At 37.0% G+C, this 144,179-nt stretch overlaps 5 protein-coding genes, 1 long non-coding RNA gene and 1 pseudogene across 6 annotated transcripts in view; 4 read left to right on the top strand and 3 right to left on the bottom strand.

Annotated features, from left to right (window-relative positions):
• Nucleotides 1-11,482: 11,482 nt before the first annotated feature.
• Nucleotides 11,483-12,232, bottom strand: LOC141629180 (uncharacterized). Its single transcript, XM_074442223.1, has one exon. The coding sequence runs from the start codon at nucleotides 12,230-12,232 to the stop codon at nucleotides 11,483-11,485; it is 750 nt and encodes a 249-aa protein (XP_074298324.1).
• A 15,426-nt stretch (nucleotides 12,233-27,658) lies between these two features.
• Nucleotides 27,659-107,877, top strand: LOC141629179 (cardiolipin synthase (CMP-forming) / mitochondrial hydrolase fusion protein-like; annotated as a pseudogene).
• On the bottom strand, nucleotides 53,912-57,053 carry LOC141633122 (uncharacterized). The gene is made up of 5 exons (XR_012537924.1): nucleotides 56,986-57,053; nucleotides 55,594-55,738; nucleotides 55,273-55,361; nucleotides 54,996-55,078; nucleotides 53,912-54,534 (listed from the first exon to the last, which is right to left on the bottom strand). It is a non-coding gene; the product is annotated as an uncharacterized LOC141633122 (long non-coding RNA).
• A 1,003-nt stretch (nucleotides 107,878-108,880) lies between the features above and the next one.
• On the bottom strand, nucleotides 108,881-111,030 carry LOC141629178 (cation/H(+) antiporter 14-like). The gene is made up of 2 exons (XM_074442222.1): nucleotides 110,146-111,030; nucleotides 108,881-110,053 (listed from the first exon to the last, which is right to left on the bottom strand). The coding sequence occupies exons 1-2, from the start codon at nucleotides 111,028-111,030 to the stop codon at nucleotides 108,881-108,883; spliced, it is 2,058 nt and encodes a 685-aa protein (XP_074298323.1).
• Nucleotides 111,031-127,375: 16,345 nt separating this feature from the next.
• LOC141629177 (uncharacterized) lies at nucleotides 127,376-129,697 on the top strand. Its single transcript, XM_074442221.1, has one exon. The coding sequence runs from the start codon at nucleotides 127,376-127,378 to the stop codon at nucleotides 129,695-129,697; it is 2,322 nt and encodes a 773-aa protein (XP_074298322.1).
• Nucleotides 129,698-132,376: 2,679 nt separating this feature from the next.
• LOC141629176 (uncharacterized) lies at nucleotides 132,377-132,994 on the top strand. The gene has a single exon (XM_074442220.1). The coding sequence runs from the start codon at nucleotides 132,377-132,379 to the stop codon at nucleotides 132,992-132,994; it is 618 nt and encodes a 205-aa protein (XP_074298321.1).
• A 10,593-nt stretch (nucleotides 132,995-143,587) lies between these two features.
• The window catches only part of LOC141629175 (uncharacterized), a 702-nt gene continuing 110 nt past the window's right edge, over nucleotides 143,588-144,179 (top strand). Inside the window, exon 1 of the mRNA XM_074442219.1 lies at nucleotides 143,588-144,179. This exon is cut by the window's right edge and continues 110 nt beyond it. Within this exon, the coding sequence (XP_074298320.1) occupies nucleotides 143,588-144,179 (592 nt within the window).

The following is a 144,179-nucleotide window of genomic DNA, read 5'->3' as shown; positions in this document are numbered from 1 at the left end:
CGACCCTGTCGTCATGCATTAAACACTCCAGGTACTTTTGAAATGTTTTATTTTCGAAATCGTTTTAAGTTTTCCGACGTAAAGTTGTACACGAACTGTCGATCAAACGCCGCGATTCCAAAGCATATTGTAGTCCAATAATCATCGGGTGTTTGTTGGAGTCTCAGCAGATACTGGGTATCTATAGTAGAAATGACAGACTGCTTCCCACTTTTCCATGATATTGCCACTTCAGCTAAAAGGAACAAGTAACCAAATGTTGATTTTCTACTATCAACACATCCGGCATAATCTGAATCTGAATAACCAATCACTTCAAGAGGATCGGATCTCCTATAAGTAAGCATGAGCTCCTTAGTGCCTTGCAAGTACCTAAGGACCTTCTTCGCAGCTTTCCAGTGGTCCATTCCGGGATTACTTTGGTACCGACCCAACATTCCAACAGCAAAGCTGATATCTGGTCGAGTACATGTCTGAACATAGTTCAAACTCCCAACCACATATGCATAGGGAATTCTTGTTGGAGCTTGTGTCCTCCACAAATTAGTGTGATAACATTTGTAAATCTCTTACAGGTTCACAAGGGTATACTTCGTATTTTAATCAGTTGATTAACGATTACCTAATAACGGTTGGCTTGCTAGAAAGTTTGACGTTATTATCATACAGATGGCGGTGATCAACTGGTCCCTAAAGGTCACACCTATAGGATGTGTTTGAGAGATGTGGTTATAGAAATATAATCACATTGATGCCTTATATGACTAAACAGTTAGTCAATGTGTTGGTGAGACAATTATTTAATGAAGATTAAATAATATTACTTGAGACAATTAATCACAATTCGTAAATTGAATATAATAAGTTATATTTAATTAAATGTATGTAATGTTAGCTTGGACGAATTAATCTGTTAATTTGTAATTAAATGTAATCGGTTATATTTAATATCAACAAGATGAATGTGTCATAGTGGTAATAGTGAGGGTACTCAAACCAAGAGGTCATGGGTTCGATCCTCACTAGATGACAATTTATCTTTAACACATTTATACATTTTTGGAATAACCGAAAATAAGGATTTTAATCCTTATTATTTCGGTTCATATGGGCCGATTTTTGGAAAAAGAAAATCAACCCTATTTCTCCATATACTCGGTTATAAGGAGAGTTAGGTTTTTTTTTTCTAAACCTAGTTTTTGCTCATCATTTTCTCTCATCCAGAAAATCACACAAATAAACCCTAATATTTACAGAAAATTGGGGATCTCATTCTAGCAATTTGAGGGGCATTTCTCGGAGCATCTTGAGTGCAACTGATAGGAGAATATCATTGCGATATTGTTCATAGGCCATAAAAGCTAGGACCGAAGGTTATTTCTTAATCCTTTACGATTTTGTTTATGCAATTTATTTTATGACTAGTTATCATCACTTTATAATTCGTTATAATCCTTAAATATAAAGGGATGCATACAGATAAATCCCACAAGTGGTATCAGAGCCAAGGCCACGAATTTTAATTTTGATGATTCTCATAAAATTGTTTGTAAACAATAATTAGGGTTTGCGAAAAAATATAATCGGCTGGAATTTTTTTGAGCCGTGGAATTTTTTTCTTTCGTTTCCGTTACTGTTCACGGATGAACAGTATTTTTTTTAAAAAAAAAAAATTTATGTTTTTTTCTCTTTCTTTCGGTTTCTCCTGAAAAACCGATTAAATTTTTTGCGGCTGTTTTTGTTTATGCCGATTTGAAAAGCATCCGAGAAAAGAAATTTTTTTTCCTATTACTGTTCACGTGGTTACTGTTCAAAGAGGACAGATTTTAAAAAAAAAAAAAAATTGTCTTGTTTCGGTTTTTACAGATAAAACCGTGTACAAAATAAGGAAAGTTGTTTTCTGTTTTTAGTTTAGCCGTGCTGAAATTATAAAAAAAAAAAAATTGTTTTTTTTACTGTTCAGTCGAGACCAAAAAGAAAAAAAAGGATTTTGTTTTCTTGTTTTGGCCAATTTTGTTTATACATTAAATTTATAATGTATGATAATTTTTGTGAAGCGGTTCACAAAATTTAAAGATACCTAATTATTTTAAAGCAGTTTAAAATATTGATGGATTAAATTCATATTACAAATTTAATATGAATTAACTTTGAAATTAATGTGATTAATTGAGGAATTGTCACTTAATTTGTTAATTTAAATAGGTGGTTTTGATAAAATTAATCAACATAATTAAGGAATTGTGTCATGTATGTTTAATTTATTTTTAGTTGATGCATTTTATTTTTGTTGAATGAATCGTTGAATGAATTTATTTACATATTTTGGCAATCGGTTGTAATTTGTAATACTTAGTGTGGCCTTAGTCAAATTATGTTTTCGTAATGAAGGAAACATAATTTTTTATGTAATTATGAGATCTCGTATCTCCTTTTATTTTTTCTTTTGTTTTGGGTTTTGAAATTAGAATGTAATAAATAGGTTTATTATGTAATTTATTTATTGTAATTTCAAAGAAGACTAAAGATGGAGATTGGAGCTCACTCCCGCTACATGGATCAAGATGGAACATCGAGACAAGCTTCTTGGGTCCAAGGATGGATTCCAAACTTGTATTTAATGTTCATTTTGATAGGATAGGCCACACTAGGACTTTATTATTGTTTTTACGTTTTCATTCCTATTGCTTTTCATTCACATGATAGTTTATGCATCATATTCCGCCTAAACCAAACCACCTACTACTAAAATGCATGAAAATTGACTAATATAGAATGTATGTTAGTTTTCATGGACATACAGATGTCATATATTCATTAAGCCATCACTTTAGTTTATTCATTCTCGCATGGTAGATATTAGTTCACTTAAAATGAATCTAAAATAAGTTGATGGGATCTTCCTCTAAAACGGAAATTGAGATTAGTCTTTATAAGGGCAAACAACTATGAATCCCTTCTTCGTCGGTAGGCATAATATGACCCCTTCTACGTTGGGTAAGTAGTTGTGTTGACTTTGTTTACCTCAACATCATAGTCCGAAGAGTTTCTCGTGATTATGATGGACTAAAGATAGAATTTGCAGAAATTTATCGACCAAGAATTCAAACGGTAGAATTAGGTAAGAGGTTAGCTTATCAATTTACAGATAATTGAGTCTTGGGATCATTTATATAATTCTTGAGGGAGGTTAATTGTATAAATGTTTTGAGTCTTCGCGTTATGACATTAGTTCATTAGACTTAAAATTATAAACGATGCACATGCTTATTATTTTTATTCTTCTTCTCGCAGTATAGAACACGATTATTTTGATAATACTATTACAACTAAATGGCTGGAAATAACGCAATCCCAATGCCTAGTGCCACACTTGATCGCGAGTCCTGGCTGAAAGCTTTCATGGACCACATGAATCAGTCCACGCGACTGAAGAATGATGGGTCCAACTTTATGGACTGGGAGGCGGCACTACGGAATGCTGCCATTGCTGACGGTAAGCTCAAGTACTTAACTGGGCCAATACCGGTCAACCCAGGCCCCAATGCAGGAGTCAACGAGTCACTCGCTTATAATGACTACGTTATGGAAGCGGGTGCGATAAAGAACATACTCATCTTTGCAATGGAAACCAATTTGCAGAGATGCTTCATTGCTCAGGGTGCAAACAATATTTTCACCACGCTCACTAACGAGTTCTCAAAGGCACCGAGAATCGTTACTTATGAGCATACCTGTCGCTTCTTTGATGCGAAACTCCAGAAGGGCCAACCGGATAGCCCACACATTCTTCACATGATTGAGAATGTCGAGAAGCTGGAGGCACTTGATTGTAAAATCAGTGAGAGCATTGTCATAGACCGAATGCTTCATTCTCTTCACGATAGTTTTGCCCTTTTCAGGACGAACTACTACATGAATGACTTGAAAAAGAGTCCTCATGAGCTACACTCCCTTCTCGTACAGACCGAGAAGGATATGAAATTGAGTGGGAGTGTGAAGCAGGATGTTCTCACGATTTTCAACAAGGTTAAAGGTAAGGGCAAGCCTCATGGCGACCTAGCTGTAGGTGAGCCAAAGTTTAAGAAGCCAGGAAACGGTAAGAGTGGGCTTGGTGAGACTAGTGGCTCACAGGGCAAGGCAAAGAGCAAGGGCGGTGACATTGAGTGCCACCATTGTCACAAGACTGGACATTGGAAGAGGAACTGTCCCGTGTACCGTGAGGACATTAAAGCAGGCCGTGTCGTTCCTGTTGGTATGTCATCTTATATTCATATGATTGAGATTAACCATGCAAGTTTCGGAACTTGGGTACTTGATACTGGTTGTGGTTCTCATATGTGTAATCATTTGCAGGGCCTAAGAAACATCACACCTCTCGGAAAGGGTGACGTGGACCTGCGAGTCGGGAATGGAGCTAGAGTTGCTGGTGTCTCGAAGGGAACATATGTAATCCAACTCCCTAGTGGTTTTGAGTTATTCTTAAATAATTGTTACTATGTACCCAGTTTGTCTAAGAACATTATTTTAGTTTCCGTACTTGATAAAGACGGATTTTCATTTTTAATAAAGGATAATAGCTGTATTTTCTTTTTCAATGAAATGATTTATGGCAAAGCGGTTTCCATGAATGGAAATTACATCTAAGATCAAACCACGGAAATATTACACGTGAATAATAAGAAATTAAAGGTTGGTGACAAAGATCAAACCAATCTATGGCATTGCCGAATGGGACACATAAATGAGAAACGTGTAAAGAAACTCGTCGATAATGGGACTATTCCCACATTCGAATTTTCTACATACGGCACGTGTGAATCATGTCTCATTGGCAAAATGATTCGAATTTCCTTCAAAGGTGTTGGAATGCGCACTAGTGACCTATTAGGACTCATACATACTGATGTTTGTGGACCTATGTCAATTACCGCTAGTGATGGCAATAGATATTTTATCACTTTCACGGACGATTTGAGTAGATACGGATATGTCTACTTAATGAAGCATAAAAGTGAGTCCTTTGAGAAATTCAAGGAATACCAGAACAGGGTTGAAAACCAACTGGGTAGAAAGGTTAAAGCACTCCATTCAGATCGGGGTGGCGAATATCTTTCAAATGAGTTTGATCAACACCTTAAAGACTGTGGAATCGTTTTGCAGTTAACTTCACCTGGAACACCTCAATTAAATGGTGTGTCCGAACGGAGAAATCGAACCTTACTTGATATGGTTCGATCCATGATGAGTCATACGGTAGTGCCCGATTCATTATGGGGTTTTGCTCTTTGTCACCGGTGCTCTTATACTTAACCAAGTCCGACTAAAGTCATCGACAAGACTCCATATGAAATGTGGAAGGGAACGGTCCCTAACTTGTCCTTTATTCGGGTTTGGGGCTGCGAGGCGTATGTCAAGTGGAGACACGAGGGTAAGCTCGGCCCGCGATCGGTCAAGACATACTTTATAGGTTATCCAAAAGGAACAATTGGTCATTACTTCTATTCGCCTACCGAACATCGAGTTTTTGTTGCGGCTAGTGCGACGTTCTTAGAGAAAGAATTTCTCGAGAACAAGACGAGTAATAGAACCTTCGAGCTGTCGAAGATTCCAGAACCAACAACCGAGGAACGGATGGAGGAAGTTGTTCCTCCAACTGATGACACGGTTCATATTCCTGAGGAACCTAGGAGGTCGGGTAGAGTCTCTAATCCTTCGGACAGATACATTGGTATGGTCGAGGAGAATGACGTTTTACTCCTTGAGAGTAATGAACCCGCTACCTATAAAGGTTCTATGGCCTGTTCCGACTCAAAGCTATGGCTCGAAGTCATGCAATCCGAGATGGACTCCATGTATGAGAATAACGTATGGGATCTAGTTGATTTACCTAATAAGGTACAACCTCTACAGTGTAAATGGCTTTACAAAATAAAGCATTCTGTAGACGCGCAACCAGATATCTATAAGGCACTACTTGTGGCAAAAGGTTTCACTCAAGTGCACGGATTGCATTATGATGAAATTTTTGCACCCGTGGTCATGTTACGTTCCATTCGGATAATCTTAGCGATTGCCGCATTTCATGACTATGAAATTTAGCAAATGGATGTGAAAACCGCCTTCTTAAACGGTTATTTGGAGGAAGAGTTGTACATGGTGCAACCCGAAGGTTTCATAGATCCTGAACATCCTAAGAAAGTATGCAAGCTTAAGCGTTCCATTTATGGACTTAAGCAAGCTTCTCGGAGTTGGAATCATCGTTTCGACCAGGTGATAAAAGAGTATGGTTTCACTCGATTGGTCGAAGAACCATGCTTATATATCAAGTCGAGTGGGAGCAAGATTGTATTCTTGATATTATATGTTGATGACATGCTCTTGATTGGGAATGACATTCCTCTCTTATTTCCGGTTAAAGAATGGTTGAAGAACCATTTCCAGATGAAAGATCTGGGTGAGGCACAACGCATTTTGGGAATCCGTATCTACCAAGATAGATCACGACGGACGTTATCACTAAGTCAGGAGTCTTATTTGGATAAGATTCTTGAGAGGTTCAGCATGATCAACTCCAAGAAGGGGAACCTTCCACTGACGTCTGGGATGCAGTTGAGCAAGTCTCAGTCACCCACGACGCCTAAAGGGATTGAGCGCATGAGTCGTGTTCCTTATGCATCTGCAATAGGATCAATCATGTATGCCATGATATGCACATGTCCAGACGTGTCATATGCATTGAGTATGACGAGTCGGTACCAAAAGAATCCAGGTGAAACACACTGGATAGCTGTTAAAAATATCCTCAAGTACCTACGGAGGACTAGGGATAGGGTATTGACTTATGGAGGCGATACTAAGCTATGCACAATTGGTTGCGCAGATGCTAGCTTCCAAATGGATCGAGATGATTAGAAACCTCAGTCTAGATTCGTTTTTACTCTTAATGGTGCTGCGGTCAGCTGGAATAGTTCCAAACAGGAAGTTGTAGCAGATTCTACTACTGAGCCATTGAAATATGATAAGCATGGAGGGCACGTTATTTTCATTAGAATTAAACGTGTACCTGAGTTATAGTAGTTGATTATAAATTTGATACGTTATCTTTTTCATATACAATTTATAACTTCATCGTTTTAATATAATATTTTGTTTTTCATGTGGATTGTACTGACAACTTTGAACGCCACAAAGTGAACTGAATTACATTATATTTTGTTTGGTCCGTAATCGCCTACAAGAGCTGATAACTCTGGCTATTATATTGTGCAGTCGATTGATGGTGGGTTCAACGAGCCATAAGTCAAACTGTTGACTGATCGATCACAAATGCGAGCTTATAACGATACCTCGTAGGACAAATTTTTTTGACAACGTAATGGAGTCCTAAATGTTTAAAACATTCGGTGCCAGGTCGTGGATAGGACATCCATTGTGTTCCTAGAGTTGATTCTTTTGACTATCGACTGTCTCTTGAGATTAAGGCAGTTTTTGGGTGACTTTGGTTTCTTTCTCATGGTCTGCCGTAACTGGAGGCTGAGTAGATTTTTTCTGGGTCATTTTATACTGTGCTTACATCGGCAGGATTCGAGTTGAGGAAAATATTCAACCCTTATCAGGTATAGTTATTTCTCAGGGCCACTCGAGGAGTTGTAACTGAAATGCATGGCCATGCTCGAATGTTGATTCGTTTATCAGTTAAGTTACTCGCTAGTCGGGGAAACCTCTCTTGATAATGTTCGCTTGTAAAATACGACCTTTGTGAATACGGATTTGCAAATTGTTTTACATTGAGTGAGAGAAATTTTAGGATATGAGAATCGGTTATTGCATATACACTTGTGAGGACAAGTGGGAGTTTGTTGGAGCTTGTGTCTTCCACAAATTAGTGTGATAACATTTATAAATCTCTTACAGGTTCACAAGGGTATACTTCGTATTTTAATCAGTTGATTAACGATTACCTAATAACGGTTGGCTTGCTAGAAAGTTTGACGTTATTATCATACAGATGGCGGTGATCAACTGGTCCCTAAAGGTCACACCTATAGGATGTGTTTGAGAGATGTGGTTATAGAAATATAATCACATTTATGCCTTATATGACTAAACAGTTAGTCAATGTGTTGATGAGACAATTATTTAATGAAGATTAAATAATATTACTTGAGACGAATTAACTGTCAATTCGTAAATTGAATATAATAAGTTATATTTAATTAAATGTATGTAATATTAGCTTGGACGAATTAATCTGTTAATTCGTAATTAAATGTAATCGGTTATATTTAATATCAACAAGATGAATGTGTCATAGTGGTAATAGTGAGGGTACTCAAACCAAGAGGTCATGGGTTCGATCCTCACTAGATGACAATTTATCTTTAACACATTTATACATTTTTGGAATAACCGAAAATAAGGATTTTAATCCTTATTATTTCGGTTCATATGGGCCGATTTTTGGAAACAGAAAATCAACCATATTTCTCCATATACTCGGTTATAAGGAGAGTTAGGTTTTTTTTTCTAAACCTAATTTTTGCTCATCATTTTCTCTCATCAGAAAATCACACAAATAAACCTTAATATTTACAGAAAATTGGGGATCTCATTCTAGCAATTTGAGGGGAATTTCTCGGAGCATCTTGGGTGCAACTGATAGGAGAATATTATTGCGATATTGTTCATAGGCCATAAAAGCTAGGACCGAAGGTTATTTCTTAATCCTTTACGATTTTGTTTATGCAATTTATTTTATGACTAGTTATCATCACTTTATAATTTGTTATAATCCTTAAATATAAAGGGATTCATACAGATAAATTCCACAATTCTCTCCATTTCTTTTCGTTCGAGCTCATTACGGGGACATTGCATTTTACTAAATTTGTCCCCTTTCTGTATAGGAACTATCCCTGCGGAGCATTCATTCATTCTATATCTCTATAAAACTTTGTCAATGTAAGCTTTCTGAGACAACCCTAACAATCCTTGTGATCTATCACGGAAAATTTCAATTCCGATCATATAGGATGCCTTACCCATATCTTTCATTTCAAAGTTCTTAGATAGATATTTCTTTACATCATGCAACATGCCTAGATCATTCCCAGCAAGTAAAATATCGTCAACATATAAGACTAAAATAACAAATCTGCTCCCACTGATCTTAATGTAGATACACCGATCGACGGTAATCTCTACAAACCCATATGACGTGATGGTATCATTAAAATTTAAATACCATTGTCTAGAAGCTTGTTTTAGTCCATATATCGACTTCCTCAGCCTACACGCCTTATCTTCATTACCCGGGGATGCAAATCCCTCAGGTTGGTCCATATATACTTCTTCCTCAAGCTCACCGTTTAGAAAAGCGGTCTTTACATCCATTTGGTGAAGCTCTAGATCATAATGAGCTAAGCCAAGACAATTCTTAAAGAATCTTTCTTTGACTCTGGAGAGAAAGTTTCTTTATAGTCAATGCCGTCTTTCTGAGTGAAACCTTTGGCAACAAGTCGAGCCTTATATCTTTCAATGTTACCTTTAGAGTCCCGTTTGGTCTTATAAACCCATTTCGACCCAACGGTCTTAGAACCCTCAGGTAACGCTACTAAGTCCCATACTTTGTTGTCATCTATAGATTTCATCTCCTCTTTCATTGCAATTGACCATTTTTCAGAATTATCACTTTTCATGGCCTTATGGAATGAGACGGGATCCTCACTAATGCTCAAGTCACATTCAACGTTATATGTCTCGTAGTCATCTGGGATGGCTGATCTTCTTTTTCTTATAGATCGCCTTAATTGTTCCTCTAGAACATTGACTACCCTTCTTCGCCTTACAGGTTGCCTTGACTGTTCACGTGACATATTATTCTCCCCTTGAATTGTGACTTGATCATCATTGTTATTGTCATTTTGTGGGTCTTGCACTTTATTTCGTTGTTGTCCCATTATGTCATTTGACTGTGACGACACGATTGGTACAACAATTTCACGTGCAACTTCAGGAGAAGAAACTTCAACCTGAATTTCTTTAATGTCCACTTTTCGTTGTTCAATGCTCCCACTAGTTTGACCGTTCTCAATAAATCTAGCATTTCCAGTCTCTACTATTCTCGTACTGTGATTAGAACAGTAAAATCTATACCCCTTTGACTTTTCAGGATAGCCAATGAAATAACCACTGACTGTCCTAGGATCTAGCTTTTTTTCATTTGGGTTATACAACCTTACTTCAGCTGGGCAACCCCAGACTCGAAGATGTCTTAAACTCGGTTTTCTTCCCGTCCACAGTTCATAAGGAGTGTTATGAACTGCTTTACTAGGAACCCGATTTAAAACATAGGTTGATGTCTTTAATGCATAAATCCATAGTGAAAGAGGTAAAGAATAATTAAATAACATGCTCCTAACCATTTCCATTAAAGTACGGTTCTGCCTTTCAGCAACACCGTTCTGCTGAGGTGTACCGGGCATTGTATATTGTGCACAAATACCCCTACTTTCAAGTAACTTTGCAAATGGACCAGGACATTGTTCATTTTCAGTAAACCTTCCATAAAACTCACCACCTCTATCCGATCTTACAATCTTCACTTTCTTTTCTAGCTGCCTTTCCCACTCATTTATGAATATCTCAAGGACATCCACGGAATGAGCCTTTTCATGCAACAAATAAGTGAAACCATAACGCGAGAAATCATCTATAAAAGTGATAAAGTACTTTTCACCACTCCAAGATGGAGTGTCAAAAGGTCCAGAAATATCAGTGTGTATAATTTCTAAAAGCTGAGAGCTCCTTGTAGCTTATTTCTTTATTGTATGTTTAGTTTGCTTACCTTTAATACACACACATCTAAGTCACTAAAATCCAATTGAGGTAGAATTTCATCTTTTACCAACCTCGTTAACCTTTCTTTGGATATGTGACCTAGCCTTTGATGCCACAAGTAAGCTGATTTTTCATTCGATGCACTAAGTTTAATACCTTGACACTCAACATAAAATAGGGAATCGGAAAATTTAGCATCAATATTGAACCTATAAAGTGAATCAATCAAAGTAACACTACCATAAAAGTATTCATTACGGTACATAGAAAATACACCATCTCCAAACTTAAAATTAAAACCTAAATTATCCAATCTACTTAATGATACAAGATTTCGAGCACAATCAGGTACATAGAGACAATCTATAAGATCTATATGACAACCAGTGTCTAAGATTAATCTGTAAGTCCCAATGCCCTCAATGCGTGCTTTCATCCTGTTTCCCATAGATACACACTGTTCAGCTCCTCTTATGGGCTGGATCATACGATATCCCTGTTTAATGTGAGAAATATGAGTAGTTGCACCAGAACTAACCACCAAGTATTATTAGGTACTTCTATAAGATTTGATTCAAAGCAAACAAAACTATAATGCCTTCCTGTTAGGACAATCCTTCTTGAAGTGTCCCGTTTTCTTTCAAAAGTGACACTTCTTCTCTTTCTGGATCGCACTTTCAGGTCCCTTAAAGAAAGACTTTCCCTTCTTACCATTCTTACCATTCTTACTCGGTTTAGCCTTACTGCTGCTGGCACCATCATGGCTCAGGAAATGAACAGCTTGATCTTTCATCTTCTTTAATCTCCCCTCCTCCTGTATAAGCATGGCTTTTAACTCTTGATAGTTCCATTTATCTTTTATGGTGTTATAGTTCACCTGAAACTGGCCAAACTCATAAGGTAGAGAGTTAATGATGAATTGTACCAAGAAAGTATCACTTACATCCATCCCTAAAGTCTTCAACTTTGTCTTTGCTGTGTTAGACATGTGTGTTACATGATCATGAATCAGTTGTGACCAGTCAAACCTTTTAGTAGTCAGCTCACTCATTAAACTACCAACAATTGACTTATCAGCTAAATCCGACTGTGAACACTCCTTTACTTTAAGCATGAATTCCCTTACTTTCTCTGTTTTAGGCATGGAGGGCTTAATGTTATCAGCCATTGTCATCCTCATGAGGTGTAAACCCAACCTGTTAGATTTTTCCCAAGCCTGATAATGACATTTTTCTGCTTCAGAGCTTTCAGGTGTAATTTTTGTTGGTACCTCATCTGTCAGGATGGCAATGTCCAAAGCCATTATACCCAGTGTATACTGGATCTTTAAGGTCCACTCATCATAATTAAGTCCATTGAACTTTACAAAAGAGTCAGCAGATGCAAACATATTTGGAGATGCTGCAAACTTTTATACATGTTTATCTATTAGTGCTTTGAAAAACTACCATACAGATTCAAATAAAATCATATAAACTTTTATACATGTATTTAAATGACCTTTGGGCAACACTTAAATACAAGTAGCCATCATTGATGTTAATATATACTTTAACAATTAATTATTAACACACATGAATCAAATAAGAATGTTATCTTTGGATATACATACTATAAGACCCAATTTATGAATAACTAATCCTTTTATATTATCAACTATATTTAATGACCCACCTTTTGGTGATCTCTCAAAATATAGATGACAAGAAAATAATTGACCAATCCAATTATAATGTCATTTTAACCATCTCTTTTAATCATGATCAATTAAAACTTTAATTTCAAGTGTCTAAATGTAATAAAACAAGGCCACTTTGGTGACTAACATGTGATATACAAAATAAACTTTTGACTTTAATGGTAAATTTTCAATGTGTTAATACTTCATAACATTAATTTACCCAAATCTCTAACTTATATCATTTCCATAATTACATGATTATGTTCATTTTTTGGCCTTAACACTTACGTACATAATGTCACAAACTTTTAGTTTTACAACAACCTATGTACTCGTATCAATTTGCAATTTATACATAATTACAAAAGTTCATACATATTAATCAGTGACGAATTTCACCATAAGAACGCGGAAGCACTTATGATATCATTCATTTGTCATGCAAAAAAAAAAGACACACTAATCCAGATCATATGAATGTGATGACACCACATATATTTGACAGAAAGAAAAGGTTAGGCAATTAATGCACTGATTACACAATTATCAATGAACATGATACCTTGTACAAGCAATTTGTACGGGTAAATTATAACAATAATCAACATGTGAAGGCATCATCAATGAATTTGTGCAAATATAGAATCAGTATTCTTTGAATAAATTTCAACGCACAGTTTGCATACTTTCATGGTAAATTAATCAAATCTATAATTGCTCTGATACCAAATGTAAGATAAAATTTTATGATTTCAATGATAAAATCAGTCCCAAGATACAATATAGATTTGAATTAATTCAACCATAATACAATTAATAGACGAAATAAAGGACTAACCTTGGTCCATGTCTTACAGACGCACTCAATACAATAAGAAGTATAAGCCGATTGATTCTCCTCCTTAACCCTCTTGCTTTTATGTTTCTTGATGATGGAGAAGAAACTGTGTCTTTTCACCCTTTCTTTTATTATACGTATGTTTTTGTGTTTTGTCAGATGAAAAAAATATATTTGTTTTAACTTCCAGTATAAATAAATATACTACGTACCTTTTCGCACAACCGAAACCCGATCGTACCTTTTCGTGAAAGACGGGACATGTTAGGGTAAGGTAAGAGGGAATAATAATTCCCGGACTTTATTTACATTAATCGAATCCGATCCATCACGGAGTCGTCTTTTATATTAAAGTCTTGTAATATTTAATATGAGTTTAACTTGCATTTAAACCCGAAACACTTAGGCCACTTGAATATAATTAAATATTCTAACATAAGTGTATTGTGTATTCAATCACTCGGTTGTTTGTTGTCTGTCTATTGCAAACACCCTACCCAGGGGCGGATCCAGCCCAAAGGCTAGTTGGGCTGGAGCCCAACCTATTCTTGAGGAAAAAAGCAAATAGATATTAACATGTAAATATAAAGCATGAATCTACAATTGACATAGTAATAAAATATTGGCTTCTTTTCCAACTGACACAAGTTCGAACCCCAACAAAGTATATTTTTAATTTTAAATATTTTTACCTATAAGATCACTTATGAGTTATGATATGTTTGTACCTTCAAAAAAAAGTTATGATATGTTTGGCTTTGAATTTATACGGGGTATATCATTTTAGGCAAAATTTATACTTATCACTCTTTGATTTATGTGGTTTCAAGTATAGTAGTCTTGTTTACTAATGCAAGACTTTGACAACATAAAAACAACACTTTGTTCAATTCATCTATTCAAGTAATCAATTATTGTAAGAGTAGGAAGTTTACTTATGAATTTTTTTATTGTTGTTTGCTACATATTTTAGTTGCCGGAAAAGAACCATCGGAGAGAAAATGTAAGAAATTGAGGACGGAAAATGAAACTAGGGGAAGAGAGCACGTGATAATTCCGAAGGATAAAATGGGTAATGTGTCATTTACCTCATCTTTGTATATAAAATAAATGTGAATAATTACCGGGATGCACGGAGTAATATAATATCGATAAAATTTCAAAATTTAAAATTTTTGACTCGAATATCATAAAAGTGGCACGTAAAAAACAATGTTTAAAGCACTCATAAGTTATAATTATCAATTTCAAGGCTGCTATTACGTTTTCGGGAAAAAAAAAATTTAGCCCACCGTACATCTAATTCCTGGATCCGCCCCTGACCCTACCCCGTATGGAAATAATGTAAATTAAAAGAGTAAATATTGTACAGTGGTAACCAATTCAAATTATACTTGGTTCAAGACTCGAAGTTAATCGGCTTAATTTCATAGTTGAAAGTTAAAAGTCGCGGATTGGTCGTAAGCATCTTGGTTAATGAATAATGTTTGTTGGTACAGTTGGAGCTTGTACACAAGTTTGACCGGATCAGGTTCGGTCATTCCATTTTGCTATCAATAAAAGAGAGAGACCGTCTCACACAATAAGACGGTCCTTTTTTTAAAAAAATTCATTCATTTATTGCAATCAATAAAGGGATGATTTTTAAACATGGACGACGGTACTCACACAATAATTACGTTGACTTTTATGGTTATTTAATATTTTTTTTAAGAAAAAAAAAAGCAATACAAAGATTTTTAACCTACATATTAAGCAACCGTCTTCGTCGTCGTAAAAAAGTAAATAAAAGAAATGAGATGAGATGGAAAGCGATGAGATGGAAAGCGGTACATGATTTAAGGCATTGTATTAGGAGCAACCTGTATTACGAATAAAGAAGAGAGAGATAGAATGTTGGGAATAGTGAAGAAGTTGTTAGTGGAAGAAGAGAGGAGGAAGGATACTCAAATCGCAAGATATTCTCTCGCTGTAAGTAAGTTGTTTCCTCATTTCACTAAAGTGTCCATTCAAATCAAAATATATTGATACCTAAGTATCCAATCCTTCCTTTACCCAAGAATTCTTCTTTCTCTGTCTCTGGCGCCCCTAGTGGGGGATTGTTGGAAAATAGGGGCTTTTTAGCCAAAGTGTGTTTTTCCAATTGTCCCACATTGGTGAGAAAATGAATGTTTTGTGGGTTTATATGTACTCACTTCCCTTACCATATCACTAGTGGGTAAAGGGACCCTTTTGTAGAGGTTTTGCGAGGTGCTTAATTCAGCTCGTACACGCGCCGTGCCCGAGCCCAATTCGTGATTCGGGATTTGGCAATCGCCTGCGGCGGGCTGTGTCTATCTTTTTGGATCGGATTTGTTTTTGATTGTGTGGTAAAGTGAACTGTCTAGGTTCATTTACCTGTGTTGAATCAGTCAGTCAAACTGACTGTTAGTGGGTGAGTTTTTTACTCTCCACTTCCAGCCTTGACTGCTGGCTTTCAGGGGGCTGTTTGAGGCCTCGGTTTTTGCTATAAATACCAGCCTCTTTAGCACATCAAACACACAACAATCACAAACACTCTCTTCTAATCCCGTTCTTCTCCTTTCTGTTTCTCGTCAAAGTTTCTGGGTAAATTTTCTGATCGTTCCAGGCCTATCGGCCTTGAGTAGGCAAGTCTAAAGGCGGCAGTAATGTAATCCTTGGGGAACTACTGGTCATTTACTAATTGCCACCACGGTCGTACCGGAAATAGTTTTCAAGGCAGTGGTTCTCTTCCACGTCACTACTTCTCTCGTACGGTATTACTGATCCTTTTCATTGTTACTGCAATTTCCGTCTAACAATTTGAAAACTATTTGTTTACTGCTGTAACAATGTCGGTTGTGTCAAAAATGGTTCCTGATATGTCTAAGCTTGAGTCGTTGGATGGTAATAACTATAAGAGATGGTCCCAGAAACTGTTGATGTTTTTTGAGCAATTAGAAATTGATTATGTTCTGCTTAACAACCCTCCCAAACCTGTTGTCGCTATCGATCTTTGAGACTACTCCACCCCGCTAAAGTCATTCACCCAATGAAGAGGAAATCAAAAAAATTTGAAAAGGACAACAAAACTGCTAAATGTCACATACTTAATAACATGACTAATACCCTATTCGATTTATTTGCTGTAAATAAATCGGCTAAAGTCATTTGGGAGTCCTTAGAGGCCAAATATGAGGCTGATGACGTAGGGAAAAAGAAATATGTTGTGGGTAAGTGGCTGGAATTTCAGATGGTGGATGGGAAGTCTATAATGGAATAAGTTCACATCTATGAAAATCTTTGTGCTGATGTTAATGAGGGAATGAAGCTAGAAGATACTTTTGTGGCTAATGTATTGCTAGAAAATTTTCCTCCCTCCTGGTCTGACTATAGAAACCACCTCAAGCACAAATTAAGGAACTTGTAGAACACATGAGGACCAAGGAGGCTAATCGCCTTAAAGACAAACCTGTTGTTAGTCATTTTGTGAATGCTTCTGTTGCTGTTGTCAAAGTTAATCTGGTTGAGTCTGGTGGTCCATCTAATACTACTGAAAAGTTCAAGGATAAGGGTAAGGCCAAGGTTGGTCAGGTTAAGGGTCCGGCTAAGAAGAATGGTCCAGGGAAGCATACCAAACCAGCTGCTAAGATTCAGAAACCAAAGGGTCCCATTGTTTGCTACGTCTGTGGGAAAACTGGTCACAAAGCCTACCAATGCACTGAAAAGAAAACTGCTGAAGCTAATGTTGCTGTGACTGATGATGTCATTGCTGCTGTGGTTGTGGAAGCTAATCTGGTGGGTAATGTCGCTGAATGGGTCTTGGATACTGGCGCTTCTAGACATCTCTGTGCTGACAAGGGTTTATTTGCTGAGTTCGAGGAGGTAGCTGATGGGGAATGTGTCTACATGGGTAATTCTTCATCTGCAATGATCACAGGCAAGATCTTTCTCAAACTCACCTCGGGGAAAACACTTGCTCTCACTAATGTTTTATTTGTACCCTCATTGCGTCGAAACCTCGTGTCTGGTGCCTTATTGAACAAAGCTGGTTTGAAACTTGTTTTTGAGGCTGACAAGGTTTTAATGTCGCGTAATGGGGAATTTGTGGGCAAGGGTTATCTTTCTGGGGGACTTTTTGTATTGAACACTGATTCAGTTTTTAATAATATTGCATCTACTTCTGCTTATATCGCTGAGTCTATTGATGTTTGGCATGGTAGATTAGGTCATGTGAATGTTGAATATATTAAAAAACATAGAACTATGAGCTTAATTCCAAGTTTATCGAGTCAAGAATTCTCTAAATGTGCTAGCTGTGTTGAGGCTAAATTCACAAAGAAACCTAGTAAACCTGTTACAACTAGGAATACGAGTCTTCTTGAGCTTATTCACACCGACCTAGCCGACTTCAAAAATGTTGCAAGTAGAGGTGGTAAAAATTATTATGTTACTTTTATAGACGACTGTTCAAGGTACACCCGTGTTTATTTGCTTAAGACTAAAGATGAAGCAGAACAATCGTTTATAAACTTTAAAAATGAAGTCGAAAATCAACTCGACGGAAAAATCAAAAGGGTAAGGTCTGATAGAGGTGGCGAGTATAAGTCTAGTTATCTAGCCGACTTTTGTGCTTCTAACGGTTTAATACATGAGACTAGTCCACCTTACTTACCTCAGTCTAACGGTGTAGCTGAACGAAAAAATAGAACCTTAAAAGAGATGATGAATGCTATGCTTTTAAGTTCTGGCTTGTCTGACGATATGTGGGGGGAAGCAATTCTTTCTGCTTGTCACATTCTTAATCGTGTACCTCATAAGAAAATTGACAAGACACCCTACGAGATTTGGAAAGGCTATCCTCCTAACCTGAGTTACCTTAAGGTAAGGAGGTGTTTGGCTAAAGTGGGTTTACCTGACTTTAGGAGACCTACCGTTGGACCAAAGACCTATGATTGTGTCTTTATAGGTTATGCTCAAATTATCTCTGCTTATAGATTCATGTCTTTGAGTGATCGTTCTATATCTGAGGCTAGGGATGCTGTGTTTTTTGAGCATGTTTTTCCATTACAGAAGAATGTTGATTCACCTCCTAGTTTACCTGTTACATCTAATGATATCTATTCACATGCTGGTAGTAGCTCTTTCATTGATCATATTGCTGAACCTAAAAGGACTAAGAGACCTAGATGTCCAAAGAACTTTGGAGCTGATTTTGTTTCAACTTTGTTGTCTGAACATGGATACATTGTTTGTGCTAGTGATGAATTTGTTTCAGCTTTTTTAATAAAAGATGACCCAAAAACGTTTAGTGAGGCAATGAAATCCATTGATGCTAATGTAATACTCCGTATTTATAAGTCTTTAGGTACTCTATCGAGTAGGCCTTACTCTGTCGAGTAAGGGTGAGTTGCGTTTTAAAATAGTTTCTGACCTGTTGGGTACTCGATCGAGTAGCTGGGGTACTCGATCGAGTAGGGGGGTACTCGATCGAGTACCTTGGGTACTCGATCGAGTAGCTCGGTTGACGGGTTATGTTTTGACGGGTTTTGTTAATAACACGGATTAGTATATATAATATGTCGTCATCTTTAGTAAACACTTTTATAAACCTAATTCAGTCAAAAAGGAGATTGAAACTATGTAGTTCGCTTCATCCGCATTATTGGCAAATCCCGGAGCTTGAGAGGTCGGATTTTATTGTTCTTTATACCTTTGTGATCCTTGCGTTGAGGGTAAGATCTACATACCAATTTTATAGTATTTCTTTAAGTTTCGTTAAACCCTAATTTTGGGAATTGGGGGTTTTTATGATTTGTTAAGGTTAGATTGTGATTATGTGATTATGTGATAGGAGAAGGATTTGTAGAGGAGAGGTTTTGAGACAATTTTGCTAGATCGTCGATGATTGTGTTGCTTTTCAGGTAGGATTTCCTACTCAGTATTAGTCCCATAATGGGATGATTGTTGATGTGTTGAGATTGATTGTTTGATATAGTAATTGTATTGTGACGGCTGTGATTGTGATTGTGATTGTGATTGATTGTTCTCTGGTTCTCGAGATGCGTTCTCGGCTGAGTGGGGTCACTTGCGGGAGTGATCTCACGCCCTAGTTTCGCCCTTCGTGGAACCCGCCACGAAAGGGGATGTGCACATTAACGGGACAGGGGTTATCGCTCGTACGATGAGCGGGGCTTAGGTGGGAACGGCATGCGGTCCCCCATCGCGTGGCGGGGTCCAAAGTGGACGATCGGTGATTGAGATTGTTGGGATTGGTGTGATGGTGTGTGTGTGTGACGGTTAAAGTCGCTGCTTTATCTTATTGTTGATATATTGAATTGTGTGATTAGTATTGACCCCGTTTAAATGTTTTAAAAACTGTGGTGATCCATTCGGGGGTGGTGAGCGATTATTGAGCGGTATGAGATGATGCGTATGGGATAGCTGGGATGAGTCACCACGTTGCAGTTTAGAAGTCTTCCGCTGTGTCTGACGCTTGATAGTATTTTGATAGTAGATAGTTTTGAGAACTTGTATTTCCTTTTATCAGTTTGGGTTTTGAACATGTAATCACTTAAACTATAATTACTTTTAAAGTACGTTTCTTTATTGTCTTATGATATTCATTGCCTCGGGCAACCGAGATGGTAGTATCCTTATACCTGAGTGGTCCTGGTAAGGCACTTGGAGTATGGGGGTGTTACAAATGGTATCAGAGCGACGATCCTGAAACCTGTAACCAATGAATCTAATGAACCTAGGGAGTCTAATTAAAATGAACCCGGGGTAAAAGTTGTAGGAGCTAATGCAAAGGCTTGGGAGACGTCCTAAAGTCGCAAACTCGCCCTACAATTTTGAACCGGTCACCATGGGATATGAGTCGGGATCGCTATGTGTTTATCTTGTGAATTGTGTACCAATATGGTGATGTGTGGCATGAATAAGGGTGATTTTGTATGCTGTTGGTTGAAAGCATGTTGGATGATACTTGGTTTACCATGTTGATTGGAATAGTTGGAAAAGTATGTGAGAATGACGAATGATGTGGTGGAAAAAGGAAATAGTTTATATGTGATGAATAATGATGTGTAGGATGAATGATTTATAATGTGTACATACTAGTAACTTGTGGTTAGAAGATGTGACATGATTTTTCATAATCCTGTTTGCGTAAAGTTAGATAATAAGTTCATATAATTGTCTACTGTGGTATCGTATGCACTTGTAGATGAAGAATGTGGATGAAATAGATGAACTGATTGGAATAGATGGGGTGTCAATCGCATGAGAACATGAATTTTGTGATTATGAATATGTTTAGGTGATGAAGTTGGTTTGTAATATTGTTGCATTAGTAACATGGAAATAGGATTTGTAAGATACGAGTATGTTTTGTGTTACGAAAAGTTATAAAATTAAAACATGTGGGTAATATGTGATTGGTAAGTTGAATGATATATGTGCATCGAATTATTTGTTGCTTGGCTTTTGAAGTTAGTAACATGTGGTTAGGGATACTGGTTTTATGAGCATGGAGTTGTTTTTGTTTACCATGTTGTCATTTAAGTTGTTTAGAAGTAAAATCAAGTAGATGTGTTTCCGATTATAGAAATGTTGTCTTTAAACTGTCATAACTTGAGATGTATATATGATTTTGATGTGATTCCAATTGGAGGTGATAGCTTGTTCTTTTACGATTCTAACGATAGGTCACACGCCCAAAACGACCAAGAAATGAGTGAGTTATGGCAGTTTTACGAAAACGGACAGTCTTTGAGAAATAGGGTACTCGATCGAGTAGCCTTGGTACTCGACCGAGTAGGGGTACTCGATCGAGTACGTCGCCACTCGATCGAGTGTCCCTGGTAATTTGTTTTATGTGCTTCTGATCTTCACCTACTCGATCGAGTAAGTCCCTTACTCGATCGAGTGGCCTCAGACTCGATCTAGTGACCCTGTTTTGGGTCATATGCTTATCTTTTGACTTCGTTGCATATTATGTTTAATTCAAAGATGTTATTTTACTTCTTTATGCATTGTTTTACATGTATGTTGATCCTGATGCGTAAGTCACCCAATCTTATGATGTAAAGAGTGGCACCTATGATGAGTATGAGTTCGGTGGGGAGAACATGATTTATATGTGTTGTGATAGGTAGAGGAAAAAGAAAAGGAAGATTGGTAAGGCTTAATTGAGGCATATAGCATGTTGTGCGAGACGAGATGAGTGACATGGTTGTATGTTGAGTAATGAAATGTAAGTGAATGTGGGCAAGAGATGATGTAAGTTTAAGGAACGTGAGAACGAAAAGATTGAAAGAAATGATGTGGATAGTAGCAACCTGAGATGTATAACAAATTATGGAGGGAGATGGTTAGAAATAGTGTTGAGTAAGAATATACATAATGAAAGTTCGTTTTAAAGGGGTTGAGAAGAGTGGTATATAGTGAACTTTGTGGAGACATATCGCGGGGTGGAGATTTGGCTTTTTAAGAGATGAAACTATTGTGGGTTTTCCTTGGGCAATTAGCGGTATGAAAGGAATTTTGATTTCTAGAGATGTAAGAAGGGAGATGCAATTGTTGAACAGTAAACGTTGATTCTATGGATGGATTAGTGGCAAGGGTGATTGATGACATAATAAGAGAATATTTGTGGTAAGAAAGAGGGAGATGATATCGATATAAAATAATGGGATTTGAGTTTTGGAGCGATGAGAAGGTAATTGGTGCACTAAAGGGTTAGATAGAAGTAATAAGGAGTTGAGCTATTAAATTGGTATTATTGAGTGTAAAGAGAAAAGAAGGATAAAAGTAAGCTGAGGAAAATGTTGACCGGAGTTATGTGATATAGAGGTAAGGAGTCGTCGAGATGTGTGCTACCAATCATGAGGATGTTAGTTAATGGTTATAGAGGAGTTTCGGGACAACATGATTAGTCTTGAGTTTTGAAGAATTCAGGAAAGTAAGAAGTTGGTAGAATATCTGCATGATATGAGATTTTGGTGGAGATTTAGATGATGATACAGTTAAGAATGGTATTGGGAAGAATGTTGAAGTAATTTTGTGGATGGGTTTGCTGTTTGTTATTTGGAATGTTAACCAAAAATAGGAGAAAAACCATGTTATTTTGATATGAGTGTAAGAGGTTTGATATACGAGCAGTGGTGGCATTGTGGTGTTATCACTAGTGGTTAAGAGTGATGGTATATTAGAAAGGTAGCAATTCTAAAGAGGCTGATTTGGTAGGGACCTGATTGTTGTGTATGATTGTGAGAGGGTATAAGATGTGGTTAGATGAGGCGGATGCTAATAGTTGAATAGTAAAGGTATGGTTATATTTGGCAGGAAGTGATGGTTGTGCGAATGGGGGAATATGTTATGAGGGGCATATGAGTTAAACTCGGGCGACAGGTAACCTTTATCGAGTGGTAACTTACGTGGTCAGGATTGACTAGTTGGTTGTGATTACGGGTCTATGATATGTGTAAATGTTTGTGTGAGGTTCTGACCTCACAAGAAGTGGTATGGTGTGATAATTATAAAGTTGTTTTATGAATGTTCCGTAATATATATGTTGGACACGGTAATTTAATTGAATGATATCCAAAAGGGTAATAATTTGATTAATTGACATGGCTAGTTATAATTTTATGTGTATTAATAACACATGTGTATTCCATGAAATGGTAGAAATGATGTTCATGAGATGCTTATCTCGTATCCATATAATATGTTGCGTGGTGACTTAATAAAGTGGATTTGAGTAAGTTTTTCTTGCACGAGAAGTTATCTTTGAGTCGGTGTTTATGGGAATTGTATGCAGTTGTGATGTCTATCGGTGTGGTTGTGGTGCTTCGGGTGGTGATCCGGGCACGGTACATAGTGCTGTGATACGGGTATTTTCGCACTACGGTGTGGCTGTTGGTGGCGGTGTTGTGATGCCGTCACCGGTTGTGGTGGAGTAGGCGGGATGATTATGATACGAGTTTTCGAAAGTGCATACCAGCTATACATAGATTGTTGTTTTGTTTGCTGTCGTTCTTTGTGAGTTTTGGTTGAACATGTAGACAGTTGTCTTGCTTATTGATGTTTTCTTTACCAGGTAAGTTAAGAATGAGGTAGAGTATGATATGAAACAGAGTTGAATATGTTTTCGTTGTTGTCATGGTATAGTGATGTTCTTTTGATGGGACACGGTTGTGAGAGGTTGTTACAGTAATTTTGATCTTGTTCTAGATAAGGCTTTAGTAGACATGGTAATGGAAAATGATTCGTGGAACATGTGTTGTAATGATCCGAAAGCGGCAGGTAGTTCATAATCTTTTGTTGGGACAGTGAGAGTGAGTGTAGGGTTTTGGGGGAATTAGTGTCATATTAAGTTATGTATGAGTTTTGCGGTAATGAAGGAAAGAACTTGAGGATCTAGTGTGAGTATACGTAACGAGTGTGGATCGGGAGTTATGCTTCTGGAAGATAAGTGCTTTACATAGCGAGGTATGTTGGTTTGGCAGTAATAATGAAGAGTGGGTATGGCGATTTGCTACGAGTTTATGGTATAGGTTAGGTGCTATGCCGAATGAGTTGAGGAATGAGAAATGTTTATGTACGGGAGCCTTGGATATAAGAATAGTGAGTGTTTGGTTTATAAACGGTTATCTTTGACATGTAGTGGTAAAGAGGGTAATGAAATATAGCTAAGGATTTAGTATTAGTGAGTTACGCGGACGTAACATTTGTCTTAAGAGGAGTAGGATGCAATAAAAGAGAGTTTCATGGTGGTGCATGCGGTAATATAATTGGAAGTAGAGTGTTAGCGTAGCGTAAAGGAGGGATTTGTTTTGTGGATAATACTTATAAAAGGCCATGGCCGTGCTTGTAGTAGTGTGATGCTTCGGAGTATGAGAATACTTTATATAGTGTTGACAAATTGGAGGATGATGTTATGAGTCTGAGTAAACTTCGAGGACGAAGTTCCTTTTAAGGGTGGTAGAATGTAACATTCCGTTTGATGTCTATGAGTGTCTTAGTATTGGGTTTGATAGTTGATGATATTATGGAGCTAGCAGCATTAGAGGATGGTAGTATGTTATGTATGGAGTTGGTGTCGTGAGAGATATATATGTGGTGGATACGATATCGTGAGTCATGTTAGGAAAGTAAACATAGTTGGTGGAGTGGGTGTTAAAAGTTCATGTTTTATGTTTGGTCGAGTTCTTGAGTTCTTAGTTATGTTGTTGTGTCTTGGTCGAGTTAGTATGGTTGTTTTTATGTATGGGTTGAACTTCGGGGACGAAGTTCTTTTTAAGGAGGGAAGACTGTAATACTCCGTATTTATAAGTCTTTAGGTACTCTATCGAGTAGGCCTTACTCTGTCGAGTAAGGGTGAGTTGCGTTTTAAAATAGTTTCTGACTGTTGGGTACTCGATCGAGTAGCTGGGGTACTCGATCGAGTAGGGGGGTACTCGATCGAGTACCTTGGGTACTCGATCGAGTAGCTCGGTTGACGGGTTATGTTTTGACGGGTTTTGTTAATAACGCGGATTAGTATATATAATATGTCGTCATCTTTAGTAAACACTTTTATAAACCTAATTCAGTCAAAAAGGAGATTGAAACTATGTAGTTCGCTTCATCCGCATTATTGGCAAATCCCGGAGCTTGAGAGGTCGGATTTTATTGTTCTTTATACCTTTGTGATCCTTGCGTCGAGGGTAAGATCTACATACCAATTTTATAGTATTTCTTTAAGTTTCGTTAAACCCTAATTTTGGGAATTAGGGGTTTTTATGATTTGTTAAGGTTAGATTGTGATTATGTGATTATGTGATAGGAGAAGGATTTGTAGAGGAGAGGTTTTGAGACAGCTGCTAGATCGTCTGATGATTGTGTTGCTTTTCAGGTAGGATTTCCTACTCAGTATTAGTCCCATAATGGGATGATTGTTGATGTGTTGAGATTGATTGTTTGATATAGTAATTGTATTGTGACGGCTGTGATTGTGATTGTGATTGATTGTTCTCTGGTTCTCGAGATGCGTTCTCGGCTGAGTGGGGTCACTTGCGGGAGTGATCTCACGACCTAGTTTCGCCCTTCGTGGAACCCGCCACGAAAGGGGATGTGCACATTAATGGGACAGGGTTATCGCTCGTACGATGAGCGGGGCTTAGGTGGAACGGCCGCGGTCCCCCACTCGGGCGTGGGCGGGTCCAAAGGGGACGGTCGGTGATTGAGATTGTTGGGATTGGTGTGATGGTGTGTGTGTGTGTGACGGTTAAGCTGTCTGTTTATCTTATTGTTGATATATTGAATTGTGTGATTAGTACTGACCCCGTTTAAATGTTTTAAAAACTGTGGTGATCCATTCGGGGGTGGTGAGCAGTTATTGAGCAGGTATGAGATGATGCGTATGGGATAGCTGGGATGAGTCACCACGTTGCAGTTTAGAAGTCTTCCGCTGTGTCTGACGCTTGATAGTATTTTGATAGTAGATAGTTTTGAGAACTTGTATTTCCTTTTATCAGTTTGGGTTTTGAACATGTAATCACTTAAACTATAATTACTTTTAAAGTACGTTTCTTTATTGTCTTATGATATTCATTGCCTCGGGCAACCGAGATGGTAGTATCCTTATACCTGAGTGGTCCTGGTAAGGCACTTGGAGTATGGGGGTGTTACAGCTAACTTTTGGAAAGATGCTATTAAAAGTGAACTTGATTCTATTGTGTCTAATCCGACTTGGGAGTTGACTGATTTACCTAAAGGTAGTAAACCCATTACGAGTAAATGGATCTTTAAAAAGAAACTGAGACCCGACGGTACAATAGAAAGGTTCAAAGCTAGACTTGTGGTTAGAAGGTTTACACAAAAGAAAGATATTGATTATTTTGACACTTATTCACATGTGACCAAAATTTCGACTATTAGAACTGTTGTCGCCTTAGCTGCTATTCATAACCTTTTTATACATCAGATGGATGTTAAAATTTCTTTTTTGAATGATGAGCTAAGGGAAGAGATTTATATGTCGCAACCTGAAGCGTTTATGGTAAAGGGTCAAGAGAATAAGGTGTGTAAACTGAATAAATCACTATATGGTCTAAAATAAGCACCTAAACAGTGGTATGAGAAATTTAACAACACTTTGGTAAGTATTGGCTATATGGTTAACAATTCTGATTCATGTGTTTATTCAAAGGTAATAGAATCTGATTGTGTGCTTATATGCCTTTATGTTGATGACATGTTAATACTTGATAATAATTTGGAGGTAATAATTAAAACCAAAGAATTTTTGTCATCACAATTTGAGATGAAGGACTTAGGAGAAGTTGATGTAATCCTAGGAGTTAAGGTTATTTGAAACTCTAATGGAATTTCTTTAAGTCAATCTCACTATGTAGAAAAAGTGTTGAAAAAGTTTAACTGCTTTGATGATATGCCTGCTAGGACACCCTACGATGCTAGTATACATTTATGTAAAAACTTGGGTAAGAGTGTATCCCAAGAAGAGTATGCTAAAATCCTAGGTAGTGTGATGTTTCTTATGAACTGTACTCGACCAGATATTGTATATGCAGTTAGTAGGCTGAGTCGTTATACACATAACCCTAGTAGTGAACATTGGAATGCTCTTCGTCGTTTACTAAAATACCTAAAAGGAACAGTTGACCTTTGCTTGCATTATAGTAAATTTCATGTTGTGTTAGAAGGATATTGTGATGCAAATTGGGTTTCAGGTAACGATGAGATCTGTTCTACTAGTGGTTATTCTTCACCATGGGTGGAGGTGCTATATCGTGGAAGTCTACTAAACAGACTTGTATTGCACGCTCTACCATGGAGTCGGAGTTCATAGCTCTTGAGTTGGTAGGAGAAGAGGCTGATTGGGTGAAAAACCTGTTAGCAGATGTACCAGTGTGGGGAGGTTGGCAAACACCGGTCTTCTTATATTGTGACTCATAAGCAGCTATTGGTGCTTCTAAAAATAGTGTCTACAATGCGAAGAAACGACACATTCGAATCAGGCACGTTGCAGTTAGACAACTCCTTGATAATGGAGTGATCGCTTTCGACTATGTGAAGTCCGAAAGCAATCTGGCTGATCCCTTTAGTAAGGGATTGACTAAAAGACTAGTCGTTGAAACGTCGAGGGGAATGGGGCTTAAGTCCTTAAGTCAAGAGTGACTAGGCCTAAAGTTTCTATTCCTATGGCGTTATATGATTCATAGCCTTAAATGGCGGTGATTTTGAGACGCACTTGATAAATTATACACAAGGTTGGACATATGTCCTTAATGGCTCATGCAAGAAGTGCTATTGAGAAGCACTTGAGCCACCTACGTAGTTGTGATGATCCTAGGACTATGAGAAGTCTTGTGAACACATCTATTAGTACCAAGGTAAACGCATAACTCTAAAAGGAGCTCGTTGCACTTTGAAATCGCGGGACGATCTTAATTCTGAAGGTATGATATATGTTGTGGGGGGTATCGACCGAAGCTCAGCTAGGAATTCAAATCGCAAGATATTCTCTCGCTGTAAGTAAGTTGTTTCCTCATTTCACTAAAGTGTCAATTCAAATCGAAAGATATTGATACCTAAGTATCCAATCCTTCCTTTACCCAAGAATTCTCCTTTCTCTGTCTCTGGCGCCCCTAGTGGGGGATTGTTGGAAAATAGGGGCTTTTTAGCCAAAGTGTGTTTTTCCAATTGTCCCACATTGGTGAGGAAATGAATGTTTTGTGGGTTTATATGTACTCACTTCCCTTACCATATCACTAGTGGGTAAAGGGACCCTTTTGTCGAGGCTTTGCGAGGTGCTTAATTCAGCTCGGACTCGCGCGCGCGCGCCATGCCCGGCCCGGATCCGGATTTGGGATTCGGGATTTGGGATCTGGGATTTGGCAATCGCCTGCGGCGGGCTGTGCCTATCTTTTTGGACCGGATTTGTTTTTGATTGTGTGGTAAAGTGAACTGTCTAGGTTCTTTTACCTGTGTTGAATCAGTCAGTCAAACTGACTGTTAGTGGGTGAGTTTTTTACTCCCCACTTCCAACCTTGACTGCTGGCTTTCAGGGGGCTGTTTGAGGCCTCGGTTTTTGGTATAAATACCAGCCTCTTCAGCACATCAAACACACAACAATCACAAACACTCTCTTCTAATCCCATTCTTCTTCTTTATGTTTCTCGTCAAAGTTTATGGGTAATGTTTCTGATCGTTCCAGGCCTATCGGCCTTGAGTGGGCAAGTCTGAAGGCGGCAGTAGTGTAATCCTTGGGGAACTACCGGTCATTTTCTGATTGCCACCACGGTCGTACCGGAAATAGTTTTCAGGGCAGTGGTTCTCTTCCACGTCACTACTTCTCTCGTTCGGTATTTCTGATCCTTTTCATTGTTACTGCAATTTCCGTCTAACAAATATATCAATACTGATTATGTAATTGATGCATTGTCGCATTGAATATGAATATTGATTGATTGATGAATAATATAATACGATAACAATAATCCAGGGTTTGGGATCGCTTTTGACATTGATGGTGTGCTTTTACGCGGTAATGCTCCCATTGGTGGGCAGTGGCGGACCTAGGGTTTAAGTGAAGGGGGGAACAATTTTTTTTCTCGATCTATCGTCTTTAATCTTAAAAAAAATATTGAATTTTAAAAAATTTGAAACAAATGTTGTATATAGAAGAAAATGCAAACAATAATTGGTTTTTTATGAATTTGTTAGGAATTTTTCTCTAAAAACACTAAAAAAATTATGGAAAAGTGTTTGAAAAATAATAGTATCTCTTAATATATAAAACAAACCAGGGGCGGCTCTAGGAATTGAACAGAAGGGGTGCGGAAATTTTACAAAATCAAAAGACTTTTAGTACGTGGCGGCGAAATCAATATTAATATATTAAAATTTCATACATTTCACATACGTCTTTCTTAAAAGATGTCTTTTTTTAAAGGATTTTGTAATACGAGGCTATCAGACCGACGCAAAATTAGAATACGGAAAAAACATTTACTCCCTCCTATTCTAAATAACTCTCCGCATTTCTTTTTTCGTCTATTCACAATACTCTCCCCATTTCCTTATTTGGCAAATTTTTATACTTATTTTAATCACCCCACCCCACAATACTCATACTTTATCTTATTTTAATCACCTTACCCCACAACAATACTTATTTTAATCACACAATACCTTCCCTCTCTCCAATCTCCTACCCCACTACAATATTTTACCATATAATACTTCCCTACCTTAATTCCCGTGCCTTCCATAAAGGGGAGGGTTATTAAAAACACAAATTCTCATTGAAGACATGACATATCCGTCACTCTTGAGTGACGGATATCATTTTACCTCACAAAGTACCCACTTTTTCTCTCTCTGCAATACTATTCATGTGGTCCCCTTTTCCACTAACCCAATATGTTACCATTTGTACTCACAAAATATCCGCCACAAATGGTGACCCGTCACAAGGGAGACCAATTGTATTAAAAATAGGAGGGAGTATTATATACCAATCAAATTATTCTTTTTGGTAATTTTTTAATAATGATTGACATATATATCAAGAATTTTATAATTACAATACTAAAATTACTTGTTATATTAGGGAGAGAGTATTTAATTATTTATTAGGCCTATTTTGTACAATAATAGATGAAAAATAATTAAAAGAAAAAAAAAAGCGAAAATTGTTGGTTGTAGTAATCGAACCCACGACCTCTAGATTAGAATAAATGCTTCTTACCATTGAATCAAACAAACGACAATGAAATATATTGCACTATAATTTATTTATTTCTGACTTTGGGGGATGCGGCTGCGCCCCCTGCACCCCCAAGAACCGCCCCTGAAACAAACAATCTAGTGCTTATGTAACCAATAAACACAATTGGTTATTCACAACATCATTTACCAACTATGCTTGCTTATCTTGTACACTTATAAATAGGGGCGGAGCCAGGAATTCAATTTACCTAGGGCTAAATAGTACAATATTGCAAAGTGATATCGATTAAAAAAAAAAAGATATTCTTTTGACGTTTAAAATATAAGGTAAGTATAAAAAATGGTAAGATGTTAGTTTATAAAAGGTTTTGTGGATATATAATATTTTTCACTCCTGTTTGAGCCAAATATAAAAATATTAAGCAAAAGCCACTAATTTTTATTCATATTATACTACTATGTATTTATTTATGTATGTTGAATATAACTAATTTTTAATTGTTCTAACAATTTTTTAGTGACGAATTATTTATTGTACTGCTAAAAGATTTTAGTAAAATTCTTTTAAATTGATGTAGTGATACTCCAATCTAAAAACAAATATTTAAATTAGGACGGAATCTTTGAAAAAAAAATGTATAAACATCATTGTAACAGAAGAGTTTTTTCATACCATAATGAGTAGATCTCCCGAGAGACGGTCTCTCAATAAGTTTATTGAGAGATTATTTTACAATTTTAAGAAAAAAGTGGTACTAAAGGTAATAGAATAGATACAAATTATGATTAAAGATAAAATGGTTATATTTATTATTTAAATAGGTACGAAATTACTATGTCACGATCAACAACAAAAGGGTTACGAAATACAAATAAAAGGGTACGGAAGACTAGTCTCTCAATAACTTATTCATTGAGAGACCGTCTCTGCTAAGTTTTAGTGTTGTAACAAATGGATATGGAAATAGAAAGAACCAAACTAAAGAAGGCACAATTAAAGTAATGAATTTCCACCATAAATTAAGGAAGACACAATCAATAATCAATATAACGAAAATATTCACCATAGCAATAGCAAAAACTTCCACTAAAGAAAATATTTAACGCAAATTAAGGAAGGAACAATAAATGTAAAGAAAATCTTTAACTATAATTAATAGCAAAAAGCCAAAAATTGCTTTCATTTGTAGGATTCAAACCCAGGTCTCTTGTGTGAAAAACATGTACATGACCAACACACCACAAAGATATAAGTAATATTCTAGTAATGGATATAATATTTATCTTTTTTTCAGAAAACTACTCGGGCTTAAGCCCGAGTAGCCTAGCCCTAAATCCGCTCCTGCTTATAAATATTAATTTCTATGAAGTTGTGCGGCTGCACTTGCCCCCTAGGTCCGCCCATGTTGGTGGATACCCGGCGCTCGGAGCAAACTATACAATCCTCAAGTTAACTAACTAACTGCTCCCTCTATTTTCTCTTTTCTCTTTTCTCTTTTCTGTTTTCGTATAAAGAAACAACTGCTCTTCTTGTATTCATTTGGTCACTGCAATACACTCAGGTTGCTTAAAGATACCCTATGTCTTTCTCACTAATGGTAACTGCTAACCCCTTTCTTATTTCTATATAATCCTTTTTTCAACAACCTTTGCATCTTCTCTTATCAATTGCATTCCCATTTTATATTTTCGTAGGGGGCGGAGTCCGTGAATCTATCCGGGCTGCTCAGTTGACCAAATTATTTGCCATCAATGTTTTACCATCTCAGGTACTATTACTCTTTATTTATTACTCCCTCCGTCCCGGTTAATTGTTGTCCTTTACAAAGACCAAGGAAGGAGGAAGGGGCCAATTACTAAATGACAAGTGGAACAAATTGAGTGAGAATGATCAAATTGTTCATCAAGTTCATTCTTAAAATATAAAGTACAACAACTGAGACACCTCAATATGAAAACGGACAACAAATGACCGGGACAGTGCATTTCAATACTATTCAAATAATATAATAGTTAATATAAAAAATAATTAATAGTCATTTAATTTAGTTAATATTATCAATCAATCAATCAATCATCAATCATATAAAGTAGGAACTTTTCGAGCGATATTAGAGAGTACAACTCCTATATATGAAATAAATGTATAAAAAATTATTAGGGAAAATGCACGCGGTGCCCTTCAACTTTGATGTTTTGCTCGAAATACCCAATTTTTTGATCCAGAGAACTTTAAGAGACTATAATTCGTGTTTACGAGCTCAGAAAGTGACGGTTTTTTTTTCAAACTGATTATCTTTTCGAGAACTACGACTTTAAAAAAAAAAATTGTCGAGTTTGGAATTCGTTAGCAAGAAATATGGTCACTCAAAGTTTGTTCGGTAAAAAAAACTTTGATGTACAAAAACTCCTAGCCACGGAATCCAAATACGATAATTTTTTTTTCAAATCGTAATTCTCGAAAAGATAATCGATTTGAAAAAAAATTATCATTTTCTGAACTCGTAGACACGAATTATAGCCTATTAAAGATTTCCGGAACATAAAATTGGGTATTTCGGGCAAAAATCGAAACTTAAAGGGCACCACGTGCATTTTCCCAAATTATTATTATCCTAATAAGTGTAGATCTAGCTTTTTCCTCTTAATAATTTATGAGAAAATTATCCTAATCGAAGTAGGTCAAAAATTATGAGAAAATAATCCTACTAGATTTATTAGAAAAATCAATCAATCAATCAATACATATATATAAAGTAAGAACTTTTCGAGCGATATTAGAGAGTCCAACCTTTTTAGAATTCCTAATAAGTGTAGATCTAGATTTTTCCTATTAATAATTTGTGATAAAATTATCCTAATCAAAGTAGATCTAATAATTTATGAGAAAGTAATCCTAATAGAGGTAAATCTAATAATTTATGAGAAAAATAATACAGAAGTGGATCTAATAATTTATCGACTATTCTTTACTAAAATAATAATAGAAAAATAACTCTATAAAAAAATATTTATTTTAGAAACATTTATAAAGCTAAAAAAAATTCATATAATAAACGTATAAAAGTGTTAAAATTGTATATTTTATAAACATACAATTAATCTTTGTGAGAAAAAAAGGATCCTAATTTCTTACAAATAAAAAATTGTCAAAAATCTAATTTGTTCGATTTTAAGTACTTAGAAAAACTCGTGTAGTAACAAAGATAATTTTATTTAAAAACTTTTTTGAATATTTAAAAGATTTACACGAGTTATTAATTATAACCAAACCCGTAATTGTCTTACAAAAACCTTAGGACAAAACTTATTTTTATTTTTAAAAAAAATATTTCAGGAAAAAGTAACATGTCATAAAAGGAAAAAGAAGTAAAGATTAACATTTACTTAACATTTGGCAGAGAAAAATTTCTACAATGACAATAGTAGAAATAAACAACTTCAACGATGACATGAAATAGTTTTAACTTTGATTTACTATACCGTATCAAATGTGTATGATTAAATCACCAATAATATTCACATCAGATTAAAAAAAATTGAGCTACCATTTATAAATATTAAATAAGTCTCATATCGATTTTGTGAAATGAGCCAACAAATTAAATACAAATGAACAAAGTCAAGAATTATGATTTTATGCGGGACGGACTAATAATCCAAGAACCAGCTAACTATGAATAAATCGATTAATACGATAAATATATAGAAAAATTGTGAGAACTATATATAATTTACCATTATATCACCGAATTTTTTCTTCAAATTGGTTTCAAATTCATATTAAATCCATAATAGACGTTAAAAATGTATTGAACTGCCAAATATACAAAATTAAGCGGTTACATCAATTTTTACTTACTAAATTCCAATTCATCTATGTGTTTTATTCACTTAATTATTTACCGTGGTTTGCGTATGGCTGGTTATTAGACTTATTACTTTGTAATGTACTGATTGTATATTTAAAAGTGCAATAGTTTTTACTGTAGCTTTTCATTTTATTTTATTTTGGAAAATTTCGATTTTGGTCCCTGGGGTTCAGGTTAATTCCACTTTAGGCCCTGAGGTTTGCATAATTCTACTTTGGTGTCCTGAGGTTTCGACTACTTTCCACTTTGGTAACCTGAGTTTTGAATAAAATTTCATTTTGGTGACCTCAAACCTTTAATAATCAACCTTTATCTTAATTACATTTTCAGTAAAATAAAGTGCAAAATTGGATATTAAACTGCATACAAATTACAAAATAGTATAATCAACATAATATTGCACAAAAAATGCCTTTATTTTCAAAATATTTTTTTAGTACTCCCTCCATTCTATTTCAATAAAATACTCCCCACGTATATTAGATAAATGGGAAGATAAAAGATGAATGGAGGGAGTATAAAATACTAAGATTGTTATGTATAGGTCACTAAAGTGGGAAAAGGTCAAAACCTCAAGGCACCAAAGTGAAATTGTGCAAACCTCAGGGGACTAAAGTGAAATTAGGCTAAACTTCTTGGCATCAAAGTGGAAATAGTTCTTTTTTTTAATGGTTAACTATGAGGTATCCCATATGGGTTTAGTTGAATATAAAGTACTCCTTGGTGTAATAAATTAGGTCAAACTCATATATATTGGTTAAGAAGTGAAACGATTGTACATATATATTTAGTAATTTGAAGCCATTTCTTAAAATTGAAAATCTTTTCTGAAAATTTGTTCATTTTGTTATTATAAATAAAGAGTAGACACCAAGTCTTTATTCTGACGGGTATATCCGCCACAAGCTTGCGACGGATCAAGTACTACTCATGTGGGTAGATAAGACAAAACATATTGATACTCCCTAGGGATTCTGCTTTTGTCTTATCTACCCATATGAGTAATACTTGACCTGTCGCAAGCTTGCGACGGATATGTCCATCATAAATGAGGATTTGTGAACAGTAAATAAAAATGTAAGATAACGAGACTTAATTTTGTTAATAAATAACATTTCAAATTAACAAAAATGGGTTATAATTTTAATAGAATTAATCTAAAACTAATGGAGTTTAAGAGTAGTATCCTAATATCCTACTCTCTCCAATCCACACAAAACTCCTGATTTATTTTTTGGAGGTCAAACTTTGAAAAGTTTGACCGTTAATTCACTCAAAAATATATCTCACATCTAAAAAATTAGATTTCGTATTTTATATATTTATTATGAAGTTCATAGGGAACAACCAGTCTTAATGGTAGATAGTCAAAAATAATTTTTTAATGTTTAGAGATCTAACAAAAATCCTCCAAACAGGCTACATATATAATTGAGATACATGTTGTTTTGCGTACCACCATTCAACATTTACACTATCGTATGCTTACAAAATAGAATATTGGTAAATGTTGTAAATTAATCTAATTTGTGAATCTTATAAAACAAGTCTCAGTTATCACGTGTTCATTTTATGGAATTAAACCACATTTAATGACGCTTTAAATTAACTAAAATCGGTGGTGTGTACAACAATAAAAATAAGTAATTACATAATTCAAATGATGTCTCTTCGGATGCAATACAACTGTTATGACTAATACCAAAAAAAAGTAGCTTTTATGTTAAAGGGACTGATGATCCATCAACAATCAACTAAATCAACCCTAAAGTTTTTTGTGTTCCGATTTCAACATAGTTGGACTTTTTTTATCAACTTAGTTAACTTCTACTACCAAACCATGACAATGTAAACCAACGTTTGAATTCTTAGAACATTCAACATGCATATTGTTAAGGATGGTCCTAATGGGAGCCTCATGCATTCTATGTAATAGAATCACATATATTTGTGTACAGTTGTTTAGAGACTATTAAATTATTGGAATTCGGTATGGATTTGATTTTACGAGAAGTATATAAAGAGCAAAACACTCTCTTAATTGTAGATAGTCAAGGTAAACTTATACTATAGGAGATCTAACATTTTCTCTAAACACACTAAATATTGATAATTATGAAACTTGTTGCTTTACGTAACACCGTTTTGTTTTACGTAGTTGTTATAGATTAAAATAATTTGCAAAACTCATAAAGGTCTCTCTCAGTTATTAAGGGCGGTTCATTTGGCGAGCTGCACTATATTTATGGAGATAACTATTGTATTTAATTAAAACCAGTGATACCTATAACAATAATGGAAAAACTAATTACATACTTTTACCATATTACTTGATGTTTCACAACTGAAATGATAACTACTAAATGACAAAACTTCTATGCTAGAAGCACTAATAGTTCATTGATGATCAACTAGACGGCTACACAAACCACGAACTTTTGTTTATCAATGATTTAAACATAATTGAACTTCTTTTATCAACTATAGAATATATTTATACAGATGATCCTAATGCACGGGCTTTTCAACTAGTAATGCTAATAGAAGTGGATCTAATAATTTATCGATTCTTCTTTACTAAAATAATAATATGAAGACAAATTTATAAAGAATATTTATCTTAAAAATACTCCCTCCTATTCCAAATAACTGTCCCATTTGCCATTTCCGTCAATTCACATAACTGTCCTATTTGTCATATTTGGACATGATTAATGACGTTTCTACCCTTTGCTATTTTCTTTATTTACAACCCATACCACCCCTAACCCAACCTATTAATTAACTAACCCAGCCCAATAATCTTCCCTTTCCCTAATTAACCCAGCCCATTTTCTAATACCTCCGCCTTTTATTTCACCCCTTTCCCTTGAAACCCTAGTTCTCTCTCTTCCGCCTCACAACTCCTCTCTTTATCTCTCTTCCGCCTCTCAAATCCTCTCATAATCTTCATCACATATATGAACGATGTTAATTTCTTCATCAAAATTTCATCTCCTCTTTTAATCTTCATCAAAAACTTGATCTGATTCATAAAATTTGTTCTTCCCCTTTGATTAATTTCACAATCAATGGAAAAAATTCAATCGTTTTCTGGTGAAATTTATCTTCGTAGTATGGAGAAGATATATGAAGATTTAGATCTGGGTGAGGGTGAGATAGAGATGGAAGATGAAGAATTTGATGAAGGATCGTCTGATGTTGTTGCATGTCGCTCAAATATTGTGCCTGTAACAATCGTGGATAAGGAGAGGGAGAGGAAGGGTAAGAGGTGGTTAGAAAGGCATCAATCTCTAAAGAACAGAAAACGGTTTATGGAAGAACTATGTAGAATCTGGCCTAAGTTTGGGTTTGAGGTTTTATTGGAGTATGAGAATGAGGAGAATGCAAGGGAGAAATCAGTTGATGTTGCATGTAACTTTGATGTTCATTCCAATTTAGATGATGAATTAGATCCGGTGGCCATAAGAAAAAATCCAGTTATTGCAAGATGGTTTATAAAGGAGCTTTCTAAGTATTGGCCTGGTTTTGATCTTACACACGAAGACGAATCGGTTGGAGGTTGATTTCTTATTCCTTGTATTTATTTTTTTAAACTGTTTTTTTTTAAATGGACTAGTGATGATAAAATTGTTGGTGATATGTACTCTGTTTCATCTTATTTTATCTACCCAATGATCTAATGTTGAGGGTAGTTGATTGGTTATCAATGTCGTTGTTCATATACAATGCCACGACCATTTGTAGTGATGAGGCTGTGTATGTACAACAACGTTGACGAGTTTTGTTTACAAAAGCTTATTGTACTCATTTGATCATTTCTGAAGTTAATATCCTAATTAGTGACAATGACTGAATAGTACAAAAGATTTGCAAAGTTCTACATTAAAACCGAATACAGTCACAAGATCCTCTTCAGTGTGACCTTCTTGATTGATTGATTGATTTGCTTGCTTCTTACTTTATCTGCGCAAAAAGATTGACTTTGATAACATATCCAGTCTTTGATAACTTTTAACAGTCCAAAAAGCTTCATATTGATGATGTTAAATTCTGCTTCTTCATTCCCCTGCACATAAATCTAGGAACCACTTAGTAATGCTACCAACAGGGGGATTGTCCAATGTTAGGTCATTACTACCTTCACCTGCTTCAGTAATGGTACCAACAGGTTCAATGACCCATGTTGGTTCATTACTGGTGCCACTAGTACTTGCTATATTTTCAGCATTCTCTGTCAAACTGTTCACTGAATTCACTAATTCAATTGTAGTGCTTGGATCACCAACATTTTGTACATATTGTATGCATTCTTTCACTAAATCAACGTTAGCATTGAGATATTCAGGCAATAAACCTTGTGCTGCTAGTTTTGATTTGTGCATATGTGGAATAGGGCAATCTATGCCACCTTTTTTTTTTCATTACTTCAAGCATACATGCTTGCAATGTTATCCATACATACTTGAGCTTAAGTTCATCTTGTTCTTCATATGCCTTGATTGTGTTGTTGATAAGTTCATCCAATTTAATTGCTTTTTTTTTTGTTGGAGAGATTGTATTGACCTAAAAAATCCCAAATCCAAGACATTCACATCTGGTGAATTAGGTGTTTGATAAGCCAATTCAATCTGTCATCCATCTGATATTGCTGCCTTTTTGAAATCAGGATCATCATTGCTAAAATGTGGATAAGCATTATCTTGTTGAATGATTATGTGTTTACTAACATTAGAAGGCCATTTAGCTTTTATTGCTGGCAACACACGATTTATAATCATATCTTTTGTTACTTGCTTGTTTATAGACTCAATACATTTGGTTTCCATTGTTCCTACTACTCTGTTTTTTGAGTTTCTTTGTGTTGGTATTTCCATAACAAATGGCCATATTCCTATCTTTCCATCAAAAATTAATTCAACAATAGACCCATACAATGGTCTACTTATAGCACACATGAACATGACCTTTTCTATGAAACTCTTAGACTGTACACACCTATGAGGGTCTGTTTCACCTTTATCCAAGTAAATCCTTGTAGTAGGTTTAGTTTTAGAAAGCCATTTCTCATCCATGTGAATGATATTGCTTTGATCTTTGAAAACAATTCTTTTAGTGTATTCATGATATATTAAATGTTCTAGACTGAAAATTAATCTAGCAAGTTTGTTTTTTCAGTCAAACCTGGTTTGAGTGCATTTGTGTGTGATCTAATTTGCTTTGACATCACCTATCTTGAAGTTGTTGACTGGCTTACACCTAAGTGCGTGGCCAATGAGTGTTGTATTGTTCTTTCCAGTAGCTCAATTGATTTGAGCTTCTCCTCATCTAAAAACGCTCTACCCACTTTCTTGTTGCCTTTCTTTTTGCTGCTCACATTCACTGGTAAGGATGCATTTCTCCGTTTCTGTGCTTCCTTCGATAACCTTGTTATTGTTTTCCTGTCCACTGAAAACCTTGCTACCACTTCATTGATAATACTATGTCTTGGTTTTCCATTTATGCTGCTATTCAATAGTGTTTCATTAATTTTTGATCTTTCTAAGTTTGTGAGATTCTTCATTGAATGTTTGTGAATTTTTTGTTTGATAGCTCTTTATTTGAAAGATGTTTTTTGGACTGAAGTTAGTAAATGAACTCTAATAAATACACCTTCTATTTATAGCACAAAGAACTTTGCACTCTTTTGAAATTTTGGTTTTGGCGCAAATATTCCCCTGTTTGTATTTTGGCTCCATATTTCAATTTTGGTGCCAAATTTCAATCTTGGTGAGTTGGATATGTAACATTTGGACTGACAATTTGGGTTTACTTGGCTTATGGAACAAGTCAAACACGCCAATCAAGATACGTTGAAGGAAATTGAAAGTTAATCTGAAGTCCAATTTTGTCTTTCGCTCTTTCAATTTAGAGCTGTAATTTTTTTTCCTAGTTAATGTATTTTTATTTTAAGTAAAATGTAATTTTATTTCAAGGTAATGTAATTTTATTATGTAATTTAATTAAAAAATAGAATGTGTAATAATTATACTTTGTCATTTTATTTTTAAGCAAAACCGTCTGTGTATCGAAACCGTGTAATGAAAAAACATAGCTTCAGCTATGTGTTTATGATTATGGTGGGAAACAAAAAGCTGTGTAAAAATGGAGGGAGTCATTAGCATCTTCATTAAAAAATTACCCCTCTAAATCATAACACCCTCTCTCCTATAATCTTACCCCTATCTTTTACATTTCATTATTTAACTATATTCCTTAATTTTTGTGCCCTTGTCCAAGTGGGACACTTATTCGGAATATGAGGGAGTATTTATAACGCAAAAAAGGTCATATAATAAACGTATAAAAGTGTTAAAATTGCATATTTTATAAACATACGAATACTCTTCGTGAAAAAAAAAACGACATCCTATTTTTTTACAAATATAAAATATTCTTAAAAATCTAAGTTGCTCGACTTTAACTACATAGTGAAACTCGTATAATAATAAAGATAATTTTATTTTAAAACTTTTTTGAATATTTAAAAGATTTACAAAATATTCGAGTTGTTAAGTATAACCAAGCCCCTAATTATATTACAAAAACATTAGGAAAAAGCTGATTTTTATTTTAAAAAAAAATACTCCAGAAAAAAGTAACATGTCATAATAGGAAAAAGAGGTAAGGAATGACATTTACTTAGCATTTAGAGGAAAAAATTTTCTATAATTACAATATTAAAATAAACAACTTCAACGGTGGCATAAAATAGTTTTAATTCTGACTTTCTATAACGTATCAAATGTGTATGATTATATTATCAATAATATTCACTTAAGATTAAAAACAAATTGAGCTACCATTTAAAAATATTATGTAAGTCTCATATCGATTTTGTCAAGCCAACAATTTAAATACAAATGAACAAAGTCAAGAATACAATTTTACATGGGACTAATAATCCAAGAACCAACTAACTATGATTTTATGAATAAATCAGTGTACGATAAATATATAGAAAATTGTGCGAACTATATATAATCTGCTATTATAGCACCGAATTTTTTCTTCAAACTGGTTTCAAATTCATGTCAAATCCATAATAGACGTTAAAAATGTATTGAACTACCAAATATACAAAATTATTCGATTACATCAATTTTTACTTTCTAAATTGATAAGGCCATTTTATATATACTTTAACCTCCTATTTTAGCCCGGTTTATTTGACTATTGCACTTCTATTAGTGTATTTGTGAGCTAATTCCGTGTTCTAGGTGTTTTTGCTCGTATTCATTGTATTTTGTAGGAAATGAAGCCGTTGATACCTTTTTCCCGTCAAATTAGCAATTACCCAAGTTCACGAGGCTAATGAGAGCAAGTCTTGACCATGCAAAGGTGTTTCGAGGAGCATAAGGGCATTTTGGGAAGAAATTGGAAAATCCGAGCAAGAGGAAACCAATCTTGGTTAGTGGATATGTAAAAAAAATGAAGTTTAAATAAAAGCTCAAGCCATATGCATGCATTGGATGCCAAAGTATGCCTAAGATGCCTTAGACGGACTCTTAAACACATTAGCATAGGATTCCGCATCACCATAAAGCAAGGAGTTATGACGGAATTATGACAAAATTGTGAAAACCCACGACCCCGATTGTGGTGAGGTGGCCCCGATCGGGGCTACCTTTCCTTGAGTTGTTTACGTTACACCCCCTTATTCCTATATAAGGGGGTTGATCCGACACTTCATATACACTTCCTACACACCTTCTACACCACTTTTATACTCTCACTTCAGTTCTTAGTTTAGGTTAGATTAGATTTCCCTTAAGCATTTCCTTATTGTAATTTCCTTTAAACATTTCAAGTTCATTTGCAATTTCCATTTCAAGTATTTGTTCCTCTATATTCAAGCTATAATTCCATTATAAAGGTAATCTCATTTCTATTATTACTTTGTTATTCCTTTGTCATTTCCATTTACTAACTATGATCACTTTATCAATTGTCATTATTCTAATTTACATTATGCAAGAGTAGTTAAAATTGTCTAGGGAATGAGGGAAACCATGCACAAGTAGTTCTTGCACTTGTTGAATTAGGATGTTGTAATATCGTTTCATTGTTTCTTTCACATGTTTACATTGTATTGTTAGTCTTTGATAAATGATCATTAACTTAGATTAAATTTGTTAATCCACTTTTATAAGTCGAGAGGCACGAAATTGAATTAGACTAAACATGTGTTAGTAGGACGACCTAGACATAACGAGAGTTCTCTAGGACCCGACCTATGGTTGAAAATAAGGCCGAGAGGTGGTTGTGTTTAAGCCTAAACAATTAACAATTTTATCAACTCCTATGTTTAACTTCATTTACATAATTTGCATGTGTGACCCAACCTCCCTAGACACTCCCTTTATTATTATTGTTTTCTTCCATTATCCAACAAATAAATCATATGTTAACCGACCTTGATAGAATTCACTCCATAACAACTTATATAGCAACTCCCGTCTCCTTGTGTTCGACCCCTATTACTACATTCATTTGTGTCTAGGGTATTTATCATTGATTAGGTGTGCGATAAATCCTATCATAAATTCCAATTCATCTGTGTTTTTATTCACTTAATTATTTACCGGGGTATGCGTATGGCTGGTTATAAATATGTCATGCACTGATTGTATATTTAAAAGTGCAATAGTTTTTGCAGTAACTTTTTATAGTCTTTTTTTTTGGGGGGTAAATTTCAATTTTGGTGCCTTGAGGTTTGGCTTAATTCGACATTAGTGCCCTAAGGTTTGCATAATTCCACTTTAGTGTCCTGAGGTTTCAACTACATCCCACTTTGGTAACCTGAGTTTTGAAAAAAAATCCTTTTTTTTTGTTGATGGTTAATTATGAGGTATTGATGTGGGTTTAGTTGAATATAAGGTACTCCTTAGTGTAATAAATTAAGTTAAAATAAAGACAACTAATTGCATAAATCTTGGTTAAGAAATGAAACAATTGTATATATATAATTAGTAATTTGAAGCCATTTTCTTGAAATTGAAACTCTTTTCTGAAAATTTGTTCAATTTGTTATTATAAATAAGGAGTCGAATAATTATGTAAGATAATGAGACTTGATTTTGTTGATAGATAAAAATTCAAATAAACAAAAATGAGTTATAATTTTAATAAAATTAATTTAAAACTAATTGAGTTTAAGGGTAGTACCTAATATCCTACTCCCTCCAATCCACACAAAATTCTTCATTTGTTTTTTGAAGGACAAACATTGAAAAAGTTTGACCGTTAATTCTCTCAAAATATATCCCACAACTACAAAATTAGATGGCGTATTATATATTTCGCATGAAGTTCATAGGGAATAACCAGTCTTAATTGTAGATAGTCAAAAACAATTTTATTGTTTAGAGATCTAACAAAAATTCTCCAAAAAGTTTACATATATAATTGAGATACTTGTTGTTTTGCGTACCACCATTCAACATTTATACTGTCGTATGCTTACAAATACAAAATATTCGAGTTGTTAATTATAACTAAACCCCTAATTATCTTACAAAAACCCTAGAAAAAAGCTGATTTTTATTTTAAAAAAAATATTCCGGAAAAAAGTAACATGTCAATATAGAAAAAAGAAGTAGGGAATGACACTTACTTAGCATTTGGATTTTACAATGGTGGTGGGAAGAGAAAATTTTCTATAATGACAATATTAAAAATAAACAACTCCAACGGTGGCATGAAATAGTTTAAATTCTGCCTTTCTATAACGTATCAAATGTGTATGATTAGATTATCAATAATATTCACTTAAGATTAAAAAAATTGAGCTACCATTTAAAAATATTAAATAAGTCTCATATCGATTTTGTCAAGCGAAAATTTAAATACAAATGAACAAAATCAAGAATTACAATTTTATATGGGACTAATAATCCAAAAACCAGCTAACTATGATTTTATGAATAAATTAGTGTACGATAAATATATAGAAAAATTGTGCGAACTATATATAATTTGCTATTATATCACCGAATTTTTTCCTCAAACTGGTTTCAAATTCATATCAAATCCATAATAGACGTTAAAAATGTATTGAACTGCCAAATATACAAAATTATTCGGTAACATCAATTTTTACTTTCTAAATTCCAATTCATCTATGTGTTTTTATTCGCTTAATTATTTACCGCGGTATGCGTATGGCTGGTTATTACTATGTCATGCACTGATTGTATATTTAAAATAGCAATAGCTTTTGCAGTAACTTTTTATAGTTTTTTCTTTTGGAAAATTTCCATTTTGGTGCCTCGAGGTTTGGGTTAGTTCAACTTTAGTGCCCTGAGGTTTGCATAATTCCACTTTGGTGTCCTGAGGTTTCGACTACTTCCCACTTTGGTAACCTGGGTTTTGAAAAAAAATTCTTTTTTTTTGTTAATGGTTAACTATGAGGTATTTTTATGGGTTTAGTTGAGTATAAGGTACTCCTTGGTGTAATAAATTAGATTAAATAATAAAGACAACTAATTGCATATATATTGGTTCAGAAGTGAAACGATTGTACATATGTAATTAGTACTTTGAAGCCATTTTCTTAAAATTAAAACTCTTTTCTGAAAATTTGTTCATTTTGTTATTATAAATAAAGAGTAGAATAATAATGTAAGATAATGAGACTTGATTTTGTTGATAGATAAAATTTCAATAAACAAAAATGAGTTATAATTTTAATAAAAGTAATCTAAAACTAATCGAGTTTAAGGTAGTACCCTAATATCCTACTCCCTCCAATCCACACAAAACTCTTCATTTGCTTTTTTAAGGTAGTACCCTAATATCCTACTCCCTCCAATTCACTCAAAACTCCCACCAATTTGCTTAAGATATACCCAGTTTTTTAGAAAAGGGAGGGGGGGGGGGGACCTACATGAAACTTGAATTTTTCCACCAATTAACATCACTTTATAGCAACTTACATTTTCTACAAATACTCACTAAGTTACATTCATCATTCCCTCAAAAAAAAAAAGTTACATTCATCACTAACCTAGGCAAATTACATCTCTTCAACAAATCTTTTACAGCCATTCTCTTAAATAAAAAAACACAAAATATAAAATCAAAGTCCAAAATTACATAAATTACACAAGTTTCAGGCACAATACAATGAAGAAACTAAATCTCACTGATGATGAGAGGCATAGGGTTGTGTGTATGGTGTTTGAGAGCTGTAAAAATGGAAAACCATGTTGTAGTTTTTGTATTATAAAAGATTACAATATGTAACTAATACAAACAAAGGCAATAAAACAGAAATAGAAACAATATAAAACGGTATATTACACCCAATCGAATCGTATTGAACACACTTTCCTTAGAGTATTTCGACCCTATAGCCTTTGGGTATCACGAAATCTCTGTAGGATAAGACGATTCTTAAGAACAGAGAGCAAAGAAGAATAAGAGAGTTTGTTTTTACTTTTTTTATATCAAAATCTAAAAAGAAATGCTCAAGAATTCTGTACGTCAAAATTCTACACATTATATATATATATATATATATATATATATATATATATATAGAGGAAGGATCAACTAAGGTCCTCTATATATTTGAGTCCATAAGTCCTATTGTGAGCCATTGGATGGAGGGAGATGGATGGCCAAGATCAACCTCCAAAAGTGTGTTTATGTACTAATATCACTAATTCTCTCCTCCTTCACTAATCCTTCTAATTAATCACTAATTCACTATAACTTCTTTTCCTCTCATCCACTTCTCTCATATATCACACAACTCATCTTCTCTCTAAAACCCCAAAAAATAAAAACCCAAAAAATCCAAATAAATAAAAAACCCAAAACCCAAATAAATAAATAAAACCCAAAAAATCCAATTAAATCAAAAAACCCAAAAAATCCAATTAAATCAAAAAACCCAAATAAATCATTCATTCTTCTCTTCCTCATTCACCACCACCCACCACTATCCCACCCGACACCAACTCACCGCCCACCACCGCCGCCACCACACCGCCGCCACCGCACCGCCGCCACCGCACCGCCGCCAACTTTTTTTTTTTTTTTTTTTTTTTTTTTTTTTTTCCTCGGTTTTTTTTTTTTTTTTTTTTTTTTTTCGTTTGGTCTTTATTTTCATGTTTTGAGTTGTTTTTTCCATTCATTTTTTGTTGTTGTCTTTTATTTTCTTTTATTTTGTTACTTCTCCTTTTTTATTCATTTTCTCAAATCTCTTCTTGTTATACTTTTTTTTAAGATTTCGGGTTTTAAATCTTGTTATTTGGTTTATTTTAGATTTCGGGTTTGGTTGGGTTGTTGGTTTTTTGGTTTTATTATTGTTATTTGGTTTTTTGTTTTTGTTATTATGAGTTTTTTTGGTTTTTGTTATTATTATTTTTTTTTCATATTTTTCATATTTATTGTTTGATTTTTTAACTATTTACGACTAAAGTTATACATTTTATGACCAAAGTTATACAAAAATGCACCAAAGTTATACAAAAAATGGACTAAAGTTATACAAAAATGAACCAGAGTTATACAAAAATGAACCAGAGTTATACAAAAATGAACCAAAGTTATACAAGAATGGACCAAAGTTATACAAATATAGACTAAAGTTATACAAATATGGACTAAAGTAATACAAAAAAGGACTGAAGTTATACAAAAATAGACCAAAGTTATACAAAAAAAGACTGAAGTTATACAAAAATGGACCAAAGTTATACAAAAATGGATTAAAGTTATACAAATATGGATTAAAGTTATACAAAAATGGACCAAAGTTATACAAAAATGAACCAGAGTTATACAAAAATGCACCAGAGTTATACAAAAAATGCACCAAAGTTATACAAAAAATGGACTAAAGTTATACAAAAATGCACGAGTTATACAAAAATGCACTGAGTTATACAAAAATGGACCAAAGTTATACAAAAAATGGACTAAAGTTATACAAAAATGGACTTTGGTGCATGTTTGTATAACTCTGGTGCATTTTTGTACAACTTTGGTGCATGTTTGTATAACTCTGGTGCATTTTTGTATAACTTTAGTCCAATTTTTGTAGAACTTTAGTCCAATTTTTTGTATAACTTTAGTCCATTTTTTGTATAACTTTGGTGCATTTTTGTTATACTCTGGTGCATTTTTGTACAACTTTGGTGCATGTTTGTATAACTCTGGTGCATTTTTGTATAACTTTAGTCCAATTTTTGTAGAACTTTGGTTCATTTTTTGTATAACTTTAGTCCAATTTTTTGTATAACTCTGGTGCATTTTTGTATAACTCGTCCATTTTTGTATAACTTTGGTTCATTTTTGTATAACTTTGGTTCATTTTTGTATAACTTTAGTCCAATTTTTGTATAACTTTAGTCCATCGTTGTATGACTTTAGTCCAATTTTTGTATAACTTTGGTGTATTTTTGTATAACTCTGGTCGATTTTTGAATAACTTTGGTTCATTTTTGTATTACTTTGGTTCATTTTTTGTATAACCTTTGTCCAATTTTTTGTATAACTCTGGTCCATTTTTGTATAACTTTGGTTCATTTTTGTATAATTTTAGTCCAATTTTTTGTATAACTTTAGTCCAATTTTTGTATAACTTTAGTCTTTTTTTGTATAACTTTGGTCATAAAATGTATAACTTTAGTCATAAAATGTATAACTTTAGTCGTAAATAGTAAAAAAATCAAACAATAAAAAAAATAAAATCAAAACATAACACAAATCATAAAATCAAACAAATAAAAAAACTTGAATAACAATAATAAAAACCAAATAACAATAATAACAATAATAAAACAAAAAACCAAATAACAATCACAAAAAACCAAATCTAAAATCTAAAAAAAAACCAAATAACAAAACCAAATTTAAATATCGTGTGTATAACTCTAATGCACGCAGTGTATAACTTTAATAGACAAGATGTATAACTTTAGTCCAAAAAATCAAATAACAATAACAACCAAATAAAAAAATAAAAACAAAAAACCAAAACAAAAAACAAAAACAAAACAAAAAACAAAGAACAAAGAACAAAAACAAAAATAAAACAAAAAACAAAGAACAAAAAATCAGTACAAAAACAAAAAAAACAAAGAACAAAACCAAAAAAAATGGAACCAAAAACAATAAAAACAATAAAAACAAAAACAATAAAAACAAAGACAACAACAACAATCCAACACCAACTGACGACAACAATGAAAAACAAAAACCAAAAACAATGAAAAACAAAGACAAACTTATAAAATTCATTCGATTTGAAGGAGTGACAAGTCATTAGCAAGAGTTCATCAATTAAAGCGCAGATTACGCAAGTTATATGGCCTTTGACAATCTTGTGGTGACATTTTGTGAAAGAATTATGATCGAAAACGAAAGACAAAGAAGTGTCATTACTTGGTGCTTACTACAGACGGAAAAGTATGAAACTATGAACTAATACAAACATGTGTAATGGACAAGAAGGGGAAATGAGCATGAATAAATTCCCTAAAATGTTACGGATCCGCACGGCAGGGTGGTGTATGGCGGCTATTTCGAGGCTAGTGGGGTTGTTTGGTGATGGTGATGTTGGAGGAGCCGAGAAGGAAGGAGGAAAAGGGAGGCGGTGATGGTGACGGGATGAGGAAATGGCGAGATGTAGGTTTTTTTGGTGGAGGATGGAGGTTTTTTGGGTTTTTGTGGTTTTTGTTTTTTTTTTTTTTGTTGATTTGGTTTTTTTTGTTTGAGAGAATGAGAGAAAGATGAGAGAGAATGAGTGTATGAGAGAAGTGTGAATGAATGAATAATGAGGGAGTGAGTTGGGAGATTAGAATGATGGTAGAGTTATACACAATTAGGTAGAGTTATACACAATTAGGGAAGGAGATTAGGGAGGGAGAATTGTGACCCTTGAATGAGATGTAATCTCATCCCTCCATCCCTTCCATCCAAAGGCCCTTATAAGGACTTAGGGCCTTATATGATAGGAGGACCTTATAAGAACCCTTCTCTATATATATATATATATATATATATAGAAATAAGATCCTGTGCGAACCTAAAGTTCGGTGCGAACTTACGAACTGACTAAAAAACCAAAACACAAACAAACACATGCGACATTCTACCACTCACCTATACTGTATACACATTACACTCCCTACAATAATTATTCCCAACTACTTTCCTCTCACCCTGACAGATAGACCTCCGTTCGCCAACGCCGGACCACAAATCACCACGCATGATGCCTTCCTTTCGCATCCAACCTCCTCCACCATAACCTCCTTTTTAACTCGCCTCCTACGGCGATTGTGGTGGTTTTACCAACATCGGAATTCTCCGGCGACTCTCCACCATTAATCAACGCCGGCGCCGGTGCTATTGCAACGACGATTACACTTCACCACTCACTCCACCAGTTTCTCCGTCTTAAATGTCACTTGCTCAGGTACTGCGATGGTTATTTTAGTTCGGTTTTGTAGATCTGAATTTTTAGATCTGGACTTTGATGGGGTTTTGTGTATCCGAAAGTATGGTTCCGGAGAAGGATCACAATCGAAGAGGTATACTTGCAACTAATTGAAACCTCTGTAACCGTTAATTTTGTTGCGCATCAGTAAAACCTCGCAATTTGCAGGACCACTGGGGTAAACCTCTTTCCCATTTCCGTAGTTTATTGAAAATTTCTAGGTATGAATGTGGCCAGTATTAACTACATATGCAGTCACAATATGTTCAAAATATTGGTAACTTGGTCGTTGTTTACTGATCGATTTTTATGAATTGTTTTGAGTTTTGCCGGATACTATGAGCTATTGCATTCTGATTTAATGTTCCTGAATGTAGTTATGTTTATGTGTTAATTGAGGATTCGTATAATTGCGGATTCATTTTGGAATGATTGGAGTTTGCCGTATACCTAGTATTGGATTACTATGAATTGTGGATTCATTTTTTTGGGTCAAAAATCATGTTAGGCTATTCTAAAGTCTGGCGCCTAGCCGCCTCTATACTTGAGTTGCTTTCATTATTCTCACGTCCGTCCCATGCTTTAATGAATGATCAGTCACATATGTCCTCTAGTTATTAGTTAATAATTCAGATGGAGTCGGTCTTTGACGCCTCTACACATCTGTGGCATGCTAGATACACTCCTTTATGTTGTTAGATACATACCTTTACATTGCTAGATACACGTATATGGTATGCTAGATACGCTTCTTTAACTTGCTAGATATAGTCATTTATTTACCTTGCTAGATAAACTCCTTTGGCAAGCTAGATACACGCTTTTACCATACTAGATACATACCTTTACATTGTTAGATACACATCTATGGCAAGCTAGATACACTCATTTAACTAGGTAGATACACTATTTTACCTTGCTAGATACATACCTTTACATTGTTAGATACACATCTATGGGAAGCTAGATACACTCATTTAACAAGGTAGATACACTCTTTTACCTTGCTAGATACATATCTTTACCGTGCTAGATACACATCTATACCATGCTAGATACACTCCTTTAACTAGCTAGATACAATCATTTACCTGGTTAGATACACATCTCTAAAAAGCTAGATACACATCTATGCCATGCTAGATACATAGTTCAATACTTTTCTATTTTATATGCTTCAGTAAAAGAATTATAAGCATGAATCTTGCAGATTTGCAGCTCGTCCGTTGCCCTGTCGGTGACCTAAACACATGTGAGGGTGAGTACCCGTAAATTATTCGCCACTAGATTATAGTATTATACTCGTATATTGTTGATGATTTACTACTTTGCTTCTGACGATCATGATTACAGCTTTTATTTTGTATGTCATGAATGTGCCCTGCAACCAGTCTGCAATAGAAATCTTTTTCTGTAGAATGCGTATGTCTGGCCAGATTAATAGATGATTTTGCCGTAAATTTATTGTTGAACAAGAATGATTCGAGTTCAGTACTAGGAAATTTGCTGCTAATTTGTAGAAAGCGGTTGTTGAGGAATTTTACTATATATGCGGGGACAATGCAAATGTTAGATACAAGGCACTCCGAGGTCTTTCTGAGTCAGGGTTACCAAAATGGTGGGTTGTGGTATGGTGGTGGGCTTTGTTAATCATGGTGGAGTAGTGGATACATAAAATACCAGGCCACATGGTATTACTATAAATTAACCTTACATTAGTGTGATGTTCATGACCTAGTTATGGGGTGGCGAAGCCATTACCAATGCTGGTTTTGCAGACTGGTTGGGAAATAAGGGTTTGGGTTGGGTGGGTTGTTTACTGTCAATGACGCTCTAACATACAATCTCATTTTGCCTTTTTGTAATTTGCAGGGTGGCCAAGATACAAATGTGGTATTAAGGAAAACAAGGTTAAAAACATTTGATACTTTTCAACAACTGTACTCTATATATCTGGCAGATGAGAAAACAGCTGAAACAGAAGCGCTAAACAATGAACCCATCATATCTTCATCTGATGACATGGGTGACACAAAGCTTTCTAATCCAGTTGTGACCTCGATTAGAACACAAGGAATTTGGATGTTGAATATAAAGGGTGATTCTGCTCATTTGCCACAAATCGTCACTAGTCTGATGATGAGCTAGACTACTTGCTTGATAGTTCTAGCCTAAACAAGAAACATGGTCTATTTCAATATATGGAGGTGAAGACTGCCCTTTTTGATGATGGTCCCACATGTTCAGCTGTGTTACAAAACTCCCATGATCCATCTATGTCTATATTCGCCCTCACTTCCTGCAGTCTGGATGATGAGCTTGACAATCTGTTCAAGGAAACATCCAAACCTACTGAGGCAAAGGTTAACTCATTTGTTTTTCCTTCATCCTCTATTTCAGTTTCACTGCCTCCTGGATCGCATGCCAAAGCCTTGGATGATTTTGATTCGTGGTTGGATACATTTTGATGTTGACTATTGAACTCTGATTTGCATCATAGATTGTCCCCTTGTACTATAATTTTGTACTTGGCATCGTTTAGTTCATGTAAAACAGTGTGTGTATTAATGAACTCGATGAAGAATATAGTCATGTTCACAAGGGAAAAGATTAAACTTCATCAGAACAAATAAGACTTGGTTTCAACTCTCAAGAATCATAGGGAATTTGAGGAGTACTAACTTGTATATGGTTATTGATCCGTGCATAGAATATGAATATTATGGACTATCCGTGAAAAATTGTCCCCAAATCTTTTGGCGGAGATGGGGCAGACTGACCAGCTCATGTGGATCAAGTATGGCTTATTGCTACAATTTTCTTTTCTTTTTTTCCCGTTCTGCTTAACAGCTTTCTAAAGTTCCATCTAATAAACTACTTATCGGAGGAGAAAATTACAAGAGCTTAAGAAAACACAAATTGAATGCATTTACACTTAGAAAGGTTCTTTTAAATTTGTCTCATTGCACTCTCTCATTTAGCCATTCTTCAAATAACATTATCATATCCTCCTCTCATTGTATATTTCTAGCTTTGTCTTAAAGAGTGAACACATTAAATTTGCAGTACTTGGTGTCCTGATGGCTCGTATTTGTGATCCCAACCTAGAACAACATTGTTAGTGTATAAGGAGTATCCTTTACATCCTTGATAAACGAAATTATGATGTCGATGGCATGCTAAATACACTTCTTTAGATTTTACTTTGCTAGATACACATCGATGACATGCTAGATACACTTCTTTAGGTTTCTAGATACACTCATTTACTTTACTAGATACACATCTCTAGCATGCTAGATACACTTCTCTAAGCTGCTAAATACACATCTATGGCATGCTAAATACACTTCTATAAATTTCTATATACACTCAATTACCTTGCTTCTCATAATCAAATTACTTACACTCGTCCAAATAATAAGTCATATAATTTTACTTCTTACTACTCCGTATTTCCTTATGTTACTCAAGCACTCAAGTAGTCTTACATTTCATAATTTGATATCCCTATTAAGGTGTTGGTTTTTTGAAAATTTTAGTCTAATTTGTCTCAATAGTCAATATTTAAAATTATCTCGTAAAGACAGTACGACTCAAGTGCAATGAACTCGAAATCAACCATGAATCTCTTCAAACGTGAAATCTTAATCATTCATCGTCGGCGATCAATATATTTCATCAAGAACCGTTTGATTACATCCTCCACAAACCCATATCACCCATGTTTGCGTTCTGCACTCGATCAGACCGCCTCAATAACAACACCAATGGACAAATTTCTGACCAATATGCAAATTTTTTATCGGAAATGTGATAATTAAATTCCCAACGCCAGCCTCACGATGCCGACGAGGAGCCGGCCACTAATGTTAACCCCCATTTTCATCACCATGCCTATTCTCACACCTTCTCTCACTTGAATGCGTTCACAACCACCACTTGCCCACACTGCTGACGACGTTTACCCTCCCTATTCCTACCACCAACACTTGTCCCACGATGTTTGTTACTATCGCATCCTTTTCTTTCAATATAAATGTTAGATCTACAAAAAAAGGAACAACAAATTTTAAAAAATAATCCTACCATCCAATTATTCGAAAAATTCCGACCCAAAAATAGTCTTTTCTGGCCAACGGCGACGCGGTATCACATCTCCGGCGAGAATCTTATGGCTAAGGGTAAGGCGCTTCAGGTGAGAGTGAAAATGGAAGTTAAGTGAGAGCGTTGGTTTAATGGCATGTTTTTATGTGACCCGTAAATGTGTCAGCGTCTTCGGCGGTCATCTGGAAGCTTATTGGTGGTGGTGGAAGAGGGTTATTAATGTGATGTTGGGTTATGGGTGTACTGCATAAGGATGAGGGAGAAATAATTCCAGTGGTGCGGGATTATGTCATCTAATGAAACACAAGCTACATATTTTTAATTATGTCATCTAATGAAACACAAGCTACAACATTTCTGTGCAGGCAAATACTGCTAGTCCTTACTCTACAAATGAGAAACCATTACACATTTACATTTGATTTGAAGGTCAAAGCAAGAACCGAGTCAAGTTATGTTGTCCATCTATCTACATTCAAGGAAAAAAAGTCCAAGACAAAATAAAAAATGGGAACTCGAAAAACGAATACTGCTTAGCTGAATCTCAGTGAATTGCCCTTCATCACTAGCCCTACGAACCTACGATTAAATCAGATACAAAGGCTCAATATTGAAAGAATCCAGGGCAACTTATTTCTTGGAACAAGGACAAAGATGCTTCTTTCGCCGCATATTTTTGATTACAGTCTCTTCCCATCCAACTAAGCCACTGGATACATGAGCAGGGCATATGAGCCAGAAAGCAACTTCTCTAATGTCTAAGTCCAAAAGATGACTTCGGTTTGTATCTCCTGACTCCTATCACACAAGATGCTTCTTTCTCCACTACTAGATCACTAGAGGGTCCCGACGATGTTGAAGTTGAACCACGAGAGTGACTTGATTTTTTCCGCTCTCCTTGAAGACGATGTGTTATAGCAACCATAGCTTTCTTTACTGCAAGAGATGCACCTGTTCTCTGTAATGCAACAAGTACAAGTTGAAGAAATGGCAAACCCAAAATAAATGACAGTTTTTTCTTCGAAAGGAAAGAAATGCTAGAAATCATGAAGACCATATTTTTATGTGCACCATATATGTAGTCATACAAGTAAACAAATGAAGGACTATACTGACATGGTTCATTTGCTCAAGATCTGTATTAGTTGTCACCGACATGGATCATTGTTATAATAAACTAGTATAGTTGGGAAAGGCATGAGAGGTTGATACTTATGACCTGGGTTCGAACCCAGTTTGCATCAAAAGCTCTTATGGCTCCCTTTACACCAAAATCATTGTTATAATAATCGTGTTTATAAAATGATGGATACAACGGTCTTATATACGGATTAAGGTTTTGGATTAGCCAAAATAAATAATGTACATAATGAATGAATAAACATTAAATTTTAAGAAATAAAATGAAAAAATGAATACCTTAAATATGTCTTGAGGATAAGCACCATCAAGCAAAAAGATCAAACAAGAACAAAAGCCTTTGGTAATTTCAGAATCACTATCTGCACCAAACCTCGTTTGCAACCAAGTGATCTTTTATGTCAGTCATAACAGCAAAATTAACTCTCTCTGCATCGCTAGAAAAGAGGGGAAAAAAAGTAGTATGACTATATGAAAGAACACAAACATAGCATCATCTAGAAAAAAATAGTTTATGTGGGGATGATGCGAAAATGAGCAGAGCAACGAGGCATACATAGACTTAGGAAGTTCATCTTCTGTCAACAGTCCAATCTTCACCAGTTCTTCAAGAGAAATGAGAAGTGTGTTACCGCAATTAGCATCCTGATTTCAAAATAAAATCATTCACATTCCTGTAAGAATTGTCCTTTATTTTCATTCTATTTTGTGATTGACGGTCATTGAACTGATTTAAACATATCTAACATCCTTCACAATGACCAATTAATATCTCCATGTTATTAAATTTGACTACTTGAGCACTATCTACACAACTTTAGACTGGAAGAAAACAGGAGACTGAAATTGTAGGGAATGAACAAAAAAGGAATACAACCTGGGAAATGGCCTCAAAGTGAAGGAGATCGCGAGCGAGGGTACTGCCAGTAACCAAAGTACCTTATTTTATCTTCTTCGTAATCCTTTCACCAGAGTACGCCTTCCCTTGAGTCATAGGGCTAGAAATAAACCATAGAAGTCGCCTGAAAATACCAGATACAACAAATTACACATGGGATTATTATCGGATACACATGGTATTACTACTAGATACACAAATCGATTTGTGTATCTAGTAGTAAAACCATGTGTATCCCGGCTGGTATATTTTGTATCCACGATCCATAGATCAACTACGACCACCCACCTGGCCACCACCACCATCAACACACCCGATAATAATTCATGGTATGCCCAACATAGCACATCTCTATCATGCTAGATACACACATTTACCTTTCTAAATACACATCTCTGACATGCTAGATACACACATTTACCTTTCTAAATACACATCTCTGACATGCTAGATACACTCCTTTTCCTTAGTAGATACACATTTATGACATGGTAAATACACTTCTCTTTGTGTTAATTTGATCTAACTATGTCATATTTCCCCGCTTGATCCTCAATAAACTCCATTTAGGTGCTCAATTATGCAAGGGACAACAAATACATTCGTCCCAAACTCCCAATTGGACCATGCCTAGCCAGAATTCCTAAACTAATAACCTTACCAGTCATCCAAAAAGCCATCACCGGCTCCATTTATTTTTGTCAAAACCTAATGTAAGGCAAAAAGGATGTAAAAATAATAAATCTGGATGGCTTGGACCATCACGGCAAGCCAGCAACACCAACATTCGACCCAGCTGCTAATAAATCATAAATCTGCAACCACCACCATTTGAATAGTCCGATGAACAAAGACGATATCCAACAATCTCCTATCCATATGTCATACCTTCTGAATAGGACATGACTATTTCGTGAGTAATATGCACATGTATCCAGATTAATATATAAGTGTATCTAGAAGTACTAATCTATGTATCCACATACCATCACCATTGAACCCATGACTCATCAACACACATGACTAGTCCACCACCGCTTCTGCTTACTCCCACGACCACCACCACGCACAGCCACCTATTGCCCGCATTGCCGTCACCACACAGTGACAAGACCACCCGAGTGACTGTCACAATTTTATGACTCATTGTCGCTGAATAAATCATATAGTCTCAGAGATAACAGAGCACAGATGCAATTGGGTAATATATATGCAGTATCTACAATCAAAATCACAAAATTGTTTGACAAGATACGATCTCAAATCAAGTACTAAACCCTAAATTTTCGAACTCCAATTGTTTAGTAAAACCCAATTTTTTGTAGATACTATTCATGAAAAGGGGAAATAGAAGTCGGAATAAAATCTTACCTTTTCTGATAATGGACTGAATCTGGAGGTGTAATAATGGACTGCGTAGAGGAAACACGGGAGAGAGGATGTTAATTAGATGGAACTTTGAGATGAAATGAAAGTAGTGAAATGAGATGCTTGGTGACAGACAGCACAATGTCCGACGGTCGTTTGGAAGCTCCGACGGGTGGTGGCGGTATACTGGATAAGGGAGAGGGAAAGGTAAGGTGGATAAGAATGAGAGAGAAGGAAGTCGGGGTTTGAGTTTGGTGTTGGAATAGAAAAGGGAGATGCGCGTCTTTTATATTTGGGGAAGTTCGTACAGTTCGTACGGAACTTTAGTTCGTACCTGACCCCGACCCTATATATATATATATATATATATATATATATATATATATAATGCATGTGTAATACATATAAAATATATCAATAAATGGATAAGCATGTTTGTTGGTTGTTACTAGCCAATCAAACACAATGACAACTGCCAAATAGTCACATGTTTTCACGCATGACAATCCAAAGTCTCACAAAAGTTTTCCGTAAAACAATCCAACCCAGATAAGGGTTAGCATCCCCGATCGGGGACGTAACCATTTGCATAATTGTCATTTTTGCTTTCTCGAATTACACTAAGTATAAATAAAACACAACCACGATCATCCAAACCCGATAGGGGACACAATAATCGACATATATACTTAGAAAATTCTTCTAACATGATAAATTATATTATCATAAACATATCCATTTCATACATGAACTCGATATACGATTATATGAGCATATATTCCGTATTCCCGACTCACATTTTATCCATTACGAGCTCAAAACCGATTCTAACTCGAAAACCCGAATACACTTAAATGTAATGTGATCAAAATCACTAACATTCCTCCCCCATTTAAGTGTATCCCTTGTTTCCATTTAAAATAATAAAGTAAACAAATCTATGCATAAATGCAAGTGTCCCACGGATTGAACTTCCACATTAGTATATTACACATTTCAAATATTCGAGAATCAAGGTGTCCAACGGATTGAACCTTTCAACCCATATTGAATACATGAAGATAACATACACATAGACTCAAATAAACTCTTAAAGTTACAAATTTGATATTATTGACCGCCTTGTGTCCATATCCTTTCATGAGAGTATAGGAAGCCAAGTCCGAGCCTCTTGAAGCGGCTACACTTCACACTCACATAGGTCAATCTTTCATCGTGCACCTACAAAATGCACTTTATCAAAGATTTCATTAAGAAGTATTAAACTTCAACCTCCTGTCATGCAGGTCATGCACATACCTTTCAGGATTATAACATGTGCCTCAATCTTCCATAATAAGCCTTCCACATTGAACTTAGCTTCTAAAATTTGTTAGAGGGAAGTTGGGTACCTTATCATAAAGATCTAGATGGAATTTAAACCCATCCCGATTACCGACTTAATAACCAAGTCCTTAGCTAATCCCTTCGTCAAGTGATCAGCCAAATTATGATGTGTCCTCACAAAATCAACGGAAATAACTCCTTGAGTAATCAACTCACGAACCGTGCTATGTCTAACACCAAGGTGTCTATGTAACACCCCCATGGTGACCGGTTCAAAATTGTAGGGCGAGTTTGCGACTTTAGGACGTCTCCCAAGTCTTTCCATTAGCTCCTACAATTTCTACCCTGGGTTCATTTTATTTGACTCCCTATGTTCATTGGATTCATTGGTTACAGGTTTCAGGATCGTCGCTCTGATACCATTTTGTAACACCCTCATACACCAAGTGCCTTACCAGGACCACTCAAGGCATGAAAGTGCTACCATATCGGTTACCCGAGGCAATGATAATCATAAGACAATAAAGAAACGTACTTTAAAAGTAAATATAATTTAAGTGATTACATGTCTCAAACCAAAACTGTCAAACTGAAATACAAGGTTCTCAGACGATCTACTGATGAAACTATCAAAGTTATAAAACATCGTCTGACACAGCGGAAGACTTCTAACTGCCACGTGATGACTCATCCCAGCTATCTCATACGCGTCATCTCATCCCTGCTCAATAACTGCTCACCACCCCCGAATGGATCACCACAGTTTTTAAAACAATAAACGGGGTCAGTACTAATCACACAATTTATATAATCCAACAACAACAAACAACACAAATTCAATCGTCACAGATATACTCCGAACTCCATCACCAACTCCACAATACTGACTACACACTAAAGAGTGTAGCCCTGCCAGAGTGCCCATCGCAACAGGTCACTCCACGCCGCCAGTGGGGGACCGCAGCCGTTCTCACCTAATCCCCGCTCATCTCCGTCGAGCGATAAACCCAAATCCATTAATGTGCACATCCCTTCTGTGGCGGGTTCCACAGAAGGCGAATAATGGGCATGAAGCCACTCCCGCAAGTAACTCCACTCAGCCAGGGACGCGCCCCGAAGAACACAGACAGATACGAATAATCACAACTATTAAACAGCAATCAAAACCAACAACCGTCACAATACTCGTATGATAACAATCAACAATCACAAATCACCACCAACACATTGTGGGATTAATACTGAGTAGGGAAACCCTACCTGGAAAGCAACACAGTCAGACGATCTCAACAGATGTTATCAAAAAGCCACCTCTACGAATCCTCCTCCTAACATAACATCACATAATTCACTAACCACATAAAACTAACACAACTCCCCAATTCCTAAAATTAGGGTTTAACGAAACTTAATAAAATATAACAAATTCGGTACGTAGATCTTACCCTCGACGCAAGGATCACAAAGATGTAAAGAAAGATGAATTCCGACCTTCCAAGCTCCGAGATTTGTCAATAATGCGATGAATGCAAAGTACGTAGATTAAAATTTCTTTTGAAAGTGATTAGGTTTGTAAAAGCGTATTATGAAAGTGATGAAAGTGTTTATATATTAATTCGCATTATTAACAAAACCCGATAAAACATTACCCTTAAATCGGGCTACTCGATCGAGTAACTGACGTACGCGATCGAATGCCTCCTACTCGATCGAGTACCAAGGCTACTCGACCGAGTACCCAACAAGTCAGAAACTATTTTAAATCGTAAAACACCCTTACTCGACAGAGTAAGGCGCACTCGATAGAGTAACCAGAGACTCATAAAACCGTAGTATTACAGTCTTCCCTCCTTAAAAAGAACTTCGTCCCCGAAGTTCAACCCATACATAAAAACAAACCTACCAACTCGACCAAGACACAACAACGCAACTAAGAACTCAAAACAAAACCTCATCCTATGAAACATGAACTCTTAACACCAACTCCACCAACCACGCCTACCTCCACAACATGTCTCACGATATCGTATCAACTACATTATATCTCTCTCAACACTAACTCCATACACTACCAACACAAACGCTGCTAGCTCCGTAACATATAATCCACTAGATAATCCAATATCAAGATACTCATAGCATCAAACGGAATGTTACATTCTACCACCCTTAAAAGGAACTTCGTCCTCGAAGTTTACTCACAACCTTTAATAAAATCAATCAAAACAAATATCCGTCCTTTATGCTACACCAACACTCTACTTCCAAATATACTACCATATGTACAACCATCAAAATCTCTTTTATCGCATCCTACTCCTCTTAAGATAAATGTTACGTCCTCGTAACTCACTAATACTAAATCCTAGCTATATCGTCTCATTATCCTCATCACCACCGCATGTCAAAGATAACCACCTATAATCTAAACACTCGCCATGTATATATCCAAGGCTCTCTTACTTAAACATTTCTCATACCTCAACTCATTCGGCACACCACCTAACCTATACCATAAAACTTGTAGCAAAAACACCATACTAACTCTCCATTATTACTGCAAAACAACATACCTCTCTATGTAAAGCACCTATCTCCCAAAAGCATAACTCACGATCCACACTCGTTACGTACACTCACACTAGATCCTCAAGTTCTTTCCTTCATTACCGCAAAACTCACACATAACTTAACATGACACTAATTCCCCCAACACCCTACACTCAATATCTCAACAAAGGATTATGAACCACCTGCATCTTTCAGGTCATTACCACACATGTTTTACGAATCACTTGCCATTACCATGTCCACTAAAGCCTTATCTAGAACAAGATCAAAATTACTGTAACAACCTCTCACAACCGTGGCCCGTCAACAGAATATCACTATACCATGATAACAACGAAAACATATACAACTCTATTTCATATCATACTCTACCCTCATTCCCAAACTTAACCTGGTAAAGAAAACATCAATAAACAAGACAACTGTCTATCTGCACAAACTGAAACTCGCAGGGAGCAACATCAAACAAAACAACAATCTATGTATAACTGGTATGTACTTTCGAAACTCGAATCATAATCATCCCGCCTACTCCACCACAACCGGTGACGGCATCGCAACACCGCCACCAACAAGCCGTGACCGCAAAGGCGAAAAATACCCGCATCACAACATGAAGTACCATGCCCAGATCACCACTCGAGGCACAACAACCACATCGATAAACATCACAATCACATATAATTCCCATAAACACTGACTCAGTATGACATTTCGAACAAGAAAACTCACTCAAAACCGTTTTACTAGATTATAACACAACATATTATACGGAATAAACTGACAAGAATCTCATGAACATCATCCTTACCATTTCACGGAATAAACATGTATCATCAATACACATACAATTTTAACTATCCATGCCAGATCAATCAAATTATTACCTTTTGAACCTCATTCCATTAATATACCGTACCCAACATAAATTACAAAACAATCATATAACAATTTTATAATTATCACACCATACCACTTCTTGTGAGGTCAGAACCTCACACAAACATTTACACATATCATAGACCCGTAATCACATCCACCTAGTCAATCCTGATCATGTAAGTTACCACCTGATAAAAGTTACCTCTCACCCGAGCTTAACTCGTGTACCCCTCATAACATATTCTCCCATTCGCATATACATCACCCCCTGCCAATTGTAACCGTACCATTAATACTCAACTACTAACAACCGTCTCATATAACCACATCTTATACTCTCTCACAACCATACATATCAATCTGGTCTCTACAAAATCAACCTCTTTAGAATTGCTACCTTTCTAATATACCATCACCCTTGTCCCTTAACCACTAGTCACAAACCATAACACTACCACTGTCCGGATATCAAACCTCTTACACTCATCTCTAAACATCACGATTTCTTTCCTATCTTTGGTTAACATCCCAAACAACAAACATCGAATCCATCAACAAAATTACCTCAACATTCTTCCCAATACTATCCTTAATTGTATCATCATCTAACTCTCCACCGAAAAATCTCGTATCGTGCAAATACTCCACCAACTTCATACTCCCTTAATTCCACGAAACTCATGATTAATCATGTTGTCCTGAAACTTCTGTATAACCATTAACTTACTTACTCTTGATAGTATCATACATCTCGACGATTCCTTACTTTTATGTCACATAACTCCGGTGAACATTTTTCTCAGCTTATTTTTATCCTTCTTTTCTCTTTATACTCAACAATACCATTTAATAGCTCAACTCCTTATTACTTCTACCCAACTCTTTAGTGCTCCAATTACCTTCTCATCGCTCCAAAACTCAAATCCCATTATTTTATATCGATATCATCTCACTCTTTCTTACCATGGATCTTCTCTTATTATGCTATCACTCACACTTGCCACTAATCTATCCATAAAATCAACGTTCACTGTTCAAACAATTGCATCTCCTTTGTACCTCTCTAGAAATCAGAATTCATTTCATACCGTTAATTGCCCAAGGAAATCACACAGTAGTCTCATCTCTTAATAAAACAAATCTCCCAAACTCACTCACTGTGTACAAATCTACCTCGCGACATGTCTCCATAAAGTTCACTGTATACCACTCTTCTCAACCCCTTTAAAACGAACTTTTACTACATATATTCTTAACCCACACGACTCCTAACCATCTCCCTCCATAATTATTTACACATCTCAAGCTGCCACTATCCACATCCTTACTTTCAATCTTTTTATTCTCACGTTCCTTAGACTCACATCATCCCTTGCCCATATTCACTTGCTTTTACGTTACTCAACACACAATCATATCACTCATCTCATCTCAAAAAACATGCTCTATGTCTCAATTAAGCTATAACAATCTTCCTTTTCTTTTTCCACTATCTATCACAACCACATATAACTCATGTCCTCCCACCGAACTCATACTCACCACAGGTGCCACTCCTTACATCATAAGATTGGGTAACTTACGCATCAGGATTAACATACATATAAAACAATGCAAAAAGAAGCAAAATAACACCTTTGAATTAAACATAATATGCAACGAAGTCAAAAGATAAGCATATGACCCAAAATAGGGGTCACTAGATCGAGTATAGGCCACTCGATCAAGTAACTGACTTACTCGATCGAGTAGGTGAAAGTCAGGGACACGTATATAAAAATTACCAGGACTACTCGATCGAGTAAGGGGTACTCGATCGATTACCAAAGTGCACTCGATCGAGTAGAGCCACCCGATCGAGTACCCTATGCATTTCTCAGCACTGTCCAGTTTTCGTAAAACGGTCATAACTCACTCATTTCTTGGTCGTTTTGGGCGTGTGACCTATCGTTAGAATCGTAAAAGAACAAGCTATCACCTCCAATTAGAATCACATCAAAATCATTTATAAATCTCAAGTTATAACAGTTTAAAGACAACCTCTTTATAATCGAAAAACACAACTACTTGATTTTACTTCTAAACAACTTAAACGACAACAAGGTAAACAAAACAACCCAATACTCATAAAACCAATAGTCCCAATCACATGTTACTATTTTCGAAAGCAAAGCAACAACATTCATCATGCACATAATTTATTTAACTTGCCAATCATGACTTACCCACATGCTTTTATTCTATCACTTTTCGTAAACAAAATCACAAATACATGACATCAAATCCCCTATTCACATGTTACTAGCATAACAAACTTATAAAATAACTTCCATTATATAACATGCTTAATCATAAATCATATTATCATACAACAATTATTCATCTTTTTCCACTAATTCATCCATCATGCCACATATTTATCCACCATATTCGTTCAACCTATTCAGCCAACACATGTTCAATTCACACTCCCAACTTTCTGTACTCTTACTCAAAACGACAACAACAACATATATAGTTACACATCGCTTTATATATATATAAACAAAACACTTTTCCTTACATGATTATAACATGCCAAATTACATGTATCAATCATTATAATTTCATGCTTTACAATCAACCAACATACAATTCACGTCATCATCATCTTTCAATTCAGATCCCCCATCCTCCACATGCATGCATCCATCAATTCATACAACATACTACTACATAGATACACAAAGCACACAATAAGCACATAACGATCCCAACACATATCCCATGGTGACCGGTTCAAAATTTTAGGGCGAGTTCGCGACTTTAGGATGTCTCCCAAGTCTTTGAATTAGCTCCTACAATTTCTACCCTGGGTTCATTTTATTTGACTCCCTATGTTCATTAGATTCATTGGTTACAGGTTTCAGGATCGTCGCTCTGATACCATTTTGTAACACCCCCATACACCAAGTGCCTTACCAGGACCACTCAAGGCATGGAAGTGCTACCATCTCGGTTACCCGAGGCAATGATAATCATAAGACAATAAAGAAACGTACTTTAAAAGTAAATATAATTTAAGTGATTACATGTCTCAAACCAAAACTGTCAAACTGAAATACAAGGTTCTCAAACGATCTACTGATGAAACTATCAAAGCTATAAAACATCGTCCGACACAGCAGAAGACTTCTAACTGCCACGTGATGACTCATCCCAGCTATCCCATATGCGTCATCTCATACCTGCTCAATAACTGCTCACCACCCCCGAATAGATCACTAAAGTTTTTAAAACAATAAACGGGGTCAGTACTAATCACACAATTTATATAATCCAACAACACAACAAACAACACAGCTCAATCGTCACAGATATACTCCGAACTCCATCACCAACTCCACAATACTGACTACACACTAAAGTGTGTAGCCCTGCCAAAGTGCCCATCGCAACAGGTCACTCCACGCCGCCAGTGGGGGACCGCAGCCGTTCCCACCTAATCCCCGCTCATCTCCGTCGAGCGATAAACCCAAATCCATTAATGTGCATATCCCTTCTGTGGCGGGTTCCACAGAAGGCGAATAATGGGCGTGAAGCCACTCCCGAAAGTAACTCCACTCAGCCAGGGACGCGCCTCGAAGAACACAGACAGATACAAACAATCACAACTATTAAACAGCAATCAAAACCAACAAACAAAATTAAAAAAAAACCCTAATGACAGGCGATTATCAGGCGACACAAGAGACGATCATCCACCATCATTAGGGCTTGATTTTTCTTCACTATGGCTCGTAATTCTGCATCCAAATCTAAGACAAAACAATCTGCTAATAGTAAACGTACAAGTTCTCAAAAAAAAGTAAGACTGAGTCATAATGGAGGAGGAGTAAAGGGACCATCTGAGGAGGATGTGCAAAGAACCAAGCCTATGCATGAAGTCAATGGTGTTACTGGTCTCTCCTTTGATGATGAAGAGGAGCCTGTTGCAAATACAAAATTTGTGACACAACGTGGTAAGAAATCTAATGCAAACTCACAAACTGATAATCAGACTGAAACAGAAAAAGGAATAGAGACAACTACAACCCTAGTTGAGCCTTCTCCTGTCATTCAAACACAGTTGGAGGAAGATATTTTACAATTCACTGCAGATGATGTGCAGGAGGAGGTAGAGTATTGGAATCAGGCTGTTGTGTGCTTTGTCTTAGGGGCTAATCCACCATGGGAGGTGTTAGAAGGTTATATTCATAGAATATGGAATAAATATGGCATTGACAAGATTTCGTTCCTTCCTAATGGAATTTTTCTTGTCAGGTTTAAGACCTTGAATAGTAAGGAAGAAGTGCTTAAGGCTGGATATCACATGTTTGATAACAAACCCTTAGTGGTTAAACCTTGGCAAAGTGATGTGGACCTCCTTAAAGAGGAGGTAAAAGTAGTGCCAGCTTGGATTAAACTGTATGGTGTACCTCTAAAATTTTGGGGTAAGTGTATGCCAAAGATAGCTGCTTTGGTGGGACCTTATGTTAGGTCTGATCCAGCTACAGAGGCCAAAACCAGACTGGGATATGCAAGGGTGATGGTTGAACTAAAAGTTGGGCACAAGTTCCTTACTTGTGTTCAGTTTAAAGATGAGCATGGCAGTTTACTGAAGGTTAAGGTAGAATATGACTGGAAGCCTAGTATTTGTTTGAAATGTAAAGGCATGGGACATGAAACCAATGAGTGTAGGAAGTCTCAGCAAAAGAAACAAGCTCTCCCTGTAGTCAGCAAAGAATGGAGACCTGTGCCTCAGGTAAAATCAAATTTATCTATGACTGAGTATCCTGTACTGTCCAGTCCAACTACTCCTACTCCTAAACAGCAACAACTTGAGGACAAGGAGGAGAGTGACACTGAGGACATCATAGATCTGGATGAAATTGAGAGACAACATGAAAGTGCAAGAAAAAATGGTGACACTCCTAACCCACCTGTTTCTCATGAATAACATAGGGTTTTGGAATGTGTGGGGTCTTAATAGTGTAAATAAACAAAAAGTAGTTAAAAATTTTATGAATAATCATAGGCTTGGCCTATTTGGTTTGCTTGAGACTAAAATAAGTGGTGGAAATGTGGCAAATGTAACCCTTAACATGTTTGATGGATGGTGTGTGACCACCAATAGTCATACTCATAAGGGTGGAAGGGCTTGGATGTTATGGAAGCCTCAACTTTTTGATGTACATGTTTTGGCTTATAATCCCCAGTTTATTCATGCAAAGATTACTGTTAAAGTCACAAGGAAGAGTTTTTTCTTAACCTTGATTTATGCCTTCAATGATGGTAAGGATAGACTTGAGCTGTGGAGAAGTCTGAAGTATTTTGCTCATTCCTGCTCTGACCCTTGGGCTCTTGCTGGAGATTTCAATACAGTTTTGAATCCTGATGAGAGATTAGGTGGGCAGACTAAAGATGATGATATGGAAGCCTTTGTAGACTGTGTGACTGCTTGTGGGATGGTTGATATCCAGGCTACTGGTGCTTTCTTTACCTGGACAAATAAACAAGATGTTGAGCATAGAAAGTACAGTAGACTAGATAGATTTTTGGTTAATAATGAATGGTTAACTGATTTTCCTGATATGATTGGACACTTTCACCCTGAAGGGTTGTTTGATCATAATCCATGTGTTATATCAAACAAACACCATGTTGTCACAAAGAATAGAAGTTTTAAGTACTTCAATATGTGGGGTGGTGCTGCTGTTTTTCTTCCTAGGGTTAAGACTGTTTGGGATGAACACATTCAAGGCACTAGGATGTTCTGTATTGTCAAGAAATTGAAACAGTTAAAACCTGTCCTAAAGGAGATTAACAAAGAATGCTATGCAGATATAGAACTCAAAACAGGTGAAGCAGAGCAGGTTTTGACAGCTATTCAAAATCAAATTATTGATGATCCCAGGAATCATTTGCTTATCACTCAGGAAAGGGAAGCTCTGGAAAATCTCAGAAGCTTAACTAAGGCCAGAGACAGTTTTCTTAGTCAAAAGGCTAAATCTAAATGGCTTGAGGAGGGAGATGCTAACACTGCATATTTTCATGCTGCTATCAGGAAAAGATGCATGAGTAATACCATAATACAGATTGAGGATCAGCATGGGAGAGTTTGTTCTGAAACCCAAAGTATCCAGGATGCTTTTCTAGAGTATTATAATGGCTTACTGGGCAATAGGAAGATCACTGATAATGTCAGGTCTGCTGTTTTGGATTTTGGAAATTGTTGCAATGAGGAACATATTTCTATTCTCAACAAGCCAGTGTTATATGAGGAGGTCAAGCAGGTTGTTTTTTCCATTCCTATTGATAAAGCCCCAGGTCCTGATGGCTACACAAGTGGGTTCTTTAGGGATTCATGGGAGTTGATTGGCAATGATGTTGTGAAGGCTGTGCAGGATTTTTTTCACACTGGTCAGTTGCTCACTCAACTGAATGCAACTAATATCAGTCTAATTCCAAAATGTGAGAGACCAAAATCAGTTAAGCAATTCAGACCTATTGCTTGTTGTAATGTTCTTTACAAGGTTATATCTAAACTTCTTTGCAATAGATTAGCCCTGGTCCTTCCTGACATTATTCATGAAAGTCAAGGGGCATTTGTGCAAGGAAGGTCCATCATTGAGAATGTGTTGATTTGTCAGGATATTGTTCATCAGTACTCTAGGAAGAATGTCTCTCCTAGATGTTTGTTTAAAATTGATCTATAAAAGGCTTATGATACAGTTGAATGGGATTTTGTGAAGCAGCTACTTACAGGTCTGAAGTTCCCTAGTAAGTTTGTTGACCTACTTATGGCATGCATAACTACCACTTCCTATACTTTGGTGCTTAATGGGAATAATTTTGGCTACTTTAAGGGTGAAAGGGGTCTCAGGCAGGGTGATCCAGTGTCTCCACTCATCTTTACTATCTGTATGGATTACTTGACTAGGCTAATTGCATTTGCTACTAGTAGGTGGCCTTTTCACTATCATCCTATGTGCAAAGCTATTAAACTCACTCACCTTATGTTTGCGGATGATTTGTTGATGTTCTGCAAAGGAGATGCTCCTTCCATCATCCTCCTTATGAAGGCCTTCATTTCATTTTCTAATGCTTCAGGACTGCAGATGAATAACACTAAATCAGAAAGTTTTTTCAATGGAATGAAGGAAGAGCTGCAAAAAGATATTTTATCAATCACAGGTTTTCAAGAGGGAGAAATGCCCTTTAGATACTTGGGAGTTCCTATTCAGCCTGGCAAAATCTCTAAAAAGGATTGTAGTAGTCTTGTGGAGAAAATGGTGACAAGAATCAGGAGCCTTGGAGCTAAAAAGCTTTCCTATGCAGGTAGGGTTGTCCTCATCAACTCTGTTCTTAATACTCTCTATAACTATTGGGCTGCTATGTTTGTCATCCCCAAAGCTGCCATTAAAAGAGTTGAGGCTATATGTAGAAACTACCTATGGGATAGCTCTACTGAATATCACAGAGTCCCATTGGTTGGTTGGGATAGAGTAACTATGCCTAAAGCTGCAGGAGGATTAGGCATTAAGAAAGCCAGTGTCTGGAATATAGCTTCTGTTGGTAAGCTGGTTAACTGGATTTACACGAAGTTTGATAGATTATGGATCAAATGGGTTGACAGTGTCTACCTCAAAGGGTCTTCCTGGCATGACTATACCCCAGCAAATGATTCTACTTGGACTTGGAAGAGTATTTGTAAGGTGAAGGAGAAGATTAAAGATGGATTCATTGATAATGTTTGGGCTCCTCACCAGAAAGGTTACACGATTGGTAATGGATATGATTGGCTTATGGGAAATCTTACGAAACAACAATGGTCTACAATTGTTTGGAATAACTGGAATATTCCTAAAGCTTCGTTCATATCATGGCTCATTATGCAAGAAGGTATTAACATCAAGTCGAAACTCTATGCCTATGGTTACTGTCAGGATGACAGGTGTATTTTGTGTGATACTCAGTCTGAAACAATTCCTCACCTGTTCACTGAGTGTGAGTTTAACAGTAAAGTTCAGAAGTGTGTTGAGGATTGGATTGGTCGATCAATGCCTACCATCAATGAACTACTGACTACAAATCGAAATAATTTGAAATGGAAAGCACTAGCTATGATTTTGACGAATTACAGATATTTAATCTGGGCTCAACGGAATCATGCGAGGATTGAGCTAAATGTGTTGAGACCTCCAGTGGTTGTAGAGCGGATGAAGAAGATGGTTCAGCTGCAACTTCGACGGAGGTGTATGGGTAAGGATGGAATGAGTGAAATGGAAATCCGGAATTGTCTGGGTTTCTATTGATAGTTCGATTTATCTGAGATTGTTGTTGTTGTTTTGGTTCATTTTTGCATATGATCTCGATGTAATTGGGGAAGTCTTTTGATACATATATAATACATACTCACATTTCACCAAAAAAAAAGCAATCAAAACCAACAACCGTCACAATACTCGTATGATAACAATCAATAATCACAAATCACCACCAACACATTGTGGGACTAATACTGAGTAGGGAAACCCTACCTGGAAAGCAACACAGTCAGACGATCTCAACAGCTGTTATCAAAAAGCCTCCTCTACAAATCCTCCTCCTAACATAACATCACATAAATCACTAACCACATAAAACTAACACAACTCCCCAATTCCCAAAATTAGGTTTTAACGAAACTTAATAAAATATAACAAATTCGGTACGTAGATCTTACCCTCGACGCAAGGATCACAAAGATGTAAAGAAAGATGAATTCCGACCTTCCAAGCTCCGGGATTTGTCAATAATGCGATGAATGCGAAGTACGTAGATTGAAATCTCTTTTGAAAGTGATTAGGTTTGTAAAAGCGTATTATGAAAGTGACGGAAATGTTTATATATTAATTCGCATTATTAACAAATCCCGACAAAACATTACCCGTAAACCGGGCTACTCGATCGAGTAACTGACGTACTCGATCGAGTGCCGCCTACTCGATCGAGTACCAAGGCTACTCGATCGAGTACCCAACAGGTCAGAAACTATTTTAAATCGTAAAACACCCTTACTCGACAGAGTAAGGCTCACTCGATATAGTACCCAGAGACTCATAAAACCATAGTATTACAGTGTAGACTTTTCGTTGTAAACTTCACTATAGGCCTTAGCCAAAGTCGCCGAACTATCACAATGGATAGATATAGGAGGAATAGGTGTTGGCCAAACCGGAATTTCATAAACCGAATTCCTTAACCATTTCGCCTCTTTACCGGCCGCAGCTAAAGCAATGAATTCCGACTCCATAGTCGAACTTGTTATACAAGTTTGCTTCTTAGAAGCCCCTGAGATAGCTCCTCCACCAAGCAAGAAGACCCATCTACTAGTAGATGAATGATCCTCCATATTGGTGATCCAACTAGCATCTGAATACCCTTCTAAGACCGAAGGAAATCCGACATAGTTCAAACCATAATCCATGGTTTGCTTCAAGTATCTCAATACACGTTTTACTGCAACCCAATGTTCAAGACTAGGATTACTTGTGTATCTACTCAACTTGCCAACGGCAAAGGCGATATCCGGTCTTGTGCTTGTCATGGCATACATCAAACACCCAATCACTTGAGAGTACTCAAGTTGTGGAATAGCTTCACCTTTATTAGGCATAAGCTTAACACTAGGATCCATTAGAGTGTTAACCGGAGAAAAATTTCCATGATTAAACTTCTTTAACACTTTCTCAATGCAATGAGATTGTGTCAAAGAGAATCCCTTGTTCTCACGCTTGATCTTTATACCAAGTATCACATCCGCCTCAACCATGTCTTTCATGGCAAAACTTGATGACAAAAAGGCATTAGTAAGGTCTACTTGATTTTGGTCGGTACCAAAGATCAACATGTCATCAACATATAGACAAATAATGACTCCATTACCGTTGTCATCAAATTTGCTATACACACAATTATCCGACTGATTTAGTTTATACCCATTAGATAGAACAACCTCATCAAACTTATGATGCCATTGTTTAGGAGCATGTTTAAGTCCATACAATGATTTAATTAATTTACAAACCTTATGCTCATTACCGGGCATAATAAATTCTTCAGGTTGTTTCATATACACCTCCTCTTTAAGGTCACCATTCAAGAACGCCGTCTTGACATCCATTTGATGAATCACTAGATTATTAATTGCAGCAAGTGCAATCAACAACCTAATAGTAGTAATGCGAGCTACGGGATCATAGGTATCGAAATAATCAATCCCTTCCTTTTGTCTAAAGCCTTGGATAACCAAGCTAGCTTTAAACTTTTCGATAGAACCATCAACTTTATCTTCTTTTTGAAGATCCACTTGCAACCTAATGGTTTACAACCACGAGGTAAATCCGCAAGCACCCATGTTAACCCCCGCAATAACGGTAAGAAAAGAACAATAATAAAATGCGGAATTTTAGGAAATTTTTTAAACTTTTAAAGTTTAAAGCGCGAGTTCATAAAAATCTATAGCAGAAATAATGAATGCGGAAATAAAGATTAAATTATACAAACGCGATAGTCAAAGGTGAGGGAAAATATATCCCTCGAATGACAAAAGATAAAAGGTGAGTCTAAGCAATCCTAATAAACCAACTACTAGTCCAAGGTTTAGTTCTCGCTAGCCCACACGTCTTCCCCACGTAAGCGTCTTCACAACATGTCATTCATGTAAACATGAACGCCACAGTCACTGGGGAGTAACTCAAGGTTCTCCCAGCCACAAAATCTCGAAACACAGATAAACAAGAACATATTAGAACATGATAAAAATAACCATTTGATGCAAGCATTGAGACATGAGACTAACATTCAAAACATGCGTAGTCAATCGTAGATAAGGCATATGGTACATACATATGAGACAATCCAACCAAAACGTCATAAATGATAATACAACTATAAACATGATAGAATATCATATGTCACGGATAAATAAGATTAACATCATAATACATGTGAATGGAAACCTTAGTCATGAACTATGAAAGCCAAATAACATACAATTCACGAAATGGGACTACTAATATCACATATAAAGCAAAGCATCCGGCTCAGAGGCTACCTTTAAAGCATGTCCGAGACACAAATCCTTAAGTACCTTGGCTCAGCGGTTACCTTTAAAACATGTTCAAGGCACGACCTCTAAAGTATCTGGCTCAGCGGTTACCTTTAAAACATGTCCAAATACTACAAACAAGTGCCCGACTCAAAGGTTACCTTTAAAACATGTCCGAGGCACAACACATAAAGTATCTGGCTCAGCGGTTACCTTTAAAACATGTCCAAATACTACAAACAAGTACCCGACTCAGAGGTTACCTTTAAAACATGTCCGAGGTGCAACAAACAAATATCTGGCTTAGCGGTTACCTTTAAAACATGTCCAAATACTACAAACAAATGCCCGACTCAGAGGTTACCTTTAAAACATGTCCGAGGCACAACAAACAAGTGTTTGGCTCAGCAGTTCCCTTTAAAACATGGCCAAATACAACAAAGAAGTATCAGGGACGAGATTATTAATGTCACATTCATACTTATGGCTTGCATCTCACCATAAGTACGTATGGTAACATCAATTCCGGCGATCATATCATAACTAGAGGGCTTATAGCTCACCCCGAGTATCCGATATGACCAAGACTCTCACAACTGAACAATACAAGACATTATCTAGAATACGACCCTTCATAAGTAACTATTTATAATAAACATCTCATACATGTATTATATTAATAAAGATTCCATTTCATAATTTAACATGCCGGTTAAATAAAATATAACAAGCGATCATGAATAATTTACGTTCTGTGAAATACGAGATAAAAATGTAACCAACCATCAATGGGTCATTCCTAAATATTCACCATGACAATGGTTGGCCTAACAACATGATTCATACAAGCATAACAAATAAAACACAACAAGTCCAACTAGCAAAACATGACAAGTCCAACCAATTAAACAAAACAAACTCAACTAATTAAAATAACATAAGTCACCAAAATGGAAGAAGGAAAATAAGTGGATAATCAAACACCATCTCAAAGAATTGGCCCAACAACACAAGGGATATAGTGAATCCAACAAATCAAACCAAATGAGCCCAACATTTAGGACCAAAAGAGCCCAACAATTTGGACCATAGGAGCCCAACAATAAAACCGATTGAATCCAACAATTAAAGCCTAATATGTAAAAGAACGATATTTATGAGTCACGTTATACGAAACGCGAGACAAAACGTAAACAAACCAAAATCCGAACCACCCATAAGCATATACGAGTCAACAAGGGAAAACTTTGGCCATGATACGAATAAAAAGTATAAACAACCATCATACACAAAGGATATATATATTTATAGAACTTGAAACGGTAAAACGGGCGCCATTTACTCATACGGACTCCGAATCTAGTGATACAAGTGGCTAAACCACCTAATTTTTCGACGCCGGTCCATCTGTCATATTTTCAGTGTGCATGTGGTAATGGAGGTCATCCCGGTCAGGTATGACAGGTGTCCAGGCCAACACGGGTGAGTTTGAGACGAGTTTCTAAGCACGAGTAAGGCGGTAATCGTCCATACTAGTTACCCAAATCATACATGTATATACACATGAGACGGAAATTAACAAGTTGGCTCAAATCACCCAAGAAGCCAACTCAAAAACAGTCCACAAAATACAGCCATCAACAATCTATACACATGGTTTCTAGACAATTTGTGAAGCCGTCTTAAGACAAAATTTTAAGCATGAAAGGGGTGTAATTTCTTACATAAAAATAACCCAATACATACATTGATATGTACACATGACATGAGCTATCAAATTGACTCGAACCAACAACAAAATCAACCTCAAAGCCGAGTCCAAAATTGTCCCCGTGCAGCCCCCTTTTCACGGTTTCGACCACCATTTTTGAGACCGTCTCACACAAGTTTTATACTATACTGAATCACATAGGTCGTACCGTAGCCCAGTCATCAAAAAAATATTTCCTTAAGAACTTTAGTAACTCCAAAATTGCAGGGACTTCATTTGTTATAGTCGGAACAAAAATGAATATGCAGTGCAGGACCAATTGAAATACAGAGTATGGCATCCATGTGACATGACATTGTCATTCATTGCTATGTATCAAAACGAGTAATAAAGAAAGACATGTCTAGCTTACAAATTAAGATAGTTCCTAAAGTTAAGACGATCAACCAATGACTATAATATCGAAAAAAAATCCAGATCAAGGGAACCAAATAACACATTCAACCACACATATGATAGGGACATAAAGAACCAAACTTTAAGACAAATAAGAGTATAAAACCGAGATAAGGGACGAGGTATCGACATTTTGGTCGAGTAACCTATCACTGTTACCTTAAACGCTCCTTATTCTTCGAATAAACGGTCCCTAAAGCTTGAGTCTTCCACCGGGTCTTCGAAACCTTCATCAAGAAGCTATAAAACGAAAGAATTGAGGCAAAAACTAAAACTTTTATAAGACGGCGTAAATCGAAACCATTACAAACATGAGACTTTATTACCTTGAAAGAAAGAGGAAGGAAAGAGGAAGAGAATTGTACTAAAATTAGAGGAAAAGGTTGAGAAATGAAGACAAAATCTTGGTTTTATGTAGACGAAAATGGCGTTTACAAAGCTCCTGCTTGGTTTATCATTTTCGAAAATGCAGGGCTGCTTCCCTTTTTGTTGGTTACCAGGTAAATGGAAAAAGGAAGGGGAATAAGTGGGTTGGGATTGGCCAAAAGAAAAGGTGAGAGAGAATTAAGTAATTTATTATTTTTAGTTAGGTGATGAAATAGAGAATGAGTTGTCGACCCGGGATAGGTCGAGAATAGATTACTCTAGTCTCACATGTGAAAATGTGACGGTCTATTGCTAGACGGAAATACGTCTAAAACCTACTATAATTTAAGACAGAACTTTATTATTATTACTGTCGCTATTAATATTATTCGACTAAAAATATTTATTTTTATATAAATAAGCTTATAAAAATATAGCTTTTGTTAAAATCAAGTTTAAAATTAAATTAAGAAAATTAAATAATTTAGAAATATAAAATAAAGTAATAGAATGGTTAAATAAATTATAAATGTCAAATGAGAAATTCGCGGGTGTTACAACCCAAGTGTTATTGCCCATTATGGAATCCATTTCATCATTCACCGCTTCTTTCCAAAAAGAAGAGTCATGAGACCCCATTGCCTCATCAAATGTCTTAGGGTCCTCATCAATGTGAAAACAATATGGATAATAATTTTCACATCCATCCCTTGAACCTTCAACCAAATAGGTATGAAAATCGGGACCAAAGGATTTAGCAATCCTTTTTCTCTTACTCCTACGAATTTCAGGTGTTGCTTCTTGAGTTGTGACATTGTCACTTCCCTCAATAGCTCCACTAGAACTAGGTACTAGATCCTTTGGCTTCGGCATTGATGAGAAACTACTCTCATCAACTATCGCATCCCTTAGACTCAATTACAGTGTGAACCGAAACAGAATCATTAGGTTCAATTACATAGAACCTATAAGCTTTTGAATGCGCAGCATATCCAATGAATATGCAATCGATGCCCCTTTCCCCCAAGGTAATTCAAGCTTGGTTTCTTTTGGTACCAAATTTCATATAGAGTGTCTTTATTCCTTTTGTTAGGAATCCTATTTAATAAATAGCAAGCCGTCAACACGGCTTCACCCCAAAATCCGTCACTCAAACCCGAGTAAGACAACATGGAATTAACCATTTCTTTTAGGACTCTATTTTTTCTTTCCGCTACACCATTTAATTGTGGTGTAAAGGGAGGAGATACTTCATGAATGATATCACTTGACTCAAAATATAATGGGTCATAATATTCACCACCTCTATCGGAACGCATTCTTTTAATCAAAACCGATTGTTGCAATTCCACTTCATTTTTAAAGACCTTAAACTTATCAATTACCTCATCTTTAGTGTGAAGTAAATATATGTAACAAAACCGACTAAAGTCATCAATAAAAGTCACTACATATTTTTTACCACCTAAAGACGGATAATTGCGAAAATCACATAAATCACTATGAATAAGTTCAAGCACATGTGAGATCCTAGACACATTACCAAATGATTGCCTTGTGATTTTTGTCAACATACAAGTATTACACTTATTTATATTCATGTTAAATGATGGAATAAGACCATCTTTAGACATAGTTTCCAATCTTTTATAATGTACATGTCCTAATCTCACATGCCAAAGATATGAAGTATCATTCATAGAGGAAGCAATAAATATGGAACTTTCATTTGGAACAACATTCAACATAAACATTCTTTCGAGGTGGTTTGATAGTTGGTGGCTTCAACTTACCTCCCTCATTCGAAAGGATGAGATAGGTTGGTCCTACTCTAGAGGATCAACCTAGTTTTCTTACCTAATCAAAAATAAAATAAAAATAAACATTCCATTACAATAATAACTAAATCCAATAAATACACCATGTTTAGATAAAACATACTTATTAGATTCATACACTTGTTTATAACCAAGTTTACTTAAACAACTACCGGATACAAGGTTCTTTCTAATTCCGGGTACATGTAATACATTATTTAATTTTACAACATTTACGGAACTAAATTCCAACACCACCATACCACGACCAAAAATAGGAGCGGTAGACTCATTGCCCATAAATAGAACGGATCCATCCTTAACTATTTCATAATCCTTGAACCAATGTCGATCCTTGCAAACATGATTGGTTGCACCCGAGTCAATCCACCATGCCACTACATCATCCTGCACATAAAATGCCTCAGAAATTAATGGTACATAATTCACAACCGAATTAAAACCAATGTCTAAAATCTGACCTTGATTAGTGGGTGGACCTTGGTCATTAGACCCTTGTCCTCCTTGGCTAGTACTTTCACCCTTTTTCTTTTTGTGCTTTCCAACCTTGCAATTTGCTTTCAAATGTCCGGTCTTTCCACAAATCCAACAAGCACCTTTTGGTGTCTTGTTAGACTCATCATTGGTGTTGACAAAGGGGCTTTTCTTCCCCTTAAATTTGTTTTTGTAACCCTCTCCCTTTTCCATCATATTGACGGAAGAGGATCCCATAACATCTTTACCTTTACCCTTGCCACTATTTTGCACCCTTAGAGATTCCTATATGCGCAAATGGCTACCGAGTTGAACAAGAGTCAACTCTTCCTTTTTATGTTTAAGCATATGTTTAAAATCCTTCCATGAAGGAGGCAGCTTGTCTATGATACTAGACACCGAGATAGATTCATTCATCTCCATTTTATGTTGTGCAATTTTTCCAAAAATCTGGAGCAATTCATTGTATTGTTCCATTACAGGTCTAGAATCAACCATTTTATAATTCATGAAATTTCCAACAAGAAACTTCTTACTAGAAGCATCCTAATCCATATATTTAGACTCAAGTTGATCCCACAAATCTTTAGCGGACTCAATATTTTGATAAATGTCAAAAAGAGAGTCGGACATAGCATTCAAGATGTGACCACGACAAATGTAGTCATCATTCTCCCACTTGCTTCTCTTTCGTTAAATTTCCGCAAGAGTTACATCCCCCACAATCTCCGGCATAGGAGTACTCAACACATACATAATTTTTAAAACGGTGAGAAGGAAGTGCATCTTCTTTTGCCAACGACGGAAATCGACACCCTCAAATTTCTCCAACTTTCAAAACTTGGTAGTCATGTCCTTGATTGAATCCATTTCCAAATGCAGAAAATACTCTAAGAATATTGTAATTTTTGTATTATAAAAGATTACAATATGTAACTAATACAAAAAAAGGCAATAAAATAGAAATAGAAACAATATAAGACGGTATATTACACCAAATCGAATCGTGTTGAACACACTTTCCTTAGAGTATTTCGACCCTATAGCCTTTGGGTATCATGAAATCTCTATAGGATAAGACGATTCCTTTGTCTTAAGGCAACAAAAAAGAACAAAGAACAATAAGAGAGTTTGTTTTTACTTTTTTATGTCAAAATCTGAAAAGAAATGCTCAAGAATTCTGTACGTCAAAATTCTACACATTATATATATATATATATATATATATATATATAGTTCTCATTCGTCTCTTACATCTTATGAGTCCCTAAGTCCTTATAAGGACCATAGGATGGAGGGGATGGTCAGAAATTCATCTCCTCTAATTAGCTCCTCATTGCAATTAAGTTTCCCACTAATCCATTCTTCACTCATTATCAATAACTCCTTCCTCACTAAGCATTTGTCCCTCATTATCACAAACTCCTCATATCTCTCTACATTCTCTCTTATTTTTCTCTCAATAAACAAAATCAAAACAAAAACAAATCAAACAAAAACAAATCCGAGAAAAAAAAAGTCCTACGTCCTTCCTCCTCCTTCCTACTACCGCCAACCACCCCACCTCCGCACTAAACCACCGTCACCAACGCCCCTTTCTCAACAACAAAAAAACCAAAAAAAAATCTCAACAACAAAAAAACCAAAAAAACCTCTCTCCTCCTCACCCACGGCTCACCAACCAAACCACCCACCACATCTCCTAACCCGGCTCCAACCACCACACGCCGACACCACCACTCACGACCTCCACCACACCACATGCTCTCTACCACCACTCACGACCTCCACCGCCACTCTGACCCCACAACCTCCCTCGAACCTGCCACGAACCACCCCTCAACCGCACTCACGCTCTCCACCGCCACTCACGACCTCCACCGCCACTCTGACCCCAAAAACTCCCTTGAACCTGCTGCAGCGCTATCCCGACACCAAACACCACCACCGCATCTACTTCCTCCTTTCTTCTCTCTCAGATCTACCACAGTAGCCCCTCACGCCGCCACCACCATCTTTCCGTCCTCCTTTCGTCTTTGTACTTGTGTGGTGGGGGTCGGTTGTGGTGGCGGTCATATGGTGGTGGTTTTTTGTTTTTTTTCAGATCTTGTTTTGTTGGTTGTTGGTGGTGATTGGTGAAGTCGTTGTTTGTGGTGTTGTTTTCATTTTTTGTTTTGTTTTGTTTTCATTTTTTTCAGGTCCTTTTTTTGTTTTGATTTGTTCCTGCGTATGGGTCTTTGTTTTGTGTTTGTTGTCTATTTTTTTTTTTTTTTCAGATTTTCATTCATTGGTTTATTGTTTTTTTTTGTGTGGTGTTATTTAGTTAGTATGTTGTTATTATTTACTTATTTTTAGTGTCTTGTTTTTTTTTTAGATCTAGTTTTTATATTTTTAGATATGTTTTAATTTTTTCATATTTTTTTTCATATCTATTGGTTTTAGATTTGTTGATTATAATTTTTCAGATTTATTTGGTTTTTATAAAAGTTACCCTATCTACGACGAAAGTTATACTCTTAAAATATTAAAGTTATACTATTTACGACTAAAGTTATACCGTTAAAACATTAAAGTTATACTATTTACAACTAAAGTTATACCCTTAAAACATTAAAGTTATACTATTTACGACTAAAGTTATACCCTTCAAATATTAAAGTTACACTATTTACGACTAAAGTTATACCCTTCAAACATTAAAGTTATACTATTTACGACAAAAGTTATAATCTTCAAAAATTAAAGTTATACAATTTACGACTAAAGTTATACCATTGAACTAGACGAAAAAATGAGTTGGTGTTCCAAATCCGATCACTTGTGATTTAAAATATTGTCTTGTTTTATATTTTTTTTATTTCAAATATCGTCCTATTTTATATTTTTCTTTAGATCTATTAGTTTTTTTTTAGTTTTGATATTTTTTTTAATTATTTCATATTTTGTATTAATTTTGTGTGTTGTTGTTGGTTTTTTTAGATCTATTAATTTTTCAGATTTAAATTTGTCCTATTATTTATTTTTCAATTGGGTTTTTCTAACCTATGCCCACTAGGCATAGGATAATAAACCCAAAAAGGAAGGTAATACATGTATTTTCTTGTAAATAAAAGTAAAAGTAATTGATATTGCAATTTCCCATAAAAATATCATTTATTTCTTTCCATTTTGGGTTTCTTATCCTATGCCTAGTGGGCATAGGTTAGAAAAAGCGTTTTCAATTTTTTAGATTTATTTTGTTTTTGAATAAAGTTACCCTTTAAACATTAAACTTCAGTGGCATTATGTGCAACTTCAATGACAATATGTGCAACTTCAGTGGCAATATGTGCAACTTTAGTGTCATTATATGCAACTTTAATAGCATTATGCGCAACTTCAGTGGCATTATGTGCAACTTCAAAGCCCATTATGCTCAACTTCAGTGGCATTATGTGTTCAATGGCAATATGTCTAACTTCAATCTCGTATTTTTATTGTGTTGGTTTCAAATCTAAATTTAAATTTGGACTAAAGATACATGATTTTGGACTAAAGTTACACAATTTTGGACTAAAGTTATACAAAAAGGACTAAAGTTACAGTAGGACAAATTATATAAACTTGTCTTAAAATTAAATAAATTCCAAGTATTTTTTGACTAAAGTTACACAAATTTGGACTAAAGTTATACGATTTTGAACAAAAGTTATACAAAAATGACTAAAAATATAATAGGACTAAATTATATAAACTTGACTTAAAATTACAAAAGTCAAAAAATATTCGTCAAAATCACTTTTTAGTTCAAAGTTGCAATATTTTGGATTAAAGTTATACTCGTAAAATACAAAAGTTGCACTCTAAAAAATACTGAAATGTCGTAAACTTGTCTTAAAATTACAAAAATTCTAAAAAATATACTTCAAATTCACTTTTTAATATAAAGTTGCACTATTTTAGATTAAAGTTATACTCGTAAAACACTGAAGTTGCACTATAAAAAAAACTTAAATGTCGTAAATTTATCTTAAAATTAAAAAAAGTCAAAAAATATCCGTCAAAATGACTTTTTAGTGTAAAGTTACACAAATTTGGACTAAAATTATACTTCTAAAACACAAAAGTTGCACTTTAAAAAATACTGAAATGTCATAAACTTGTCTTAAAATTACATAAAGTCTAAAAAATATACTTCAAATTCACTTTTTAATATAAAGTTGCACTATTTTAGTTTAAAGTTATACTCGTAAAACACTGAAGTTGCACTCTAAAAAAAACTTAAATGTCGTAAATTTATCTTAAAATTAAAAAAAGTCAAAAAATATCCGTCAAAATGACTTTTTAGTATAAAGTTACACAAATTTGGACTAAAGTTATACTTGTAAAACACAAAAGTTGCAGTCTAAAAAATACTGAAATGTCGTAAACTTGTCTTAAAATTACAAAAACTCAAAAAATATCCGTGAAAATCACCTTTTAGTATAAAGTTGCATTATTTTGTATTAAAGTTATACTCGTAAAACACAAAAGTTACACTCTAAAAAATACTGAAATATCGTAAACTTGTCTTAAAATTACAAAAGTCTAAAAAATATACTTCAAATTCACTTTTTAATATGAAGTTGCACTATTTTGAATTAAAGTTATACTTCTAAAACACTGAAGTTATACTCTAAAAACTACTGAAATGTCATAAACTTGTCTTAAAATTACAAAAGGTCAAAAAATATCCGTCAAAATCACTTTTTTGTATAAAGTTGCTCAATTTTGGATTAAAAGTTGTACTCGTAAAACACAAAAGTTGCACTCTAAAAAATACTGAAATGTCGTAAATTTGTTTTAAAATTACAAAAAGTAAAAAAATATCCGTCAAAGTCACTTTTTAGTATAAAGTTACACAAATTTGGACTAAAGTTATACTTGTAAAACACAAAAGTTGCACTCTAAAAATTACTGAAATGTTGTAAACTTGTCTTGAAATTACAAAAAGTTAAAAATATATACTTCAAAATCACTTTTTAGTATAAAGTTGCACTATTTTCGATTAAAGTTATACTCATAAAACAAAGAAGTTACACTCTAAGAAATACAAAATTGTCGTAAACTTGTCTTAGTGTTTTTGAGAGAGGAGGGAAGTCAAATGTGTAATATGTGAGAAAAGTGGATTAGAGGAGAAGAAGTTATACTGAATTAGTGATTAATTTGGATGGATTAGTAAGGGAGGAAAGAGTGTGTGAGATTAACCATTAAACACCCTTTTTGTGAGTTGATCTTATCCATTCATTTTTATCATCCAAGGGCCCTTAACAGAACTTATGGACTTATAACTATATATGAGATTAACCATTAAACACCCTTTTTGTGAGTGTGTAATACACATAAAATATATCAATAAATGGATAAGCATGTTTGTTGGTTGTTACTAGCCAATCAAACACAATGACAACTGCCAAATTGTCACATGTTTTCACGCATGACAATCCAAAGTCTCACAAAAGTTTTCCGTAAAACAACCCAACCCCGATGGGGTTAGCATCCCCGATCGGGGACGTAACCATTTGGATAATTGTCATTTTTGCTTTCTCGAATTACACTAAGTATAAATAAAACACAACCCCGATAAGGGACGCAATAATCGACATATATACTTAGAAAATTCTTCTAACATGATAAATTATATTATCATAAACATACTCATTTCATACATGAACTCGATATACGATTATATGAGCATACACTCCGTATTCCCGACTCACATATATCCATTACGAGCTCAAAACCGATTTTAGCTCGAAAATCCGAATACACGTAAATGTAATGTGATCAAAATCACTAACAAACCAGAGCACTGTAAGATGAATGAAGTAGCCACCACATTCAATGTCACAAGAAAAAGTATTTATAGCCTTTGGACAGCAGCAAAAAAGCAGCGGATGGAGCATATACCCATCAAGGTAAGGAGTAAAATAAAAGGAAAGAAGGGGAAGAAAAGGATACCTTGTCCAATTGAGACCATAATGGGACTTGATGTGTCAAAGAGAACCACCTTGAAGAGGTTGGGGAAGGTAATAGGACATTCACCTTCTACCTGCCATAGATGGGTTAAAGAAGGTTTAATTTAGTCTCACACAAACAGCATACTCCGAGCATTAAGTTAAGACAACAACTATATCAGGCTGCATTTTGTAATGGGGAAGTTAGTCTTTGATAGACTGTTAAGGTGTGTCATGTTCAAGGAAATGAGCCATATTATTCACATAGATGAAAAGTGGTTTTATATGACAAATTTAAAGTGCGGATACTACATTGGCAGCAATGAAGCACTTCCATATAGAAGTTGTAAGAGCAAGAGATACATAACCAAAATTATGTTCTTGGCTGCTCTTTCAAGGCCCACATACAAGGAAAATGGGGAGGTTCTATTTGATGGGAAGCTTGGCATATGGCCATTTACTTACCAAGAACCAGGCAAGAGGAAAAGTAAGAATAGAGATGCTGGTACAATAGTCACAAAACCCATTGAATCCATCACCAAGAAAGTTACCAAGGAAACTTTGATCAATTATGTGATACCAGCCATTAAAGAAAAATGGCCAACAACTACATCAAAAGAAATAAGCATTCAACAAGATAATGTTAAGCCACACATCAATGGGAAAGATAAAAGATTTCATAGAGGCAGCCACATCAGATGGTTTCAATATCAAGTTAAGTCAACAACCACCCAACTCCCCTGATTTAAATATCTTAGACTTAGGTTTCTTTAGGTCTATACAATCTTTGCAAGATGAGTTTCCAGCTAAGACAGTTGAAGAGTTGGTCAAGAATGTGACTGAAGCATATGAAGCAGAGACATTTGAAACCTTAGACAATGTGTGGCTAAGCTTGCAAGCTTGTATGGTAGAAATTATGAAAAGAAAAGGTTATAATGACTACCCACTACCACACTTGGCCAAGGCTGCACAAAGAACGAATGGGACACTACCTAGAAATTTACAAGTTGATGAAGATTTGGTGAGAGAATGCATTCAGTTTTTAATTACATGTGGTGTGATAGGTGAATTAGGTCAACTCTTGTTAGACTTAGGCATTCAAGTCCCCTTTTGAACAAAAGAGTTTGTTGTTTGAATGAGAAACTATCATCAAAGTTATTGTTAACATGATAGTTTGTCATTGCAAACATCAAAAACATCAGTCAGTTTAAAATGAAAAACTTGGTAAGAATATGTAAGCTAAGCATTTTGGAGTTTGAACTATGTATGCAATGAATGAATGACATTTTGGATAATTCACAATGAATGGCATGTTGGCAGACGCACTAAGTTAACATTGAAATGGTTACTCTCAGCAAGCAATTTATCCTCATTGAGCAACATGACCAAATATAAGTGCCTTATCAAGAGTAGACATAACATGGAAACTCAAATGTAAAATAACAAGAGAACCTCAACATGATAAGCTCCTTAGTGGCAGCAAACATGGGTCAATATCAAAGTGAATTAGGCCAAGAAAGGAAATGGGTACATCATGATGAATCAGAATATAAAATCAGCAAACACAATATACTCCTTCAGCATCCTATGAGAAAATTATCCTATCAAACCAGCAAACACAATATATTCATTCAGCAGCCCAACTTCAATTTAAACAAGGATACAAGCAAACACAAATTTAAACAGAAACCTCAGCACCACAAAGTTGACCAACCACCCAATAACTTCAACATAAACCACAACTAACAATAGATTAACCAGGACCCGAGCAGAAAACTATTCAAAACACAAGAATATTGAAACAACTGAAGACAGAGTGCTAGAAATGAACCTCCTTTTTGCTAGCAATTTTTTTCCGCGATTTTAAGTATTTGTCACAAAATTTCTTGAACTTCATAGATTTTGGCGACAAATCTCCAGATCCACAACTTCCCCCACAAATCGCCTTGTGCTGAACATCATCGGCTTTAATTGTCTCCAAAACTTCAAAACACAAATAAAAAAAATTTAACCGACTCATTATACACCTTACAAAACATAAATAACAAAAAAATTAAACAAAAACTAAAATTGAAGCCGTATTACAAGGAAATAACCTCTCTTTTCTTCCCTTTTCCTCTTCTTCTCTGAGAATTTGTCGCAAAACCAGTTGAACTTCTTTGAACTTGGTGACAAATCACCAGATCTAGCAGTTTCCAGTAAATATCCTTTCCCATAACCACATGCATCAAGATTATCAACGCAGTGATCAACTTTCTCATCAAAAGATGGGACTTCCTCAACCAAAGAATCAGGAACAAAAGTATTTTGATCAGAATAAAACTTCGATGTAGCCTCGTTATCGTTGTCATCATCAGAATGAAGCAGTTATCCATAGCCTGAGTAAGTATCAGGGGCGACATGACCTACACCAGGTATATACAAACAATAATCTAAAGATTGATGGTACGAAGTTTGAGATTTTAACTCAAGATAGGATGCATAAGTTTGGTATTTGTACTGTTGGACTGTGCTACTTGTGTGGGTTGCAACTAGAAACTCACAGGCATCTGTTTTTTGAATGCCCGTTTAGCTTGCAGTGCATGCTGCTACTGCAGGCATGGTTACAGATCCAGTGGCAGGGAGATGTGCTGGCTTGGCTCATTCGTTGGAGATGTTGTTCTCTGCTGAAAAAGCAGGTGGTTATGGCAGCAATATCAGGTCTTATTTACCACATTTAGGAATGTAGGAACAAGTGTAGAGTGGAGCTGTATATTTTGCAACCAACTCGTGTTGTGAAGAATGTTCAGAAGTTGGTTACATGTAGAGTGAACAGAGGAGATTTTGGTAAGGGGAGATTGAAGTGTATGGCTTGGCTACAAAAAATCAATGTAATAGGTTCAGTAGCTTAGCTTGATTGTAGGTTGGAAAGATGTATGGTGGATTTTGATTGCTTTTAATGATATTCACATTTTCACCAAAAAAAAAAGAAGTTTGAGATTTGGGAAGTATTTTTTTGAGTTTTTTAGACATTAAGTCTAAGATAAGGTGAGAAAGAACGAATCAAATGGTAGGGAAGATGAAAAAAGCAAGAGAAAATGGAGACAGATATGTAGAGAGAGGAAGGAAGAAGGAGGATATGGAGAGCGGCGCAAGAAAATGAGAGTGAGATCTAGGGTTTTTGAGGTAGAAAGTGCTAGAGAGGAATACGGAGGGAGTAAATGTGAATATAGAAGGGTGAGTTGGTGTAAATGTAGAGAGAGAATAAGGGAGTTATATGAATTCTGGTGGGAAATTGAAAAAAATGGAGGGAGTCATTAGTTTAATAGATAGGTTAATATAGATTAGAACTTAATTAGAAATGTTAAGTAATGGCATAATAGGTAAATATTGATGTGCAATTAGGACACTTTTGTCATTTTTTATTGCCAAGAATAGAAAGAAAGGAAATGGGTAGATCAAAGTGAAGCGGCCCAATAAGGAAAATGGGTAGATTATTGTAGAATGGAGGAAGTAGTGTAATAGTGTATTTAGGTATTGCAAAAACTACGAAAAAGCTACACATACATGACGTGTATGAGAAAACCATACACAACCATCGATATCGCGACACGTGGCAAACTTGAGTTAACCTCAAGCGGTTAATTAAGGGTTAGACAACCACCCAAACAAAAAAGATTCCTAACTTAGTAATATCAATCATATATGGAACACTATAAGAGTATAATAATTCGCTAATCATACCGACCGCTTCGTGCTAACAAACCCCACTTATTAATTTGTAATATTGCCTAATTGGTTTTGTTTGTACAAATTTTTATCTAATTTTTATCAAATTGGTTATTACTGTCTGTTTTTATTCAATTAGTCATAGTGAGCTTAGTATATTGCTTAATTTTTTATATTTAGCTTTCAGTTAATTTATTTGTCTATAAATAGTTTTAATCTAATGTCCTTTTTCCCCTTTTGCAGCATATAACGTCACATGTTGTCCCTAATAGTTTTTTTTATGTAATTTCTTTCGGGTTTTTTTCTCTTTTGCAACTTAACGTCACATGCTATCCCTAATAGTTTTTTTTTCTCTTGTACGACTTAACGTCACATGTTGTCCCTAACACAGATCCAAGATAACAGCGATGTTGATATTATCTACCAAGCAAATATTGATGCCAATGATCTAATGGAAACTTAACGTCATATAGTTTTAATACTCTCGCTGCCAAGCCCCCCATTACGAATGAGTTACAGTTTCAAGGCACAATAAATTTATTATTGGTGTAGTCAAAGGCCATATATACGCCCATAAAATTGCTTTTGGCAATGTCTAAGGCCATAGATACGCACAATAAATCATCTATATAGTTTTACTACTTAACCGTTGTACTTGACACCTCGAGTAATCAAATTTATTGATGATATTAAATAGTAGTAACGTATATCATATGCCAATACTGCACGAAGAGAAGGATGTTAAGAAACAATAAGAATCATTATGGCCAATATGTTGAAATGGGTTGGCCTAATTAATTGAAACGTAAATTGTCATATATTGTCGAAACCTGACTGTTGGTTTCTGTTAACTTTGCCTTTTATTTTATTGGCTTTTTAATGGAAATTTGTAGATATTATTTTTCATTTATACGTGTATTATTAAAGTTACGCTGAATAATAGAAGTGATCTTACTTTTTTTTTATAAATTGTCATCTTTTATGTCACGAGTATTCGAGTTGATAGTCATTTGGTCCAATAGAGAAATAATTGAGGTATACAAATTGTCATTTTTGTTGGAAGATAGATCATTCATGACTTTGTGTATAATCAAATTTCACCATCATAGGAAAATTTATCCATTCAGAGACCTCTCTCTAAAAAATGGATGAAGGTAACTAAAGAGAAAATACTCATCTGAAAATTTTGAGAACCCTTTATTCTACGAGAAACTATATGAAAACCAAGCATTTTAATTGAAGCGAAACGTTGAGGAACAATGAGTTGTATTTTAATTGAATTGAAAAATTGGGGAATGAATAATGATTTGGATAAGTGAGAAATGACGAGAGATGGGAAATTTATGAAACAAATGACTCATTGTTGGAGACGGTCTTATAAGAACAAAAAAGCTTCATAGTTTGTCTTTTATTTGCACAGGTTTTAGCATATCAGTGATTCGGTTAAAAAAACCTATTTTAAAAGATGTTCATTATCACGATGATACCTTCAATTTACAATTTCATATCAATGACTTTAGTAGTTCATATATAGAAAAGGCGATTCATTTTAAACCGCAATCTCATAATAAACATTTCGAAAATATTGTCTGCATATTAACCGGGCAATGCCCGGGCATGAAATCTACTCCCTCCATAACAGACCAATGGTAACATGGTAAAAAATGGAGTTTTTAAGAAAAGAGGGTAAAAGTAAAGGTAAAGAGGGAGAAAATAGGTGGGGTATGTAATTGTAAGTTTAATTGTGGGTTGGTAGGTGGGGTATGTAAGGACATTTTGTGTAAATATCAAATGGATATAGGAATAATTTGGTAATGTTGTGAGCCAAATAAGGAATGTTACCATTGGTGTGGTACGGCCGTATTAGGTAAGTGTTACCATTGATCTGGTATGAAAGGAGTAGTATATACTTAAATTAAGAAAAAAGAGAAAAAAACTTCATTATATTACCCAAAATCACACATTCGACTGTATCTTACGGAGCCCGTTCATGCTTGCCTGACATGATTCAGGGTTGATCATAGAATAAATTCTCTTCACACGAACCAGCCTATCCTTTGTATAGGACTTACTTATACGGTGATTGGACCAAAGACACATTGGATTATGAATTACAATGTGGCAGTAAAGGGCCATATACCTGCACAGCCTAATCAATAAGGAGTATAACTTTTTAAGTTTTACTCCCTATGTCCCGGTCAATTGTTGTCCTTTGGTTTTTGCACAAAGACCAAGGAAAGAAGAAGGGACCAATTACTAAATGCCAAGTGTAACAAATTGAGTGTGAATGATTAAATTGTTCATGAAGTTCATTCTTAAAATAGAAAGAACAACAACTCACTGAGACACCCCAATATAAAAAAGGACAACAAATGACCGGGATATAGGGAGTAATATATACTCCCATCTCAAGAACGGACTACTTATTTCATCTGTCGTTGCTTCTTTCAGGTTTTGCATGGACATTCACCCTTCAAACAACTTGCTAATAGGTTTCAGAATGATTTCGTTGTCGCCGTAGGCAAAGGAGAACCTGCAGCAGTGCTCTCCGAATATGGCTTAAAGTAGGCCCATTATTCATTATTTCAAATGCCTCATCCTCTGTGCTTCACTTTTGTTTTATACTCGCCTTGCTCTATATATTTGCAGAAATGTGATTTCAATAGATGACTATGCACTGTGTTTTGACCAAATCAGCAGCCCGAAAGAAGTATGTATCCTCCCACAGGGTCCAAGCACTCTTCATTGTTAATGATTCTGTTGACTGGAGTAGGAATATTCAGGTTGTTCCTCACTCTCTACTTTCATGCTTCTTCCCATAATTTCTCTTCTGCTACTTGCTTAACACTTCCCATCACTTTTAAGCAATTTCTTATGATTCCTTCGTCTTCTACTAATGCTGCAATAGTTTAAGGTTCTCTGTGACATATTAAGGACTGGGGGTCTTCCTGGGGGTGATCCTGGAACTCAGCCGCATTTGTACTTTGCCCATGACGATCTTAAATATCAGGTCAGTTTGCCATACATCTGGGCCTATGTAACTTCCATCCCAAAATTCTTCCTGAGTGTATTAACGCTAATGTGTTATTCTTAAAGACAGGGTGCATTTCCCACAGAACGGTTTGGCATGGGTGCATTTAGGATATCATTGCAGTCCGTCTACAACAGGTAATGTAAAGCTGGTTGAATCTCTTAAAAGATGGGACACAATAAGTGTGTATTTACAAAAATACAAACTACAGCCTAAGAATTTCTCTTTTGAAACTACGGAGTAACATTTATTTTCTCTTTATATTCAAGCTTCCAGTACGTAGTTTGTATATCTGGTAAAGAAAAAGCTCCAAGCGTTAGGTGCTTCTTCGGCTTCTCTCTGTAGGACCTTTTTCTTCCAATTTGTGATTAGACTTTGAAAACTCATCTTTCTTTTGCTGATCTTAAGGAGGAACAAATAGGTCTTAAACCATCAAGAAACACTAACCACCAAAAGAAGAGAAGAAGATAAAAAGTAAAGGAATTCGTAAGGTTGTTCGGAGAACCTTGTTGATCAAATTGCTATATTTATTCAACCCCGCTTCAAATATATTGTCCCAATTTGACTACCGGTCATATATGTAAGTTATATTGATTGAATGATAAAATACATTATGAGAGTACATCATTATATACTAATTAACAAGCTGTTGGTTACCTAGAAACAAGGTTGGTTTCCTAAGATAAGGCTAAGAATAAGGGAGTAAGTTGTTACAATCTTTGACTAAATTATACAAGATATTCACAGAATAATTGTACCAATTATTCTCTAACATCCCCCCGCAAGACGGACGGCCGGGACGAAAGACCGATCTTGGACATGAGCATATTGAATCGAGACCGGGATAAAGCTTTAGTAAGTGCATCAGCGAGCTGGTCGTCATTAACAATTGGAGTAACACGCATAAGACCGGACTGAACCTTTTCGCGGATAAAGTGATAATCAATTGCAACATGTTTCATGCGAGAGTGGAACACGGGATTGGAGCTAATACTGGTAGCGCCAAGATTGTCGCAGTAGACAACCGGGGTCGAGGGAAGGACGATGTGAAGCTCCTGTAGTAGATGACCAAGCCAAATGAGCTCAGCCATGGCATTAGCAATGGTGCGATATTCGGCTTCAGTGGATGAGCGAGCCACTGTGCGATTTTTCTTTGAACTCCACGAGATGGGTGTACGACCAAGGTACACTATATATGCGCCAGTGGAGGTAGAGTCTTCAGGGATGTCACCCCAGGCAGAGTCGGAGTAAGCATGCAGGCTTAAGGGAGTGTCACGATAGATCATAATGCCGTGAGAGACAGTACCGGCTAAATAACGAAGTAGACGTTTTAAAGCTGACCAGTGGCATATAGTCGGTTGATGCATGAACTGGGAGAGCTTTCCCACGGCAAAGGCGATGTCGGGACGCGTTAGTGACAAATATTGCAAGCTGCCTACTAGAGCACGAAATTCAGTGGGATTGTCGAATAGAGGACTGTCACGGAGGGAGAGCTTGTGCGAGGAGTCCATAGGAGTGGGACACGGTTTGGCATCGGCCATTTTAGCTCGAGTGAGGAGATCTGATGTATACTTGGACTGAGTGAGAAATAGACACTTGGCAAACGGCTGAACCTCAACACCCAAGAAATAGGCAAGTGGGCCAAGGTCTTTAAGTGAGAACCGTTGCGCGAGAGCCTGAATAAATGAATGAACTCGGGATGAGCAAGCACCTGTCACAATTATATCATCGACATAGACAAGAACAAATAAATCATGAGTGTTATTTTGTATAAAAAGTGAAGTGTCAGAGATTGAGTTTCGAAAACCCGTGTCAAGCAGGTATGACCGTAGCTCGATGTACCAAGCCCGTGGGGCCTGCTTAAGACCATATAACGCTTCTTGAGACGACAAACATGAGACGGGTACTGGGAGTCAATGAAACCCGGAGGTTGAGCCATATAAACCGTATCAGTTAGCATGCCTTGGAGAAAAGCGTCATTTATGTCGAGTTGACGAAGTGGCCAATTCTTGGTGACGGTAATACTTAACAACAATCGGACCGTGGCAGGTTTAATGAGGGGACTGAAGGTCTCATTATAGTCTATTCCGGGTCGTTGATGGAAGCCTTTGGCTACAAGGTGAGCCTTGTGCTTGTGGATTGTGCCATCGGGATTGTATTTGGTGCGAAACACCCATTTACAACCCACGAGATTTTTTTTTTTTTTTTGAAAGTAAACTCCCCAAAGGGATTACTGCATTCTCATTAGATCAAAAGAAACGGCATTACAAACGTTTTGGGGCAAATTAATCGACCAGACTCTTCTACCTAAACAACGAGGTACTACATGAGCCAACTCATGAGCTACTTTATTAGACAATCTACTAACATAAGACCATAAAACCGACTGAAAAGAACTACTCAAATCTAAGATATCTTTAATAACTAAACAAAAGTCGCTTCGCCCCTGCCTTCTCTTCCGCAAATGATCAATCACAACTTGACAATCGCTTTCAAGCACCACCTTATGATGCCCCATACGTCTTGCTTCCTTCAAACCTTTATATACCGCCACAGCCTCCGCTAGTCCCGGGTCATATTCGTCCCTAATATGCTCCGTAACACTCCACACCACCGCACCACTATCATCCCGACACACAACCCCGTAACTAGTACCAACCCCTTCTTTCGACCCAGCATCCACGTTCACCTTAAACCACCCATCCATCGGTCTCGACCACCCACCAAGACTCTCTCTCCCAGCACCATTACCGCCATCTCCCCTACCCACACTAGCTCCCATGGAGTCATTCGCCGCGTCCTCAACCTCCGCCATTAACCCCGTGACCCTCCTAACTATCTCAGCCGAGCATACATCAACCCCTTCAAAAACCACCTTGTTCCTCGCCTCCCACAACGCCCAACAAGTCATCATAAAGACCGCTCTTTCCTTCACCTCCCTTCCTGCCCAGACAACCTCCAACCAGTCCCTCACACTCTCCCCGTCATACATTCTTTCCACATCAATCCCGACACCATCCCAAACCCCAGCCAGACCCCCACACCCACGGACTATATGCAAACATGTTTCGCGGTCACTGCAGCATATTGGACATGTCTCATCGAAATTGCCAAGCCGATAATTTAAATTCCGTCTTGTTGATAAAGCATCATGAAGCAATTGCCAAAAGAAAATATTAACACGAGGCAAGACCGGTGCACTCCATACCTTATTCCATAGCTCATTTTCATTAGCATCACTCGATGGTCCAGCTTCCGCATACTCCTTCCCCGTTAGCAATCTATAAGCCGACCGAACACTATATAATCCATCCTTCTCACCATCCCAGCACCACCTATCCTCCTCCTGACTCTCTCTCACATAGATATTGAAGACATATTGACGCTCGAATGGAAGCAGTAGACCACAAACCTTCGACCTATCCCACCCACTTCCATCGGACCTTAACAACTCCGCCACCAACATATGCTCGTCATTATCCCCCCTCGGTGTAATGACCTTTTTCGTCCGTGTCCCCGGCAGCCATGGATCTTTCCAAACAAACGTACTCAGTCCATTCCCTATGCTCCTCCTAATGCCCTTTCGAAGCACCTCCTTAGCCTCTACAAGACCCCGCCAAACATAACTCGGATTCCACCCCACCTCTGCCCGCATAAACGACACATTGGGGAAGTACCTTGCCTTCATTATCCGAGACCACAAGCACTCACGATTTGTTAGTAGCCGCCACGCTTGTCTCCCCAATAACGCCATATTAAAACTATGAAAATCCCGAAATCCCAAACCTCCGGCTGCCTTTGGTAAACAAAGCTTCTTCCACGCTATCCAAGGTATCTTCTTTTTCCCATCATTTTGACCCCACCAGAACTGTGTCACCACCGAACGAAGCTCCTCACAAAAATGAATCGGGTGAAGTGGGACAAGTTCCCATGTTTGATTTGCTTGAAGGGCATTGAATTGAGCTTCCATAGCACCGCGCCAGGTGGGACTAAGGAGAGCTTGTTTGGTGGTTTTGGGTTCGGTTGGTTGTAATTGGGCATTGAGATTGAGTTTATCAATGGGTTTAAATATGTTGTTTGATGCGCGAGTGGCATGAGTGTGAGGAGGAGGTGGTGGGGGCTGAGGGGAGGAGTCGGGTGCAGGTGAGGACTGAGGAGGAGACTCCGGTTCAGGTGGGGACTGGGGTTGAATGGGAGAGGCAGGAGGAGTATCAGTGGTGAGGTGGGGGCGTCGAATGTATACATGGGTAATGGGTTTTCGAGTGCGAGGGGTAGGTGGCTCCTGGTTGTCGGGAGAGTTGGCAGCGGAGGTAGGGGAGGGGTCTGGAATGGTGACAAGGGGGAGTTCAAGTTGGCACCAGGAAGTGGAAGTGGGAAGAGGTGTGGATGCGGGTGAGGAAGCAAATGGGTAGGTATCCTCAATAAAACGAACATGTCGTGAAATGTAGATGCGGTGGGTTTTAGGATCGAGGCACATATAAGCATGTTGAGTAGGAGAGTACCCAACAAAGACACAGGCGATAGAGCGGGGGTCGAGTTTGTGATGAGTGTATGGGCGGAGCCAGGGATACCAAAGGCTACCGAAATTGTGGAGATTGTGGTATTTGGGTTGTGTTTGGAAAAGTCGGGTATAAGGGGACTGATGGGCGAGGGTCGATGTAGGCATGCGGTTTATTAGATAAACAGATGTTTGGAAGGCTAAGGACCAGTAGCGAATTGGCATGGAAGCATGTGATAGAAGCGCAAGACCGGTGTCCACTATATGGCGATGGCGTCGTTCCGCAAAACCGTTATGTTCGGGTGTGTGGGGAGGAGAGGTGAGATGTTGTACCCCGAATGTGGCGAGGTCAGTTTTTAATTTTTCGAACTCTCCTCCATTATCCGAGTAAAGGGTAAGTAAAGGGCGAGAAAACTGCTTTTCAACGAAGGCTTTGAAATTGAGAAATATGCGATGAGTGTCGAATTTTTTCTTGAGTGGAAATAACCATGTAAATTTCGTGAAATGATCCACAAAAATCACATAGTATTTATAGTCATCGAAAGAGTGTACGGGAGAAGTCCATAAATCGCTAAATACTACTTCAAGCGGAAATTGTGTTGTGAGCGAGGAAACAGTAAACGGCAATTTATGACTCTTATAAATAGAACACGCATTGCAATTATTATTCAAAGACAAAGCTTTAATGTTTAAACTGGAAACAATTTGATGAAAAACAGTGGAGTGCGGGTGACCAAGACGATGATGGAGGTCAGCGTGCGAAACGGTTGCAGTGTGGACTTGCGGGAACGACGATGAGGGCCAGTAGTAGACACCGTCCTTGGCAGGGCCGGTGAAGAGGAGAGCATCAGTTTCACATGCCTTCACATAAAAAGAAGAAGAGGAAAAGTTAATATAAACATTATTATCGGCACAAAATTGTGAGACGGAAATAATTGTTGGGGCTGGTGTCCTTAACAGTTAGTGCAAGGACTTATAAATCTCTAAAAGGATCAAAGGGCATACTTTTGGTATTATTACCAGTTGATCCACGTTTATCAATAACGGTTGGCTTGCTAGATAAGTTTGACGTTATTGTCATACAGATGGCGGTGATCAACTGGTCCCTAAAAGTCACACCTATAGGATACGTTTGAGTGATGTGACGGTATGAAAATACAGTCATGTAGATGCCAAATTTGACTAACCAATAGTTCGAGTTATTTGACTAATTATTAGTCAAAATGTGATGTTGAGATATTTTATTTAATACGGATTAAATAATAATGGCTAAGACGAATTAAGCGGTTAATTCGTAAAATTGAATATAAGCGTTTTATATTTAATTAATGTATATTGAATATAATTATACAATACTGTTTTGTCGGACATGTATTAATAATTCAACTAACCCGTATTATTAGTTGATGCCTTAATTTCCGATAACCGATAACAGTTTATAATGAAACCGCGTCATATACACTTAGCGAATTATGGACCGGACCACGAGTTTAAGTGAAGAGGAAATGAAAAGCCCATTTCTCTCCTCTCACTCGGTTTGGCCGAGGCTTGCATAGACAAAAGGGGAGTTTTCTCCTCTTGTCTAACCTAATAATTCATTTTGCAAAATATTTTAGGGTTTTGAGAAAAGTGCCTCTCGAAATTCGGATCTCACATCCAACTAAAACTCACAAAACAATCCTCTCTATATTGCAAGACAATTAGAGGATTCCTTCTAGCACAAGGGCATTTCTCGGACAATCTTGGGTGCATCATTTAGGAGGAGGTCTACTTGATCTCTCATTGCCATATTGCACTAGGACCGAAGGTTATTCCTTGATCTTTATCGTTTCATTATGTTTTTCGTTTTATGACTATAAATCACGTATTAAATTTGCGTTATAATCCTATAAAGAAAGGGTTTTATACGGATATTACCCTACAAGTGGTATCAGAGCGAGGCCACGTAAATTTTTCTATGTGATTTTCATCAAACGATTTGAATCGATAATTTTTGGTACATAAAAAAACCACACGGCTGAAAAAAAAAATTTTCGGTTATATTTTTTTTTGCACGGCTGAATCTTTTTGAATTCCGTGCCATGTTTGTGTTTTTGTTGTCGATTTAATCTTTGCATATTATTTTGTAATCGATATTCATTGTAATATGTTAGAGATCTATCAATTGCTATTTCATTTCTATACGGATTAGGTGATATCGCAATTGGTTTTTATCAAATCGATATTTTTTGCTAAAAAATGTTAAAACCGTGTGGCTGTACTAGGTCTCGACATTTTATATGTCTCGGCCTGTTTTGTTCATTGGGAACCGTGTCCAGTTTACACGGTTGCTTTGGTGTCGATTTTCTGTTTTGTATTCGATTTGTTCTTTGCGAATTGTTGTTTTAAACGATAATTACAACAATATGTGAAGATCATGTCAATTGTAGTTTGATTTCTATACGGATTAGATCAAAATTGCAATTGAGTTTTGTCAAATCGTTTCGGCATTGTTTGTTGTTGCTCACGGTTTGAGCAATTCAATTTTTTTGTTGTTTTTTTTTGCTCACGGTTCGACTTTATAAAAAAAAAAAAAAAAAAAAAAAATTTACTGGTATCGTTCACGTACAAAGAAGATGATGAAAAAAAAAAAAAATTGTTTGTTTTTTTTTTTTTTTCGGCCCTTTTAATGCATAAAACGGTTTTTATGCTCTCGCTTGATAGTGAAACGGTTCACCCACGTAAAATTAAGTTACTTTAAAACGATTTAAAGTAACGGATTATCTCGGATTAAAATTAACTTGACTAAAGCGGTTTTGTCATATAATTTTAATTATCTTTGGTGGTTTGGATAAATTTAACATAATTACGGAATTATGTCACGAATAAATTTAAATTTTAGTTGATGCATTTTATTTATCGTTCTTGTTTTATTTGAATGCTTTTAATTACGTATTTATTTATTTTTGCAAACGGTTGTAACTTAGTGTGGCCTTAGTAGAACGTGTTACCGTAATGATGGAACACGGTCTTGGTTGTATTTTGAGATCTCGTATCTCCATTTTATTTTTATTATTACAAGGTTTTATTTAGAATGTAAATAGGTTTACATTTGTAAATTTTAATTGTAATTTTGAGAAGACTAAAGATGGAGACCGGATTCTCACTCCCGCTACATGGACAAAGATGGAACATCAAGACAAGCTTTTCGGGTCCAACGGTGGATTCCAAAGTTGTATTTTGTCCTTTTTTACTAGGATAGGTCACACTAGGAATTTTTTTTTATTTACGTATTGCATTCTTTTATTTATTTTATCGTAACGATAGTATGCATCATTTTCCGCCTAAAAACCAAACCACCTATTTATTGCATGAAAACTGACACATATAGAGGTCACGAGTTAGTTTTCTTTGACATTCTCATGTCACACGTTTTTTTTAAGCCATCACCCAAATTAATTCAATCACGCAGACGCTAGTTATTCGTTCACTTAATATGAATTATAATTTAGTTGATGGGATCTTCCTCGTATAAACAAAAATTGAGAACGGTCTTTATAGGTCAAACTCCAATGAGTCCCTTCTTCGTCGGTAGGCATAATATGACCCCTTCTACGTCGGGTAAGTTGGAACCGATTGACCTATTTTATCTCAACACTATGGTCACTCGTACGATCCTGTGACTATGGTGGACTATAGATAGGATTTACGGAAATCTATCGACCAAGAGTTCTTACGGAAGAATTAGCTAAACAGTTGGCTTATCAATTTACAGAAATTGAGTCTTGGGATCACTTGTATCATTCTTGAGGGAGATCAATTATGCAAGTGCGAGAGTCTACACGTTAAAATGAATTTTTAAATAGACTTAAATCACCTCGATGAGTTGCTTATTTCGTTTTTGTTTTTCTTTCTTTTTCAGTGTAGATCACGAACTTTTAAACTGCTAATAACAAATGGCTGGTTCTACTGATAACCCAATGCCAAGTGCCACATTGGACCGTGAGTCCTGGCTTCGGATCTTCATGAATCGGATGAATCGCCTACTCGATCAAGAATGATGGATCAAACTTCGCGGACCGGGAGGCGGCTTTACGGAATGTCGCCGCGCCGACGGAAGCTCAAATATCTATTAGAGCCCATCCCGCAAACCCAGTCCCACGGCTAGAGCCGCTGAAATCACCAAGTTTAATGATTTCTGTATGGAAGCGGGTGCGATTAAAAACGTACTCATTTTTGCAATGGAACCCAATCTGCAGAAACGCTTCATAGCCCATGGTGCAAACAAGATTTTCACCACGCTCACTAAGGAATTCTCGAAAGCACCGAGAATCGTGACCTATGAGCATACCACTCGCTTCTTTGATGCGAGACTCGAGAAAAGGGCCAACCGGTTAGCCCACACATTCTCAAAGATGATTGAGAATGTCGAGAAGCTGGAGACCTTTGATTGTAACATCAGCGAGAACATTGTTATCGACCGCATGCTTCATTCACTCCACGATGGTTTTTCGCAATTTAGAGCGAATTACTATATGAATGATTTGAAGAAAACCTCACATGAACTGCACTCCCTTCTCGTACAGACCGAGAAGGACATGAAGTTCAGTGGGAGCTTGAAACAGGATGTTCTCGTTGTGTCAAACAAGGGGAAAGGTAAGGGCAAAGCTCGGGCAAACCTAGCAGTAGGTAAACCGAAGTTCAAGAAGTCAGGTTCAGGTAAGAGTGGGCCTGGTGAGTCGAGCACCTCATCAGGCGCGACAAAGAGCAAGAATGAAAACATGGAGTGCCATCATTGCCACAAGACTGGGCATTGGAGGCGTACATGTCCTGTTTATCATGAGGACTTAAAGGCAGGTCGTGTTAAACCTGTTGGTATGTCTTCTCTCTCTTCTACTTTTATTCATATGATTGAGAATAACCATGCAAGTTACGGAACTTGGGTACTAGATACTGGTTGTGGTTCTCATCTGTGTAATCATGTGCAGGGCCTCCGAAATCTCGAGCCTCTCGTAAAGGGTGAGGTTGACCTGCGTGTTGGGAATGGAGCAAGAGTGGCTGCCATCTCAAAGGGGACATATGTGATCCAGCTTCCTAGCGGATTTGAGTTGTCATTATATGACTGCTATTATGTTCCTAGTCTTTCGAAAAACATTATTTCAGTTTCTGCACTTGACAAACTTGGTTTTTCATTTGTAATAGAAAATAATGCTTGCATTTTCTCTTTACACGATATGATTTATGGCAAGGCAGTCTCCATGAACGGAATTTATGTTTTAGATCAGACGACCGAAATATTACACGTAATGAATAAAAAGTTAAAGGTTGGTGACAAAGATCAAACGTATCTATGGCACTGCCGTATGGGACACATTAATGAGAAACGCGTAAAACAGCTCATTAAAAATGGAGCTATCTCGGCCTTTGATTTTCAATCATTTGGCACGTGTGAATCATGTCTCATCGGTTAGATGACTCGTATTTCCTTCAAAGGTGTTGGAATGCGCGCTGCTGACCTATTAGGGCTCATACACACGGATGTATGTGGTTCTATGTCAATCACCGCACGAGAAGGCTATAGGTATTTCATCACTTTCACGGATGATTTAAGTAGATATGGCTATGTCTACTTAATGAAGCACAAAAGTGAATCCTTTGAGAAATTCAAAGAATACCAAAATAGGGTACAGAACCTACTTGGTAGAAAGATAAAAACACTACGTTCAGATCGTGGTGGCGAGTATCTTTCTCACGAGTTTGATCAACACCTTAAAGACTGTGGGATCGCCCTACAGTTAACTCCACCTGGAACACCTCAGCTGAATGGTGTGTCCGAACGGAGAAATCGAACACTACTTGATATGGTTCGGTCCATGATGAGTCACACCGTGTTGCCTGACTCGTTGTGGGGTTATGCTCTTTTGTCACGCTCTAATACTTAACCGAAGTCCGTCTAAAGCTCATGACAAGACTCCATATGAACTATGGAAGGGAACGGTCCCTAACTTGTCCTTTATACGGGTTTGGGGCTGCGAGGCTTATGTCAAGTGGAGACCTGAAGATAAGCTCGGCCCGCGATCGGTCAAGACATACTTTATAGGTTATCCTAAAGGAACACGTGGTCATTACTTCTATTCGCCAACCGAACAACGTCTTTTTGTCGCGGCTAGTGCGACATTCTTAGAGAAGGAATTTCTCGAGAATGCAAAGAGTGATAGAACCTTCGACCTGTCGGAGATTCCAGAACCAAATACCGAGCAACTATTGGAGGAACCTATTCCTTCAATCCCGGCTGCGGTTAACATTCCTGAGGAACCTAGGAGGTCGGGAAGAGTCTCTATTCCTCCGGACAGATACATTGGTACGGTCGAGGAACATGACATAGATGACATTCTACTCTTAACGAGTAGTGAACCCGCAACCTATAAAGGTGCCATGACCAGATTCGACTCAAAGCTATGGCTTGAGGCCATGCAATCCGAGATGGACTCCATGTATGAGAACAACGTGTGGGATCTTGTTGACTTACCTGCTAAGGTTCGTCCCCTTCAATGCAAATGGCTTTACAAGATAAAGCATTCTGTGGAAGGTCAACAAGATATCTATAAAGCACGACTAGTTGCTAAAGGTTTCACCCAAGTGCCAGGTTTGCACTACGATGAAATCTTCGCACCCGTAGTCATCTTTGCGTTCCATTCGGATTATCTTAGCGATTGCCGCTTTTCATGACTATGAAATTTGGCAAATGGACGTGAAAACCGCCTTCTTAAACGGCTTTTTGGAGGAAGAGTTGTACATGGTACAACCCGAAGGTTTCATCGATCCACAACATCCTAAGAAAGTGTGCAAGCTTAAGCGTTCCATTTATGGACTTAAGCAAGCATCTCGGAGTTGGAATCATCGCTTCGACCAAGTGATTAAAGAAAATGGATTTACTCGATCGGTCGAGGAACCATGTCTTTATATCAAGTCGAGTGGGAGCAAGATTGTCTTCCTAATATTGTATGTCGATGACATACTCCTGATTGGGAATGACATACCTCTCTTAACTTCGGTGAAAGTATGGTTGAAAAACCATTTCCAGATGAAAGATCCGGGAGAGGCACAAAGAATTCTAGGCATCCGTATCTATCGAGATAGATCACGACGGATGCTATCTCTCGATCAGAGTCTTACATAGACAAAGTCCTAGAGAGATTCAAAGATGACTAACTCCAAGAAGGGGTTCCTTCCTATGGCTCCAGGGGTGCATTTGAGCAAGTCTCAGGCACCAGAGACACCGGAAGAGAAAGAGCGCATGGCACAGATACCTTATGCCTCGGCAATAGGATATATCATGTATGCCATGATATGCACACGTCCGGACGTGGCATATGCATTGAGTATGACAAGTCGATTCCAACAAAGATCCGTGTGAACCACATTGGCGGGCTGTCAAGAACATTCTTAAGTACCTACGGAGGACTAAAGATTGGGCATTGACTTATGGAGGCGAACAAAAGCTATGCGCAACCGATTCGCAGATGCTAGCTTCCAAACGGATCGAGATGACTCGAAATCTCGGTCCGGATTCGCTTTTACTCTTAATGGCGCTGCAGTCACCGGAAGAGTTCGAAACAAATCGTTACAGCAGATTCTACGACCGAGTCCGAGTACTATGCCGCGTCTGAAGCTACAAAGGAAGCGATATGGATGCGTCAATTCTTACATGGACTATCTGTAGTACCTAGTTCGAATGACCCGATCACCATCTATTGCGACAATAGTGGTGCCATCTTCCAAGCTAAGGAGCCTAAGTCTAGCAACAAGTCTAGACATGTACAACGGAAAGCTCATCTAATCCGAGATTACGTGGAGCAAAAGGAAGTAGTGATAGAAAAGATTGCTACAGATGATAACATAGCAGATCCTCTCACTAAAACATTACGACAAGATAAGCATGAAGGGCATGTTAATTCCATGGGAATTAAACGTGTTCCTAAGTTGTAGTACTCTTTTATGGATTAGATTCATTCCCTTTTGTACTCTATACGACATCATCGTTTTGATATTTTATATATATATTTTGTTTTTCATGTGGATTTGTACGACAAATTTTGAACACCACAAAGTGAACTGAACAAGCATTATATTTTTGGTCCTTAATTGCCCACATGAGCTGATAACTCTGGCAATTATTTTGTGACGTTGGTTGATGGTGGGTTCAACTAGCCATAAGTCAACAAAGGTTGACACCAATCACGAGGCGATTTATACGGATATTTCGTAGGACACAATTGTGACAACGACGTGGAGTCCTAAATGTTTTATAACATTCGGTGCCCGGTCGTGGATAGGACCTCCATGGTGATCCTAAGAGTCGATTCTTTTGACTATCGACTGTCTCTTGAGACTAAGGCAGATTTTGGGTGACTTTGGTTTCTTTCTCACGGTCATCCGTAACAGGGGGCCAAGTAGATTGTTTCTGGGTCATTTCATGCTGTGCTTAGATCGGAAGGAGTTCGAGTTGAAGGAAATATTCAGCCTTTATCGTGTACTCGATGTTTCTCGGGGGCCACTCGAGGAGTCAGAATCGAAATGCATGGCCATGCTCGGATACGGATTCGTTTTATCGCTTAAGTTACTCTCTAGTCGGGAAACCACTCTAGATCCGCATCGATTGTAAAATACGACCTTTGTGGATCCAGATCTGCAAATTGTTTTACATTGAGTGGGAGAAATTTTAAATGAATATGAGAATCGGTTATCGCACATACACTTGTACGGACAAGTGGGAGTTTGTTGGAGCTGTGTCCTCCAGTTAGTGCGGATAACGTCATTGCACATACACTTGTACGGACAAGTGGGAGCTTGTTGGGCCGGTGTCCTTAACGATTAGTGCAAGGACTTATAAATCTCTAAAAGGATCAAAGGGCATACTTTTGGTATTATTACCAGTTGATCCACGTTTATCAATAACGGTTGGCTTGCTAGATAAGTTTGACGTTATTGTCATACGATGGCGGTGATCAATCGTCCCTAAAAGTCACACCTATAGGATACGTTTGAGTGATGTGACGGTATGAAAATACAGTCATGTAGATGCCAAATTTGACTAACCAGTTAGTCTGAGTTATTTGACTAATTATTAGTCAAAATGTGATGTTGAGATATTTTATTTAATACGGATTAAATAATAATGGCTAAGACGAATTAAGCGGTTAATTCGTAAAATTGAATATAAGCGTTTTATATTTAATTAATGTATATTGAATATAATTATACAATACTGTTTTGTCGGACATGTATTAATAATTCAACTAACCCGTATTATTAGTTGATGCCTTAATTTCCGATAACCGATAACAGTTTATAATGAAACCGCGTCATATACACTTAGCGAATTATGGACCGGACCACGAGTTTAAGTGAAGAGGAAATGAAAAGCCCATTTCTCTCCTCTCACTCGGTTTGGCCGAGGCTTGCATAGACAAAAGGGGAGTTTTCTCCTCTTGTCTAACCTAATAATTCATTTTGCAAAATATTTTAGGGTTTTGAGAAAAGTGCCTCTCGAAATTCGGATCTCACATCCAACTAAAACTCACAAAACAATCCTCTCTATATTGCAAGACAATTAGAGGATTCCTTCTAGCACAAGGGCATTTCTCGGACAATCTTGGGTGCATCATTTAGGAGGAGGTCTACTTTGATCTCTCATTGCCATATTGCACTAGGACCGAAGGTTATTCCTTGATCTTTATCGTTTCATTATGTTTTTCGTTTTATGACTATAAATCACGTATTAAATTTGCGTTATAATCCTATAAAGAAAGGGTTTTATACGGATATTACCCTACAATAATATTTTTGTGTATTTGGGGAACATGTAAAACATTTTGTAATTTAAAACAGGATGAAGAGGTGTAGGGTAAGGAGGCTAAACCAGTGTTGGAGATAGGTAATCCCGAGCCATCACCAATGACAATTTCATCGGTTCCATCATAGGGATGATGAAGCGAGAGGTTGGCTAAATCAGCAGTGACATGGTGCGAGGCACCGCTGTCAAGAAGCCATGGAGAGGGTACAGCTTGTGGGGTAAGGGTCGTGGGGTGAGCTTGGGCTGGTGTGTTGGTTTGAGCAGAGGGGGTACGGGTATATGGTGGTACGCGGATGTCAGGATACAAGGCTTTGAATATGGGACAGTAAGACAAGGTGTGTCCTTGTACGTGACACCATTGACACTTGCCACGAAACGGGTTTTTGGGGTTTTGGTTGGAGGAGGCAGAGGTTTGTGGGACGGAAGGGGTGTGGGAGAAGGAGTTGTGAGGGGCAGCGGAGTGTCGGGTATAGGTAGGGTGGGCCATCGGGGTAAAGGTGGTGGTTTGAGAGGCTTCAGTTTGTTGGATGGTGAGTTCTTGGCGGATTAATTTCTCGTGAAATTCGGAGAAACTAATCAGGGTGTCGCGGGCATTGACCGCATCAATAACGGGCTGGTAAGAGGAGGGTAGACCATCAATGATCTGATCAGTAACATCCTCTTGGGAGAGGATGGTACCAAGGAGAGCGAGATCATCGACAATGGCTTTGATTTTGTTCATGTATTCGGTGATGGAGGAGGAGCCTTTGGTGGTGTGTTTTAATTTGTGACGAAGTTGCTTGATATGACGACGACATGGTCGGGCATAGGAAGCCGCGAGGGCATCCCATGCCTCCTTGGTGGTGGTCAGACGGTTTAGGATAGGGCTAATTGAGGAGGTGAGTGTGCTTGCCACGGAACCGAAGAGTAGTCGGTCTTGCCTGAACCAAGTATTGTATGCCGGATTTGGGACGGGTTGTTTATCTTTTTCTTCAATAAATTGGGTGGGAGGGGCAGTGCCATCAATATAGGATGACAGACCGTAACCTTGCAACAATGCTTCAAATTGAATTCGCCATTGTTGATAGTTGGATCCGTCAAACTTGGTGACGGCGTGAATATTGACGAGTACCAAGGGTTTAGAGGGCTCGGCACTGTTGGGAATGGTGTTGCCTGACATTTGGAGGGGGTCAAGGAACACGGTTTTTGTGAGAGTATTTTAGGTTAGGTATGGAGATCGAACCTTTCTCCTGATACCATGTAAGTTATATTGATTGAATGATAAAATACATTATGAGGGTACATCATTATATACTAATTAACAAGCTGTTGGTTACCTAGAAACAAGGTTGGTTTCCTAAGATAAGGCTAAGAATAAGGGAGTAAGTTGTTACAATCTTTGACTAAATTATACAAGATATTCACAGAATAATTGTACCAATTATTCTCTAACAATATACCCCTTGAATTGAAGAATTTACATGTAGAGGTACCACATGATCCTTACCATTTTCTCCCTAGTAAGAGTATGAACGTGATAGAGGGAGTATGTTACGGAGTACTTAACTAGGAGTGTATGGAAAATCACTTTTTTTTTACCACATATAGAAGGGGCCAAATAATTTGGGACGACTTGAACATTTTTTACTCCAACATCTTGAACAGCACTCTAATTAGTCTTTCTTGGCTCTTTGTGGTGACGTATAGCGCTGATAGCAAGCTTTATTGTGCAGCATTCATCCTCATCCATTACAGTATTCTGCCCTTGGGAAGCCAAATCCACTTGCATTTAAGAATGCTGAAATGGCACTTCGGGAACTTTGCACTCATGAATTTTCCGATCAACAATTAAGTAGGTATAATCCTTTCAAAACTCTCTATATGATTGGGGACAACCCTTCAGTTGACATAAAAGGTGCACATCAGGTTGGTCTTTTTTCTCTTCTGTATCTCCTACTTGGTTTCTTGTAAGACCCTTATATCATTAAATAAGGTGTAGAGTATGAACTGGGTTCCGCTGTACGCTTATATGAGTTTTTGTGCTCATCTGTCATATGTGGCTTTGGCTGTCATACTTTTAATGCCTGCTCAAAGGCTTTCTGAATTTTTACATCATGATGATTGTCAATAAAATTCTAAAATGTTATCATTTCAGGCTGGACATCCCTGGTTTTCTATTTTAACCAGGACAGGGGTTTTTAGAGGAGAAAGACAGGATCATGAATTCCAGGCAGACATGGTATGTATATAGTGAATATTTCGCTGTAGATGGTTGGTGTCTGCCTCACCACTAAAGTTATGATTTGAGGCGCTCTTGAATGTGGTCGTCCTAATTGAATGTTAACTTTGACGTTTTATTTTAGTTGGTCTCTAGTGTATTTGCCACTGTCACTTCAACACTTCACTTTGGGCTGAATGTCTTGACACTCGAACAGTTTGTCCAAAAACATGAAACTTCAAATCACGAAATAGATATGTTTGTCTGTTTGACACCTCAACATCTACCGACTACCATCCGAGTATCCAACATCCCGACACAAGAAAAGATTGGAGTCTCTCCCCTCCTTTTCCTTTCCCCTATCCCCCTCCCCTCCCTTGCTCTCTATTTTGCTATCCAAACAAGCCCTTTAAAACAAGTCCGAGTAAAGTTAGCTTTCAGATGCTGCCCAGCTATAAAGGACGAGTCTGCATTTAATGTTTTGGAGACACGTCCACACCTTACTCTTAATGGTATAGTCCGTTCCGAGATTGTTGTTGAACTTTCTATGATTGACACGTCCTTTTGTCTGTGATAGGTGGTTGACACAGTGGAAGAGGCCGTCGAATTTATCTTAGACAAGGAAAAAGTTAACTGAGAATTGGCCTTGTCTCACAGGATACATATGAGGATTTGATACCGGATTGTCTTTAAATTCCATCAACGTTCTGTTTACAGGACTGTGACCGCTGTGACTGCTGAGCTATTCATCCAACTCAGCCCCTTTAATTGATTCTGCCCCTCTATGTATGAATACAACTTTTTGACTGTTCTATAATGCGAGATCGTTCTTCTGTGTTTCTTTGTTCCCCTGTGATCTTGTGACAAAATAATTTAGTCTTCATCGAGTGATCTTACAACATTTTCTCGGTTTATTCATATTGTGTTTTTTTGTTTCTATTCATTCATTTAGTACTAAATAGAGATACGTTAATTTCATTTTAAGTTTTACCTCACAAGTAAAATCACAAACTAGAGATACGTAATTCAATTTAAGTTTAACAAAATTTGAAAAAAGTCATAAGTTAACACCATCTCCAAAATCAGTATTCCGAGTATACAGTATACTCCTATACAATTATACATTAGTCATTTTCAGTTTTAACCTTCTTTTTTATCCACTCACAAACTTTACTTAACCTAATCAAACGCGTCAACCATACACTCGAGTATACTATCCCACCAAACAATTATAGACCCACGAGAAAATGCCGAAAACCACCCATATCCATTAAAAGCACCACTTATCCCTGATAACCAACCTCACTTGCTGCAATATCTCTCAATTAAATAAGGGTTGTTGTAAGCTTAGGTTGGTAATCAAGTGCGTATTAAAGTATTTCAAATAGGAAACGTAAAGTTCATATTGTAATACTTCAAAATGGAAACACATAATCTATTTTGTTAGAGAAAATAATTTAAAAAGGATGTCAATATTTTGTTAGGAAAAGCAAATTATCCATCACATCAAAACTTTCATTTTGGAGTTGGAAGATATTCCTGTATAACTTAAAAGAATATAGGAGAAAAACAATTAATTTTGTAAAGTTTCATTTTAGTGAAAGGTTCTAATTTTCTAGTTTCATTTTGTAAAGTCTCAGACTGGATTGATTAAAAGCTTCATATATTGTCGTGATGACTTATTCATGGAATTGTGATTTGCTCCTATCATAGTCTTCAATTTTGTTTAAAATACCGTATGTGTACTATCATAGTATCATGCATGGCCTTTCTTTATTAACCGGAATAAGAGCTCTGAGTAACCTTGTATCTCACAGGCATATCTAATGCAAAATGCACATTCGACAATAAACTCATGTAATATTATTACAAAAATAATATTACTGTACAATACTAATAAAAAAAGCATAAGGTAAATTATACTAGACGACTAAACTCCAAATGGGATTGATTACTTTTTGGAGTTTCATTGAAGCTACTTAAGCTCGAAAAATCATCAACCCCAATATACGCGGAAGAATGAAGCTCTGAATGTGTAAGAGGTTCTCGTTGCACCACCAATATAGAGAAGAGGAAATCAGAAGTAGCCAAAACGTCCCCTAATGCCCCGATCTCAGGATTATCATTCCAAGCAGCGAGGCCTTGTATGGCCGGACATTGAGGTTCATGGTATTTTCCTACTACAAACAAATCAGCATGTTGCATCGATAATACCACCTTGGTTGTCCCTATGCCATCTGCAACATATTCTTCTCGAATAGTTATATTATCATCGGGAGTGGTTTTCATCTGTAAATCCTCCATAAGTCGAATATCTTGTTGAGATCCATTTAGCAAGGGCATATCAACACTTGATTTAAGCCATATCACGGATAACCTTACACTTGGATGCTCAGCCATACGACAAGATAATGCAAGTGCTTCCTGATCATCAGAACCGCCTATAAATAACATGACAATGTGGTAACTGCCAGCTACTTGACTCTTTTTATCAATCAAAATGGCAACTGTGCAGGGTGCTTTGGGAATCATCCTTTTATTTACTTCCCTTATTTGAGGGGAGCAAGTCTCCACATTTCCATAAATGTCCCATATTTTATTAAAAGGGGTTATAATAATGTCACCCTTATCATGTGCGAGTGTGCATATATGGTTGTGCATGCTCTTGTATGGTGTCACTGAGACAAAATGTTGCACACTTACTCGTCCTCGCCCTTGATCCTCTAATTGGTTAAAGGCATTAACTGCATGCTCAAAATGAACGAAGTTGCATGCTGACTTCTTGTACTTGTACAATGGCTCTAGAATTGGCATTGAACTGCCACTTAGGTGTATAAGTTGGATGGTAAATAACGAGATATTGCCACTCATATTATTCATAAGTTGTATTAGGTTGAGAAGGCCAGGGACATATTCTTCACTGTGAATGCAAATTAAAACCTGAAGATTATCAATTCCTAAAATATTTCTTCTCCTCATCACCTTATATCTTTTAGAAGGATCATATAAATGTTGTGCTAAAGGAAACGCTACACCTGTGAACAACACAATGTTCAACATTGATAGGCTAAACAAACGATCGTCCAATAACTGTCAATTCACAAATGATAAAACGTTATATAAAATAAAAGTATGAATACACTTAAAAATCAAAGTAAGATACAAAAAGGAAAAATTAATACCGCTTGTTCATTCCAAGCAGCAAGAGTGGCGACCTCCATGATACCTTTAAAAGACATCATAAAACCAAGGGGGATTGCATCCTCAAAAGACACACCCACAAGAGTGGATGAGACAACGGTGCCTAACAACTTGCCAAGATGGGCAATCACAAAGATGAGTTCTACTCCCCATATTTGAGGATTTCCTTTCCAAGAGGACAAATTAGTCCTCCATCCAACCATGGTGCAAAATATAGGAAGTAGAATCCCAGATGTGAATAACTCTACCTTTTGGGCTAAGGCGGACCCAAGAGGAGGCCCATCTGGTAGGGACAATCCAAAAAGAAAAGTAGCAAACCTCTGCCCCAAGGCCTCTCCCCAATACCAAGCCAACATAAGAATGACTAAAATGAGCATGAGATGTGTCTGCTTCATGGTGGTGGCTCCTTTAGGGGTTCTACTAACAACATTCATCACCATTGGTCGTAAAATGCAGAAGAGAACGGCGTAATATAAAGAGACAGATAGAATTGTCACGAGTCTTGGAGCCATGTATTCATCTGATGATGTGTCATTAGTACCAAACCAAGTGAGGCATACTGTGGCCCCAACCAACCCTGGTAAATCTACAGCTAAGGAAGAGGAACAAGCAAGGTGGCCTAGCTCCGTGTTGCAAAACTTGAGATCTTGGTTGTAGCCACTAGTGACCATGAAGAATGTCAATGAATTAAAAGTGATTAGTAAACGTATGCCTGTGAATAAACTCTGGTCAAGTTGAGTGTTTTGTCGAACCACGTAGAAGGCTAAGCTTCCAAGGGAAAGAGAGAAGACAAGACCTGATAAGCCAATCACTAAGGACTTGACTCCTGTACTTCGAATGGCATTCATGTCAATTTTCACTCCCATTATAAATAAATGAAGCATGAAGCCGAAACTGGAGAGAGTCTTTAGAACATATCGTCCCGGGGGTGGGAACACCTTGTTTGCCAATTCTTGGTGTTGTGTTACAACTGAGGGGCTCATTAGTAATCCTGCCTAAATTTACAACAATAACAGATCATGTGGAGATGCGTGGATACAAGTTATGAATGTAAAAACCCAAATCAAAATATGAAAATGCTTACAGTAATCTGGGCGACAATCATACTTTGGCGTAAAGGTTGAAAGATGAAATAAAGGGTTCTCGTAAAGATGAAAATAATAGTTAATTGAAAAAACACGATAGAGGTTGGGTTATCCAAAGGGTTATCTCCATACAAAAATCCAGCCGTAAATTCCGATTTTTGAATTTGACACACCAATTTGTCCTTGAATACCATCCCACTTGTCCACCATTGTTCTGACATTGTCGTGGATTTTATGTTCTCACCAATTATTGTTATTTTCCCGACAGAAACTAACAAGAAATCTTTTCATGAAATAATCTCTAGTCTGTAGAAAGAAAATTAAAACTGAAAAAATAAGACATCAAGAAAAGAAGATCATCTAAGGCGCATGACTAATTGGAAGGGAGAAAAAACAAGAAGAAAGGAAAAAAAAAGTAGATATTGTGAATAAATATTGAGGATAAATTGGAGAAAATGTGAAAGGATGATTGAAATTAGTTGATTACTTCCTTAAAAGAAGCTGATACTAAATATGCGAAAATGCTATTACTATCAAATGTATTTTATGCTACGATCTCCTATATTTTAGGTTGAAATTATGTCAAAATTATCATGTTCATTGTCCCCTCAAATTAATTTAAATTACTGATTAATGTACGTTTGCAAACTTTTTGACCCGTTGCCTTATTTTTTTTCTCAATTAACATGTCATTGATTAATGATGACAAGTACTACTAACGAGATTAAACACATTTAATAAAATTAAACTTCATGCATTTACATTGGCGTCATTGTTTGTGGTTATAATTTTCTCATTCAATAAGGTGTCGTACCATGATGAAATATTAGATATACATATGAAATTTTTTAGAGTGTTGAAATTATTTTCACTACTAAAATATAATGTAGGATGTCGAGTTATTGATTAATTATTATATCACTAAATGCTCCGTAATCCACAATCCATAACCCATACTCCAAGCCATTGATAATTTTAATTAAAAAAAAAATTATGTTTGACTTATCATTTTTTTCAAAAATACTAAGAAGTACCTAATTAGTAATTTAATTTTTACCTCATTTTAAATATGGGAGTTTTTATTATTAACATTATTTTCTTTGAAAATGCAGGTTAGTATTATCCCAAGTACAAAGTCGAGCATCCATGAGTAAAAAATTGATCTTTCAAAAACCCTTTTAAGAAATATTACACGTCAACCATTTGAGTTAAAAACAGTTCGAATATCATTGTGTGTATACATCATCTAAATATACATAAAATTCAAAGTATACAAGTAAGTAAGTAAGCCATTTACTCAGTTACGTATCGCTCTATTTTTTTGGTACATATTACGTACCACTGATACGTACATAATTTGCCATGTTTTTCCCCTCCTTTCTATGCATTTTGATCCGTTTTTAGACGGTTTATATACCTACTGCTTGTATTTTGTGTCCCAATTTCTCGTTCTATGAGTTTGTGTCTCATTTGTAGGATTTGAGACGGAAATGAGGAAACGGGAGCAAGAGATGTCGTCTTGAAGATAACATAGGAAAGAAGGGGAGTAAAAGCAGAGAGGAGTTTGGCCGGCAGCCGGTCTGCCTATAATACCATGGTTTTCTGACTCTAGCTTACTCGGCCGAATAGGTCTAACTCGGCCGAGTAAGGTGTCGTGTGTTTTCTGGTCAGACTACTGTGCAGGAACACTCGGCCGAGTAGTGTAATACTCGGCTGAGTAAGGAGTACCCGGCCGAGTACTCTGGGTACTCGACCGAATAACTGGTCTGACGGGGTTAATTTTCGCAGTTTGATTAAGGGTGATTGAAGATTATATAAATCGTGTTTAACAGTTTCTATTCATTTTTACAAAAACCTAACTTCGTTCTTCACTCCTCTAATCATTCTTAATCGCTCTGAAGGCAATTGATCGTTCGTGAGTCTTTCGTTCATCTCTTTTGCATCAGTTTCGTCGGTAAGTCACTAGTTTCGTACCTTTTGATTAGATTTGTCTTTTAGTGTTTTGCCCTAATGATTAGATTTGGGGAAAATGTTGATTGACATGTTTGTGATAAGTATTGTTGTGATTGTTATTAGGTGAAGGATTCATAGAGGACGATGGTAGCATCGTCATATGCTAGTGTGGTCCTTGGTAAGGCACCTTAGTATATGGGGGTGTTACACTGCCGATTGGGAACCCACCTCATTAAGCCAAAGGAAGACAATAGAAGAAAAGAATCAAAAGGTCCCTAGCCGGGTAGGCTATCGACAGCCGGTACACCGACCAGAAGTACCTGATGACATGTGAAGAACTTGGATTTTGAAGGAAATTTGCAGAAGACTCCTAGCCAGGCAGCCCACCGGCAACCGGCCTACCGGCTGTGCATACCTGATGATCCAAAAATGAAGGAAAAACTTACAGAAGGTTCTGAGCCGGGTAGGCCACCGGCGGCGGGTCCAACGGCTCAGCTCCCACGACTGCATCTTTCTCTCCTTTGTAATTTTTGACCTAAATTTTGGAGAAACTATAAATACCCCGCTCCCTAATTTCATTTGTACACAATACCCTAGATCCAATTAATTTACTCTCTAAGTTTGAAATTTCCTAATCATTTGCTAATGTTTCCCTAATTAAAACATTAATCTTTTAATTAATAGTTGTTTAGATCTAGAAATTTGGGTTGTAACAAGATTGAAGATTTCTATTCCTTCCTTATTCAATCTAAGCTTATTTATTTTGCATCTAGTCGGTATAATCTCTTTCCTTTTGTTTATTTGTTTACATTTACTTAATCTTAGTTTGTATTGATTGTTTGTGTTTGGATTTCCCTTGTTTGTTGCTAGAATAGAAATTTTCTCTCTCTTGTTCATGTTGTTTGGTCTAGTAAAGTTAGGATCTTTGATTGGTTGTGATGAACTTTGCTCCTTTTTCATTTGTTCCATCTTAATCTTAATTTAATTAATCAATACTCCTCTTTCACTTAATTAATTGCATGCTTAGTTGTAAAAATCAATTTAACACTATGTTTAATTACAAAGTTTCCACATTTATCAATTTTTTAGTCTTAATCAACATGAATAGTGAGTAGTCCTTTAACTAGGGTGCGATTAGGCACTAACCCGGGTAATTAACATGATTTGTTCCATTTAAGTTATTTGTTGAGGGGTAATTAGTAGGGTTCATCAAAGGATTTATCATTGTTAGTGTTGTATTTGGGATTTTGGTTGTTTGATGACCCTTGTCCACCAATAAGAATTGGTTAGGTCCTAGATTTACCACCTATTTGTATATGTAGCCTATTTGGCGTGAATCCGGGAGGGAGAGCCTTATGGGGGTGCCTTTGGGAACCGGGTTGACCTTCGACTTTGGGAAAAGGGTTGGAAAATCCAGGAATCTATCGTAAGCTTAATGTCCTTGAGCGATACTTGAGTGTTTAGAGAATAGCGCGTGTTCTTTTTGCATTAAAATATTGAGTCGGGGAATCCGAGTCACGAACCCGGGAGGGAGGTGAGTCGGGGTGTCTAGTGTCCTATTATGAATTCGGGAGGGAGTTAATAGGCGAATTAGAGGCATTTTCTCCCACTTTATTACCCCCATACGACTAATTGGCGGAATTACATGGTAATTATGAATGTTTGTAGTCTAATCATGCCCTAGGCCTTTTATTAATCGAGTAAAACTGAATTTATTTGTTTACTTCTTTATTTAGAGTACTATTTAGTTTATTTCATTTCTTGCTAATTAGTTTAGTTCTTTAGATAATCAATCATCCTTGTTTTATTCGACTTAGCTAAATGCGTGAACATAACGATTAGTATTCTACTTGCTCCTTGTGGTTAGATCCTTAATTGTGCAACGATCACGTGCACTTGCGAGGTTTAAACTCATACCATCAAGTTTTTGGCGCCGTTGCCGGGGAACAATGGTTAGATATTAATTGCTTAAGTTCAAGTTTATACGAGGTCTCTTTGTTAATAACCCTTTCTTTCAAGTGTTTAGGCCTTTTGCATGAGTAGGCGACAAAGAAGAGGTCAACCGTTACACAATATTGACCTTGAGATTGAAGCTACCGCAAGAAGACTAAACTCTCTACGAGGAAGGGGGATCATAGAAGCACCATTAGTAGAAGAAATTGAGCAACAAGAGACTTTAGAAGTTTTTGAAAACCCATTTCCAAATCCGGAAACCGACATCATGGGTGAATCGGTGCCAATTCGAAAAACAATGGCTCCAAAGCACATAGTCAATCCTAGGATTCAAAGGCATAGGATTCAAGCCAACAATTTCGAAATTAAGAATGCTTTGCTTAATCTAGTGCAAGATAACCTGTAATACTCCGTATTTAATAATAATAATAATAATAATAATAATAGTAATAATAATAGTAATAATAATAATAATAATAATAATAATAATAATAATAACAATAATAATAATAATAATAATAATAATAATAATAATAATAATAATTTATTTATACGAGTTATGTTGAGACGGAATGATTATAATAATAATAATAAAACATTATACATGTATTATACTCCCACTACATACTTATATACTCCCTTATCCTCACCCACCCAACCTTATCGTAATGCACTCTACCAAAAATCCACCATCAAACTTTAGAGAGAAAAGAGAGAAAGGAAGAGAAAGACCGTCTTTTGCCCTCCGCCTTGAGATCGTAAGGTAAACCGTCTTATACTAGCCTTTATATTATTATTTTTATACCGTTGACTCACCCGCGACTTGGACCCACCGTGTGACCCACCGTGACCACCATAGAACCGTCGTTGACCGCCCATAAAAGGTTTGACCAAGCTTTTAAATGGGTTTTAGAGGTTGTTGTCATGCGGGTTAGGGCTGGGATTTTGGACGGATTGCGGGCTGGTTTGGGTCTGGACTTTGGCGGATCTGGGTTGAAGGTTGAGGGGTGAGTTAAGGGGTGGTCTTGGGTGGCCGTGAGGGTGGCTTTAGGTGGCGGGAAAGGGGAGAGAAAGAGGGGTGTCAGGTTTGTTATTGTTGTTGTCGCGGTTGTTTTTGTGGTTGTTGCTACTGTTGCTGGTGGCGGTTGTTGGCACGTTGGTGGTGCTTGGACCCACCGTGGCCAGGCCGGTCCCTTGATGGTGGTGGCAGCCTCGGTGGTGGAGGGATGTGTGGGTGTGTCGCGAGGAGGGTGGTGGTGTTGGTGTTTGTTGTTGTTGTGGGTGGTGTCGGCAGTGAAGGTGGCCGTGGTTTCTCGGCTGGTCGTGGCCACCGTGGCCAGTGGTGGTCCACGGTGGCAGCGGTGGTGGTGGTGGTTTTGGGTTTGAGTCGGGATTTGTATTAGTTAAGACGGGTTTTATTTATTTAATTAGTCGTATACGTATTTGTATAATATATTAGTATATTTGTACATATTGGTATAAATATATTAGTATATTATACGTATTAGTATATGTATTGGATTAGTATATTTATACGTATTTATATGATTGGATGAGTATATTTATACATATTTGTATTATTATCGTATTTTAGGAAATGTGTTTTGTGAGACGGTTTTACGAGACGGGCCTAGCTTGTGTGACGGTTTGCTTATGCGGATTTGTTGTGAGGTAGGTTAATCCTACTCACTTTCAATATGCATTTGAGTTGTCATGTGAGTCGTGTTTTAACGGTTATTGCATTATAACATGATATTGGTTAAGGTGATTGGAGGAATCGGTAATTGGCATATTGTGTGGTATTTGCATTTATTATACTTGTCATGTATATTGGATAATATAACTGTTGTGATTGTTGGTTGTTGTTGAGGAGACGGGAGACAGTTTGGAGACACGACATCTGGCAGAGGATCCGGTTGGCTTCCGGACCCGGTACGTCTAGGCGTGTCCCGGTACCTGTTTGTGGTTATCGGTATGTCTGGGCGTGTTCGGGTACCAGTGTGGTTGACGGTATAACTGGGCGTGTGCCGGTACCAGCGAGGTTGTCGGTATGTCTGGGCGTGTCCCGGTACTGTGGTGGCGGTTGTCGGATATCATATTCATATCATAGTCATGTTATATGTACACACACTCGAGTCGGGTCGCACTTTATTTATTTATTGAAACTGGCGTTTGTTGTGTCTGTGCATTGTCACCTATCTCATTTGGGATGGCCTGTGTCGATCCATATGATATCCTTTGATCATATGGGGAGCAGGTTATGATCAGGTTATTTGGATAGTACGCGTTTTCGAGCTTGACGATATCAAGAGATGAGTCTAGTTGGCTAGAAGAGTATAGATATCAAGAGTTGTATTTTAGTTATTCATTTGTTTACGTTTATGTAATTCACTAAACATTAATATTAATAAAGTGTTCTTTGATTGGAGTTTGGAAACCCTACTTCGGGAACCGAGATGGTAACGCTCCAATTATCTTGGCCGGATAGTTAGGGTGTTACAAAGTGGTATCAGAGCGACGATTTTGTAACCTAAAACCAATGAACCAAAAATGAATCTAGAAGAGTCTACGTAAAATGAACCAGCCATTAGTACAAAAGGAGATCGGTTTTGGATGGGTAGGCGCCTTCATGCCAAAGCTAGTGCATATCGTCTCAGTTGGTCACTACGTGGGTGGTTACAAGTCGGAAAACGTAACGTGATATGTTGCATGATTTTATGCTTGATATGAATTTCGTTTAGCATCTTGCATGATAATATGTAAAATGTGGTGTAGATACGTGTGTATTGTTACTCGTTATATGTTATCGTATGATAGAATCGTTTGTGTAGAATGTTATAACATGTGATGGATGGATTAATGGGCTCATGTGAGTCGTATATCGTAGATGTGATTAATGCGTGTTGATATGAGGGACGTTAGTCCCGAGTCTTAGCATGTAGATATCGTTTGCATGTTTGAGCTTGTTAACGCTATTGTTAGAGTATAAATGGTGATGATTGTTGATAGAATAGTGATGGTTTTTGGGGTAATATACTAAGGATAGTAATTACGAGGCCAAACCCAACCGAGTAGAGTAGTACTTGAGCGAGTTGACCAGTCATTCGACCGAGTGGAAGAGTCACTCGACCGAGTGGACAGTTCATTCGACCGAGTGGACTTGTCACTCGACCAAGTGGGCAAATTTAAGAAATTGGAAAACTTCTGGAAAGTTTCCACTCGATCGAGTAACCTGTCACTAGACTGAGTGGAGTTGCATTCGACCGAGTGCCCTAAGCACTCGACCGAGTGGACCTGTTTAGCTGAGAAATTCGTGTAGAATTTGCTTGTTCTACCTTATCTTTTCATTTCTATCTCGAACCTTGTAACTTCGGCATCGATTTATCTTTAAATAATTCAAAATTTTCATATTGTGATTTATTGTTTGAATTACACTTTGCTACTCCACCTTTTCTTGATCCATTTTCTCAAATTTCGACCATGTAATTGAATTTATCTTCTTCATTTTGCATTTTGAAATAGTTATATATATATATATATATATATATATATATATATATATATATATATATAGAGAGAGAGAGAGAGAGAGAGAGAGAGAGAGAGAGGTGGGATCCGGTGATAACGACCATTCAGTGAGAACGGTGAGAACGCACTAGATACACTAGAATATATATAAAAGGTGCACTTTTTTTTTTTTTTTTTTTTTTTTTCTACCAAATCTTATATACACTTTTAACTAAAGCAGGTACACTTTTTACCAAAATTTTATATACGCATTTTAAGAATGTAGATACACTTTTTTTTTTATCAAATTTCATATACACTTTTAACTAAAGTCGGTACACTTTTTTACCAAAATTCTATATACGCATTTAAAGAATGTAGATACACTTTTTTTTTATCAAATCTTATATACACTTTTAACTAAAGTAGGTACACTTTTTACCAAAATTCTATATACGCATTTTAAGAATGTAGATACTTCTCTTTTTTTTCTCATATACACTTTTAACTATAGTAGGTTCACTTTTTACCAAAATTCTATATACACATTTAAAGAATGTAGATATTTTTTTTTTTTTTTACCAAATCTCATATACACTTTTAACTATTATAGGTACACTTTTTACCAAAACTGTAAATACATTTTTTTTCTATCAAGGTACACTTTTTTTTCTATCTAGTACACTTTTTACCTAAATTCTATATACTTTTTTTTAGGATGTAGATGTACTTTTTTCTATCCTAGGTACACTTTTTACCCGAATTCTAGATACATTTTTTCCATCCAAGATACATTTTTTTTACATATATGACACAAAAAACCTAACCACCTAAATACGCAAAATATTATACTAGACACACAAATATATGATCTAAATACACAAATATAACAATACTCGGATACACAAAAGATAACCTCAAATTACAAATCCAATAAAATCCACAAATTGCATACTCTAATTTTCAAATTTCATTATACAAAATATAGGAACAGTACACAAAATATATTAGTACTAGTAGGCACACTTAATTTTTTTAGATCTTAAACACATTAAATCTCTATTTAAGCTAGCTTTATGCATCTAAAAAAGAAAATATGAAAATAAAAACTACAAAGAATTAACCCCAAGCTTTTATTATATCAAAGACCAACATAAAATAAATGCAAAGTTCATGATAATCTATCAAATTCTCTCGAACACGGTCAACACTCTCATCCCAATCCAATACTTTTATTATATCAAAGATCTGCGATGCAAAGCCCATCATTACAACTCTCATATGGTCGTTGCAGGAATTCCGACATACCCATCGCCGGTGTGCCTCCTGAGCAAACGGACATCGATCCCATCGCCTACTGTTCCTGCGAGTTTCCTTTTCATATCAGCAACATCACGAACACTCAGATCCCGTTGCCGGTTCGGAAGTTGAATCGAACAAAAGACGACGTCGTTTCATTCTCAGGAGTGGTCGACGGTGGATCGACGGCGTTGCTGGTGGTCGTATTTGGCGGCGGCAGCAGGTGGTGTGTGGTGAAGGGGAAGATGAGGGGTGGTTATTTTTTAAGGAGGAAGGAAATGGGGAGTTTCAATTGACCAGCGATTTGTAGGTCGCCGGCGCCGACGAGGTGAGTCGAACCTCCGATGGTGGCCTGACAGCGTGTCAGGGTGGTGGCCTAGTGGTTGCGTTTAACAAATGGGAATGGTACTATGGCAGATTGGCAGGGAGTTTGGGAAAGTGAAATTACTTGTACTAAATTCTTTTAATTGTTTTGGTCGTGGATCTCAGCCGTACAATGTTTTTAAATCTAATGACTGTAGGTCGTTCTCACCGAGTAGTCGTTCTCACCGGATCCTAAATCTATATATATATATATATATATATATATATATATATATATATATATATATATATATATATATATATATATATATATAGTAAAGTTCTTATAAGTCCTTCATATGTTTTGAGTCCATGAGTCCTTTCCACAATCCTTGGATCATGAATGGTGGAAGGTTGAGATTGAAAGCAAGAAACACACTTAACACTAATTAATTCACTTATCTCTCTAGTTTTAGTAATACATTAACTAATTCATTATCATACACAATTAACACCACCTTTTGTCTTATAATTCAAAGTTTATGAAAATTTTGTTAACATTTTTCATGTTTTGGTTTTTTTCGTTTTTTTTTTCGAGACAAGTTTTCGACATTTTAGATTTACGAGTATAATTCTAACAGCAAAAAGTGTAATTTTAAGGAATGTTTACGAGAATTTTGCGTTTTACAAGTTTAACTTCAGTCTTTTTCGAGTGATTTTGAATTTTTGTAATTTTATCACAAGTTATTGTAATTTTAGCATTTTACGAGTGTTATTTTAACGACAAAAAGTGTTATTTTAGTCCAGGTAAGTGTAATTTCAGTCCAATGAGATTGTTATTTTAGTCCAGGAGAATGTAATTTTAGTCCAGGAAAGTGTAATTTTAGTTCAGGAAAGTATAATTTCAGTCCACTGAGAATGTAATTTTAGTCCATCGAGAGTGTAACATTAGTCCAATGAGAATATAACCAAGTCCATTGAGAGTGTAACATTAGTCCAATAGAAGTGTAATTCTAGCAGAAAAAGTGTAATTTTAGTAGAAAAAAGAGTTATTCTAGCAAAAAACGTGTAATTCCAGCAGAAAAAGTGAAATTTTAGCAGAAAAAAGAGTAATTCTATCAGAAAAAAGAGTAATTTTAGCAGAAAAAAGACTAATTCTAGCAGACTAATTCTGGCAGCAAAAAGAGTAATTTTAGCAGCAAAAAAAAGTAATTCTAGCCGAAAAAAGAGTAATTCTAGCAGAAAAAGTGTAATTTTAGTTAAAAAAAAAAAGTAATTGTATTCTAGTAGAAAAAAGTGTAATTCTAACAGAAAAAAGAGTAATTTTAGGAGAAAAAAATGCACATCTAAGATGAAAATCAACAAATAACCTTAGATCTATTTATTAGATCTAAGACTAAAATAAAACGATCTAATATAACAACAATTGAAGAAAAATGAGGAGACGACATTTTAAATATATCTAGTCCATATTCAATGTGTAACTTTAATCCATTGAAAGGGTAACTTTAGTCCTTTAATAGTGTAACTTTAGTCGATAGCGAGTATAACTTTAGTCCTTGAGATAGTACCCTTAATAGAGATAAGTGTAACTTTAACAGAAAAAAGTGTAATTTTAATAGAAAAAAGTGTAATTTTATTAGATAAAAGTGTAATTTTAATGGAAAAAAGTGTAATTTTAATGGAGAAAAGTGTAATTTAAACAGAAAAAAGTGTAATTTTAACCAAAAAAAGTGTAATTTTAATATAGAAAAGTGTAACTTTAATAATAGAAAAAAAGTTAATTTTACAGAAAAAAAGTGTAATTTTAATAGAAAAAGTGTAATTTCAGAAATCGAGATCTAAAATTTAAAAAATAATGAGAACTAAAGCTTGGGAAAAAGAAAAAAAACTGAAAAACAAAACGAAACACGGAAAAAAAAACACAAAACAAGAAAAACAAAGCAAGACATAACAATACTAAAACCACCGACTTTTACTAACACCAACAGATCTAAAATTTCTAAAAATCTCGGTTTAAAAATGTCCATTTCCTAGGAGATAAATCTCCACCATCACACAAAAGAAATAAATTTTAAAAAAAACAAATCCGACACTTTTTTAAAAAAACATACGGAGTAGATGTTAGTAATAGTAGTACAATTAAAACAAAAAAAATATTAGTACCCATTACCCAACCAACGTCCCCACCACACTCCACCTTCTTTGTTTCCTGTAAAACAAAGCCAAAAATACACACTACAAACAAACCCAGTTTTAAAATTTTGTTTAAAAAATCAAGCACTACAAACACCCACCAACTGCACGACCACCACGACACTAATAGCTCCAGATCTGAGAGGAGAAGTGGTGGCCGAGTCGAGATCTGATAGCAGAGGTAACGGCCGCAAGTGGCGTGGCGGTAGTGACGAGACAAAGATGGAAAAAAAGGGGAAGCGAAGAAGATGGCGGCTGATGGCGTTGGTGGTGGTGGTCGTGGTAATGATGGTGGCGGGTTGGTGGTGAGTGAGGGAGGGAGGTTTGAAATTTTTATTTTGGCGTTGGTGTGGTGGTTGTAGGTGGCGGTTTTGGAGGAGGTGAGAAGGGCGGCAGTGGAGGATGTGGTGGTACCATCACGGCTCAGATCTGGTCGGTTGGAGGTCGTGGTGGTGGGTTGTGGTGGTGGGAGAGGAGGTGCAAGAGTGGGTAGTGGTGGTCGTGGGGGTGGGTTGGTGAGGATGAGAGGGGAATAATTTTTAATTTTTTAGATTTTGATTTTTTTTTGGTTTTTGAAAGAGGAGAGGTTTTTGAGAGATAAAATGAGTGAAATTGTGTGAGATGAGAGAGAAATGATTGTTTGAAAAAGTATATATGTTAATTTAGTAGTTAATTAGGATGAGTTAGTTCATAATTAGTGTAGGTAGAGAGATAGTGAAAAATTAGCTTATTAATGACTATTTTGGGTGTTTAATCTCAACTCTCCATCTTCATGATCCAAAGGCTCACAATGAGACTTATGGACTCACAAGTAGAAGGTGGACTTACTTGATCCCAATACATATATATATATATATATATATATATATATATATATATATATATATATATATATACATATACATATATATATATATATATATATATATATATATATATATATATATATATATATACATATATATATATATATATATATATATACGTGCTAATTCAAGTTTTATCAACTAATGGCATGACCTTGTTCAATTTAATAGTAATGATTGATTTTCTATACCACTAGAGTGGTCAAAAATCCGATTTTTTTTTACGATAAATTTTTCTTTCCCACTTTGGAGGAGTTTGGAAACTTGTGTTTCTGATTCGATAACCGTATTTTTATGTTTATTGTAGGGCATATTGAACAAGAAAGACTTAACGCTTGTTGTTAATGTCGGATTTTGCCTTGTATGCGAAAATTCCAATTTAAAAGTGTTAACTTACTTCTGATTTCCATAATTGAAACTTGTTTTAATTGTCTTACGAAGGCTACTATCAACCCTAATAGTGTTGTACATTGTCTTAGAAACGAATATTTCATTACAATTTTGGCCTAAAATTTTGAACCAAGTGAGGAATATGAACAATTTTGATTTTTTTAACCCAAATATGATTTAATAGTATTGTAAAACTATAAGATTGTTTTTGAAATTTTGTAATAAAAAGGTGTGAATCAAAATTTTTCCGTCTTAAAGGTTGACAAATTTCCCAAAAATTTTGTGAAAAGTACACATAAGCTTTGATTTTTCCGCTCGTGACGTACTTCATTTGTTCCTTATTATTCTAATCTTCGATTGTGACGTTTTGTGAAATCGTATATAAGAAATTTTTCGTCATAAGGTTTTCTTTTCGAAAATGAATGATACAACTACCCGGATTTTTGACTTTTCTAAGTTATATTTTATACCAATTAAATAGTAATACTTTGAATTTTGTCTATAGAGACACGTACCATCCTATGACGTGTTATTTCGTATTAAAGTCCTCAAGAAATTTGAAATGAATGACCTTATGCCAAAGTTTTAATATAACATTTCGCATTTGAGTAAAGTTTGAGTAAAATTGTATAATGAGAAACAACATTTTATAAGTTAGTGAAGTTGTTAAAATTCAGTCTTGAAATTGCATCATTTTATAAAATTCATCATGTTTCAAGTGTACTATTAGGGCAATTTTAAGGTGTTGACCATTGACTTCCCATCCCCTCCAAGTTGTTTGATTTCCTATCTTTGTATATCCGTTTTTAATTGTTTTTAATTCCCATCATCCTTATCTGTTGAGTTAACCTGGGATTTCCGGGCATATAGTTGCGTGTAACCCAAAAGAGTGTTTTCTCACCCTAGCCTTAGGCATCTGTCCCCGACAAAATATGAGGAACTGAACATAGTCATCAAGTTTGATAATTTGGGGACACTAGGACGGTAGTTAGCCCATGTGATGCTTTGAGTATGGTGAATTGATCATGAGAGACAACTAACAAATGATGAGTTGACTACAATCAGAATTTGGATTCTTAGCAGTTGTGTGGACTCATAGGTAGTGAAAGCCAATTGAGAACCTGTGAGAGTGACCTTGTGAGCACGACTTAAGTATTTTAGCCGCCATATGACTGAATTTGGATTGGTAGAATGATGAGGGAATAATTGAGGAACCAAGGGTAAGAGAGAGAGAGAGAGCGATGACATGAGGTGGTAAAAGCTGTAGAGAACGTGAACGTGAAGTGTGCCTTGAGGGATGGTGTAAATTTGGGATAAATGGTGATAAGATTTAGGAATCTGGAATACGAGCAAGAGATAATACTAGAACGGCAGATGAATTGGACATTTGGTAAGTGGTAACCGACATTCAATGAGGAATTGTTGTAATTTTCGAGTTAATCCGTGTGAGGTGACCTAAATATGGATGAATTGAGTTCTAATAATCGGGGTATACATAATTGTGAATTTGGTAATACCAAGTTTGGTTTTGCAGCTATGAGAGTAAGAGAGAGGTATAATGTGACCGTTAACCTAAGTACATAGTTATGATATGTGAAAGTGGTTGTGTAGGATTCCGACCCTAAGAGTGGTAGCATAGATTTTGTTTGTAAAATTGCCTCCCAAACGTTGTTGTGAAAATGCCCACGGCGTGCATCGTGATTGTGTTATAGTGGTTAAGTGAGTGGTGGTGATGTTACTGTTCCTTGAGAGTGATGAGTGATTGATAAAGTCAAATAGAGTCGAGTCACTTAAGTGTTTCTAGGTAAATAAAGTGGCCAAACGGAGTGAATTGTCATTGAAATAAGGAAGTTTTGATTTGATTGCTTGCTTGAGACGGGTTTAATTAATAGGATACAAAGGCTTGGAGTTCAACCTAAAAAGTCAACTCAAAGTCAACCAAGGTCAAAGTCGAGCGGTCAACAAGTCAAGGTCTAGACAAGCTTCGAAGATCCCTACCCAAGCTCAAAGGAACGGGATAGGTACACCGTTTGAAGTCCTTTGCAATGGAACCAAGACAAGGAGGAGAAAGGTGATGACAAGCAAAAACAGGAAAAAACATCAGACTAAAACCGCGGCCTGCAGTCCAGGCCGGAGCCTGCGGTGCCCACCGGAGCATGCGGTCCAGGCCGGAGCCTGCGGGTTTGGTCTGTGTCAAAAAAATTAAGGACCGTGTTTTGTGGAAGTTGAAGGCCCGTCTTGAGTTTTAACTTAAAAAGGAGTGCAGCCCTATATATACCCCATGCTTTTGAAGGCTCCTTATCATCATCTAATCATCTTGTTAGGCAATAATCTCAAAAAGCTTGTGTGTTAAGAAAACTTGATATTTTAGGAAGAAAGGTGTAATCTTTGACATTGGATGTTAATCTTTCTTCATTTTGTGGGTTGTAACAAGATTATGGAAGGCTAAATCCTTCTTTGCTTGGTGTAATTCATCCAAAGTTTTCAACTTTGGTATTGTAAGACTCTTTTAATCTCTTTTTATTTATCTATTGATCTTTCCTTATGCTTATTTCTTATGTTGAGTAGATGAATGTATGAATTGATCACTCTTGCATCTTATTTACCCAACTATTGCAAATTCTAGAGAAATGGTTTAATCAATCTAGGATTAATTGGAGCAAGCTTGTTGTATGTTGATTTGGTTTAAAGGATTCATGCAATAAGTAGGAAATTTCATGTCTTTTCTCATTTGTATGGTTTAATCTTGTGAGAATTAATCCTAGCTTCTTATCTTGGCACCACTCTTAATGCTCATGTTTGATTTGCACTCATGGTTTAATGAATTGTTGGTTAAACTTGAAGGATATACATGGATGGTTTAATTTGTGTATGTTGACATCTTTATTTGATTGTATTGGGTGGATAATAAGAAGAGAGTTACAAAAGAGTTAAACTTTATCTTTGTTGGTTACTAAGGAAGGATTACATCAAGTGCTCTTTAATATTGAATTTTCTTGCTCACCAAGTGTTTGTCATATTGCTTGTTAGAAAAGATTGCAACTTTACATTGAATTTATGTTACCAATCAACTCAAAAACCTCCCTTGTCTATGTTCATCCATTGTTTGTCATTGTTAATAGCCATTGTTTGTTCATAAACTTGTCATTAGAGCCTAAATTGGTAGTAAAGTCTTGTTTAGTAGTCAATAGTTTACAATTCAAGTTTTTAGTTTAAAAGTCCTTCTCTTGGGATCGACCCTTACTTGCACTATATTGCTTTATCCATTAGAGTAATCTAGAGTATAGTTTGGCTTATAAATTTTTAATTTGGTAGTTTAATTCTAGTATTTAGCGACCTAGTCTTTTTGTCTAATCAAATTTTGGCGCCGTTGTCGGGGAAGGGCAACATAGCTAAAAGCTTGAGTTGTGAAATACATGTTTAGTTGTTTTTATCTTCTTTTTGTTGTTAGAGGTAAGTGGAAGTTCTAATTTGTTTGTGTAGTGTCAAGGTTTATGTTTAGTTCCCCACAAGGTGGTGAATTCACTCCCGTTGAATAAGACACATTCGGGGCATACTCTTGGTTATTTACAAACCCGTGGTATCGAAGACAACCTAAGGAAACCCAAGTTGAAGAAGAACCACTTTCGGTAAAACCCATTGAAGTAGAATATCCTAGAATGGCGAACGATAATAGAACCATTCGTGAGATAAGGGCAAGAAACTACGATGAACAAGCATTATGCATCACATACCCTCCTTTGGGAGCAAATGCCAACTTTGAAGTTAAGGGTTTCTTCATTCAAAACTTACCCAAATTTCATGGGCAAGCGGGAAATGATCCTAACCGGCACTTATCGGAGTTTCACATGATGTGTGAAGGAGCCATCCCAAACGGAGTGATGGAGGACCAATTCAAGCTTCGTGTCTTTCCGTTTTCCTTGATGGATGCGGCTAAGGATTGGCTTTTCTATCTCACTCCGGGATCCATAAGTACTTGGAAAGAGATGAAAGCGGCCTTCCTTGAGAAATCCTATCCCGACTCACGCCACAACCGTGCAAAAAAGGCAATCACCACCATAGAGCAAGACCATGGGGAAACCATGTACGAATATTGGGAAAGATTTAAGAGGTTAGTGGCTCAATGCCCATACCATGGGTTGAGTGGAGATGACCTTCTTGTTAACTTTTATGAGGGTTTAGGCCAAGAAGATCAAAGGATTGTGAATTTCGCCACCGGGGGAGGTTTGGAGAATTATTCCATAGCGGATGCTAAGGAGATCATTGAGAGACTTGCCTCAACCACAAGAAATTATGGTAGAAGTCAAAGAGGATCAAGAAATGCATCTTCAATGGGAACCTCCTCCTTTTCTACTCAAAATCTTGAGCAAAGTGTGAATGACCTAACTCACCTAGTGAAGAACATGATAGGAAACACTCCAAACAATGAAGGGAGTAAAAGGAATCAAGAAGAATGCAACTATTGCCAAGGTCCTCATTTGGAGGAAGCTTGCCCCATTATGATAGAAGAAGGAATTGGGGTGGAAAATGTGAGTGCAATGGGTTATGGGAATTATAATGCTAGGAATCCTTCCGGGGGAGGATATTACAATTATGACCCTAATGGTAACACCTACAATATTGGGAGTAGAGAAAACTCTCGTCTTGGTTGGGGTGGTGACACTTCCAAAAGCTTTGTTAATGGCCAATTCAATCACTTGAGGGACCAAAATTCAAATCCTCCAAGAGACCAAAATTTCCGACAAGTCCAAGCTTCCAACTTTCAAGGAAATGGCAACTTCAACAACCAAGGTCGGAACCAAAGCCAAGGTCAATCATTTCAATTTGGCAACCAAGGTAACAACAACACCAATTCTCAAAAGGAACCAAGTGTTCAAGACTTGCTTAAGAATATTTTGCAAGAGCAAGTTAAAACAAACAAGAGGTTTGAAAAGATTGATGCCGAAAAGGGTGTTAGTGATGCCAAAGTTGCCAATCTTGAGGTCCAACTTGGACAAATTGCCCAAGAACTTGCCAAGCAAAACCAAAGGAATTCCACTTCTATTCCCTCCACTACATTCCCTCTTAGGAAAAATGTTAGTGCTATGACATTGAGGAAGGGGAGAACTTTAGAATCCCCTCCAAAGAAGAAGATAAGGGCCAAGTCACATGAGAGGATCATTCACATTGAAGAACAAATTGAAGAAGAGCTTGTGGTTGAAAAAGGGAAAGAGACACCCTCTAAAGCTATTGGAGAAGATGAGAAGAGTCTTTTGATCAAGGACAGAGAAAAGCAAGGAAGCAACAACACCAAAGCTCAAATTGAGGAGATCGAAAGAGAATATGTTGTGGAGGTACCTTTTCCTAATGCTCTCACACATTCTAAGAGGGTCGAAAGAGATGAGGATCTCTATGAAACTTTTAGAAAGTGTGAAGTAAACATCCCTTTGCTAAATCTTTTGAAAGGTGTTCCGAGGTATGAAAAGTTTCTCAAGGAACTTTGTACACCTAGGAGAAGCCCAAGGAAGGGAACCCAAAGAGTACGGGTAAGTGAACATGTCTCCGCCATATTTAGAAAATCACTTCCCAAAAAGTGTGGCGACCCGGGAATTTTCACCATACCATGCTCTATTGGGAACAAGAGTTTCGCTCATGCTATGCTAGACCTTGGTGCATCAATCAATGTTATGCCCTATGCCCTCTATGAGACCTTGAGACTTCCACCATTGAACAAAACCGATGTAGTGATCCAACTTGCGGATCGCTCAAGCATATACCCAAAGGGAATGGTGGAGGATGTTTTGGTAGAGGTAGATCAATTAACCTTTCCGGCCGACTTCTATGTTCTTGACATGGAAGCCGACTCGAGGGCCACTCCGATTCTTTTGGGGAGGCCTTTCATGAAAACCTCTAAAACCAAGATTGATGTGTCTAACGGAAACCTCACTATGGAGTTTGATGGAAAAAAACTCACCTACAACATATATGATGCCATGAAATAACCTAGCGATTCACATTCATGTTATTTATTGGATATCATTGAACCTATTGTTTCTCAAGTTTATAGATTGTGTCAAAGGGACCCTCTTGAGGTTGCCCTTACTAATGATTTGGAAAGTGAGGGATTACGTGTAGTGTTGTCTCAAGACGTGCAGGAAAGCCTAGAGGAGTTGGAGAAGGAAGACCCTCCAACCGAAGTACCTCAAGGGGAAATTCAAGAAAAGTTTCAAGACTCCTACCGGAGCCTGCGGCAGCCACCGGAGCCTGCTGGATGTCCCTGCCCCAACTGAAACATTAGCTTTTCAAGAATACACATCCCTTTCACCCTTCCTCCCCTTAGATGCCAATCTTGAAAGACCACTTTCCTCGATCTTAAAACCCCCAAAACATGAACCAAAACCTCTCCCAAATCACCTCAAATACATTTTTTTGGGAGAAAACAATACCCTTCCATTAATCATTTCAAACCAACTCAAAGAAGAGCAAGAGGAGAGGTTAGTCACCATGTTGAAAAAGCATAAGGAAGCCTTTGGGTGGAGCATTGCCGATATTAAGGGAATAAGTCCAAGCACTTGCATGCACAAGATTAGGTTGGAGAAAGAGGCTAAGCCCGTGAGACAACCGCAAAGGCGGCTCAATCCACCTATGATGGAGGTGGTGAAAGAAGAGGTAATCAAGCTCCTTCAAATGGGAATCATCTACCCCATTAGTGATTCCCAATGGGTAAGTCCTACTCAAGTCGTGCCTAAGAAAGGGGGGGTGACGGTAGTCGAAAACTCCCAAGGGGCATTGATCCCCACCCGTTTACAAACGGGATGGAGGGTGTGTATCGATTATCGCCGCCTCAACCAATCACTTTGAAGGACCATTTCCCCTACCCTTTTTAGATCAAATGCTAGAAAGGTTAGGAGGGAAAGAGTACTATTGTTTTTTGGACGGGTACTCCGGGTATTTTCAAATCCCCATACACCCCAAGGATCAATCCAAAACAACATTTACTTGCCCATTTGGTACTTATGCTTACCGCGGCATGCCCTTTGGATTGTGAAATACCCCCGACACATTCTAAAGGTGCATGATGAGCATCTTTTCGGAATATGTAGAGCCTATTTTGGAAGTCTTCATGGATGACTTCACCATCCATGGGGACTCATTTGACTCGTGTCTAGACTTCCTCACTATGGTTCTATCATGGTGCATAGACTCTCACCTCATTTTAAATTCTGAAAAGTGTCACTTAATGGTGAGTAGCGGGATCGTGTTAGGACATATAGTGTCGCAAAGAGGGATTGAGGTGGATACAGCTAAGGTGGAAGTGATTAAAACCTTGCCGTATCCATCTAATACTCGAGACGTGAGGTCGTTCTTGGGACACGCGGGTTTTTATAGAAGATTTATTAAGTATTTCTCCAAAATCGCTAACCCCTTGTGCAAACTTTTGCACAAGGATGTGGAGTTTGTGTTTGATGCTCATTGCAGGGAAGCATTTGACTTATTGAAGGGGAGACTTGTTTCGGCCCCAATCATTCAAGCACCTAAGTGGGATCGGCCCTTTGAGATCATGACCGATGCAAGCGATTTTGCCATTGGAGCCGTTTTGGGACAAAAGGATGATAAAGCTCCATATGTCATTAAATATGTCTCATCCCTCCTCAATGATGCCCAAAGGAATTACACTACCGCCGAGAAGGAATTCTTGGCGGTAGTGTATGCTCTAGAGAAATTTCGATCATACTTGCTAGGAGTCAAGGTAATTGTATATACCGATCACAAGTCCATCACTCAACTTGTGAGCAAGAAGGATACCAAACCAAGACTAATGAGATGGGTTCTCCTCCTAAGCGAATTTGACATAGAGATTAGAGAGAAAAAGGGATTGGCAAATGTGGTGGCCGACCACCTAAGTCGACTACAATTTAATGATCAACAAATGCAACAAATGGGGGTAGTTGATGGGAGTTTGCCTCACGAGTCTCTTTATGGTTTGAGGATGACGGAGCCATGATATGAAAATTTGGTAAACTACATGGTGACCAAGAAGTTTCCAACCTCATTCTCTTCAAGTCAAAGAAATAGGATCAAGGCCGATGCTCGATTCTACATATGGGATGACCCGTACCTATGGAAGATGTGCCAAGATCAAGTCATTCGGCATTGTGTGCCGGATGTGGAGATACCATCCATCCTCAAGCATTGCCACGAATATGCTTGTGGAGGTCACTTCGGGCCTCAAAGAACGGCACGGAAAATTCTAGAGTGCGGTTTCTATTGGCCCAAATTGTTCAAGGATGCTCACATCTTCGTCAACACTTGTGATAGATGCCAACGGTTTGGCAACATCTCAAGACGAAACGAAATGCCCCAACAACCAATGCTTTATTTGGAGGTTTTCGATGTGTGGGGAATAGACTTCATGGGACCATTCCCTAATTCCTATGGACATCTCTACATCCTCTTGGCGGTTGATTATGTGTCTAAGTGGGTGGAGGCCATCTCCATGAAATGTGACGATTCAAAGACGGTGAAAGCATTTATCAAGAGTAACATATTTTCAAGGTTCTAATTTCCTAAGGCCATTGTTAGTGATAGAGGAACACATTTTTGCAACAAGGTGATCTCAACTTTTCTTCAAAAATTTGGTGTGCTCCACAAGGTTTCTACGACCTATCACCCCCAAGCAAATGGCCAAGTGGAAGTCTCCAACCGAGAGATTAAGCACATCTTGGAAAGAACGGTCAATCCCGACCGAAAAAATTGGAGCAAAAGGCTTGAAGATGCTCTATAGGCTTTATAGAACGGCCTATAAGACCCCAATCGACATGTCTCCATATAGGCTAATTTATGGGAAGGGATGCCACCTCCCCATAGAAGTTGAACACAAAGCATATTGGGCGATAAAAGCTTTCAACCAAAATGTCGATGAGGCGGAATTGCACCGAAAGCTTCAAATTCAAGAATTGGAAGATCTTAGGCAAAATGCTTATGACAATGCTAGTATTTACAAGGAGAAAGCTCGGTCTTGGCATGATAAAATGGTGACAAGAATGATTTTTGAAGAGGGACAAGATGTATTGGTTTTTCAAAGTCGTCTCAAGAACTTTCCCGACAAGCTAAGGTCGAGATGGTATGGGCCTTACAAAGTCAAGAAAGTCTTTCCACGTGGAGCGGTGGAGGTGGAAGACCCGACCTCGGGGAAAGTGATAAAGGTCAATGGTCAAAGGTTGAAGCATTACTTCAAGGGAGTCAAGTTGCAAGGTGAAGAGGATCTTCTTTTAGAGGATCCAATTTACAAAGATTAATTCTCAAGCAATGACTAAGTCGAGCCATCGACATTAAAAATACGGCATAAATTTGTAAATATTCTACTTCTAGTGTAGAATTTACCGCTTTCCATAGGTAGAATTTAAATTCATGTCATTTACAATTCCGTCATTTATATTATCGTAAATAAAATGCATTAAACATTCAATGAAGTTACTAACATTCTTTTAAGTAATGAAGGATTTTGGAGGAATTTTTTGAAGCAAATGAGGAACATAAATGGGGAAATAACAAAGAAAAGACAGAGTCGGTTCAAGCATCAAAGGGAAAACACCCAAAAAAAAAGTGAACAAAGGCCAAGAAGCGAAAATCAAAAAAATTCGGATCAGGCCTAAACCGGAGCTTGCGGCGTGGACCGGAGCCTGCGAGTTTGGTCTCAGTTTTCATGAAGCTTCAAAAAAAAAAAAAAAACCTGACACTCATTTCCTTCATTTGTGTCGACGAAAGGCAAGAACAAAAACGACCTTCCACCACCAAGACTCCTCAAAATCTCACCAAATCCCTCCTAAATCACTCAAACTTCCAACAAATTCACCCATTTTTACCCCTATCTCTTCCTTTCCTTCATTAACACCCATTAATCTCTTCAAAATCACCCAAATTTCAGAATTTCCCCAATTTTGTTCAAGAACCCTAGAAAATCCGGGTACCAATTGAAGCTTCAAGAGGAAAATTTAAAGGTCAAGAAGGGGTTTACTAGCATCAATTAACAACAAGCAATAATTTGTGGAATTCGGGGAGGTATAACCACCAAACCAACCTTTCAATGCTTACTTGGTTAATAATTCGAAAATTAGCTTAGTTTAGTTAATTATTTGGATTATTGTTGTTTATTTATTGTTACTTGTCTTGTTGGTAGTAAAAATTTTCTGGGTAAGGTTAGAGGAATCATCAAAACACCATTTACACTTTCCTTAAGTTAGTGCACACAAGGTGTTTGTTGATTTGCCTCAAAGAGTGCAAAAATTTTTTTGAGTGACTATTGTTGTTTGTAGTCCCTAAATTCTTTGTAGGAACAATGACAAGAACAAGAGAACCCACTTCTAGGAAAGGTAAGAGACGAGTGGTGGAGGAACCGGAGGAAGGTATTGAAGAGGGTAGTGAGGGAGAGTGTGAGGAGGTGTACATGGGGTGGGAAAACATGACCACCAAACACAAAAAAAATCCATGACCGGCTAGTAGAGCCTAGAAGCCACCCCCTTATTACCACCACTTTTCTTGATGACACCACTTTGGAGGACCTTGGACTCATGGAATTTGCTAGGCCTATGATGAGGAAAGTTGGCCTTGAGTACTACTTGACCGATGATGGTTGGAATGACACTTACCGTTCCTACACTTATGAGTTCATTTCTACGGTATCCGAGGAGATTGTGCTGGAGAGTGGTGAGAAAGTTGTGAAATTCCGATTGAACAAGAAGTGGCATACGGAGACCTATGACACCATAAGGGAAATACTTCATTTTTCCGTACCCCCTTCCGACATTGTTGTGGCCCCGGGTAGACTTGAGTATTTGTGGGAGGAGCTAACGCATACAAGAGTCACAAACAAAGATGACAAAGTTTCCCAAATAACCAATCCCGTCATCCATTTATTAGGCCGTTTCCTAAACTCTCTTTTCACCTCCGTGGGTGAACCCATAAAAGTAAACAAAACCGTGAGGTCTTGGATTTATGCCATGTTGCCGGAGGGAGTTGGGTGTCCGTATTGGGCTAAGCTCATCATTGATTCTTGCATCAAACATCGCACCAAGCAAGGAGGTGGGAAAATTAACCAAGGTGGGTTAATATCCTTCTTTATGGAGTATTATGAGGGGGGTGTCCCCGACAATCAAAATGTGAACAAGTGTGGGGGATTTAATGTGTACCATAGGTTGACTCTTGAGAAATACAAAATGTTCCACGTTCTTGGTACAAACCCCTTGAGAGGAATATGGTTGGGAGCACATGAACAAGGCTACCTCATTATTCCTAGGCCACCCAACTCCCCACTACCAAGCGGACACATGGCCCGTGACTTCTTTTGCCATCCCGACCCGGAGGCCCCCAACTTGTTGGCTCTAAGTCAAAAGGGAGGAGGAGATGAAAGAAGAGGAAGAGGACAAGCGGTTCAACATCTTAAGAGTACTTCCCATCAACCTACCTTTCCCGCTCACACCACCAACCAAGACACCCCTATGTTTGAAGCGGGGGGAAGCTCTACTCCGGTTGCCCCTTGCCAACAAACTATGTATGACTACTTCAAAGATACAAGGGAGGTTTTTGTCACTATTAGTGGAAGGGTGGAAGAAAACCGGGTTTGGCAACAACAAAAAACCTCAAGATTGGAGAACCTAGATCAATGGAGAAGTGTGGTTGATGAAAGAGGAAGGTTGATAGAGGAGGCCCATCGGCTCAAACGGTCTTGATGAGAGAAATGATTATCAATCAAGAGGTTAACCGTCTTTGGCAACAACAACTTGACCAAACAATGACGACCAATGCGAACATGTAGAAAGAGCAAAATGAGTGGAGAAGCCAAATGGACCACCAATTTGGGTTCCAAAATGAAAGATATCAAGAGTATATCCAAGATTCATACCACGATGCAAGGACCCAAGAGGACACACTTGGGATAGTTAGTGGACTATTTGGCATGTCTCTTCACCCAACAAACCCACCCTCTATCACCCAAGCACATGTGGACCAAAGCTATGCCCGAGCAACAAGAGAAAGAGAAAGAAGAGAAAGAAGATGGGAGAACCAAGGCACCTATGATCAAGGGGGTGCCTCGGGTTCTCATGATTGAAGAAAAGGTTGTGACCTCCTCCACATTGAGGACAATGTGGAATGCAATTATGGGGGAGGACTATGAATTGTAATATATGTAAATTTCTTGTTTAATGCATTTAAAAAAATAATGAAAATCCCGGCTAGGTGAAAACCCACAAGAGTGGGCACCTAAGGAAATATTGGGAAGGTGGCCGAGGACGGAATAAAAACCCGAAAGGGCATTCTGGGTAAAATGAAGAAACGAGTTGCGAGCCACCATGAGAGGAAAGGAAAGCTAAGGTGAAAACCCGAAAGGGCACCTTAGGCATAATGAGGGATTTTCAACAAAAAAAATTGAAAAAATTGAAAAATGTAACACAAAAAAGATGGAGGGATAAGAAGGGAGTGATAAGGAGGGTCTTGGAAGGAGGTTAGGTCTAGGATTTAATTTCTTTTGAGTCACAAATACTTGTCCCAAATTGGTGGATTTTTGTTTTGGCTACTTTGATTGTTGATTTGCATAGGAGTGTGGCCAACCAAGTAGCATGATCATACCTTGCTTAGAGTGATAAGGGGGTGATATAAGTGGTTTAATGTGATGATTTAGGAGTTGCCTGGGCCACTTTGTTTCCACCTTGGGATAAGGTGAGAGTGGCCACCTCTTGTTGGTGATATAAGAAGGGTGGAGTTGCGTAATGAGTCGGAGTTGGTGGTATGTCGTGTCTTTGTAAGAGGGAGTAATAAGGAGGGGGGTGAGAGAAGAGAGTGTGTAAAACTTTGAGTCTAGATTTTCCTTTTTAATTGGTGGATTGTTTAAGAGGGAGCTATAAGAAGGTTGTAGTGAGGGGAGAGTGGTCAATTACACCTACATTAGCCTATAGACTTTTACAATTGCTTGTTTCGGGTTTTACTCGGGACAAGTAAAAGTCTAAGTGTGGGGGTATTTGATAAAGTCAAATAGAGTCGAGTCAATTAAGTGTTTGTAGGTAAATAAAGTGGCCAAACAATGTCATTGAAATAAGGAAGTTTTGGTTTGATTGCTTGCTTGAGACGATTTTAATTAATAGGATACAAAGGCTTGGAGTTCAACCTAAAAAGCCAACTCAAAGTCAACCAAGGTCAAAGTCGAGCGGTCAACAAGTCAAGGACGAGACAAGCTTCCAAGATCCCTACCCAAGCTCAAAGGAACGGGATAGGTACACCGTTTGAATTCCTTTGCCACGGAACCAAGACAAGGAGGAGCAAGGTGATGACAAGAAAAAAGAGGCAAAAACATCAGACTAAAACTGTGGCCTGCGGTCCAGGCCGGAGCCTGTGGTGCCCACCGGAGCATGCGGTCCAGGCTGGAGCCTGCGGGTTTGGTCTGTGTCAAAAAAATTAAGGACCGTGTTTTGTGGAAGTTGAAGGCCCGTCTTGAGTTTTAACCTAAAAAGGAGTGCAGCCCTATATATACCCCATGCTTCTGAAGGCTCCTTATCATCATCTAATCATCTTGTTAGACAATAATCTCAAAAAGCTTGTGTGTTAAGAAAACTTGATATTTTAGGAAGAAAGGTGTAATCTTTGACATTGGATGTTAATATTTCTTCATTTTGTGGGTTGTAACAAGATTATGGAAGGCTAAATCCTTCTTTGCTTGGTGTAATTCATCCAAAGTTTCCAACTTTGGTATTGTAAGACTCTTTTAATCTCTTTTTATTTATCTATTGATCTTTCCTTATGCTTATTTCTTATGTTGAGTAGATGAATGTATGAATTGATCACTCTTGCATCTTATTTACCCAACTATTGCAAATTCTATAGAAATGGTTTAATCTATCTAGGATTAATTGGAGCAATCTTGTTGTATGTTGATTTGGTTTAAAGAATTCATGTAATAAGTAGGAAATTTCATGTCTTTTCTCATTTGTATGGTTTAATCTTGTGAGAATTGATCCTAGCTTCTTATCTCGGCACCACTTTTAATGCTCATGTTTGATTTGCACTCATGGTTTAATGAATTGTTGGTTAAACTTGAAGGATATACATGGATTGTTTAATTTGTGTATGTTTACATCTTGATTTGATTGTATTGGGTGGATAATAAGAAGAGTCAAACTTTATCTTTGTTGGTTACTAAGGAAGGATTACATCAAGTGCTCTTTAATATTGAATTTTATTACTCACCAAGTGTTTGTCATATTGCTTGTTAGAAAAGATTGCAACTTTACATTGCATTTATGTTACCAATCAACTCAAAAACCCCCCTTTGTCTATGTTCATCCATTGTTTGTCATTGTTAATAACCATTGTTTGTTCATAAACTTGTCATTAGAGCCTAAATTGGTATTAGAGTCTTGTTTAGTAGTCAATAGTTTACAATTCAAGTTTTTAGTTTAAAAGTCCTTCTCTTGAGATCGACCCTTACTTGCACTATATTGCTTTATCCATTAGAGTAATCTAGAGTATAGTTTGGCTTATAAATTGTTAATTTGGTAGTTTAATTCTAGTATTTAGCGACCTAGTCTTTTTGTCTAATCAGTGATTAGAGGTTTAGACCTTGTCCATAAGATAGAGTAATGTGTTGTGTTTACCGTTGTGACTAGAGTGTCGCACTACAGTGCAGTTATTGATAATGAAATAGTATGATTGTGTTGGTGGTTTACCTTGGATGTTTCTTTTAAGTTGTGTAATAATGACGGCCATAAAGCCAATAACTGTGTTTGATTCGGTTGTTTAATGGTATATGAGTCACCATCGGGATTTATTAGCGTTTGTGTGATGAAATAGGAAGTTTGGAACTGAGTTGAGAATGAAAACATTCCGCCCCAGGTGACACTCGACCGAGTGGTTGCCTACTCGGTCGAGTGGCCTTCTACACTCGACCGAGTGGACTGCTTTGACCCTTGTTTTGTAGACATTTGACCAAATATTGAGCATGTACCCTTATTTCGCGGTTTGTATTAGTTGACTTGTGTTGGATGACCATGATTGATCTTACATGTGTGATATATGTGAATTGTTTACGCTTGAGCATATGGTGTAGAATTTTGTAAGTAATGAAAAATCGTTGATTCGACATGAGTTGGTTGATGACAGAATTGATATGATAACCTTGTTTGATGTATGTTAATCGACATGAGTTCATTTCATTGCATAAAAGTAAGATGAAAAATGCAAGTTGTGTATTGCATAGTGATCGTTTGCATGATTGTGATTGTGGTCTTCCGTATGAGCGAAAACGTTGGTGATAGATGGGAATGGATGTTTAAAATACATGTGTAATAATGTGGTGGATTCGACGCGGTATATGCGTGGCATGGTATCTGGAAAATTGGGAATGTTGAGCATAGTTGAGTCACATGACGAGTGATGTTGCATCATTTGGCTGTTTCATAGAGTTTTCATGTTTATGATTGATTGGCATACATGTACATGTATGAGATTAGACGTGATTTATATCCGTATAGTAATGATCGAGTTATACCCCGAGACTTATGCGTGGACTTAGAACCAATTTAGTTAGGTGTTGTTATGGGATTAGGGTTTCGAACCGTGGGCGGGACCTTGTACCTTGACGTTTGGGAGGCTCATAGAGTAGGGTTATACCAATGGCATTGGAACCATAACTGATTTATTTATGGATTTGCAATAAATAGGAGAGAATGTCGAACCTGGACCGTAGTCATTTGTGGAACTTAGTAATCAGTGTATGAGATCATAGTTTGAGGTTGATAGTCGAACTTCGGGACGAAGTTCTCTTTTAGGGGGAGTAGATGTAATAATTCGGAAATTTAGGAAAGAAAAAGTAAAAAATGTGAGAAAGTAGTGAGAATTGAGTGAAGAACTTTGGGATGAGTGTGATGTTTAGAAAGAGCATATACGGTTGATAAACATGTGAGGCGTGAGAGAATGCATGAGATTTGAGGAAATAAGAGAGTGAGGTGAACTTCGGGGATGAAGTTCTTTTTAAGGGGGGGAGATTGTAATACTCCGTATTTAATAATAATAATAATAATAATAATAATAATAATAATAATAATAATAATAATAATAATAATAATAATAATAATAATAATAATAATAATAATAATAATAATAATAATAATAATATTTTATTTATACGAATTATGTTGAGACGGAATAATAATGATTACAATAATAATAATAATAATAATACATTATACATGTATTATACTCCCACCACATACATATATACTCCCTTATCCTCACCCACCCAACCTTATCCTAATGCAATCCACCAAAAATCCACCATCAAACTTTAGAGAGAAAAGAGAGAAAGAGAGAAAGGAAGAGAAAGACCGTCTTTTGCCCTCCGCCTTGAGATCGTAAGGTAAACCGTCTTATACTAGCCTTTATATTATTATTTTTATACCGATGACTCACCCGCGACTTGGACCCACCGTGTGACCCATCGTGACCACCATAGAACCGTCATTGACCGCCCATAAAGGGTTTGACCAAGCTTTTAAATGGGTTTTAGAGGTTGTTGTCATGTGGGTTAGGGCTGGGATTTTGGACGGGTTGCGGGCTGGTTTGGGTCTGGACTTTGGCGGATCTGGGTTGAGGGGTGAGTTAAGGGGTGGTCTTGGGTGGCCGTGAGGGTGGCTGTAGGTGGCGGGAAAAGGGAGAGAAAGAGGGGTGTCAGGTTTGTTATTGTTGTTGTCGCGGTTGTTGTTGTGGTTGTTTCTACTGTTGCTGGTGGTGGTGCTTGGCACGTTGGTGGTGCTTGGACTCACCGTGGCCAGGCCGGCCCCATGGTGGTGCTGGCAGCCTCGGTGGTGGAGGGATGTGTGGGTGTGTCGTGAGGAGGGTGGTGGTGTTGGTGTTTGTTGTTGTCGTGGGTGGTGTCGGCAGTGAAGGTGGCCGTGGTTGCTCGGCTGGTCGTGGCCACCGTGGCCAGTGGTGGTGATCCACGGTGGCAGTGGTGGTGCTCCACGGTGGCAGCGGTGGTGGTGGTGGTTTTGGGTTTGAGTCGGGATTTGTATTGTTTAAGACGGGTTTTATTTATTTAATTAGTCGTATACATATTTGTATAATGTATTAGTATATTTATATGTATTGGTATAAATATATTAGTATATTATACGTATTGGTATACGTATGGGATTAGTATATTTATACATATTCGTATACGTATTTGTATGATTGGATGAGTATATTTATACGTATTTGTATTATTATCGTATTTTAGGAAATGTGTTTTGTGAGACGGTTTTACGAGACGGGCCTAGCTTGTATGACGGTTTGCTTATGCGGATTTGCTGTGAGGTAGGTTAATCCTACTCACTTTCAATATGCATTTGAGTTGTCATGTGAGTCGTGTTTAACGGTTATTGCATTATAACATGATATTGGTTAAGGTGATTGGAGGAATCGGTAATTGGCATATTGTGTGGTATTTGCATTTATTATACTTGTAATGTATATTGGATAATATAACGGTTGTGATTGTTGGTTGTTGTTGAGGAGACGGGAGACGGTTGGGAGTCGGTCTTTCCCTTGGGTTGCCACTTGGAGCTTTCCCACTCCAAGAGGGATGTGCACATTAATGACTTGAGTTTGGAGGGACACGTGTGGTTGAGGTACGACGTTTGGCAGGGGATCCGGTTGGCTTTCGGACCCGGTACGTCTGGTCGTGTCCCGGTACCTGTTTGTGATTATCGGTATGTCTGGGCGTGTCCCGGTACCAGTGTTGTTGACGGTATGCCTGGGCGTGTCCTGGTACCAGTGAGGTTGTCTGTATGTCTGGGCGTGTCCCGGTATCGTGGTGGCGGTTGTCGGATATCATGTTATTCATATCATAATGTTGTATGTACACACACTCGAGTCGGGTCGCACTTTATTTATTTATTAAAACTGATGTTTGTTGTGTCTGTGCATTGTCACCTATCTCTTTTGGGGTAGCCTGTGTCGATCGATATGATATCCTTTGGTCATATGGGGAGCAGGTTATGATCAGGTTGTTTGGATAGTACGCGGGAGACGGGACGAGCTTGATGATATCACGAGACGAGTCTAGTTGGCTAGAAGAGTATAGATATCACGAGTTATATTTTAGTTATTCATTTATTTACGTTTATGTAATTCACTAAACATTTATATTAATTAAGTGTTCTTTGATTGGAGTTTTGAGACCCTACCTCGGGAAACCGAGATGGTAACGCTCCAATTATCTTGGCCGGATAGTTGGGGTGTTACATAACCAATTTGGGAGAGGCCCCTTGGAGAACCCAAATGACCACCTCAACGAATTTCTAGAGAATTGTGACATGTATAAAATGAACGGTGTATCCGATGATGCGGTCCGTCTTCGGTTTTTCCCTCGCTCACTAAGGGGTTCGACCAAAGATTGACTAAAAAATTATGATGCCGATTCATTCAAGACTTGGGAAAAACTTTCTTCAGCCTTTTTGAACAAATATTTTCCACCATCAAGAACCGCCAAGGTTAAGAGTGAATTGCAAGGATTCACATAAGAGGAAGATGTGACATTGTACGAGGCATGGTAAAGGTACAAGAGGCTACAAAGACTATGCCCACACCATGGCATATCCGAAGCCGAATTGGTGAACAAATTCTATAAGGGATTGACTCAAGACCTTAGACTATCACTTGATGTGGGCTCGGGAAAATAACTTTGGATATTTTGGGCCATAAAGCGGCAAAAGAATTGATTGATGAAATGGCGTCAAGAACTATCGATTGGGGAAGTGATAGGCAAACAAGAAAAGGGTAAGAGAAAAGACCCTAATACGGTGCTAAATGTTGAGGTAAAGGGTATGTTTGATGAGTTAACTCAACAAGTGGCATTGTTGAATGCTAAGCCTTCTAACTCTGACATGAGGCAAATCTTGTCATGTGAACATTGTGGTGAACAAGGCCATACTCCCATCGGTTGTCCTTTGATTGCACCCATTCAATAAGAGTGTTATACGGAGCAAGTAAATGGGGTTTGGGAATCTTCAAATGCAAGGCAAGGGTTTCATCAACAACCAATTTGTTAATGGGAAGAGGGTTCACCCTCTCTTGTCTTATGCATCACAAAACATCCAAAACCCAACTACTTCCTCACCACAACAACAAAAAAGGTTCAATCAAAACCCACAATTCCAAAGACAAATCCCTCCCGGTTTCCAAGGAAAACAATTTGTCACTCAAAACCAACAACCATTTGGGGGCTTCAAGGGACAAAATTTCAACCAACCTCAAAACCAAAACTTCCAAGCTCAAAAAACAAGGCTTTAACCAAAACTTTCAAGGCCAACAAAACCAAAAACCATCTTAGGAACAAGCCTTTGAGAAATTGGTGATTGCCAACCAAAAATCCGACTCTAAACTTGAAAACCACATTACTTCACAAAGTCGGGTTAATGATAAGATAAGAGCATCCCAAAAAGTAATGGAAACCCATGTAGCCTAAATTTCACAACGATTGAGTCAACTAACTCAAAATTCGGGGAAATTTTCGGGCAACACGGTGATCCTAGGAAAATAAACGCGGTGTTCTTAAGAAGCGTGAAATAATTAGAAGAGGTTAAGAGGGCCCCAAAGTGGAAGAGAAAGAGAGTTGTTAATGATGATTTGAAGGAGCAACTGGTGGATGTTGAGGTTGAGAAGTCTCAAGAAGTAGAGATGGAGGCACCACCTAAAGAGAATGATCTTACACCAACAAAAGAGAAAGAACCAATTCCTCTACCCAAGTAGTATATTCCACCGGTACCCTTTCCACAAAGGCTTGCCAAGCCAAGACTTGAGAAAAAGTATGAAAAGTTTGTTGAGATCTTGAAGGGGATGAATGTCACAATTCCTTCCTTGATATGATTACTGAAAATCCATCATATGGGAAATTCCTTAAGGATCTTGTCACTTTGAAGATGAAGAGTGGAGAAGTGCAAACTATTAACCTCTCCAAGGAATGTAGCGCTATTCTTACTCACACCAACAAGCTACCGAACAAGCTAGAAGATCCGGGTAGCTTTTCAATTTCATGTTCTATTCAAGGAGTGGCTATAAAAAGGGCATTATGTGACTTGGGGGCTAGTGTAAGCCTCGTGCCATTTTCAATCTTCAAGAAGCTTGATTTGGGAGATTTAAAGCCGACAAGAGTTTCACTTCAATTGGCCAATCGATCGGTTAAATTCCCTATTGGTGTTATTGAAGATGTGCCCTTAGTTGTTGGGAAGCTAATTATACCGTGTGACTTCTTTGTCATGGACATGCCCGAGGATAACCATGTGCCTATTATCTTGGGCCGTCCTTGTCTAGCAACCGGTGGGGAATTAATTGATGTCAAGAGTGGTAAACTATCATTGCAAGTGGGTAAAGAAAAAGTTGAGTTTGAACTCACCAAGTCTATGGAAGCTCCATTTTTTGGGGACACTTATTGCATAGTAGACATACTAGAGAATC

Source organism: Silene latifolia, chromosome Y, assembly GCF_048544455.1.
Source record: "Silene latifolia isolate original U9 population chromosome Y, ASM4854445v1, whole genome shotgun sequence".
Taxonomy (NCBI): Eukaryota; Viridiplantae; Streptophyta; class Magnoliopsida; order Caryophyllales; family Caryophyllaceae; genus Silene; species Silene latifolia.
Note: the sequence above shows the minus strand (reverse complement) of the source record. Positions and strands in the feature narration are given on the sequence as shown.

Bases quoted from the DNA above. Each gene is read 5' to 3' on its own strand.
- LOC141629180 (XM_074442223.1), bottom strand. From the start codon at position 12,232: ATGTTTGCATCTGCTGACTCTTTTGTAAAGTTCAATGGACTTAATTAT.
- LOC141629178 (XM_074442222.1), bottom strand. From the start codon at position 111,030: ATGGGAGTGAAAATTGACATGAATGCCATTCGAAGTACAGGAGTCAAG. The intron at 110,054-110,145 runs GTATTAATTTTT...GTGAATTGACAG, and splicing joins CTGCTTGGAATGAACAAGCG to TTATTGGACGATCGTTTGTT.
- LOC141629177 (XM_074442221.1), top strand. From the start codon at position 127,376: ATGGCGAACGATAATAGAACCATTCGTGAGATAAGGGCAAGAAACTAC.
- LOC141629176 (XM_074442220.1), top strand. From the start codon at position 132,377: ATGGCCAAGTGGAAGTCTCCAACCGAGAGATTAAGCACATCTTGGAAA.